This window comes from Capra hircus, chromosome 13 (genome assembly GCF_001704415.2).
Source record: "Capra hircus breed San Clemente chromosome 13, ASM170441v1, whole genome shotgun sequence".
In the NCBI taxonomy this organism is placed as follows: domain Eukaryota; kingdom Metazoa; phylum Chordata; class Mammalia; order Artiodactyla; family Bovidae; genus Capra; species Capra hircus.
The window spans coordinates 31,590,577-31,707,109 of record NC_030820.1 but is presented as its reverse complement, the minus strand read 5'-3'; the positions used below and the strand labels follow the sequence as shown (position 1 = coordinate 31,707,109).

The 116,533-nt window shown below is 38.2% G+C and overlaps 1 protein-coding gene across 1 annotated transcript; it reads right to left on the bottom strand.

The window, feature by feature from the left end:
- Window positions 3,142-115,528, bottom strand: MRC1 (mannose receptor, C type 1). Its single transcript, XM_005687981.3, has 30 exons — window positions 115,297-115,528; window positions 100,682-101,083; window positions 96,621-96,794; window positions 91,666-91,830; window positions 82,348-82,461; window positions 75,265-75,411; window positions 70,644-70,829; window positions 67,357-67,514; window positions 64,659-64,769; window positions 58,417-58,532; window positions 56,367-56,515; window positions 53,263-53,462; window positions 50,665-50,792; window positions 49,928-50,015; window positions 48,166-48,310; window positions 45,755-45,796; window positions 39,330-39,493; window positions 38,215-38,282; window positions 36,717-36,817; window positions 34,959-35,101; window positions 34,503-34,617; window positions 30,975-31,141; window positions 28,412-28,514; window positions 24,731-24,963; window positions 21,422-21,587; window positions 16,943-17,092; window positions 7,439-7,552; window positions 6,736-6,900; window positions 5,463-5,504; window positions 3,142-4,471 (listed from the first exon to the last, which is right to left on the bottom strand). Exons 1-30 carry the CDS (start codon window positions 115,355-115,357, stop codon window positions 4,221-4,223), a joined length of 4,368 nt encoding a protein of 1,455 aa, XP_005688038.1. The 5' UTR covers window positions 115,358-115,528; the 3' UTR covers window positions 3,142-4,220.

Sequence of the window (116,533 nt, the reverse complement as noted above, 5' to 3'; positions counted from 1 at the left end):
GAATTGCATATCAGTTGGATTCAAAGAAATAGAATCAGTAGAAAATAATAACATAGATAGACTGATGGTAGGTAATTGATAAATGAGAGATAGATGATACATAGATAGCTATACAGATATAGATAATTGATGAATAGATGTATAGATAGACCTTTTAGTTTCACTTGTCTGGAGAACCCTGCAAATACAACAATCAGTAAAATAAAATTTAAAAAAAGTGTAGAGGCATGCTATGGGCTGAATTGTGCCCTCCTCTCCAATTCACATGTTGAAGCCCTAACACAGAACCTCAGAACGTGACTGTATTCAGAGACAGTGTCTTTAAGAACTGGATTATGTTAAAAATGAGGTTTTGGAAGCTCGTACAACTCAACATCAAAAAAAAAAAAAAAAAAAAAAAAAAAAAAACCTCAAATGAAAAATGGGCAGAAACCTGATATACAGTTTTCCAAACAGGAAATACAGATGGCCAACAGTCACATGAAAAGATGTTCGGTGTCACTAATCATCAGGGGAATGCAAATCAAAGTCACAATAAGATATCACCTCACATCTGTCAGCATGATCATGATCAAAAAGAACACAAATAACAAACATTGGCAAGGATGCAGTGAAAAGGGAACCTTCACACACTGCTGCTGGGAATGTAAACTGGTTCAGTCGGTGTGAAAACACTATGGAGGTTTCTCAAAAAACTGACATAGAACTACCATATGACCCAGCAATTCCACTCCTGGGTATATATCCAAAAAAAAGAGAAAACATGAATTAAAAAGATATCTGTACCCCAATGTTCATACCAGCATTATTTACAATTGCCAAGATATGGAAGTCAAAAGACGAATGGGTAAAGACGACGTGGTGTACATACAATGCAATATTGTTCGGCCATAAAAAAGAACAAAATTTTGCCATTTGCAGCAACATAGGTGGACCTGCCTGGAGAATCCCAAGGATGGGGGAGGCCAGGAGTCTATGGGGTCGCACAGAGTCGGATGCAACTGAAGCAACTTAGCAGCAGCAGCAGCAGCAGCAGGTGGACTTGGAGGGTTTAAGTCCAGATTCTAAGTAATCAGTCAGGTATAGAAAGATAAATACTGTACAATATCACTCATACATGGAAGCTAAAAGATACAACAAACTAGTGAATAGAGCAAAAACAAAGCAGACTCACAGACATTAAGAACAAATTAATGGTGATGGATCAGTTGGTGAATCCTCCTGCAATTCAGGAGACCACGGTTCAATTCCTGGGTTGGGAAGATCAGCTGGAGAAGGGATAGGCTACCCACTCTGGTATTCTTGGACTTCCCTTGTGACTCAGCTGGTAAAGAATTCGCCTCCAGTGCAGGAGACCTGGGTTCGATCCCTGGGTTGAGAAGATTCCCTGGAGAAGGGAAAGACTACCCACTCCAGTATTCTGGGTCTGGAGAATTCCATGCATTTTATAGTCCATGGGGTCATAGAGTCAGACACAACTGACTTCACTTCACTTCAGTGGTTACCAGTGGGGTGAGAGGGGCAACAAGGGTAGGGGATTAAGAGGTATAAACCATTAGGCATAAAATAAGCTATAAAGATTATACTGTACAATATTGGGAATATGGTCAATATTTTATAATAATTATAAATGGAGAATAATTTTTAAAAATTGCAAGCCACTATATTGTACACCTGTAATTTATATAATAGCATGCATCAACTATACATCAATAAAAAAAAATCACTCCAAAATGATTGTGTGCCTGGACCTCCATTAGACTGTGTTCTTCTTGTGGACCAGCACAGCTTCTCACCCACATTTGAATCTCCAGGACCTAGCTCAACACCTGGGATATGTATGAGATGCTGATGGTATATGTGATGAACAAATAGGTAAATATACAAACAGATGCCCAAGTGAACACTGAAAACAGATGCATCAAGAGATTCCCAGTCTCTAGAGATATCATCTTTATTTTTAGAGATCAAGTTAAAGACTATTCATAATGTTTGAATTCAACTGGGGAAAAAAAAAATTCTTTAAGAATCTTCTGACTGTTGAATTCTGATGAAAACAAGCGCAAAGCCAGTGTGGAGAGCACTTAAACATTTAATCCCCAGAAAGAATTTCTGGTTTTAAAAAAACAAAAACAAATGGACTACAACCACCAAAACCAAAAATAAATGTAAAAAGCAAACAGAACAAAACTGCTCTTCTCCATTTTATAAAATTTCTCTACCCTGCCCCCCATATGCTTAATATGTTACTGAGTTTGAGTACATATATAGATACAGATGACATCTATTTGATTGTATGTTTGAGTGGATAATGCGAGGTGTATTCAGCATCCTACTGAATACAGACTGATAAGACATTTAAGTATGAGACAAAAGTCTGAAGTCCAAAATACTTTCTGTGAAAATGTAGCTCTGAGTTCTAAAGAAAATGACTTGTGTAAAGAATTTGTAAATCATGCTCACTCTTATATTTCTTCTCTTCCATATTTCTAATTCTTTCGTTTCTCTTGTATCTTGAAAGAAAAAAAATGCACATATACAGTTTTTTCAGTATAATTAACCACACACTGCCATGACACTGTAGCCACTATTTCCATTGGAACGTCCTCAAATGGAACATGCTTTGTTCTTACCAAGAAAGTAAAAGCAAGTTGTTTTCTACTGTCCGAGGCATGAGAGAAAGTTGTTTGTTCCCAGAAAGCTTTCTCACAATTGCCCACCTCTTACAACCCCATTAAGTTGGGGTATTGCAAACTCCATCCTACCTCCTAACCAATATGCTGCTTCTTAGTCTCTCTCTCTCTTTTTTTTTTTTTGGCTGCAGCACATGGGATCTTTAGTTGCACCATGCAAGATCTGGTTTCCTTACCAGGGATCAAACTCGGGCCCCCTGCATTAGGAGCTCAAAGTCTAAACCACTGGACCTGGGAAGGACCTAGGGAAGTCCTGTTAGTCTTTCTGAGTTATGGACTTTCTTGAAAAGCTAGCTATTTTCTTCCCAGAAAAAAAAAAAAAAAGGCATAAACACAAATGGAGACAACATTTTGCAAACAATTTGAGATCCCTGTTCAGGTAAGGAGCTTCTGCTTGTGAGTAACCCCTTGGGAAAGGCAAGGATGAATTGGAAATATGATACCAGGGTAGATGTGACACCTCTAATATATTTCACAGTGTACACAAAGCTTCATCTGAGGAAAAGTTTTTGAGCAGAGAGGAATTGCTAAAGTGAGGAAAAGATACTTAGAAACCTAATTCCCAATTAGGGAACAATGCCTTCAACTGTTGCGTTCTGAGATCAGCCAGTGTTACAGGGGAAAGATCCAGGGAAATAGGCCAAGTCATTACAGCAAAAAAACAATTCTATGCGCAGTGTTTTAGCAATCTATATTTTCCAAATACATTAAGAGCTTAATTTTAAAAATTCTTCTACTGATAATATCATTAATTTTCCAAGTAAAATGTAAAGTAAATGGACAAATAAATCACAGTTAAAAGAAAATTTACACTTACTAAGATCACCAAAATACAAACCTATTAAAAATACACCTTGTCTTTGATGTTTATTTCACATTATCTAAATACATCTGGTTATGCAAATTTACATTTTAATTTCAAATCTTTGCATTCCTGATATACATAAAACAGGACAAAGAACACATTTGTAATGTTCAGCCTGGAAAATCTTGCTTGGGGCAGACAAGATTCTCAGCTGCCTTTTTCTTTCTGCACATGTACAAATACAATTCTGAATAACTGGAATTAAAAAAATCAAGATGGGTATAAGGAAAAAGGTGACTAAATTTTTGTGTCACCTGAGGTTATATGTACTTGACTTTTAAAATGGTCTTCTAATTATCAAATAACTATTTCATGGGTAATAAGTCTTTGGAATCTCCTTAAATGATTTCAGAATGCTTAGCTGGTTGTTTCTGGGGTTCTTGAATTTGAATGCAGTTGACACGAGCTATACACTAATGCTGTATATTCACCTAAGATCTTCTTAAACATAGTAGTCAATGTCATTATCCCTCTTTTGTGAAAATATCTTGCCAGGCTTAAAAAGGAGCACTTATTTCTTCCACTTGGCAAAGGAAAAAAGACAGGCCAGTGTAGTACAGTACTATTATAATTTGAAAGGAAATAATCACATTGAACAAAAGACCTTACCATTTTAGTTATAATTTTATGAAATTCAAATATACCTAAATCATGCCATGATACTAGATGGCCGCATGTTCATTCTGTTCAATGTTGCCCATGAGATCTTTCGTATCATTAGTTCCTGGACTTGATCCACTGTTAAAATACAGAGTGTTCTCAAAAGCATCCTCTCGAGGCAAATGCACACGTCTTTTCTTATAAAAGAAGTACACAGCGAAGCCAGCACCCAGTATAATCAGGAGGACCACGATGACTACTACTCCTGTCGCACTGCTAGACGGTTTAGAAGGTTCCATCTTCCTTGGATCAGCTATAAACAAGTAAATATATTAGAAAAAAGTTAAGTGGAGAGAGAGGCAGAGAGAAGAGTGCCATGGAGAACAGTACAACTGTCTTAGAAAAACTAAAATGCATGGATTTCCTGTCCAGTGACATTTGCCAAACAGAAATTTAGGGCATGAATGTAGAATTCCATGGATGATTAATTCAAATGTTTGGATGACTATTCAGTTGCAAACGTATTCCATGTATCTATGCAGCAGTAAGCTAGTATAATATTTTAAAATATTTATATCTTTTAAAAATAATTGAAGGCTGCTTACACATACATCATATGAAGATAAGTGGAATAGTAAAAGCAATGATAATAATAACAACCAAGGGGGAAAATTAGGGAAAAAAGAAAATGAATAGTGGAAATTTGAACACATGAGTATTAGTTAACAGCATGTAGGAAGTTCAGAGAGCTGCAGGCAAGCCACACATCTCACTTTTACTTTTTTTAGCAGCAAACAACATAAGTGAAAGAGGGCAGTTCCTCATTCAAACTGTCAATAAAACTAAAATTTTAAATATTGCTCAAAAAAAGAAAACAAAGAAATCATAGGGATTCCTAAGAGAAACTGCTTCCCTGGGTTCTCATAGGGCAATTAGTGTAACAAAGCAATTAGTGTCCTCAGTAAGACCTAGAGTTCTTGCCTGGAGAATCCCATGGACAGAATCCCATGGAGAATCCCCTGGCAGGCTACAGTCCATGTGGGCATAAAGAGTCGGACACAACTGAGTGACTCAACAACAACAACAACAAGACCTAGGATAAAAACACCAAACTGATTCCAAGACCGGCTTTTCTAGAGTATCATTCAAGAGTGATCAGTGCCCTAACAACAAAGGCTAGAGTCACTCAAGCTATTTGACTGAGAGTGGAATGGGTGTAGGAAGGGAAAATTATGGTTTTTAAAGCAAACCCACTGTATCAATGTATTGCTAATACGGAACTTAAAAGTTCATGATGATCTTACCTTTTGTTGTAATTAATGTATGTGTAGGTTCAGCATCAACAACTGTTTGTAAAATAACAAAATAATTAAATAGTTATAAAGACCCATGATAATTGCATGTAGATAGTGAGCATTATTTGGTTTACAAATACATCAAATTATTCATGTTTGATTTATGGTGATATACGATATATATAGACAATAATCAGATAGATGGGCAGATAGATAAAATCTGTATGTATATATACAGGTTTTAGCTATCTATCTTCCTATAACTGCAACCTACAGCTGCATGGTGAGTTTAAATAGACTGGAAGATCTGAAAACAGGAAAAAAAAAAAAAACCCAGTTACATTTGAGCCACTTACACCACAAAAATTTACCCAATCTACCCATAAAACAATGTATTCTAGGCTAGTGGTTTTGAAAATGGCTCACTGAAACATAAGATATTACAAGGCATTTGAATGAAAAATAAAATAAGAATCCAACACTGCACCAAAAGGTACAGTATCTTAGAACAGAGTTGTCAAAGAATGAAGAACTAGCATCATCGACTCAGTGGAAATGAATTTCAGCAAATTCTGGGAGACAGTGGAGGACAGAGAAGCCTGGCATGCTACAGTCCATGGGGTCACAAGGACTCAAACACAACCTAGCAACTGAACAACAACAACAAAATAATAAAACCACTGGGGATGGAGTATTACTTTATTTAGTTCATTTATTTAAATCTATCATCTAATTAATTTTATCTCTTGGTAAAAATACTATGTGAAGTAGAATGGCATAAAACTACTGTGAACATCCAGATAATATCATATCATGGGCACATAATACTATTAATTCCTCCAATCCCTGTCTTAACATGGCCTGCTGTTCAACCTCAGGAGGAAACTTAATTGGCTTTACATGATTTATTTCTTAATACATTCTCATTCCTCCCCACTGTCCACTTCTTGTTTGGTCAAGGTACGTATTTTATCTCTTTTTCTCATATACCATAAGGCTAGATCTCCAAACTTCTCCCAACCTCACAAATCTGTGTGCATGGATATTTCATCACATGTGTATTGATATACCAAAATTATTACTTCAATTAAGCAGGAAGTTTTGTGCTCACTCAAAGCAACAGACAGAACTAATCATCATGGCAGACTAGATTTCTTGCTTATAAAGAGGGGGAGTTTATAAGGAACCTGTAATCACATTATAATTCCACAACTAACATGTTCATATTTGCAAGAAAAGGGAGCCTAGAAACATATGTACCATAGGACAAATTCTTACTTACTTTTTGGTCTTTTACAAATGTATCCTTTGTAGGAGGAACAGTGAATATTACTCCATAATCCAGAAGATGCATATAAAGTGACACAATCAGTTCTTTCACCAGAGGGATCACCTGTTTTCCAGTTGACAAAGGAGACTGGGTTGTTGTTTATCCACAGCCACATTCCTGATTATCAGAGGAAGCCAAAAAAAATTACAAGTTAAAAATAATCCCCCTTAAATTAAATTCAACTTATTCATGTGAAATTTCTAAGCATGTTAATTTATACCACAATCAATAGCTATTTATACTTGAGTTTTAATAGGCAAGATAATAATAATTAATTAATAGAGGAAAGGAAACTGAGAATTATATTTCTTATGTAGCTTCAGTTAAAAATTTATTCCTAATTAGTATACATATGTAAAGTTATCTCCCCCTAATTTTTTAATAGCAAAAGATAGAAAATATTTTTTAAAACTTCTTTAACTTAGCAACAGTGGATACTCCTTTTAGCAACTTTCAAGATAGCCTAATGTGTGAGTCACTTAAATATTCAGTTCTTATCTCAAATGAAACTATGAGTTTGAATTTTCAAATGTTTCACAAATTAATCATTAATTAAAGCAAGATTTTCTAGAACTGAAAACTTGTTTTGAAACATTTTGAAATATTTCAACATTTTGAAATATTCATGATTCAAAAATCATGGTGGAAAAATTACCTTCAACATTTCTGTACAATCCTATCCAAAAATTGGTTTTGCTTTGAAGTGGCTCAACTCGATATGACAGGAAACTCAATTCAGCAGCACTTTCAATGGTAACCAGAGAGGAACCTACAAAGTACAAAAGAATAAACAAGATGGCAATATATTTAAGTAGTTGAAAACATTTTTATAATGATTGTGTTGATATTAAGAGCAATAAAAATCATCCCACTATCTCCACTTAAGGGCAAGAATTTCAAAGAGTGAACATTTGTCTTCTATGAATTTGTTTCCATTCTGAAAATGTGATTTTTTTAGGCATCATTTGTGTACAACCACTGGACAACTCACTGCAGGATATACAAAGATGAGTAGAACACAGAATACATTAAGAAGGTTATGGTTCAGTGAGTAGGAATGAGTTGAGCATATAGAGAAATGTATTAGAAAAAAAATAAGTATAAAAAGGTACTGACATGTCAAACAGGGAGAAGATTTGTTTTAGGGGAAGCTATTTAAGGAAGCATGCAAGAAACAGAATTTTAAAATATTAGGGAGCATGAGATTTCAAGTAGAAAGAATAGAAAATAATTCTGAGGCTAGGAAGAATAATTTAAAAAAAGACAGGGAAGCACAGAGGTGGTTCACAGATGCATGGAATTCATGTCTGGTTTATAGTAATAAGATATGAAATAGATAGAAAGGTAGGTAGGTAGGTAGGTAGGTAGGTAGATAAGGCAATCTATTGGGGTAAATGAATAGCATTGATAGATAGCTGTTTGGCTGGATGAATCTGGTCAATGGGTGAAAAAAGCCCTGGGTTAGGTCTCACCTCAGATGGCAGGAGACTGGTATTTAGGGTAATGTGGTGACTAAAAAACACTTAGATTTTTAGGCAGCAGAATGATGCATGCACTATAAAAGTATTAATCCAGCTGTTATGTATAGGACTGTACAAAAAGAAGACAGGAAACAGAAAGGCTGCTTGGATACTACAGCATCTAACATACCTGGTCAAAGATTGCTTCAGGGCCAGGACTGTGTTTTATCGTAAAATTATAGATTTTTAAATAATAACAACTTAAACTATATTTAAGCTATTTCTACCAGATATTTTGCTTTGGGCTTTACAAACATGATCTCACTAAAATTTTACAACTACCTTATTAAGTTAGTACTACTGTTACTCCATTTTACAGATAAGGAATCTAAAATTCCAGAAGGTAAGATCTTTCAAGATCTTAATGATAGTGGAGGGCAAAGTCATGGCATGATCCAGGCATCTGAATCTCGCCCTATACCTAACCACATGCCGGCATCCCACATTACTGGGACCTTGCTGACTATTTTCATTGCATCATTTCATATTTTATTTTAAAATATATTTCATAGATGATAGCCATTTTAATATATATGGGATATATTTTGATGAATGTGAATCATTCATTTTATTTACAGGAAAACATAGTTATCTACAGTTGAAAGCAAAGTTTCTACATATCCACTGCCAAGAATTAAAAAAAAAAAACTACTTAGCAACATAAAAAAAAAAAAACATTTAATTTAAAAAAGGAGGTTTCAAGTGACATCATAATGAATGGCAGAGTAAGAACCCTTGAAAATCCTCTCCCCTACAAAAGCAAGAAGAACACTAAATTTTTTTCAAATCAACTTCTTCAGAACACTGAGTTAACCAACAGCTTGTAACAGTCCAGGAAGTATTTATTCAAGAAAAATGACTGACTCTCAGTAAGGAAAGTGAGCTTCATGATGTTTTAACTTGTCCTAATCCCACAGCCTTATCCCTAGCTCTGTGATTGCCTTAAAAGCCCAAAGCCTCAAAATCACACTGAAGACCAGAGACCAAGAAGACACTGGGAAAGTCAGAATGGGATTGGGGTTCTTTCCAAGCCGCAATCTCAAAGAATTTCCATTATTTGATCTCTGACAGTTCCCTGGAAAACCTCACTTGGCAGAACCTGCCTTAATTTGAACTAACTCAGAGCTCATCCAGCATTTTCCTTGGGGGAATTTGTCAAAAATTAACAGTGGCAATAGCCTGACAGTATAGCTGCCTGAAGCAGTGATAACATTTTAGGGAAACAATAAGCTAACCAAAAAGCTAAAAGGAAAGACTGTGGAGTAAAATGTCCATAGGGAACTTTAAGAAGCACCGACCTATTCCTGGGCATCTAGAAGGCCACAGACACGCACTGGAGTGTGTACATGCACGGGACTACATGCATGCCCATGAAAGATCTGAAAAGTCTCTACATTTTCACCTCTGGCTGACCTTGACGGTCTGCACAAGCAGGAAGTGAAGGCTAAGGTAGAGTTTTAAACTTCATGTATGAATGGTGAAGACATGTCTTCAGACAGAGCCCCTCAGTAAAACCCAGAAAACTTATTTGTTCTAGGCACTAAGGAAATTTGTTCACATCACTAGCTGACCACTAAACTAACTAGGCAGAGAATTCAGTAACTGTGCATGAAAAAGAATACATACTTTATAGAATTTATGAGGGAAAATTACTAAACAAGGGAACAACAAACAGCAACAAAATCAAACCCTGTAGAGTGGAAATAAACTTATTTCCAACGTTGCTTATTTTATTATTTTAAATACATATTTTTCAATGAAAATTACAAAAAATTCAAAGAAACATGAAAATATGACCCATACCAAGAAAAGAAGCAGCCAATACAAATTTTTCCTGAACAAGTCACATCTTTGGCTTACTGGACAAAGACTTTTGGAATCAGCTATGTTAAAGATGCTTAAAGAACTTAAAGGGGAAAGTGTCTAAAGAACTAAAAGAAAGTATGAAATAATTCCTCACTAAATAGAGACTATTAACAAAAAGATAGAAATTATTTTAAAAATAAAATCCTAGAGTTAAACATTATAATAATTTAAAGGAAAACTTCACTGGAGAAGCCAAAAACTGAATTTGATTAAGTAAAAGAAATAATCAACAAGCTTGTGATTATCCAGTCTGAATAATGGGAGTCCTAGGAGAGGAGTGAGATAAAGAGGCGTAAAGAGTACTTGAGAAATGATGGACCAAAAGCTTCCCAATGGTCCTTCCCAGGACAAGTGCATGGCAACCCACACCTGTATTCTTGCCTGGAGAATCCCATGGACAGAGGAGCTGGTGGGCTATGGTCCACAGGGTCACAAAGAGTCGGGCACAACTGAAGCAACTTAGCACAGCACAGCACAATGGCTGATAATTGCCCTAACCTTGGAGAAAGAAACAGACATCTAGATCCAGGAACCATAAGGAGTACCAAATACAGTGAATCTAAAGAGATTATTGTCAAATACAGACTTAAATTGAAGAAAGTAGGGAAAACCACTAGGCCATTCAGGTATGACCTAAATCAAATCACTTATGATTATACAGTGGAAGTGAGAAATAGATTTAAGGGACTAGATCTGATAGATAGAGTGCCTGATGAACTATGGATGGAGGTTCATGACACTGTATAGGAGACAGGGATCAAGACCATCCCCATGGAAAAGAAATGCAAAAAAGCAAAATGGCTGTCTGGGGAGGCCTTACAGATAGCTGTGAAAAGAAGCGAAGTGAAAAGCAAAGGAGAAACAGAAAGATGTAAGCATCTGAATGCAGAGTTCTAAAGAATAGGAAGGACAGATAAGAAAGCCTTCCTCAGTGATCAGTGCAAAGAAATAGAGGAAAATAACAGAATGGGAAAGATTAGAGATCCCTTCAAGAAAATCAGAGATACCAAGGGAACATTTCATGCAAAGATGGGCTCAATAAAGGACAGAAATTGTACGGACCTAACAGAAGCAGAAGATATTAAGAAGAGGTGGCAAGAATACACAGAACTGTACAAAAGAAATTCTTCATGACCCAGGTAATCACTCACCTAGAGCCAGACATCCTGGAATGTGAAGTCAAGTGGGCCTTAGAAAGCATCACTACCAACAAAGCTAGTGGAGGTGATGGAATTCCAGTTGAGCTACTTCAAATCCTAAAAGATGATGCTGTGAAAGTGCTATACTCAATATGCCAGCAAATTTGGAAAACTCAGTAGTGGCCACAGGACTGGAAAAGGTCCGTTTTCATTCCAATCCCAAAGAAAGGCAATGCAAAAGAATGCTCAAACTACCGCACAATTGCACTCATCTCACATTCTAGTAAAGTAATGTTCAAAATTCTCCAAGCCCGGCTTCAACAGTACGTGAACCGTGAGCTTCCAGATGTTCAAGCTGGTTTTAGAAAAGGCAGAGGAACCAGAGATCAAATTGCCAACATCCATTGCATCATGAAAAAAGCAAGAGAGTTTCAGAAAAACATCTATTTCTGCTTTATTGACTATGCCAAAGCCTTTGACTGTGTGGATCACAATAAACTGTAGAAAATTCTGAAAGAGATGGGAATACCAGACCACCTGACCTGCCTCTTGAGAAACCTATATGAAGGTCAGGAAGCAACAGTTAGAACCGGACATGGAACAAAAGACTGGTTCCAAATAGGAAAAGGAGTACATCAAGGCTGTATATTGTCACCCTGTTTATTTAACTTATATGCAGAGTGCACCATGAGAAATGCTGGGCTGGAAGAAGCACAAGCTGGAATCAAGATTGCTGGGAGAAATATCAATAACCTCAGATATGGAGATGACACCACCTTTATGGCAGAAAGTGAAGAGGAACTAAAAAGCCTATTGATGAAAGTGAAGGAGGAGAGTGAAAAAGCTGGCTTAAAGCTCAACATTCAGAAAACGAATATCATGGCAAGTGGTTCCATCACTTCATGGGAAATAGATGGCAAAATAGTGGAAACAGTGTCAGAATTTATTTTGGGGGGCTCCAAAATCACTGCAGATGGTGACTGCAGCCATGAAATTAAAAGATGCTTACTCCTTGGAAGAAAAGTTATGACCAACCTAGATAGCATATTCAAAAGCAGAGACATTACTTTGCCGACTAAGGTCCGTCTAGTCAAGGCTATGGTTTTTCCAGTGGTCATGTATGAATGTGAGAGGTGGACTGTGAAGAAGGCTGAGCGCTGAAGAATCGATGCTTTTGAACTGTGGTATTGGAGAAGACTCTTGAGCGTCCTTTGGACTGCAAGGAGATCCAACCTGTCCATCCTAAAGGAGATCAGTCCTGGGTGTTCATTGGAAGGACTGATGCTAAAGCTGAAACTCCAATACTTTGGCCACCTCATACAAAGAGTTGACTCATTGGAAAAGACTCTGATGCTGGGAGGGATTGGGGGCAGGAGGAAAAGAGGAAAATAGAGGATGAGATGGCTGGATGGCATCACTCACTCGATGGATGTGAGTTTGGGTAAACTCCAGGAGTTGGTGATGGACAGGGAGGCCTGGCGTGCTGCAATTCATGGGGTCGCAAAGAGTTGGACACGACTGAGTGACTGAACTGAACTGAACTGAAAGAGACCAACACTGAGACACATTACAATTAAATTGTCAAAAATGGCAATCCACTCCAGCACTCTTGCCTGGAAAATCTCATGGACGGAGGAGCCTGATAGGCTATAGTCCATAGGGTCATAGAATCTGACACAACTGAGCGACTTCACTTTCATTTTCATTTTAAAGACAAAGAGTGATTCTTAAAAACAGTTAAACAAAAGCAACCTTTTACACATAAGGCAACCCCTGCAAGACTATGAAGAAATTTTCCAGCATAAACTTTGCTGGAATTTTGCAGAAACTTTGTCCAGAGGGAGTGAAAAGATTGTATTTAAAGTGCTTGGAGACAAAAGCTTCCAACCAAGAATACTCCACCTAGAAAAACTGTCATTCAGAATTAAATGAGAGATAAAAAATTTTCCAGACAAATAAAACTGGAAAGAGTTCATCACCAATAGATTTTTTCCCTGATAGCCTTATTTTTGTCCTGATAGCTCAGTTCAGTTCAGTTCAGTCGCTCAGTCATGTCCGACTCTTTGCGACCCCATGAATCGCAGCACGCCAGGCCTCCCCGTCCATCACCAACTCCCGGAGTTCACTCAGACTCACGTCCATCAAGTCAGTGATGCCATCCAGCCATCTCAACCTCTGTCGTCCCCTTCTCCTCCTGCCCCCAATCCCTCCCAGCATCAGAGTCTTTTCCAATGAGTCAACTCTTCGCATGAGGTGGCCCAAGTACTGGAGCTTCAGCTTTAGCATCGTTCCTTCCAAGGAAATCCCAGGGCTGATCTCCTTCAGAATGGACTGGTTGGATCTCCTTGCAGTCCAAGGGACTCTCAAGAGCCTTCTCCAACACCACAGTTCAAACGCATCAATTCTTCGGCGCTCAGCCGTCTTCACAGTCCAACTCTCACATTCATACATGACCACTGGAAAAACCATAGCCTTGACTAGATGGACCTTAGTCGGCAAAGTAATGTCTCTGCTTTTGAATATGCTATCTAGGCTGGTCATAACTTTTCTTCCAAGGAGAAAGCGTCTTTTAATTTCATGGCTGCAGTCACCATCTGCAGTGATTTTGGAGTCCCCAAAAATAAAGTCTGACACTGTTTCCACTGTTTCCCATGGCTCAGTTGGTAAAAGAATCCGCTTGCAATGCAGGAGACCCTGGTTCAATTTCTGGGTGGAAAGATCTGCTGGAAAAGGGATAGGCTACCCACTCCAGTATTCTTGGGCTTCCCTTATGGCTCAGCTGGTAAAGAATCTGCCTGTAATGAGGGAGACCTGGGTTTGAACCCTGGGTTGGGAAGATCCCCTGGAGAAGGGAAAGGCTACCCACTCCAGTATTCTGGCCTGGAGTACAACTGAACAACTTTTATTTATATTAAATGTCAATGGGAATTCTTCAAGTTTATGTGAAAGGACTCTAATTAATAATATGAAAATATTTGAAAATATAAAACTCAATGGTTAAGGTAAAAATGTAGGAAAATCCAGAATTCTGATATAGTGGTGGTAGGTAAATCATCTGTAATGCTAGTATAAAGGTTAAAATACAAAGTATTAAAAATAACTGTAAATACAATAATTTGTTAATGTATACACAACATAAAAATATGTAATTGTGACATCAAAAATATAACAGGTGGGGGAATGTAGAAATAGAGAGTGCTTGCATATATTCAAAGTTAAGTTGTTACCAGCTTTAAATACACTACTATAACTATAATGTTTCATATAAGGTTCATAATAACCACACAACAAAACCTATAGTACATATACAAAAGGAAACAAATCTAAGAATATCATTATAGAAACCATCAAATCACAAAGGAAATGAACAGAGGAAGAAAGGAAAAAAGGAAGGCCAAGACAGACAGAAACAATTAACAAAATGGCAATATTAAGTCCATGCCTACCAATTATTGCTGGAAATGTAAATGGACTAAATTCTCCAGTCAAAAAACACAGAGTGGCCTAATAGATTAAAAGAGAAGAGGAATAAAAAGAAAAAGACCCAACTATATGCTGTCTACAATAGATGCATTTCAACTTTGGGACGTACATAGGCTTAAAGTGAAGGGATTAAAAAAAATTATTCCATGCAAGTAGTATTGAGAAAACTGACAGTCACGTGAAATAGAATAATACTGGACCACTGCTAACACTGCACAGGAAAATCAACTCAAAATTATTAAAGACTTGGATATAAGACCTGAAATCATGGAAGAAAATATAGGCAATAAGCTCCTTGACATTAACTTTGGTGATGATTTTTTTGTATTTGACACTAACAACAAAGGCAAAAATAAAAAGCAAAAATAAACAAATGGCACAACACCAACCTAAAACGCTTCTGTATAGCAAAGGAAACCATCAGCAAAATTAAAATATTACTTACTGAATGGGACAAAAATTTTGCAAACCACATGTCCTAATATTGGTTTAATATGTAAAATATACAACTTAAACAACTCAATGGCAAAAAACCAAATAACTCAATTTTTAAAATGGGTTTAGAACATGAATAGACATTTTCCCCCCCATAGGAGACTTTCAAATGACTAAAAAGTACATGAAAAGTTGTGCAACATCATTAATCATCAGCGAAGTACAAATCAAAACCACAATGAGCTATCACCCCCACACTTGCTTAGGCTAGCTATTATTAAAAAGATAAGAGATAACAAATGCTGGAGAGGATGAGGAGAAGAGAAAACCTGGTTAGTGTGAATATAAATTGGAATAACATGGGGGTTCCTCAAAAAATTAAAGATATAACTATCAGCACTCCCACTTCTCAGTCTATATTCAAAGGAAATGAAATCAGCATTTTGGAAAGATATCTGCACTCCCTGTTTACTGCAGCATTATTAACAATAGCCAAGATATGGAAACAACCTAAATGTCCATCAACAGATGAATGGTTAAGGAAAGGCAGTGTGTATATACAATGGAATATTATGCAGTCTTCAAGAAAGAAGGAAATCCTGCCATTTGCAGCAGCATGGATCTACCTGGTGGGCATTATTTTAAGGAAGTAAGCCAGAGACAAACAAGTACTATATGGTATTACTTATATGTGGAATTAAATACAAGTCAAACTCATAGAAACAGAGTAGAATGGTGGTTGTGAGGGGCTTAGGGTGTGGGAGAAACAGGGTACAAACCTTCAGTTATATGATAAATAAGGTCTTGGGATCTGTATAATATAGTGACTATAGTTACTACTGTATGATATAAGAGATTAGAAATTAAGTATTCTTACCAAAAAAGGAAAAAAAAGTAAAATATGTGATATGATGGTTGTGTTAACTTGATGTTAGGAATCCTTTCCCAGCAAACACATGTATCAAATCATCACCTTGTATACCTCAAATGTATTATAATTTTATGTCCACTACACCTCAATAAAACTGAAGGAAAAAACTAAACATAAAAGCAAAAAGAAATAGTAAAAACTCCAGGCTGACTTTTGAAAGAACAAGAAGAATATGAGAACTTAACCCTTGCTCACCACTGTTGAAAAAAGAGCCCTGACTTAGGGCATAAACAAACTTCAGTAGCAAAATAATTCAGTAAAATATTTATTGGGCTTACAGTAAGTAGATTTGTTAATGTACCCTGAAAATTCACTTTATTTAATATTTTTATATCAGAAGGGAAACTTTCCACTTCTGTCATGTCTTGTATTTTCTTTCATATTTATTCACAAATAAGATAACCAGATCTAAATGCTTCTCTATTCATGGCAAAGCAAAATGGCTCCTGTGCACTTGTGAAGCCTGAGCTGATTAGTGATAAAAGGTGAATCCAACACTCTGAATTATAATCCCAGTGATTTAATATCTAGGGCAGAAAGTAAGAAAGACTTCTTCAGCAAATCATTGCTTTCCACACCAGAATTCTTTAATCTTTTGAGGCTATAATGTTAGAAATTGCATTTAAGGGGCATGAGGTTAACATTTCTGTTACAATATGAATTATTAAGACAAAAAAGACAAGATATTCTTACGTTCCTTAGGTTTTAACATGCAGGGGTACTATTATCATGGTAATCTAGAGTATATGATCGCAGAATTTCCTGACAGTAAATATGCCACTTACCCATTCGAAGACATTCCAGAGAAGCCTGGCCCCAGTTCCTTGTAAATGAAGATTCAATATAGTAGCAGTGACCGTGGAAAGGAATCCATGCTGAGTGCTCTGTCTCAGGGCATCTACCAGGCAGCTGTGGGGGTTCAGTGGCAGGGATTTCTGTTAATAAAAAGATATTTAAAATATAGTAAGATCTGAAGGTTCTGTAGTACACAGAATAAAATATTAACAATTAAGAAAATTTTCATTGTCTCTTATTATTTTTTTAAAAGCCCTAATGGTAATCATTTATATCTACCATTTCTATTACTGAGATTTCTTTTTACTTTATCATTATTTTATTTTTAAAATATTTAAATAGAAGGTATTGTGGTACAAGGGCAATCAACCACATTCATAATTAAGAATATAGATCTACAGATACCTACAAAGATGTTAGTAAGTTCCCCAAAGAGATCACCCAAAAATAATTTGCAAAGTGAGTCTTCCTTCTGGACATTCTTCATTTTCTAGGATCCTTGCCCCTATAAAACCATCTTAGCTGTGACTGACATCGATGTTAAAATTAAGTGCTATAGGTAGAATTCTAGGACTTTATCATTGTCCAATTCAACTACATGTTAAGACCGTATCACTGTAATACCACTGACTCCAATGAATCTGCATTGTTGTTCAGTCACTAACTCATATCCAACGCTTTGTGACCCCATGGACTGCAGCACCCCAGCTTTCCTATCCTTCCCTATCTCCCAGTGCTTGCTCAAACTCAAGTCCACTGAGTCGGTGATGCCATCCAACCATCTCATCCTCTGTTGTATCCTTCTCCTCCTGCCCTCAATCTTTCCGAGCATCAGGGTCTTTTCCAATGAGTCAGCTCTTTGCATCAGGGGGCCTATGTATTGGAGCTTCAGCTTCAGCATCAGTCCTTCCAATGAGTATTTGGTTTTGATTTCCTTTAGGGATGACTGGGTTTGATCTCCTTGTTGTCCAAGGAACTCTCAAGTCTTCTCCAGCACCACAGCTTGAAAGTATCAATTTTTTGGTGCTCAGCCTTCTTTATGGTCCAACTCTCACATCCACATGTGACTACTGAAAAAACTATACCTCTTGATTACAAGGACCTTTGTCAGCAAAGCAATGTCTCTGTTTCTGAATATGCTGTCTAGGTTGGTCATAGTTTTTCTTCCAAGGAGCAAGTGTCTTTTAATTTCATGGCTGCAGTCACTGTTCACAGTGATGTTGGAGCCCAAGAAAATAAAGTCTGTCACTATTTCCACTTTTTCTCTATTTATGCGCCGTGAAATGATGCGACTGGATCCACCATCTTAGCTTTTTGAGTGTTGAGTTTTAAGCCAGCTTTTTCACTCTCCTTTTTCACCCTCATCAAGAGGCTCTTTAGTTCCTCTTCACTTTCTGCCATTAGAGTGGTATCATCTGAATACCTGAAGGTGTTGGTATTTCTTTCAGCAGTTTTGATTCCAGCTTGTGCTTCATTCAGCCCAGCATTTCACATGATATACTCTGCATATAAGTTAAATAAGCAGAGTGATGAATACAGCCTTGGCGCACTCCTTTCCCAATTTTGAACCAATCTGTTGTTCCGTAACTGTTGCTTCTTGACCTGCATACAGGCTTCTTGGGAGCCAGGTAAGGTGGTCTCGTATTTCCATCTCTTTAAGAATTTTCCACAGTTTATTCTGACCCACAGAGTCAAAGGCTTTAGCATAGTCAATGAAGCAGAAGTAGATTTTTTTCCTGGAGTTCTCTTGCTTTTTATATGATCTAAGAAAAGTTGATAACTTGACCTCTGGTTCCTCTGCCCTTTCTAAATCCAGCTTGAACATCAGGAAGTTCTTGGGTCACATACTGCTGAAGCCTAACTTGGAGGATTTTGAACATTACCTTGCTAGCATGTGAGATGAGTGCAATTGTGAGGTAGTTTGAACATTCTTTGGCATTGTCTTTGGAATTAGAATGAAAACTGACCTTTTCCAGTCCTGTGGCCACTGCTGAGTTTTCCAAATTTGCTGGCATACTGAGTATAGCACTTTAGCAGCAGAATCATTTAGGATTTGAAAAAGTTCAGCTGGAATTCCATCACCACCACTAGCTATGTTCACAGTGATGCTTCCTAAGGCCCACTTGACTTTGCACTCCAGGATGTCTGGCTCTAGGTGAGTGACCATACCATCATGATTATTTGGGTCATTAAGACCTTTTTTGTATAGTTCTTCTATGTATTATTGTCACATCTTCTTAATCTCGTCTGCTTCTCTTGCTGCTGCTAAGTCACTTCAGTCGTGTCCGACTCTGTGCAACCCCATAGACGGCACCCCACCAGACTCCACCGTCCCTGGGATTCTCCAGGCAACAACACTGGAGTGGGTTGCCATTTCCTTCTCCAATGCATGAAAGTGAAAAGTGAAAGTGAAGTTGCTCAGTCGTGTCTGACCTTTCGCAACCTCATGGACTGCAGCCTACCAGGCTTCTCCGTCCATGGGATTTTCCAGGCACGAGTACTGGAGTGGGTTGCCATCTGCTTCTCTTAGGTCCTTGCTATTCTGTCCTTTATTGTGCCCATATTTGCATGAAATGTTCCCTTGGTATCTCCAATTTTCTTAAAGAGATCTCTAGTCTTTCCCATTCCATTGATTTCCTCTTTCTTTGCATTGTTCACTCAAGAAAGTTTCATATCTCTCCTTGCTATTCTCTGGAACTCTGCATTCAGTTGGGTATATCTTTCCCTTTCTACTTTGCCTTTGGCTTCTTTTTTCTTCTCAGCTTTATGTAAGGCCTCCTTAGACAACCACTTTACCTTCTTGGATATCTTTTTCCTGGGGATGGTTTTGGTCACTGCCTCCTATACAATGTTACGGATCTCCATCCACAGTTCTTCAGGCACTGGGCTACCAGATCTAAACCCTTGAATCTATCACCTCCACTGTGTACTCATAAGAGATGTGATTTAGGTAATACTGAATGGTCTAGTGGTTTTCCCTACTTTCTTCAATTTAATGCTGAATTTTGTAATAAGGACCTCATGATCTGAGCCACAGTCAGCTCCAAGTCTTTGTTTTTGCTGACTGTATAGAGCTTCTCCATCTTTGGCTGCAAAGAATATAATTGATCTGATTTCAGTATTGACCATCTGGTGATGTCCATGTGTAGAATCATCTCTTGTGTTGTTGAAAGAAGGTATTTGCTATGACCAGTGCATTCTCTTGGCAAAACTCTGTTAGTCTTTGCCCTGCTTCATTCTGTACTCCAAGGCCAAACTTGCCTGTTACTCCAGGTATCTCTCCACTTCCTACTTTTGCATTCCAATCCCCAGTGATGAAAAGGACATCATTTTTTGGTGTTAGTTCTAGAAAGTCTTATAGGTCTTCATAGAACTGTTCAACTTCAGCTTCTTTGACATTAGTGGTTGGGAAATAGACCTGGATTACTGTGATGTTGAATGGCTTGCCTTGGAAATGAACCAAGATCATTCTGTTGTTTTTGAGATTGTACCTAAGTACTGCATTTTGGACTCTTTTATTGAATATGAGGACTACTCCATTTCTTCTAAGGGACTCTTTCCCCCAGTAGTAGATAAAATGGTCATCTGAATTAAATTCACCCTTTCCCATCCATTTTAGTTCACTGATTCCTAAAATGTCGATGTTCACTCTTGCCATCTCCTGCTTGACCCCGTCAATTTAACTTGATTCATGGACTTAATATTCCATGAATATTATAGCATTGGATTTTACTCAGTATCAGACATACCCACAACTGGGCATCATTTCTGCTTTGGCCCAGCCTCTTCATTCTTTCTGGAGATATTTCTCTGTTCCTCCCCAGTAGCATATTGGACACCTACTGACCTGGCAGGCTCAAGGCTGTAATCAATGTGATAATTTTGATTAGCTTTCTGTGACTGCTATTTTTGTTCTGGAGGCTGTGGGACTGTTCTTGCTTCTTCTGTCTGTCCTCTGATGGATGAGGATAAGAGGCTTGTGCAAGCTTCTTGAGGGGAGAGACTGGCTGCAGGGAAAACTGGGTCTTGCTCTGTAGGGCAGGGCCATGCTTAAATCTTTAATCATGTCTGCTGACGGGTGGAGCTGTGCTCCTCCCTGCTAGCTGTTTGGCCTGAGGTGACCCGTTCTGATAAAAGTATTTTGATGCAGCTGTGTTGTCAACATCAAAAGCAGTCATAATTTCCTGAGGACTGTGATATCATAGACTCCGAGGATAATCCCAAATAATAAAAAAAAATTAGATATGTAAAAATAAACTCCAGCAATGAAGGAAATTTTCTCTCTCTGTTACTCTGACCTATATATATTTGTTTATTGCCAAGCTAGTCTTTGGTTAGGTGAAGGAATATGTTTTTCCTTATCCCTAAGTCACCCCCAAACATATGACTGTTTAAGAATATCAACGGTGGTTTGTATTAGCTTATTGAGAACATTTCAAACCCTTGACTGTTTTTGTGTACTCGATTACCATCTGATCTTTTGCAGAGAAAATAAAAGCTTTCGTTGCACTGTGCTGTCTTCCAGTAGCCATCAAGATCCATATAGGCACACGCTGACTTCAGTCTGGGCTCATCAGCAGCCCAGTTAGTGTACCTCACCCTCCATTTATCAGTCCAAATGTAGTCATTGTTGGTCTGTAAGAACAAAAACAACCATTAACATCAAGCCCAGAGTCATTCAGAAAATACCAACAGAGCCTAGTGAGGAGTAAAAAGTATGTTTAAGACTGTGATTTGACAAGGAGTCTTCAACATTTGAGAATAAAAAGATTATAAATTACTTCTACCAACTCAAATTCAGGAAATGCAGCCTTTCTTAAGAAGAAAACTACTTCTTAAAGATACTCATGAAGATACCGTTAGAAGCTAGCTTGAAAAACATCGGCTTAAAAACCTATGTCTTATTCTAGAAAACTCTATTTGCAGGCTTTCAGTGCAAAAGAGAGATTTTATCCTCAGAACAATACTTATTATATTATCATTGAAATGATAATAGAGATTAAGTAGTTTTTTATCGAACTCATGGACCCTTGAGAGAAATATGTGCCTCTTTTAACCTTACTGTCTGACTGTTAAAACAGGGCCAGTGACAAATGACTGGTGCAAGGTGACTTGAGTGGATGAGAGGAGCTTGGGTCCCCCGCCTTCCAGTTAGGTGGTCTCTCAACCATAAGGAAACATGACTGCATTTTTAAAAGCTAGTTGTTTTGTTCAATTTGCATACTCAAATTCTCATTTAGTTAAACAAATTTATGGTCACATACAAATTAATTGATAACATCAAAATTTTCTTATCAATGATATCTTTTTAACAGTCGAAAAGAGATTTTACAGGTAAAGCCTACATTTTACAGATGCAGATAACTTTAATCAGAGATAAGTACTTTTTTGGGGGGAGGGGGGCTTCCCTGGTGGCTCAGAGGTTAAAGTGTCTGCCTGCAATGCAGGAGAACTGGGTCTGATCCCTGGGTCAGGAAGATCCCCCGGAGAAGGAAATGGCAACCCATTCCAGTGTTATTGCCTGGAGAATCCCATGGATGGGGGAGCCTGATGGGCTATAGTCCACGGGGTCGCAAAGAGTCGGACACGACTGAGCTTCACTTCAAGTACATTTTTAAACCATTCTAACGGTTATCACTTTCTAACTGCATTATTTAATTTACCAATGCAATTACCAAAGATTTAATGACAAAAGCAAAAGCATATGGTATTGCAAGTTAGAGTTTTGTAGTTATACCATGTTTAATCAAATAATTACATAATCATTAACTCCATAGATATAATAAATATAACAGTATTGTTTTAGTTACAAATGTTGGTATAATGGAAAGCTATTTAAACTTTCTAACAATAAATAAATCCTGATTTTAAACTCTTAAGATCATTGCAACCACAGCTGTGAAAAGAAAATATATGAATTAGTATGCAAATTAGTTACTAAAAATAGATTCAACCTAGATGTAAAAACATGGTGCTTAAATTTAAACACAGAAATCACTGGGGAATTACTTAGATTTTTTTCCCTGAATTTTATTTATTTATTTATTGGAGTAGAGTCATTTTACAATGTTGTGTTAGTTTCTACCATACAGCAAAGTGAATCAGCTGCATGTATACATATAGCCCCTCTTTTTTGGATTTCCTTCCCATTTAGATCCCTATAGAGCACTGAGTAGCTTCCTGTGCTATACAGTAGTTCCTCATTAGTCACCTATTTTATACATAGTATCAACAGTGTATCTATGCCAACCCCAATCTTCCAATTCATCCCACCCTTCTCTTTCCCCCTCATATGTTTATTCTCTACCTCTGTGTCTCTATTTCTGCTTTGTAAATAAGATCATCTGGAACTAATGTTCACTACACACCCTAACTCAGGAAATAGTCATTGCATGATGCATAAATTTCCATCTCTGCATCCAGGTAGAATAAGTCCTATAAAGTCTGACACCAGTCTGCTTTCCAGTTTTATCCTCTTCTATCCTTTTCTCTCTTCTTGGTACTCCTTCCTTACATTCCACCATCCTAGACTATATCTATAAAGTTTAATTTTCTCTGAGAAGCTCTCTTGGTCCTCTCCCCTGGCACAAATGATCTTTTTTTTCTCAGGTCAAAGCACTTTGTCTATACCCCTTTTTGACACTTGTATTATCTCTTAATTACTTATTGACATCTCTGTTTATTGTACTAGGAAGTTTATTAATTGACTAGTTAGATGGATAGACATATGGGTGGCAGAGAGATGGATCTCATGGTGTCAGAGAAGACTCATTTTAGGAAAATTTTGGCACCTCCAGCACCACTCTTAGTTCTGAACCTCATCCTTCATTCTACCCCATCCTCTGCCAACCTTCTTTTTCTATTATAGAATCCAGAGAATTAACTGCAGTGAAAATTATCCTATATGAATAGAAGCTGCACAACTTCAGAAAGGATAACAACTCTAGAATGATTTACCACAAAAAATAAGAAGAACCGCTCATTACCCAGGAACTATGCCCCTGATGTTTTCTTTAACTCCTAAGGCATAGTAGTAATCATGACACTACAAAAACTTAAGTTAATACATGAAACTGAATAGATGCAGAATCTAACTGTAACATTCAAAAGCAATATGAGAGTTAATATCAGTTGGATAAGTCTTAGTTTGATTTCGGACACACATCACTAACTTGCCAGATCCTTGAAGGCACCATGTGGTAGAAAAATTGGGTCTCATATATGTTAGTATCCTTTTCTTTTCTTTTTTAAATTTATTTTTAACTGGAGCATAATTGCTTTACAATATTGTGCTGGTTTCTGCCATACAACAACATGAATCAGCTACAGGTATTCATAAATCCCCTCCCTCTCAAGCCTCCCTCCCACTCCGCCCCTCTGGGTTGTCACAGAGCACCTGGCCGAGATCCCTGGGCCAGACAGTAACTTCCTGATAGCCGTCTGTTTTGCACATGGTAGTGTATATATGTCGATGCTACTCTCTCAGTTTGCCCCACCCTCTCCCTCCCCACACTGTGTCCACAAATCCGTTCTCTACATCTGCATCTCCAGTCCTGCCACGCCAACAGGTTTATTAGTGTCATTTTTCTAGATTCCATATTCATGCATTAATATACAATATTTGTTTTTCTCTTTCTGATTTACCTCTCTCTGTATAATAGGCTCCAGGTAGCAGTTTCTCTCACATAACAAGTATTCAACAGAATGAACAGAAGAGAAATCAGATTCAATTACCATTTATCAGTCATGTCAAGTTACACATGTTTCCAGCATCTTACCAAGTTACTGTTGAGGGCAATCCATACAGGTTCATTCAGGGTCTGCATATGCATCCAGGCAAAAGCATTACTGTAAGGATCTAGAATGCTAGCAATGTGGGAATTGTGCATCTTGCAATAATTATCAGCTTCATGCCACTGCAGCTTTAATTTCATAAGCGAATAGCTACTTTCACCATATTTAATAAAACCATCTGTCAGAGTTGTTGTTGGAGAACTCGGCAAGGAAGGGTCTGGAATAAAAAGAAATATTTTCACTAACACTAAACACAATTTGAGTGCCATCAGCACATGACTTCTATATTTCATGCATCCTAAAAAGAAACTAAATATCCCAAATTCAAACCATTGAGTGTTAAACACGTTTTCATGTGCCATTTCAAATGAGAACACAAAGTTCTGTTTTTTAATCAGTATGCCTGATTGAAGTCATTTCTAAACTCTATTTAGAATATTAAGAAAAATACATGATCAAGTTTCTAAACTATACAACCAAAAAGACTTGTAAATACAATGAGACCCAAGGTTTGAATGAAAGAAGTGCCACAGTTTAAACCCACAAATTAGAGGATGTCTATCAACCCGTCAATACTAATCTTTTTTTTTTCCACCTTGATTAAATATTAAGGTTGAGAACAGTCTTCTCCTTCCCCTCCCACATTCTGTTCCATTCTACCCATGGAATCTGCATTTATATCTATCTGACTTCATCTGTGTGACTTCATCAATGATTCATGCACATTCAAGAGACTGGTTTATGCTCTGAAGTGAAGCCATATAACAGTTGCCAGTTCATTTAACCTTGATGTCAGGATCAAGCTTTATTCTTATGCTGAGTAAGAGCATCTTATCTCCATGCCTTATCCAAACTGCACCCTTTGCAAGTTAGAGTCACTCTAGCTTTCTGATCTTTCCTCCTCAATCTCTTAGAGTGGGTTTCTAATAAACTACTCTAGACCCACCCAGACTTTGATCAAGACCCCCCAAAAAATCTTGTTTCTGGGTGCCTTAGTGGATGCCCAAGAGCAGAACAGAGGTCAGTGAGTAACAGCCAGAGGGTGAAATCTGGCCTATTGTCTGTCTTTATATAGCCCATGAGTTTTTTAAATGGTTGGGGAAAGAAACCAAAGAACAACATTTTGTGACATGTAAACATTACATGAAATTCAAATTTGTGCACATATATAAGGTTTCAATGGAACTCAGCCACGCTCGCTTGTTTATGGACTATGATCGCCCACGATCACAGCAGAGTTGAGTCATTGCAACAGAAACTTTATGGACAGCGAAGCCTGCAATATTTATAATCTGTCTCTTACAGGAAAAGGTTGCCAACTCTGATCTAGGGCTCCACGTATCCTTGCCTACCAATGTTGTCGTGGCCAGTTCTCTGATCTGTTCCACTGTATACCAACCCAACCCACCACGTGCCTTGTTCTATCACCCCACAAATGCCAAACTTTCCTTTGATGACTCAAAGGCAGCACTTTTGATTCAGCAAAGAGGGAGGGCAACCTCCCCTTTCTTCTGCTGTTGCTGCCATCGTGTGTTGGTACAATAGCATTAGCCCAAGAGCCCCAGCCCAGGATCCTTACATCCAGCAGGAAGTCAAGCCCTATCTTTCCCAGCTTGGGGAGAGCTGGGTTTGTCTTACTATCATTGGAACAAGCTTGGTCTGCTAAAAGTAACAAATGAAGCTTAAGATAAAGCTTTAAAAAGCTTTATTAAAGGCTATATGCAGCCAGGAAATTAGCTCTCTTGTCTAATTAGCTTATTTATTAAAACATTCATAGAAAAAATTGCAAGGAAAAACTAAACTTTTGAGAGGTATTTTCAGGTGCTAAGATTATGGGTCATTTTTTCTTTTTATACTTTTCTGTATTTTCCAAAATTTCATCAAGGAACATGTGTTATGGATTGTGTGTTTTTTATTCATATACTCACATGTATTCATTCATGTCTTTATTTCTGTATCTTTATATATTTACATGAATATAGTCATTCATTTTTATTCATACATATTCATAAGAATAAAAACACTATTTTATCTTTGTTTATTTTATTTAATTTTTTTAAGGCCATACTACATGGCTTAAAGGATTTTAGTTACCCGACCAGGGATGGAACCTGTGCCCCCCGCCATGGAAGCACAGAGTCCTAACCTTTGGACCATCAGGGAATTTTCGAGAACAACAGTGTTTTAAAAAAATACTGAACACATGTTCTTTGCTGAAATTTTAGAAACTATAGAAAAGCATAAAAATGAGAAAAAATTACTCAGAATTTAATCACCTCAATAGTTTAGTATTTCCTTATAATTTTTATATATACAGAGAGAGGTATTATATAATATATATAAATGTAAATATATATATATAGAGAGAGTGTGTGAGAGAGAAATTTTTTAAAAATCCAGAAAAATACAATAGTACAATGAAGGAACTAAAGTTCTTAATCCCACGACCCACACATATCCACTATTTCTATTTTGATGCATTCCCATAGCTTTTATGTTCTTATTTGTTTAAAACAGTTCAAAGTGTTTTTTTGCATCATCAATAGTCTGTAAAATTTTATATTCTGAATTTTTCACTTTAATACTGTCAACCTTTCCTTAAACCTAAACCATTAAAAATCTTAAAGATATTTTTTGTTGGCAGCAAATATCCGATCTCTTATGTTTACAGGAAGAAGAAAAAATGATTTTAAGTAAGTCTAGGGATTATCATTCACCCTTGGAAGGGGTCTCCCTTCTTTCCCCCAAGACCAGAAACACAGAAGTGTCACTGGTGGCCTAAGGTTCTGGTGCTTGAAGGGCATAACAAAGTGGGAGATGCGACCATGGCTTGGGCCGGCTTCTGGGTCAATAGAGGGCTAGAATTTCTGCAGAAATTCCAGTCATCTGAAGATATCGTTAGCGATTTTCACTCATTGTTCCCTGAGTTAGATTTGGGGATTTGTTAGATCTGGGACAGCATGTACCTTCTAACTCAAACTCCTCTAAGAGCTCTGCCCAGGGTGACAACAACCCACCTCCTCTCCAACACTTGTCTCTAACCTATCTTTTTTTTTCTAATCCTCTTCTTAAGTAGCTAAACACTTTCTAATTTCACTTGAAACTAAAATGTACATAACTACAATCTGGATTCTTTGTCAATATCTACATATCTGTTCTATTTTCCTTGAACCATAGTCAGGGTTCCTAAGGTGAAAAAAAAGACCTTATAAATAAGACAATTGCTTTTCAAAAAAAATAGAATACAGAACAAATACTGAGACATATATGATGTTTGGGGTCAATGGTTCTCAAATTACATGAACTTAAATGAGGTGTCTCCACTCTTTTTTTTTTTTTAAGCAGAGGTAAGCAAACATCCCAAATTTCTATCAAAATTAGAAAAAGTTTCAACTTCAAGTTTAATCCATGCTGATTTTCTGGTAACAGATGAGTGAGCACATTCATCAATAAATTACAGAAAATATCCTTTTTGTCTGTCACAGGCATCCATGGATGAAAGTGTGAATCAAATAAACATATTGATGTGCGAGGGGTCATCTTTTTTAAGCAAAAAAATTTTTAGAGCAGTTTAAGACTCACAACAAAATTGAGAAGAAAGTCATTCTTAAAAAATATGTAAAAGGGCCCCCTCTTACAGGCTGGTGAGGTCTGTTAGGACTTACCAGGTTGTGTCTGACATATATAACCTCGCTTACTGTCACAGGTGTCATCCATCCACTTTCCCGCATCCCTTGTGTTCCCTCCAATAACAACAACACAGTCAGCCTGTATAGTCATGGAAGGGAAAAGAAAAAAAAAAGCCAAATATGGACCAACTATTATTAAACCAATCATTAAAAAGCAGAAAAAAGATCCTAATCCCTAACCTCCAAATTTTACCATAGTCCTAATTCATTCAAGGCAAAAGGAGAAGAGGGCAGCAGAAGATGAGATGGTTAGATAGCATCACTGACTCAGTGGACATGAATCTGAGCAAACTCCAGGAGACAGTGGAGGAAGAGGAGCTCATATGCTGCAGTCCATGGGGTGGCAAAGAGATCGACACAACTCGGTGACTGAACAACAACAATTCTTTGACAGCACGTTCGATTCATCCTGACTTTCCACACAATTGCACCCACTTCCATGCAGATCCCTCACACTGAACTCTTGCTATTTTAACTGAAAATTAAGACAGTTCAGTTCAGTTCAGTCGCTCAGTCATGTCCGATTCTTTGCCACCCCATGGACTGCAGCATGCCAGGCTTCCCTGTCCATCACCAGCTCCTGGAGCTTACTAAATTTGGAGGCTGGTTCTGAGAAATGTTGCTATCAGAAATGCCCAGAAAGCTACCACACCTTTCACTATGGCCAGAGTCATCTTCTCAGCCTCCCCGCCTCCAGCCTCATTATCCCTTGAGCCTTAGCTATCTCGAACCCTCTAATCCTACATTTCTGAGATTCTCCACTCTTCCCTTCTTAGCTATTATCTTTCATTATCTTGGCTCAGCATCTCTGTTCTAAGCCAGGAAACTGTACAGAACAAGCATATTTCCTCTGCAAAATGCATGTGAACATTTCTCTCCCACTCTCTTTATCAAACTCTGTCTAATCCTCTTCATTTTAAAAGCTCTGAAATTGTAACAACACATGTGTTGATTTCTGTGTGTGTGAAATATAAACTTTATATTTTTATACAAGCTAAGAAAAAAAAATAGGAAAAAACTAAAAATTAACAAATTTTTTGCCCTGTATGGTCAGTTTATAGATTAGTTTCTGTTGTTTCTCCTTTTCATTATGTTCTTAAAAAAAAAAAAAAAAAACCTGAGCCATAATGAATTTTGTTGTTTTAAATAAAATTTATCACTCATCCATGAAGTCTTTCTAAGAAAACCCTATCTCACTCCATTCTACTTTTCAGGCCTCATTTATGTAATAAGGATTCAAAGAATTTCTCCTCAGAAGATCATTTACCCATAACCAGAATATAGTTACCCTACACATAGCAACCAAATTAATTATTATAAAGATGCCATCCTGATCAAATCAATTTTTCTGCTCAAACTTTTTGTTGCTGCTGTTGCCTATTTGACAAAGTCCAAACTCTTTCCTAGAGCATCTAAATTTCTCTAAATTCTGTTTTCCACTCTCTAAAGCTGACTCCTACTTCTTTTCTGCATGAAACTCCTGCTATATTCAAAGCCCTTTAGTCCTGCCTAAACCCAGCTTGTGTCTTTTTCTTGAAGACTTTATTCACCTTTCCCACTTAACGTGACTCCCCCATCCCCTTGCCACATTCCCCTAATCATTGTGTTTTAAACGTCTTGAGTGAAAAGACCCATAGCTGATTCTTCCTCATATTCCTTCTTCCCACCAGAGGAAAACTTCCATAGACATGTTGCATATGTTCCATAGATATGGAGTGATTAAATCACTCCATCCCATAGTAAGTTTCTTTCCTCCTAACTGCTATCATGCTTTATAGCTTCTTCTCATTACACATTTTCATTCTGTTACAGTCTTCTTTCTTGTACAAGACTTGATATCTAGCTGAAGTGTAAGCTTCTTCAAGGTAAGAATAAAATCTTATGTGCCTTCATGTATTTTGAAATGCCTAATATAGCATTTAACATTGATTGCTGCTGCTGCTGCTGCTGCTAAGTCGCTTCAGTCGTGTCTGACTCTGTGCGACCCCATAGACGGCAGCCCACCAGGCTCCGCTGTCCCTGTGGCTTTAATGATATAAGATCAAAAGTAGTGAAATAATGAATCCATCGTCTGCCTCTTAGATGAGTGTACAAAAGCACTTAGCAGACTGGTACATGGTCTGCACCCTGCAGACGGTAGCTCAGTCACGATGATGATGATGGTGATATCTTTAGAAGCAGGAGTAGTAACTATATCCCAAATACTACAACAGCTTCAGGAGTTTAGGGGCAGCTGATGCAAAAAACATCGGTAACTCTGGGTTCAAGTGTACATGCTGACTACAACATAAGCCCATGTTGGAGCTGACTTTCCCTATTCCGCACTACCATCACCATCTCCTCCTACCCTTAACCTAAAGATACAGAGTTCTTAACTGAATTTATATTCCTTTGTTCAAGGCTGGTTCAGTCTGAAACAGTTAAAATCTGTAAGAATGAATCAGATCAAAGTAGATTTTTCACAGAAGATTAAACACTACCATGGTGACCTGAAGCAAACTGATAGTGTACAGAGAGGTGACCTGAGAGTGATACTTACATCTTCGTAAGAAAGACTGCTCCTTCTCCCACCAGGGTATCCTTTCCCCCAGTTTGTGTAATGAACTCCTCGTCCATCTGTCCATAGGAAGGTGTGTTCTGAATTGATATCATTCAGCCCAGTCCAGGCATTAAAAGTGGAGTTCTTCATATGATATGTAAGAAATGCTGAAAGAAAGTTTCACAAGATAATTTTTAAACTTTGGGGGGAAATACTCAAATATCAAAAAAATTCCAAATACATGAATTTATAAATACAAAGCACATGATTAATGTCTTTATTATCATTTAAAAGTTTTACCATGAAAACAAACACATTCTATCCTGACCAGCATGTTATCACTTCAGATTTGGACTTTGAAAAGCTTCTCACAATAAAAAGTCTAGGTTTTACCCTGGTCACTGCAGACAGCTGTATAGGTTGTGCTCTGCTCAGGGGCACTGGAGCACTGGGGAAGGGGCAGCTAAAATCCAACCCATGCCCCACTCTCCATCTGGTACACCCAGATCTGTGTTGTGGTTGCCTACCATCCTGCATGAAGAAGAACATTTTTTCTGATACAAGCAGTCATCCTATGAGTTAGCAGGTATCCTAATTAGATAAATAAGATAATCTGACTATAAAAACTGGGGGCCAAAAAGAGCTCTTAATTCAGGAAAGTTCAAAAACTATCTGTCATAATAAAAAAGGATTGCCAAACCCAAAGGACTCCTCCACGGTGGCCAACTCCTAGGGGTCAGCAGCCATCCATGTCCAGTGAGTGTACTTGGATCCAGGGGGCATCCTGGTGCTAAGTGCTCACATCATTGGGAGAGAAATTCTAGAGAAATTTAGAGAGGGTAGGACAAACATGGCCTGCTGCTTCTTTACCAATTCTGTGGCAGAAAGGATGGTGGCAAATATGCAGAAGCTGTAAAGTTCCCCATCGTCTCTCCAGTAGCCCATCCCCGTGCCTCCCAAACCACAGCAGCTACCTTCTGAGGTCAGCAATCTCTCCCGCCAGAAGCCGTGGACACCTAGGGCAAGAGGGACACCTACTGGAAGAACCTTGACTCTACAACGGGGTCTCCGATCCCTGAGCCACAGACTGGTCCATGGCCTGTTAGAAACTAGGCCACACAGCAAGAGGCAAGCAGAAGGCGAGCAGAGCTTCCCTATATTCATAGATGCTCCAGATTGCTCACATGACCGCCTGAGCTCCACCTCCTGTCAGATCAGTGGTGGTTTTAGATTCTCATAGGAGTGTGAAGCCTTCTGTGAACTGCACATGTGAGGGATTTAGGTTGCATGCTCCTTATGAGAATTTAATGCCTGGTGATCTGATTTTTCATATGGTGGGTTATCTAATTATTTAACATTATATCACAATGTAATAAGTGCACAATAAATGTAATGCACTTGAATCATCTGGAAATCACCTCCGCATCCAGTCCGTGGAAAAATTGTCTGCCATGAAACCAGTCCCTGGTGCCCAAAAGGTTGGGGGGGGTGGTGTCACTGCTTTATAGGGCAATTTTCAAACATACACACTTAAACACAACTCCTGAATGCAAACAGGAAACCAAATGACTAAGCACTTGTGTTACTAATACAAAAGGTAAAATAGCAGGTTGCCTACAGAGATTATGTTTATTCATGAAAAAAAAAAAACAAAACACAGTTCCATAGAAGGGCCACTGCCACATGCTTAATCTTCAGCAGAAAAGTAGATGCCATCACCCTGCTCAGAAATTTGCTTATTTCTCAATTAACTAAAGGTAAAGAAAAAATTCTAATATTTTCAGAAAGAAAAGCGCATGGACAGATATATATTTTGTTTTTATTTCCCAAACAAGATCATAACTCTTGCCCTATCCCCAACTCGAAATGAAATGTGGAAAAGCTCTACCTGCCAATATTTCAACACTGACTTGTTTTCTGCCAAGAACTACAATAAGAATTCAACGTGTGCCTGTTTTGCCAGGAATAATGTTATTTTATCTGAAAATTGTTTCCTTCTGCACATCTCTATTACCCAGGTTCTAATTTTGTGATGCCAGGAATCAGAACTTTGTGGTTAAGAGCGGAAATCAATTATTGTGTTTCTCTGCTGGGTAGCTAAGCCCAAAATGTGGTAGACTGGTTAGAGAAATGTGAATATTATACTCTTGAATTTTTTTATTGTGTGCTATGGTTTGACACTTTTGTTCCAGCATCTGGCAAGCTGCTGAACTTGTCAAAGGTTCTCAGAAAAAGCTTGTTGATTTAGTGTAGAATGCATTCCAAAAAAGCACATGGTGGCATTCATGAACTGAAATTAACACTTGGGAGAGTGACACACAGGGTTCCAAGGTCTTTCTTCTTTCTTACATTTTTTGAGATAAACCATTTTTTTTTCCCAGTAAATGATTTTGGAAGTCAAAGAACCTCAGAACCAAAAGGGAACTCAGAAACCATCCAGTCCATATCTCTCCCACCACAACATCTGCATAAATTCCTCTGTACAATAAATATTTATTGAGCATCTTCCAGGCTATATACCAATCAACATATGTGACTCTGCAGCACCCACTTGAGTACCTTCTAATATAAGCATTTTTACAGTCCTTTAAAAATGCATGAAACAACCCATCCAACTAACTCTAATTATTGGAATAAGCTCCTAATTCTGAGATTAAATTTGTTTCCCTGAAATTGCCCCTCATGGGTTCTAAGTCTTCCTTCTCGAGTCATATGGGACAATCCTTCAAAGTTCACATCTCTTCTGACTGTGAAATTTAGGGTCCTTCAAACAGTTCTTACTCATGGCTAGCTGTGATTTCAAAACTTTCATGGCCTGCAGTTGGTCAACATCTTTTTAAAAGTAACTAAGCAAATATCTACAAATAAAGTGGCCCCAAAAGACCAAGTGAAAGGCGTCAAGTACCTCCTATTGACAACAATATAATGAATTTTACTATCTGCTATATGGAAATAGTATGTTTCCTCCTTCTGTTCTTTAAAGCTCTGGCTTATTCTTATGTTTTATCAGTTTTTTTCTCAATTTGTTCAATGTTTGTATTGGAAAATTAGTTTTACTGAATTATAAGTTATAGGATCAAGTAACTAGAAGAGTAGTAAATGGAAAACGAACAATTTAAAAATTTTATTCCGAGAAAACCTCTACTTCTTTGGCTCTTTTGTGAACAAACTGGTTTGGCAGAAACCGATGGAACTGAAGCTGGAAGACCCAGTTTGATTCCCAGTCCTACCCTTTCCCACCAAGCTCCTTGACCTAAGACTTCCTGAACACCACTTCCTCATTCACACTGGACTGATGATTCCTGCTTCAATAGGTTCGTTATAAAAATGGAAAGGTAATCTATACATAAGACATTCAGCACAGTGCCTACAACTAATAAAATAGTTCTTAATAAGAGCTTGTTCTTCCTTCCTAGACTTTACTCTAGAAAACCAAAAAATCATTTACTATAAGCAACAGTCTACCATTTTTTTAGGGAAACAATTACATATTTATGTGCATCACTGACAATAAAACAGCCCACACACCTTGCTCTTTTTCATTGTGTATGGATGCCAGATTTCCTCCAAATCCTATGCAATCTTTTCGTGCCTCTTGCCAATTTTTTCTTTCTTCTTCCACAAATCCAAAGATTTTGAAACACTGGGATGGAAGGGAAAAAAACCTTAGGAATTACATACAGATAATACTGTGTACTAAAGAAATGAAAATGATTCACAGCTAAATATATGTTTGCTCACAACCAATCAGAAATGGAGAACAAAAAAGTTAGTTTTTTTCCCCCTTGGGACAACAGGCACTTGTGTATTTGGATAATATCTTCAAGTCAACTCTCAATTCCCATAAAGAATTTAACATGGGAGCTCTTGCTTAAAATTCTCTGAAGTGATGAGGCAAGCAAAAGTTAACTTAAAGCTGAAAGATTTGCATTGTCACTCTCCATACTGACCAGAGCCAGGGCTACAACTAGATTTTCTTAGTACCTTGTGATTGTAAAAATTCCAACCTTCTTTACAACCTCCTGGGACTGACACTGTGGTCGGGACAGCTGTGGCATTGATACTGCTGTTATGGCGCTGGCAGATGAAGGCATTTGGATAACCACAGTTAATGTCATTCCAAAACCCTGACAAACAACAGTATAGTTATATTAGATTTACATATTTACCTTTAAACCACTTTTTCTCCCCAAACAAACAACTTTTTATTGAAGTAAAGTTTATTTGCAATGTTATGTTTTGAGTATACAGCACAGTGACTCCACTTTATATATACTATATAAAAGAATCTGAAAAAGAGGATTATATAAGAATCATACATAAGAATATATATATTCTTTTTCAGATTCTTTTCCATTATAGGCTATTATAAGATATTGAAATAGTTCCCTGTGCCATACAGTAGGTGTTTGTTGTTTATCTATTTTACATATAGTAGTTAAAAATACTTTTAAAAATGTGGTTATATTATATAAGGATTCTCAAAAATGATTTATACTACAAACATCATTTACACAAGAGACCAGACAGATCTATGTGGATAACCTTTTGAGCTTTCACTTAAACCAGTAATAGTTCAATTTTAATCAAGCGCTTACTATGAGCAAAGACTACATTAGGTGTTACACAATTATTGAAATAGCCAGACTTCCTAGTAATAATAATCTAATGATATCTAAACTTTATATATGTAAGCATTTGCTTAGTAGTTTAGATGTATGATCTCCTCAATTTTCTCGACATCAGATACATTCTGTTGTTACTCCCATTTTACAGATAAAGACATGGAGATAAAAAATGTCTCATAAAATGAGAAGAAGTGAGGAGACTGTGTCATTCATTAGCTTATTTATTTATAAGAAGAAAGGATATAGTATCCATTCACCTTACAAATTGGACAGTTGTGTTGCTAAAATTAGAATTCTTCATTCTCTCTTCTTTTCTTATCTGATGTAAGCACACAACTTGCTACTTTTAGCCTAGGGACGTAGCAAATGACACATCACACCACAGAGCAGATTCTACTCAGCCATAAAAAAGAACAAAATTGTGCCATTTGCAGAGACATGGATGGACCTAGAGTTTAGGTCCATACGGAGTGAAGTAAATCAGAAAGAGGGAAACAAATATTGTATATTAATGCATATATGTGGACTCTAGAAAAATGGTATAGATGAACCTGTTTGCAAAGCAGAAATAGAGACACAGACATGGAGAACCAAGATATGGACACCAAGGAGAGAAAAGTGGAGTGAGATGAACTGGGAGATTGGGATTGACATCTATGCACTACTATGAGTAAAATGGATAACCAATGAGAACTTACTATATAGCACAGGGGGGAAAATGAAGGTATAATCTGTTTGTGGAATATATATTAAGTTAACCTTAAAAATGCATTCCAATATACTTTAGGTACAGACAAATACTGCTTGATTCCACTTACATGAGGTACCTAGAAGAGTCTAATTCATAGAGTCAGGAAGTACACTGGTAGGTGCCAGGGGCTTGGGGTGGGGGGGATGGGGGATGGGGAGTTAGTGTTTAATGGGGACAGAGTTTCAGTTTAGGAAGGTGAAAAATCAGGAGATGGATGATGGTGAGATTTTACAACAGTGTGAATTGTACTTAGTGCCACTGAACTGTATAGTTAAATATGGTTAAAATATTATCTTTTATATTATGTAATTTTACCACAACAAAAAAAAATTTTTTTAAAAAGAAGATTGTGATCTTGTCTACCTGAATTTGAATACATGGTTACACAGTTTTCATCATCATTTGCAAAATTGGGTTCACCTGTGGCCCAAGCCACATAATCCACTTTGCTTCCATCCATCCAACTGGAAAAGAAAATTCAGGTATTAGGCAAAAATCTAATTACAAGAGTTGGCTACAGCCTAGTGGTGGGAACAGGCAAGTTAATTAAGATGAAGAGACCACAGCATCTTAAGCAAAGAAAACAGAAATTTCTACAGAGACCACTAGGAACCCCTGAAAGGTAGCTGGTGCTCCTGGGGCATTGAGATCTCCTGTAGCAACCGGATACCTGACTAGTCTGCCTTCTTTTCCCTCCCCAGAAGAGGTAAATGCTTTCATTCTTGAAGTGAGAGAAGAAATGGAGATTCCCAGTTACCCCAGAAGTTGACTCGAAGTAAATATCTTCCCACAGTATTTCTTGGGCATGATTCCCACAAAACAAAACTACCCACAGAGAGACAGAGAACATAGAGTTTCTCATTGGGCCCCATTCTCTGATTTTCATGTTTACTCTGATTTCTTCTAAGATAGGTGAAAGTGAAGGTTGCTCGGGCCTGTCCAACTCTTTGCAACCCCATGGACTATACAGTCCATGAAATTCTCCAGGCCAGGACACTGGAGTGGGTAGCCTTTCCCTTCTTCAGAACCCCTTCCCAACCCAGGGATCAAACTGGGGTCTCCTGCACTGCAGGAGGATTCTTTACCAACTGAGCCACAAGGGAAGCCCTCTAAGATAGGTAGGCCAATAAATTATAGAAATTCTGAGGCTATTAGCTGGAAAGAGAAAGGAGATCATTGAATTCAACCTTTTCTTTTGGAGGTGGTTAAAATGGATGCTTGCCCAAAGGAACATCAAACATCCTGATCTTTAAAAATAATTTATGTGGGACTTTCCTGATGGTCCAGTGGTTAAGAATTCATCTTCCAATGCAGGGGACACAGGTATCATCCCTGGTCAGGAACTGAGATTCCACACGCCAAGGGGCAACTAAGCCTGTGCACCTCATGCTCTAACGAAGACCCAGAGCAGTCAAAATTTTTTTAATTTCTAAATCTTTAAAAAAAATAATAATCAGAGTGAGTTTGGGTCTTTCTTGCCAAAAACAGCAATAGCAGTCACAATTGGTTCTGGGCACCAAAGACAGTCCAATGGGAATAATTTTTCAAATAAATTCAATATTCATATCTGGGTAATACATCTCCCTAATAGATGACTTACTAACAGTTGATGACCTTCTAAAACAGAGAGGTGACATTTTGTAAGTTTCAATCAGAGCTTGAGTTGTTTATCTGAGAACAATACTGTTGAAAATACTTAAAAGGATTTTTTAAAATTAATTTTTTAAAAAGATGCTCTGTAGATTGAGAGCCCAGCAGGATTTTTTAAAATGCATTTAGCAAAAAGAAAGTCTGAAAATTGCTCTTTAGTGTTCATCACATCATTGTCCTTAGTAAAGTTGTTTTATTTTGATTTACTTACATAAATTTTTTATCCAAGCTGATCAATAAGCCAATAAAATATGCCGGCTGTACATCATTCCTGTTCACCTAGAACATGTAAGTTTACATATAGTTCAATCTTTACTTATATGATAAGCAAATTTTAAATAAAACCTACAGGTTAATGAGACAGGCTGTTAGGGACTTTTCTAAGGAGGCATTCAACTCTGTTGTACATTCAATGTTTTTCACAGAAATAAAATGGGAAAAAAATGCACATTATGTAACAAGCTGTATTTATATAGCAAATATCTTAAGACATTCTCTGTAATATCAAATACCATTAGTAATTAGATATTATTAAAGACATTATTTTAAACAAAGTAATCATTTGGGATTATGTGTCTAAGGAAAGACTTCTCCATCCACATATATATGGTGCAATACTAGGAAATATCTTGAAAATTTCAAACCATGGTATATCTATGAAGATGGAGATGAATCAGACTACATTCCAAAACCTTCATAATGAAATGAATTCTTACTCTTTCACTACTGTTGAGTTTAATTTTTCCTTCTCTCTTTCCTCTTTTCTGGATAACAATAAAGATACAATGAAGGTTTTTAAAGAGGAAGAGTGAGTGAAGGATGCTTGGAAAAAAAATCAATTATACTTTCACTGTTAGCTGAAATTTTGGTACAGTCAAGAAACAGTTTTATATGAATAATCAAGCTGTACTATCTATTGACCAAGAGACTAATCCAACTAAGACATAAATTAATAATCAACTTGCACTGTGCACAAGGGTTCGGGACTGATATGTAACAACTAGTTAAGAATGATAACCTTTGAAAACAAAATTAGTGAAGTCAAGCCATGAAGTCTGGATTCTCCCAAAGCCCAGTAAGTCCTCTCCAAAAGTCTAAACACTGTTTCTGAGCTCTATGATTCTGCACTGAATATTCCAGCATTCAAGTCATTCACTTATGTGATGGCCAACACCCTCCTCCCTTCCCCTGGGACTCAAATCTTTACTCTTGACCTTAGGAGGTTCAAATTCAGCACATAATTGGAAATTGCACCGTGAGGTAGCAATCGCAGACATTATTGTTGCTTATCACATGTTACTATTTCATTCTTAATCACAGTCTTACATATTTCCATAGAAACTTCTTTTCACTTTCACTTCGGATAGAAGTAAGATCACCAAAATTCCTCTTGCAAAATTCCCGTGCCTTGTCCATGGTTGCCTTCTCTTTGCTGAAATAATACTGGTAGTCTTTGTAAATAACCCACCCATCATCGGTGACTGGTAGATCTGAAAAATAAATGAAAAAGGTGATGAATTTTACTTAGATGAATTCAAGAATCTGGTATGTAAGCTACACAAAAGTCAAAAGGGCAGAGTATCCCTTCAGAGGTATCTGCAACTCAGAGAACTCAGAAGGAGCAGAACATTTATGCCAATACAGACTGAATTACCTAAACCCAGATATCTACTTTCCAACAACTCTGTAAAAACTAAGTTCCATGTATCATTATTGGGTAAGAGAACTCCCAATGTTACATTCTTCAAAGAATCACAGAGCTGGAATGATTAACATACATGTACCCAGATGTTCTAGATTCAAAGAATAGAAGCCATGAGAAAGCAGTTTTCATCTCAGTGCAACAAAGAGGTTTTAACAGATGTACTTTGGTGCTTCAATGTATGGAATTCCCATACCCAGAGAGCCTCCAAGGCTTCTTCCCAACCAAAGAATTCTATGGTTCTGTGCTGTAGCAGGCTGAATAGGAGTCCAAAACATACCCAGGTCTTTTTTGTTTTTAAAATTTATTTGGCTGCTCTGGGTCTTAGTTGTGGCATACACTGGGATCTTTAGTTGTGACAGTGTGTGTTCTAGTTCCCTAACCAAGGATCAAACCTCGGCCCTGCATTCGGAGCATGGAGTCTTAGCCACTGGATCAACAGGGAACTCCTGATACCCAGGTATTAATATCTGGAATCTGTAAATGCTATACAGAAAAAAGGTACTTTGTAGATGCGATTAAGTTAAAAACTTCATTTTTTTTTTAATTTTTATTTTTACTTTATTTTACTTTATAATACTGTATTGGTTTTGCCACACATTGACATGAATCCTTTAGATGGAGAGATTATCCTAAGTTTTCTAGGTAGGCCCTGAATGTAATTAAGTATCCTTATAGTGGGAGACAGAGGGAGATGTGAGTACAGAAGAAGATGGCTTTGTGACAAATGAAGGAAGATGCTACATCGTTGGTTTTGATGATGAAGGAGTGGGCCATTATCCAACAAATGTAAGGAATGCAGCTCTAGAAGCCGGTGACAACAAGGATATAGACTCTCCCTTAGAGCCTCTGGAAGGAGCATGGTCCTGTCCATCCCTTGATTTCAGCCCAGGGAAACTGAGATCATATTCCTGACCTCCAGAACTGTAAGAGAATAAATGCGTGTAGCCACCAAATTTGTGGTAATCTGTTACAGCAGCTATAGGAAAGTCATATATGAGGCCCCTGGATTTGATTCATGAACACTGAGAAATTGCATTAACATGCCTGATGTTTGTGCATGTCAATATCTGTCTGGAGGAGAAGATGCAAGTTCTCATAAGATTCTGAAAGATATTAAGGATCTCTTCTATCTTCCCAGGGTAAGTATTCCGCCCCCCCACCCCACTGAGAAAGCAATGAGAAAAAAAAAAAAGCTATAAATATCAGAAAAGAAAAAAAATGCAGGAGGAGAACAAGATGGCAGAGGAGTAGGTTGACATGGAATACATCTCTCTCCACGGATACATCAGGAATACACCTTCAGGCACAGAAGTGCATGCAGAGCACCAGCTGAGAGCAGACAGGAGCACCTGAGCAGCGGAAAAGAATACACAAAACCACGCAAAACTCGGTAGGAGGAAGGAACTAGGGGGGAAGGCAGGAGTGTCAGTAGGACTGGACCTGCCCTCCGTGGGTGGGAGAACTGAAGCAGGGGTCCGATCCCCACATCAGGGCAGCTGTCTGAGTAAGAGGAGAAACATTAAAGGCTCAGAGTGAAACAGCTGATCTGTGGCAACCTAGATGGAATGAGAATCAGATAGTCCTTGCTGTAGCTATACACACCCTGGACAGGGACGCAGGTCCTGTGGAAGGCGCAGCAGCTGGGAGCTGGAGTTTAGGGACTGTGGAGCAATCCCAAGGTGAGGGAGGGTTCCTGTTGACTGTGGAGAGATGGCGAGGGGATGTGAAGGAGGAGGTTGTGGGGGGAAATGCCTGTGGAGGAAAGCCACCATGGAAGCAAGGTGATACTGCTGAATCACGCATAGTGGGCGGAGTCATCACCATAGCCTCTCTCTCCCCATCTGCCAGCTTCAGCAGCTGAACAATAGAGAGGCTGGCCCATCAAATGTCTGATGCACTGAACTACAGAGTAGGACCCCACCTAGGGTGCCCCTTTAAGTGCCTGACATGCCTGTCTACAGAGTAGGACCCCAGCCAGGGGAGCCCCTCTATGTTCCTGATGTGCTGAACAACAGAGAAGGACCCCAGGCAAGGGAGCCCTCTAAGCGCCTGAATGGGTGGAGCTACAAACAACAGGTTACTGAAGAAATCAAAAGGGAAATCCAAATATTTCTAGGAACAGATGACAATGAAAACATGACAACTCAAAACCTATGGGATGTAGCAAAAGTAGCTCTAACAGGGAAGCTTATAGCAATACAATCCTACCTCAAGAAACAAGAAAAACATTGAATAGACAACCTAACTTAACACCTAAAACAACTGGAAAAAGAAGAACAAAAGAAACCAAAATTAATAGAAGGAAAGAAATCATAAAGATCTGAGCAGAAAGAAATGAAAAAGAAATGAAAGAAACAATAGTAAAGATTAATAAAACTAAAAGCTGGTTCTTTGAGAAGATAAACAAAATTGACAAACCTTTAGCCAGACTCATCAAGAAAAATAGGAGAATCAAATCAACAAAATTAGAAACAAAAAAGGAGAGGTTACAACAGACAATGCAGAAATACAAAGGATTACAAGAGACTATTATGAACAATTATGTGGCAATAAAATGGATAACCTGGAAGAAATGGACAGATTCTTAGAAAAGTTCAATCTTCCAAGACTGAACCAAGAAGAAATAGAAATTATGAACAACCCAATTACAAGCACTGAAACTGAAGCTGTGATCAAAAATTTCCCAAAAAAAGGCCCAGGACCAGTTGGCTTCACTGGAGAATTCTATCAAACATTTAGAAAAGAGCTAATGCCTATCCTTCTAAAACTCTTTCCAAAAATTGCAGAGGAAGGAACATTTCCAAACTCATTCAATGAGGCCACCATCATCCTTATACCAAAACCAGACAAAGATAACACACAGAAAAGAAAACTATAGGCCAGTATCACTGATGAACATAGATGCAAAAATCCTCAACAAAATTTTAGCAAACAGAATTCAGCAACACATCAAAAAGCTCATATAGCATGATCAAGTTGGGTTTATTCCAGGGATGCTAGGATTCTTCAATATATATAAATCAATGTGATAAACCATATTAGCAAATTGAAAGATAAAAATCATATGATAATCTCAATAGATGCAAAAAAAGCCTTTGACAAAATTCAGCACCCATTTATGATTAAAATTCTCCAAAAAATGGGCACAGAAGGAACCTACCTCAACATAGCAAAGGCCATATATGATAAGCCTACGGCAAACATTATTCTCAATGGTGAAAACCTGAAAGCATTCCCCCTAAGATCAGGAACGGGACAAGGGTGTCCACCTTCACCACTATTACTCAACACAGTTCTGGAAGTTCTATCGACAGTAATCAGGGAAGAAAAAGAAATAAAAGGAATCCAGATCAGAAAAGAAGTAAAGCTCTCATTGTTTTCAGATGACATGATACTGTACATAGAAAACCCTAAAAACAGCATCAGAAAATTACTAGAGCTAATCAGTGAATTTAGCAAAGCTGCAGGATACAAAATCAATACACAGAAATCACTTCCATTTCTATATACTGACAATGAAAAATCAGAAAGAGAAATTAAGGAATCAATCCCATTCACCACTGCAACAAAAAGAATTAAATATCTAGGAATAAGCTTACCTAAGGAGACAAAAGAACTATACACAGAAAATTATAAGACACTAATAAAAGAAATCAAAGATGACATAAACAGATGGAGAGATATTCCATATTCTTGGGTAGGAAGAATCAATATTGTTTGACTATACTACCAAATGCAATCTACAGATTCAATGTGATCCCTATCAAATTACCAATGGTATTTTTCACAGAACTATAACAAAAAATTTCACAATTCATATGGAAACACAAAAGACCCCAAATAGCCAAAGCTATTGAGAAAGAAGAATGGAGCTGGAGGAAATCAACCTTCCTGACTTCAGATTATACTACAAAGCTACAGTCATCAAGACAGTATGGTACTGGCACAGAAAGAGAAATACAGACCAATGGAACAGGATAGAAAGCCCAGAAATGGGGAGGGAGGTGGGAGGGGGGTTCATGTTTGGGAACGCATGTACACCCATGGTGGATTCATGTCAATGTATGGCAAAACCAATACAGTATTGTAAAGTAAAATAAAGTAAAAAAAAATAATAATAAATGAAAGAAAAAAAAAAGAAAGCCCAGAAATAAACCCATGCACCTATGGGTACCTTATATTTGACAAAGGGGGCAAGAATATACAATAGGGCATAGATAGCCTCTTCAATAAATGGTGCTGGGAAAACTGGACAGCTACATGTAAAAGAATGAAATCAGAACACTTCCTAACACTATACCATACACAAAGATAAACTCAAAATGGATTAAAGGCCCAAGTATAAGACCAGAAACTATAAAACTCCTAGAGGAAAACATAGGCAGAACACTCTCTGACATAAATCAAAGCAAGATCCTCTATGAACCACCTCCTAGAGTAACAGAGATTAAAAACAAAAGTAAACAAGTGGGACCTGATTAAACTTAAAGCTTTTGCACAGAAAAGGAAACTATAAGCAAGGTGAAAAGAAAACCCTTAGAATGGGAGAAAATAATAACAAATGAAACAACTGACAGAGGATTAATTTCCAAAATATACAAGCAGCTCATACAACTCAATGCGAGAAAAACAAACAACCCAATCAAAAAGTGAGAAAAAGACCTAAACAGACATTTCTCCACAGACGACATACAGAGGGCTAACAAACACATGAAAAGATGTTCAACATCGCTCATTATCAGAGAAATGCAAATCAAAACTACAATGAGATATATCACCTTATACCAGTCAGAATGGCCATCATCAAAAAGCCTACAAACAACAAATGCTGGAGAGGGTGTGGAGAAAAGGAACACTCTTGCACTTTTGATGGGAATGTAAATTGATACAGACACTATGGAAGACAGTTCAGAGATTCCTTAAAAAACTAGGAATAAAACCACCATATGACCCAGCAATCCCACTCCTAGGCATATACCCAGAGGAAACCAAGATTGAAAAAGACACATGTATCCTATTGTTCATTGCAGCACAATTTACAATAGCTAGAACACGGGAGCAGCCTAGATGCCCACCTGCAGAAGAGTGGATAAAGAAGTTGTGGTACATATACACAATGGAATATTACTCAGCCATAAAATGAAATGCCTTTGAGTCATTTCTGATGAAGTGGATGAACCTAGAACCTATTATACAGAGTGAAGTAAGTCAGAAAGAGAAAGATAAATATCATATTCTAATGAATATATACGGAATCTAGAAAAACGGTACTGAAGAATTTACTAACAGGGCAGCGATGGTGAAACAGACAAAGAGAATAGGCTTATGGACATGGGGAGAGGGGAGGAGGGGGTGAGATGTATGGAAAGAGTAACATGGAAACTTACATGACCATATGTAAAGCAGATAGCCAGTGGGAATTTGCTGTATGGCTAAGAATCTCAAACAGGGGCTCTATATCAACCTAAAGGGGTAGGATGGGGAGGGAGATGGGAGGGAAGTTCAGGAGAAAGGGGATATATGCATACCTATGACTGATTCAGGTTGAGGTTTGATAGAAAACAACAAAATTCTGTAAAGCAATTATCCTTCAATAAAAAAATAAATTAAAAAAATAATAACCTGTACACGAATAGTATATTAACACATACATATGGAATTTAGAAAGATGATAAGGACAATCCTATATGCAAGGCAGCAAAAGAGACACAGATGTAAATAACAGACTTTTGGACCCTGTGGGAGAGGGCGAGGATGGGATGATTTGAGAGAATGGCACTGAAACATGTATATTATCATATGCAAAACAGATGACTAGTCCAAGTTTGATGCATGAAACAGGGGACTCGAAGCCAGTGCTCTGGGACAACTCAGAGGGATGTGGTGGGGAGGGAGGTGGGAGGAGGGTTCAGGATGGGGAGACACATGTGCACCCATGGCTGATTCATGTTGATGTGAGGCAAAAACCACCACAAGACTGTAAGGTGATTAGCCTTCAATTAAAATAAATTAATTTTTAAAAAAGAAAAAAAATGGAAACACCTACTGTCGTGAGGAGCTGGTGTTGGCTCAGGTTTGGGAGTCTGTCCTGGAAAACAAGAGAAAATTAGATATAAAAGGTGATTGAATTTGTACTATTTCATACCCTCTGGTTTCATTATTTTCATGGAGCAATGTGGCTGAAAGTCTAACTCTTCTTTCTTTTCCTTCCACTCTCCAATGCTACCATCATGTTGTGGGGGAGAAAAGCAAAATGAGGGGTTTAAGAGTTCAACAAACTAGGTACAATACCACTAAAAACTGGAAGACAGTTTTCAAGCACAACAAGTAGCATTATATAAAGAAAGGAAAGAACACGAGTTTTGGAATCAGAAAACCTAGGTTCAAATCCCAGTTCAGGTTTAAATTTCTTACCTTTAATTTTCTCAGCTACAAAAAGGAGTTGTCATACACATAAAGAGATGGGATAAAATATGCAAGTTATCGGTATTTAGAAGCTGCTCAATAGATGTTATTTTTACAGTAACACATCTTATAATCAGCTGTGAAAGCACAAATTTTCATTATTTGAAACCATTAGATATGAGCTATATATTTATACAATATAGTTTCTTCAAAAAAGCATATTCTTACTAAATGCACGTTTTATGAAAAGTTAAATATTCTTCTTTCTAAGTAGTTAATGATCTCCTTGGACTTTGTCAGAATCTGATAAAAGGAATCAAGTTATGTAGCTTTTGGTTTAATGAATTTAACATCTGTAAGAATAGCACTGCCAATAACACACAAGGAAATTAGTCCTTGGGAGCAAAGGGACCTTTAAAGAAAAACTGGCCATTATTCATTCCTCCAAGTTTCTGCAAAATGCCAGGCTGTATGAAGCACAAGCTGGAATCAGGATTGCCAGGAGAAATATCAATAACCTCAGATATGCAGATGATACCACCCTTATGGCAGAAACTGAAGAGGAGCTAAAGAGCCTTTTGATGAAAGTGCAAGGGGAGAATGGAAAAGCTGGCTTAAAATTCAAAATTCAAGAAACTAAGATCATGGCATCTGGTCCTATCACTTCATGGCAAATAGATGAGGAAACAGTGCCAGATTTTATTTTCTTGGGCTCCAAAATCACTGCAGATAATGACTGCAGTCATGAAATTAAAAGACGCTTGCTCCTTGTAAGAGAAGCTATGACCAACCTAGACAGCATATTAAAAAGCAAAGATATTACTTTGCTGACAAAGGTCCATCTAGTCAAAGCTATGGTTTTTCCAGTAATCATGCATGGATGTGAGAGTTGGACCATAAAGAAAGCTGAGTGCTGAAGAATTGATGCTTTTGAACTGTGGTATTGGAGAAGACTGTTGAGAGTCCCTGAGCTGCAAGGAGAATCAACCAGTCAATCTTAAAGGAAGTCAGTCCAGAATATTCATTGGAAGGACTGATGCTGAAGCTGAAACTCCAACATTTTGGCCAACTGATGTGATGAACTGACTCACTTGAAAAGACCTTGATGCTGGGAAAGATTGAAGGCAAGAAAAGAAGGGAATAACAGAGAAGGAGATGATTGGATGGCATCACCAACTGGATAGAAATGAGTTTGAGCAAGCAAGAGTTGGTGATGGGACAGTTTTGAAAGCCTGGCGTACTGCAGTCCATGGGGTCACAAAAAGTCAGACATGACTGAGTGACTGAACTGAATGGATTCATTCCTCCATCCTGAAAACACTATAAACACTCATCTAAGCAAGAGTAAGGCAAACAGCAGAAGAGCAACACAGTATTTTCAGCAAGAGTTGGAGCTGTAGCCAAGGTTCCCAGACAGCAGAGGGCGATGTGGTTCTATTTATCTGTTGACAAAGGAGGATGTTAATATACATTTTGGTTCAAGGGTGGGCCTATTTATCTTAAAAGAATCTGACTTGGCTATGTGGAGTTTTGTGAGTCATTAATCACGACTGATACGTACGCATTGATCATTGTTGACCATCAACAACATGGTGGATCTTATAGCATCAGGGGCCTCAGAATGGTGCCAACTCTTCAGATGAACATCCTTGAGAAATCAGTGTGCAGTATATTCAGACTGAGGGAGATAGCACCTACTGGATGATGAATGTGGGTCAGAGGGTGAAAATCCCCCAACAGAAATCGCACTCTCTTTACTCTGCTTACAGAGTCAAACATCTACCCACTCCCATGACTGTAGGAACTGAACAGGAACAGCAGCTCGTGAGAACTATTTTGGAGGCCATGCTCCGGTCCAGGCCTTTTCATCCTCTGTTCCTTTGGAAGATTTATCTGTGTTCAGCGAGTTCACTCTTATCCTGTGAAGTGATGGCCCTTGGCAGTTCCCTTATATTATTCCGCTTGTTTGGTTGCATGAATAAAGGGAAGACTTTGGGATCACAGGAGGTCAGTGTTCCAATCTGAGATAAAGCAGAGGGCAGGTCATCCTACCTTTTCGTATCTGGCAAATCCAGTTGTTAAGATGTTCACAGTTAATGTCATTCCAGGACATAGCAGGGTCACCTTTTAACTCGCCACAGTATTCAACATTTTGATAATTATTAGGTTCTCCATAAGCCCAATTTTCATATGACACCTATGTTAGAAACATCACATTACAACCATTAGCCAATACCAATCATCTATCCCTAGGGATTCACTTGGTAAAGAATCTGCCTGCAATGCAGGAGACCTGGGTTCAATCCCTGGGTCAGGAAGATTCCCTTGGAGAAGGAAATGGCAACTCACTCCAGTACTCTTGCCTGGAGAATTCCATGGACAGAGGAGCCTGGCAGGCTACAGTCCATGGGGTCACAGAGTTGGACACGACTGTGTGACTAACTTTTGCTTTCATCCAAATACAAAAGGAAAGATGTTCACTTTTTTATTCTCTTTACTTTTTTTCACAATATGTTTGCTTTGAAAACAAGTTTGGTGAGAACAGCTGGGAAAGAAATAGTTCCTATTACATGGGAACTTTTGAAGCTGAATAGGGTATTTTAATTATTACAAAATTTTATTTATTCTTATTAAATAGAATGTATCCAGGACCACAAAAGTGGGATTTGTATATAGGAAAAACTTGGTATAAAAGTTACAATTCTCAGTATTGGGAGCTCCTAAATTTACAACTCATCCTGAAGGGATAACATTTCATTGTGATATTTGAAACTTTCTTTTATTAGAGGGATAGGAGAAAGAAATGGAGAAGGAAATGGCAACCCACTCCAGTACTGCTGTCTTTAAAATCCCATGGATGGAGGAGCCTGGTAGGCTATAGCCCATGGGACTGCAAAGAGTCGGACACGACTGAGTGACTTCACTTCACTAGGAGAAAGAAATAAAACTAGTTCTTCTTACAAACAAAAAGGACTTCTGAATATTGCTAACAAAGTTACCAAATGTTGCCAAGATGAATACTGGAAATAAGTGGAGGGCTAGGATTAGGTCCACTATGGTGTTTTCAGAGAGGAATCAGAGCCTATATCATGACCTATTTTCCAGAGATCTAAATACAAAATCCTTGTTATCAATGGAGCCATCAAATAATCCACCCTACACAAGCACTTTGAGAAGTTGCTAATGGGTGGTAAGAGGAGGGAGAACTGAAATTACACAAAATCACTCCCTGCAATGACTGCCAGCTTGTGCCATACCCTCCCGCTTCCCCATTGCTGAGAATGGAGAAGTCTGACAGAAGTCAGTGGTTGACAAAAGTCAGTGGTTTCTAATAGAATATCAAAAGTGTTTCCATATCTCCTAGTCTATAAGACATCATAAAACACTCAGTTTTTAAGAAGTCTGCTGCTGCTGCTGCTAAGTCGCCTCGGTCGTGTCCGACTCTGTGCGACCCCATAGACGGCAGCCCACCAGGCTCCTCCATCCCTGGGATTCTCCAGGCAAGAACACTGGAGTGGGGTGCTACTTACATACCAATTTGGCATGAGAGAGGGAAGACATTATTCCATATAAATTAGAAGAATGAGTTTACTGATTTTTTTCAGTCTACCATGGTTGCACCTCAGGTGAACAGAACTGTCCTGGGTCAGAGGCAGAATAATGACCCTAACATAGCATTCATTTTGCATAGAAAAATGTCTCTAACTATCATCATAACTCATCTTACCAAAAATTTTGAGTAACCCAAAAAGATAACATCAAAATAAAGAAACAATAATAGTAAGGTAAGTATCTATGAAATCAAATTACTCACAGGGGATCCATCACTCCAAGTAAAGCCCTCGGAAGGACTTCCATATGTCAGTCCCAACCAAAATAGTTCATGGTAGCTTCCACTAGCCCTGCAACATACAAGATATAAAGGCAGCTTATGCCACTATATGAACCAAATTTGGTTACCTATGAGTCCTAATCAAATTTGAAAATGACTCCCAAAATATAAATTGGTTAGTACACAGGTGAAGGAGTAAATGACTAAATATAAGCATTATGCAACAGTTGCACATTTTGGTACAACTTGTAAATATCCTGAAAACAAGCTGCTGTTTGAAATAATTGTAAAGCATTGAGATATTCACTCATTTAATAAATGAATAATAAGTGTCTTATGCTTTTATAGAGCAATTCATCTAGGGATTTATAGCTATAAAATTAAAGCATTTGGAAATGAAGTGAATGTCACTCAGTTGTGTCTGACTTTTTGCAACCCTACGGATTGCAGCTTGTCAAGCTACTCTGTCCATGGAATTCTCCAGGCCAGAATCTGGAAGTGAAACTAGGTCCAAAAGTGCCCATAGATTTGGGATATAGCATCACCAACTCAATGGACATGAACCTGGGCACACTCTGGGAGATGATGAGGGACAGGAAAACTGGCATGTTGCAGTCCATGGGTTTGCAGAGTCGGACACAACTTCACAACTGAATAATAACAACAAATGTGGACTCAAAGGGTCAAAGGAAGGAGCGTTAAATAGAAAAGATACTTACGTTACTAATCGCCATATTGCTTGCTGTTCCTCCTTATTATTGATACTAGCTAGATCTCCACCCAGAGCTCTACAAAAATCTCGAGATTCAAACCACGTTTTCTTCTCATGTTTTCCTTTTGCAAACAGCTAAAAGTAATACAGATTCAGAATTTATTTTACACTTCACAGCTTATCAAACCAAGAGAAATAATTATCTACTTTTGACGAGATTTCATTTAGCGAAAAGCAAGACATTACAATGGCCCCAAGCAATGTAATTCTCTTGGTTAAAAATCAATTTGTGAGAGAATACTTGGGTAACAGAGTTTGACAGATGATTTTGTTGAGAAAACCCTAGAAAATAGAATTATTTTACAGCACCGAAAAAGTCAGAGTGAAAGGTTTAGGTATATGGGTTAGGCATACAGCTTCTTGCAGAAGACAGGATTAATTTGGTTGTGTCAACTACGCCATTCAAATGGAAAAGAATGAAAGAAACTTGATACAGAGAAAGCAAACATAAATAAAAATTCAAGGATAATAACCTCCCTAAGATAGTGCCACAGTTTTGTTATCCTGTTTAGGTTAAACACTGAATAACCTGGGCGTCTTCCAATGCTTCATTGGTCTGTTCTTAAAATGGTCTTATCATTTTTGCTTATGGTTGCATATTTTAACAAAGATTGGAGGTCATGGTGTGACAGACACTAATTGGACAGAGCATGTAAAAAGATGGTATGTAAGCTAAATTTATTATTTATTTAGAGAATATGTCATATTACCCAAAGGACTGCTGGGGGAATGGAATCCACAGGGATCCATCAGGATGTTTATATCACTGTATTCATCAACTTTTATAATTTTCATTCATTGCTTCTCATGAGACATGGCCTGTATCATTGTAGGCTTGTAGAAAAGGAATTTGTTTCCAATAGACCTGTGGTTGTCTAGTTGTCATCAAGCAACCTGAGGCAATCTTTACCTTGACCCTACTTGAGTTATTGGGACACATGTGCCTTGAGCAACTTTTCATTGCAGTAACTCCCAAGACCTCTGTGAGTACCTCAACTTGTGTAGATGGTGCTAGAAGATTTCATTTTTGTAAATCAATTTACTAATAGCTGAACTTTATTAAGAATTTTCACACCTTAGTATGTACAAAGATGGTCTATATATTTTCAGACAAACCCTACCCTAAGCACCTCCAAAATCATAATTCCTAGGGAAGCACACATTTGAATTTGTTAAACATCTACCCAGATAATGTCTGCTGGAACTCTTGGTTCATTTCCCAGCTCTGGAGAATTCTGTATTGTCTCTCAGAAATCCTGCAACAAATCTCCATAGCCTGCCACTCTCCAGTGAATGGCTGTGTATAGGATGAACCTGGCCTTTGTGTAATAACTCAAAAGTTTCCAGAGGCAACAATAAAATACTTGATTTGCTTTGTATTAGTTTTCAACCCATTCATAAAATCCTCTCCAGTCTTGACCCAACACTTTCCCTTCTATGTAAATTATGCTTTAAGTTGGACTGGCTAATCTGCATTAAATAGCTCATTAGTCTCTGTTACTGCTAGTGGTAGTTACCAACCAAATTAGCCCTTAAGTTAGAGACTAAACAACCTCATTCCAGTACACATTAGCAACTGAAGTTCTTCATCAGCTTTGTCTAACTGTCTTACAAAACATGCCAGAGCCATATTCCTCAAAGGATGGAATAAAAGAGGTCCCGAGAACTGGCCATTAGAGAATAATGTCATTAAGTGGTAGTTAAGTATCGGGTAGACCAAAAAGTTCGTTTGGGTTTTTCTGTAACATCTTACAGGAAAACCCAAATGAATTTTTTGGCTAACCCAATACATTGCTATATTTGGCTAAATCCAACCTTCTCTAGAAAGAATATGATTTACAAGAAAGAAAAAGACCCAAATGCTTAATTCATTGGAGTCGGGGTATGTATTTTATTTGTTTTGGGTGAACTTGATTGCATAAAGAGAAAATGGGTGATCTCACACAGGAGTGTACTAAGTGACTACAGGATATCAAACTGCCATTTACGAGTCGCTGAATGGCCATGTACTCCCTACCTAACAGTCCTTCATCTTCCATCAGGCATCATAATTAGGAATTAAATAAGAACAAAGGAATATTCTCTCTAGAATCCCCATGTGGCTTGATTGCAGATTCGTTTATCAATTCACTTAGCCAAAAGCTTGAGCTCCAAGAACAGAGCCAAAATGGGATGCCATAGGATAGCATGAGTTGGGGCAGGAATTTTCATTGAGAAAAAGAAACGTGAGCTCAGAAAGCATGGGAAAGAGGAAAGATGCCAAGTGTAAGGAGCGATAAAGGCAGAGCAGGTGAAGAAGGCTGGTGTGACTTCTATTTATGGTATTGGTCATGTTTGTTGGTCTGAATGCAGCTGGTTCTTATCTTTCCATCCAAGGAGCACTCTTTCAAAACAACAAGTGCCCAAGTCCCCTTTCAGATCAATAATGTCGGAATTTCTATAGGTTCAACCCGGACATTGTTTTTGTTTTGTTTTCATTCCTTAGATGATTCTTTAGGCTGAAACATATCCCCAATTCTTGAAGAGCTCAGCAATGGATACTTACTTTGAAGCACAAGCTTGTTTTACTGGAGGCACCCCAATCCTCTGGACATTTGGGTTCGGGGGTGGTTGTGGGCGCTGGTGGGCGAGTGACTCCTTCTGCCCAGTGTTTGCACACAAATTTTGCCTTTTCTTCACATCTCAAGACATCCCACAAGCCCCCTGCAACCCCAGTCTTCATGGCAACACACCCGGCTTTCCGTCCTGCAGGTAACAAAGCAGAATTCACAACAGGTGATTATGAAACCTGGCTGTGCTCAAAGAAAAGAGCTCAAACCTGAGCCTCAAGTAGTGGGATAAAATCTACATGTGATAAGAAAATGTAGAGGAGACACTGCAGCATTTTGCAATTGCTTTGTTCTATTTCTGAACCATTATTTGCCTTTTATTTGTGTGGCCTATATCTCCAAGTGAATTATCAATATAATCTCAAATGTCAAGGTTTGGCAGAAATAGAGACATAGATAGAAGTAGGGAGCAAACATATGGACACCAAGGGGGGAAGGGAGATGGGGATGTGTCGGGAGATTGGGATTGATATATATACACTATTGATAGCATGTATAGAATAAATGACTAATGAGAACCTGCTTTATAGCACAGGTAACTGTACTCAGTGCTCTGTGGTGACCTATATGGGATGGAAATCCAAAACAGAGGGGATCTATGTATACATATGGCTGACTCATTTTGATTTATAGCAGAAATGAATACAACATTGTAAAGCAACTTGTACTCCTATAAAAAGCAATCAACAGTCACCAGGAGGTAACCCAAAGCCTTCATGTGAAAGTAACGCTGAAAAAAAAAATTGTCAGGGTTCTGGCAACATTTTGTATTTCTAATATCTGGCGGGGTCCCCCTACCCTGCACACAGACATAACAACACAATATTTTTAGTATGATAAAATCTATTATAATGACAAAAATAACAGGGGTTTTGTTTTACCAAGGAAGTTGTTTTTTAAAATTAATTTATGTTGTATATTGAAATATAGTTGATTTAAATTGTTGTGTTAGGTTCAAGTGTACAGCAAAGTGATTCAGTTATACATACACTTATATACACTCTTTTTTAGATTCTTTTTTCCATAGAGGCCATTACAGAGTATTGAGTAGAGCTCTCTGTGCTATACAACAGGTCCATATTAGTTACCTATTTTATATATAGTAGTGTGTATAGGTCAATCCTAATCTTCCAATTTATCCCTCCCTAGCTTTATCCCCTGGTAACCATAATTTTATTTTCTACATCTGTAACTCTGTTTTGTAGATAAGTTCATCTGTGCCCTTAAAATTTTTTTTTTATTTTATATTGGAGCATAGTAGATTAACAATGCTGTATTAATTTCAGGTATACAGCAAAGAGATTCATACATATACATGTATATCTTCATTTTAAAATTCTTTAACGGATAAAGAAGCATATAAAATAAAATGTGGACTATACTAAGCTTCATAGTTTATTTCAAAATAGCATTAAGATAGAAATTAAAAAACATTAGGATTTCTTACTGCTAAGATGAGATAATCTTTGATTATTATACTTTTAAAGGCAGTATATGTTTAGTTTTAGAGAACTATACTCTCCCCAAAATATTTTCTCTCTGATTGCTAATTCCCTATGACTGTGGTTTGATTTATTTTTATTCCCTAAGGATGTTCCTAGATTAATCTCTCAGTATACTACTGCTAAATGATCAATACCAGTGAAATTAAGGCATGTTGTCTGGCGAGTAAAAATTACCACTCAAAAAAAAAAAAAAACGCACTCAGCTCTTAATATACTGCCCTGTTCTTTCAAAATAAACTTAAATCTTACTATTTTCCAGAATGTTCAATTAATTAAACAGAAATCACACTATCCAAATTACTGATCTATTTTCCTTATTGATGACTGAGGATACAAATTTTAAAAACTTCTGAAGATTTGGACTTATTAGGGCAAACAGTTAATTGGCATACTTAAGCTCTATTATTCCTTCCATAGCTTTTCAACTAGGCACAGTGAAACATTTGCTCTAAGGCAGTTGAATTTCCTGAGTGCAGTCATACTGAATTACATCATAGGCTATGACAGCAGTGCATAAAGAAAGCAAAAAGTAATTTGAGTGTCTATTTCAGAAACTTCTTATTAATGAAGGCAAATAAAAATTTATAGGGAGAAAGAGTGACCTCCATGCAAAGAGCATGGATTTGGGAATTACAAAGATTAGCCTAAATCCATGCTTGTAAATTTTCCAAGTCCCAGTTTCCATCTCGACACAAGGAGGATACTGAAACTTAGCTTATGGGTTTTCTATTAGTATAAAACTAAATCCAAGGCATATACGCTAAGTCCCCTACATACAAACAAACTCCATTCTGAGAGTCCATTTGTTAAGTCCAATTTGTTTGTAAGTGTAATAAAGTTAACCTAGGAACCCAACTAACACAGATGGCTACACAGTACTATACTATAATAGGTTCATAACACTTTTCACACAAATAATACATAAAGAACAAAAATAAAGAAAACAATTTTAAGATCACAGTACAGTACCTTGAAAAGTACAAGAGCACAACAGCAGGCACCCAGCGGCACATTCACGTCTCTTGAAAGTTTGCCACTTGAGGGTTTGTATGTAGGAGACTTATTGTAAAGAGCTAACAGGGGGGCCCATTCAAGATACCGAAATAATACATTCCTCATAAGCACTCAGTCTTGTTCTACCACTGAAGCACAGTCATATTTCTGTTCACAGTCACACTGAAAGTTTTATATCCCCTGAGGACAGTTTTAAGTTCTCAGAAATACGTGAACCAGTGGTCACCATGGAATCTTTCTGACCATTAAGGATTTCATCACTATTTTATAAATACTTCAAATGGAGTGGCACCAAATAACCTAGGAGTTTTCTCTTCCTTTTTATCTTAGACCACTGCACGCTAATGGGAACACTTTTTTTAAAAAAAAAAAAAAAAGAGAGTGAAATAAAAAATAATAACATTTTAATAGTACAATGAATTTACAGAAGTCTATTTGGAAAGGTACATGAAGGAATCACAGGTTTGGCCAAATGGATATGTGGGGTGAATGGAAGCCTGAAACGGAAGCCCTGCACATACCTGGCATATCCGAGTTCCAGTGTGTGAACTGAACGCCTTCCTCCACGGTCCACTGAAAGGTGCCTTTTTGTTGTACATCGGAAAGTCCTATCCAAAAATATCTTTCAGGCCTCAATCCAACCAAACTAGTCAGAAAGGCTTGTTCATATCTTAAAAAAAATTTAACTAAATTTTAGGAAAAAAGTGAATTTTTCTAATTATCCACATGAAAAACATCTCAATTGTATGCCTGTGCTATCATTTAGTTGGCAAATCAAACCTATTATGTCCTATCTACTTGTCATTTAAATTATGAAAATTTTCGCTAAGGAAATGTGATCTTATGAAGGAAAAGTATCATACGGATGATAGAATAAAATCATTCAAATGTACCCAAACTATTTCTCTCTATTTCTCATCAGTCCCTCTGCTTATCCTGTTGTCTTTTAAAATACAATGTCTGAAAATCAGTTCACTTTTCAAATATTTCAGATGCTCTACACAATTCTTGGTGAAGTAAGTGGAGAGGCTGCATCATTATTAAAGATAATACAATTAGAAAATCTGTGTCGATTTTCCCCTCGATTTCATTTCCATTTCTCAGCTCTGAAACAACAGAGAAAATTATCAAGAAGTACAGAGAACTAGAGATTCAATCTCTAGAAAGAACTGGGAGCAGAATCACAAGCTCCAATATTTTTTCTCCTTCTGGATCTCATCTTTATATATGGTGTCATCTGGTAATAATACACTGTGGTTAGTAAGGCAAACAAAATTTGTCTTAATTGATAAATGACAGTGACACAGCAGCATACTCAGAAGAGTCTCTCTTTGGAGCAAAAGAAAAGTGATGTTCAAAATTTCTAGGAACAAGGGAGTTGTAGATGGCTCTAGCAAGAGCAGAGAGGAAATGGAGAGAAAAACACAACAACAGAAAATTGGTTTGACCCTAGTCTGAATAATTTCATTCCCTAAACTGAACAAACCAAAAAATAAAAAATAAAAATAAGAAACTCGATTTTTCTTAAATGCCTAAACACTAAATTGAACCACAGAGTTAGTGAGTTCCTGAACACAAATATCACAGAAAACACACACACAAAAAGCAAACCTAAAAGAGAAAATCTAGGGACATCCATGCTCCAGTAGACTCAAAGACCAATAAAATAGACCAGAACATGTTCCCAAGGTACTTAAAAATGTGTAGCTTACTTCCAGGTCATCAGATAAAACTTATCTATGTTCTGATTTTCAGAGGTGAGCAATGTATCAGACATTTAATTATACATGAAGAAAGAATGTTGAAATATAAGTTTTTTTTATAAGACTATATGAATTCTGTGAAGTCTATGATGTCTTTCATTTTATCAAAGAATTTTAATATTAGTTGCATCTTCTAGACATTATTGGGCCTGCTTTGAAAGGCCAATAAATATAACTTACTGTATTAAAATTCAATAATTTTTACCAGTTTACTCCAAATCACATGGACAATTAAAAAATTAAATTTCTTTTAAGTTTCTTGAAAAAAGTAGGAGAAAAATAAATACTGAAATCTCAAAGAAGGATGGAATGCTAGAAGTTAAAGGTTACATAAAATTCTCTATGTCCACATCTTTTTCTGGACCTACTAGTCTAGTAAGCCTAGAAAATCTCTCTGCTCCCTCCCACCCCCACTGGACTGCCAAGGGAAGCTTCTGTCTGCCTTTTTTTATGTTGGAGGTGGTAGTAAAAATAGAATGTTTGATTTCTTGAGATGATAAATTTTCCTTACTTTCTCTGCTTTAAAAACTTTGAGATTTACTGCATTAAAAAAGTTAGATATATAAACAACATTTACTGGAGTATTAGCAAACTGTTCTTGTTTTATGGTACTAAAAATAGCAAAATATTTTTTAGTGTTTGCAATGAAGAATCCAAATAAAAATATGATTTTTACTGCTTCTATATTTATAAACCATACTTCAAGATTCAGCGTAATTCACTCAGAAATTTAGAGCATACTGATATACTCTTCTGAAAATGTTTCATTATTTGATATATATATTTTTAAAATAGAATAGTTGCATACCTGTCTTCAACAGTTGTTAGGTAAGCCTTCTCACTTACACAGGTCTGGTTTGCTTCTGTAAATGTTGAAAGTGTGTGTCCAATCAAATAGCAGTAGAATCCATGCCTTTTCCACCCCTATTAATATTATCAAGCAGAATATCATGCATATTTATTACATAATATTATTTAAATAATTTTTATATCTTGAAACACAAATTGATAAACAATAGAAGCATGTAAATAACACAAATATCAGTAACTTGATATGCAATGAAAACAATTTATGTGAATAAAGAAAACAGGAGTGCATTGTTCCTCATATGACAAATTATGATACAAAATGGGGGTGAGGGGAGTCATTCTTTCCATTCTGATGCAATTTTCAACAAAAACGACTTGTGAAATATTTACCAGAGAAACTGAATGAAATGGCTAAGTTCTCAGTTTTACAATAGGAAGCCACAGGAGCCAATTTGCAGAATAACAAGCCTAGTCACCTACTGAAGACAGCAGTAGATGGTGAGTACAAAGCTGTGCCATCTGGTCAAAGGTTAGTTCTTATCAAACTCCTGGCATCATAATTTGACATGGTTCCTCTCTCACAATTCAAACACATAGAAATGCTAGATAAAAACATGGCAATAAAAAGAAAATCCACACCAGAATTTGAGAGAAAGAAGGACAAATTTTTAGGTTCAAAAATAAGTACTAGAAAACGAAAAAGCTGGACTAGAAAATGTACAAACTCAGAGACTGTAGCTGCCCAGTCATATTTTAGACCAAGATTAAGATCATGAAGTTTATGGATTAGGGTTTTATTGTTCATATAGATTAGGATATTGGGCCATCGGCTCACCTGAGGCAGGGAGATAGAACTGATTGTTGTTGTTTAGCTACTAAGTTATGTCTGATTCTTCTATGATCCTGTGGACTGTAGCCTGCCAGGCTCCTCTGTCCATGGGCTTTCCCAGGCAAGAATACTGGAATGGGTTGCCATTTCCTTCTCTGGGGGATCCTCCCAACCTAGGGATTAAACCCATATCTCCTAGCATTGGCAGGCAGGTTCTTTACCACTGAGCCATCAGGGAAGCGCATAGAACTGAAGTCCTTGTGTAAAGATGATACCCACTCATGGTAGCCCCTCTGTGAAAGGAGAGCAAGAAAACCCCACCCATAAAAACAGGAAATTGAGAGATCCTTGTCACTTGCTTGGGGATTTGGAAGCAGGAAGAAAAAAATTCTTCTGCTGAAAATAAATACTAAGTCTGTGCCACAGCTGGGTGCCAGTCCTAACTTTACACTATCCATACTGTATGAGACTCCATAGTCAAAACATGAAAAATAAAATACACAAAAGGAGAATCTTGCAGGTGCTTTGAGAATTAAAATGCAAAATCACACAACAGAAATATTTCCATAACCCAGGTCATGAAGACTATAACATTTGAGGGTAGGGGGAGATGCGACGGTGAACTAATTTACAACCAAAAATTATAAACCATGTAAGAAAAATGTCTCCTTTAAGGGAGAGTCAACAGTTTAACATAATAAAACCAAGTGGAAAAGAAGCATGTTATGGTGATTTAAGTGACAAAGGAAGAAACATAATCAATGAGGAAAGATCAAAATACTATGAACAAAGAAAAACAGGATTTGATTACACACAAAAAAACAATTTCTAGAAAAGAAAACTAAGAAGTTAAAAACTCAATGGCCAGATAAAGCACAGAAAATGTGGTTTCAGAAAGATTAGTAAGCTGACTGAACGTGGAAGAGAGATGAGACTATGAAAGGATGTTTAAAATCATATTGTTAGAAAATATAGAAGATACAGAGGGCTTCCCCAGTGGCCCAGAATTAAAGAATATGCCTGCAGTGCCAGAGACGCAGGAGACATGACTGACGCAACTGAGCATGCACATATGGTGAATGAGGTTGAAAAGCATCCTGAGAGAAGATTGAGAAGCACTGAATAGAATGAATGACCGGTAATTTTCAAGAATGGAAAGATACAAATCCTCAAAATGAAGAGATACACCACACCAAATGGAACTAATAAAGCAAATCCAAATCTCACTACATAATACTTACAGAGACAATGAGAAAAATCTTAAAATCAATCAGAGAAAAAATACAGATTATCCACTTTTTTAAAATAAAAAAAGAAAAAGAATTAGTTTAACAGGAATTCCAGTGGCAAAAATAAAGGTCAGGAGAAAATGAAATAATATGTATAGTTGCTGTCAGAAAACAGCTGTCAATCTAGAATTCTAAAATGACTTACCTAAATTACTATGCAGAGGGAAGATGAATTCAAGACATTTTCAAGCACAGACAGAGAGTTTTAGACTCCCAAATCCCAATGAAAAGAACTTCTGAAAGATTAACTTTGGCAAGAAAGTAAAGTCAAGAGGAGTAAGTGAGCTAAAAGTCTACACTGAGCAAAGAAGTCAATAATGTCAGCAAATCCAGATCTAACTGCCTGGACAAATAGCAAAGATAACTAATTAGAAGTGGGAAGCTAAAGAATGAAATAGTAACAAGATCTGTAGTTTAGTTAACAATATTGTATCCATGCCAACCACCTGTTGTCATCATGTACTCTGGTTAGATAAGACACTATCATTGGCAGAAGTCAAGTGGATGACAGAGGGGACTTCTCAGTATTCCTTTTTTTTTTTTTAATAAATTCTCGTGAGTCTAATATTATTTCAAATTTTTAAAAACTCTGAATTATTAGTGGAATAATAACATTCACTTTGTTCAGGAGGCAGAGAAAGAGACTGGTTAACTTCAAGACAAGAATGCATGTTAAAGGTATAAGATAAACCATTTTGAAAAAAAAAAAGGAGTAAAAATGTATAATTTCCAAAAGGGGGCTTCCCTGGTGGCTCAGATTGTAAAGAATCTGCCTGCAGTGTGTGAGACCTGGATTTGATCCCTGGGTTGGGACGAGCCCCTGGAGAAGAGAATGGCTACCCACTCCCGTACTCTTCCCTGGGGAATTTCATGGACAGAGGAGCCTGGCAAGCCACAGCCCATGGAGTCTCAAAGAGTCTGACACAACTGGGCAACTTTCACTCTTTTCAGAGGAGGAAAGGGGAAAAATATATTCAATAGAACCAATGTGAACCAATGTTATGCACAAAAAGAGAAAAAAAGGAAAGAAAGCAGAATGGTAAACAAAATAAAGCACATAATAATATGGTAGGAACAAATCCAAATAGATTGGTATGCAAAACAAATCTAAGCTCATGTTTTCACCAGTTAAAAGCCAGAGTTTCTCAAATTAGATTAAAATGAAAATGCAGATATTCATTTACAAGGGCCATTCTTAAACTACAGCTACATAGAGTGATTAAAAGCAATCAGTTGGAAAACAGGATTCTGGGGAAACACCAAACAAAAGATAGCTTTGGTGGCAAAATTAATATTATTTAAAATTGACTTTATGGTAAAAAACATTATTATGAATGAAGAAAATAACTACATAATTAAAGAACTGATTCTCCAGAAAGATATAAATACATATCAAAGTATATAAGACAAAACTTGATAGAATCACAATAAGAATATTATGTCAAATAGACAAAATATTAGTAATACAGAATATCTGGATAATATATTTGCTAAGTTTTATCAGTGCTCATTCAGTCATGTCTGACTCTTTGAGATCCCATGGTCTGTAGCCTGCCAGTCTCCCCTGTCCATGGAATTTTCCAGGCAAGAATACTGGAGTGGGTTACTATTTTCTACTCCAGGGGATCATCCCAAGTTTTGTCTAGTTACCATATATAGACCCCTGAACCCCTAGATCAAAGATCACTGTGTTCAAGCATAGACAGAATATTTAGAAAAACTGATTATGAACTAGATAATGAAGAAAATAACAACAACAACAAAAACTTTATATGAGCACAATGCAGTGGAATGAAAATCAATAGTACCTCCCAATTATTTAGAAACTAAAACACAAAACTCCCGTTACTGCCACCAAAACTTCCACCACCATGAAAACACACACACACACCCCAGTTCACAGATCAAAGAATCTTAATGGAAACAAAACATATTTAGAATTGAATCATAAAGAAGTCCCACATAATACGTGGTATCTGGTCCATGGTTTCAATTCCACCTTTTACTTCTCATAAGCATTTAAAAAAACCATTCACTTTAATGTCACATCCATTCATTCCACTATCTAAAGCTCATGGTGGTATGTTTTATAATTTTGGATTTCAAACTCATCTGTGGGATTCTCAATCAGCCTGGAGATGGGGTCTTCTGAAGAGGATTTACACGTGCATCTATCAGACATCCAGGAATATTAGCAACTCAGGACCACCTCATGTTAATTTCTTAAATCAAGGTTTCCCACAGAGACAGCAAGGAATTGCAAACTGAATCCCAGATCTTTATCATAGAAGGTCTGTAGTTTTGAACTCTCAGAAATACTCCCAAAACACCAAGTACTCAGGCTCAGACATTAAAAAAATAAATAAATAAACCTCTCTGTTATCTTCTTTTGCCAGCAAGTGGATTTTTTTTCTAGTCTTCCCAATGATTTGAGGAAACCACTGCCTAAAGCATGTGTTTTTAAAAACTTGCCAAATTAATATCTCTAAGTCTTTGCTTCTTCTCCTGTCTAATTAGAAATGTAATATTTATCTTTTAGGGCTTCCCTGGTGGCTCAGTGGTAAGGAATCCGTCTGCCAATGCGGGAGAGTTGGGTTCAATCCATGAATCAGGAAGATCCCTTGGAGAAGGAAATGGCAACCCCCTCCAGTATTCTTGCCTGGGAAATCCCATGGGCAGAGGAACTTGGTGGGCTACAGTCCATGAGATCACAAAAGAATCAGACATGGCTTGGCAACTAAACAACAAAATTTATGTTTTAAGACTATCAAAAGCAAAATAACCACAGTCAACAAACAACTGGCTGATACTTTCTTCCTTTTCTGATTACCAACCTAATGATTAAATTGTATTTTATCAGCGATTGTAGACAGTTAATAGAAAAAAATATATATATATATATAAAATGTTGATTGCATAGAAGTAATAAAATTTACTTTCCTGGTGGCTCAGACAGTAAAGATCTGCCCACAATGTGGAAGACCCAGGTTCGATCCCTGAGTCAGGAAGATCCCCTGGAGAAGGGAATGGCAACCCACTCCAGTATTCTTGCCTGGAGAATTCCATGGACAGAGGAATCTGGCAGGCTACAGTCAATGGCATCACAAACAGTCAGACATGACTGGGCTACTTTCACTTCACTTCACTTCAATAAAATTTAAGGATTGGTTTATTAATTACAGAAAGTTACAATAATCGACAATCTCCTGTATAAGCACATGATTAAGTAAATATCTAAGTGTACTGGTAGTGAAACCAGCAGTGAAAGTCTAAGAACTTGGCAGGAGACTTGGGTTCTTAACTTCCCTCTCTGTGACTTGAAAAAGCTATCACTTCTCTGGCTGAAATTTCCAGAATGCAAAATTTAAATGGGGGTTTTCAATAGTTACTAAGATACTTTTTCTATCTCTCACATTCTGTGATTTTCTGTGTCTGCCCTATTTTTCTTTATGGTTTAATGGTATAGTACTCAATTATGTTTAATGAATACTGGTGTTTGTTATAAGATGATTTGATCATAATGTGATACTCTTGGACAGAAAATCAGTTGTTATTTTATTTTTATCCAAGAGAAGTGAGAAAGGAAAAAAGAGGAAGATGGGCAAGTCAGCAATCAAACAGGAAAATGATAACCATACACCCTGTGTTTTTGTAGCTTCTTTGCGTTTTCAGAAATGTTTCACAGAAATAATCTACTTTAATCTCAAAGAAAGATGAGACTTGCTAGGAGGTATTACTAACCACGGTGCAGGTAAGATTAAAGCACAATAGGATTGCATGGCTTGACTTGGTTTAGTTGAATTACTACTAGCTACTACCAGCTGGAGTGTAGACCTCCTGCCTTCTAGATCCTCAGAGATTTACAGAGATGAATCCCCACCAAAAACAAGGTCACCAGAAATATTAAAAATGGAAAAAATAACTAAGGATCATTTGCTGTCTACAACTTAAGGTTATCCACTAGAGATGTCCTTGACAATCCACTGGGTCAAAGATTAGCAATACCTTGAAGCTGAAGCATTTGGCTACTATGACAACTAAGTACTTTCACAGACAAAAATAAGCTAAGTCTATCACATCGATTTTGCTGATCTGAAACCATGGGGTGCATTCTATACTCACTTTCTGGCAGCCTGCTTCCACTTCCACTACTCCTGGAGTTTGGGCTTGTGATTTCATCTTACAGATGTAACCAAGAGGCCGTTCGCATGCCCGATCTGCCCAGTACCCATCCTGCAGGAAGCAAGGGGGGAAAAAATCTTAATGATTATCAGTTGTTTGATCTTGATGCTATTTTTTATAATTGTGCCTCTGAAAAGGGAAACAAAGATTCGAGGTTATTAAGAGAAAAAGGCATCTATGAAGAGGAAAAGTAAGTGGATATTTTACCAGGAAACCACAAATTTGACTTTGGCTATAAAGATGTAGCCAAATCAAGATTGCTGGGAGAAATATCAATAACCTCAAATATGCAGATGACACCACCCTTATGGCAGAAAGTGAAGAACTAAAGAGCCTCTTGATGAAAGTGAAAGAGAACAGTGAAAAAGTTGGCTTAAAACTCAACATTCAGAAAACTAAGATCATGGCATTTCGTCCATCACTTCATGGGAAATAGATGGGGAAACAATGGAAACAGTGACAGACTTTACTTTTATGGGCTCCAAAAGCATTGCAGATGGTAACTGAAGCCAGGAAATTAAAAGACACTTGTTCCTTGGAAGAAAAGTTATGACCAACCTAGACAGCATATTTAAAAGGAGAGATATTACTTTGCCAACAAAGGTCCATCTAGTCAAAGCTATGGTTTTTCCAGTAGTCATGTATGGATGTGAGAGTTGGACTATAAAGAAAGCTGAGAGCCAAAGAATTGATGCTTGTGAACTGTGGTATTGGAGAAGACTCTCAAGAGTCCCTCGGAGAGCAGGGAGATCCAACCAGTCCATCTTAAGGGGAATCAGTCCTGAATATTCATTGGAAGGACCGATGCTGAAAGTGAAACTCCAATACTTTGGCTACCTGATGCCAAGAATTGACTCATTTGAAAAGACCCTAATGCTGGGAAAGATTGAAGGCAGGAGGAGAAGGGGACAACACAGGATGAGATAGTTGGATGGCATCACTGACTCAGTGGACATGAATTAGAGTAAACTCCGGGAGTTGGTGATGGACAGGGAGGCCTGGTGTGTTGTAGTCCCTGGGGTCACAAAGAGTAGGACACAACTGAGCAACTGAACTGAACTGACAAAGATGTAGGAAGAAACCGTAGCCACAGTTTGTTTTTATATCTTCATTGTCAGGTCACAATGGAGAGAGACCTAGAGAGAAATTAAAAATGCTCATAAGCCCTTAAGTGATGGTTCAACAGAAGGTTTGCACACAGCCTCCTCATCCATCCCTACCAGCAGCTGTTTTCAAGTTAACTGAATACATTTATTTATTTATTTATTTTTGGCCAAACCGTGTAGTATGCAGGATCTTATTTCCCTGACCAGGGATTGAACCCAAGCTCCCTTGCAGTGAAAACCTGGAGTCTTAACTGCTGGGCCACCGAGGAAGTCCCACTGAGTACACATAAAGCCTTGCAGAAAGAACACTCCCGTGCAACACACCCAACCTGAAAACAGTCTCCTTCCTTCCCTTCTTCCTATTCCTATTGATGAGGGTCCTCTATGAACTTAAGGTGGCATCTTTCATTCTGCTTCGAATTCTACCTTTTCCACCTTCCCTAGAGATTTCACCTTAAATGAGTGCTCGTCCCCTTCCCTCAACTGGTAGAACACCTTGAAAAGTGGTTTTCTATACTCTTTGACTTAATCCTCACATCTCACTCAGTCTCAGCCACTACAATCTGATACTCAGCTCTTCCGCCAGCATAATATTTACAGACTGCAGATTTGGTTTGGCTGCTCCTAGGCTAATGCATGTTTTCTCATTGCCAGTACTTTTCCTACCCACCTCTCCACCTCTCACTCCATGCTTTCAGCCATACTGTCTTTCGAGTTCTCAACAAGAACAAAGCTCTCCGGTTTCCTCTTCCCAGGACACTCTTCTGCCTATTCTTTCAATAATTAATACATATTCTTTCCTTAAGCTTTCAATTTTTCACTGTGAAACCAACCACAATGACAAAAACTGTAACTAATACTTATTGAACAGCAAGTTTGGGCCAGGGACAGTGCACATTGTATGCGTTAACCCATTTAATCTTTATACCCACCATGTGAGCTGGGTACAATTATACTCATTTTACAAACAAGGAAATGTTTTGCGTTAAAACCCAGCCTCTTACTCACCATGTTCATTGTCTATTAACAAAAAATAAGTTGATGATATACTTCATAGCTAAACTGCCTGATTTCCAACATGGAAGCATCGTTTCATAGTTGACACTTCTGTGTAACCTAAAATAACAAAAGAAGCTCTCCAAGCATAGACTCAAGGTTGTAGGACCCAGAGTAGATCTAACCAGGTCTACATCCACTCGGAGCAACCAGCTGAAAGTAGAATCAAAGTTCTGAAAATTGTTTAATCAAGCCATATAATCATATGGCATGATTTAGAACCAAACACAAACAATATGAGCATTCGTATTGGTTAATTTCATCTTTGAAATGACAGCTTATCTGCTGTTTTTCTGGTCTTCTTGAAAATGACTTGGCCAAGAGACTCAAGAGACTGAATCTGAATTCGAGTTCAACTTTGATCTATGTCAACTCATTAGGATAGAAACAATGGAAACAATGATATATAATAAGTGGGGCAAAAGGAAAATTTTCCTGTGGCTTTTGCTCGATACCAGTAATTAAAAGTGTCTTACTTTGCCTTTCATCACTGCACAGTCTTCCTGCCTGTTGTTTTCATGACTTGGTTCTCCACGAAGCCATTTGGTAAAAGTTACAGGGGTGCCATCACTCCATTCAAAGTACATTTGAATCTTGATGTCGTTTAAGCCAATCCATAACTCATCACTTGGCTCTAAACAGGAAGAGAAGCACAGAAGCAATTTACACAAGGTTTTCTTTCCAAAGATCAAAAGGTTATCAGGAAAGGAAGGCCCCTTCTTTATCAACGACTCCCTTGATGTTACAACTATCATAATATCCCATCCACTTGCATGTTAAATGGATCTAGCTCTGCAGCCTGAGATGTCAATGACCTTTTGTGTTGTCAGTTTTAGTTTAAAATATGTAATGTATTCTTCACATTGTGAAGGTGACTGTACTCTTTTTTGTGTGTGTGCTACTGCAGATTTAATCTCCTGAGAGTTGTTAAAATGAAACTGAAGTAGATCTATCATTACCCTCTATTTTGTGAAACTGCTTTTTGTTATAAATAATTTACTATAATCAGTCAAACTCATGGTGCTGGAAATATGTAGTTTATTTATACATAAATCTATTTGACTACTATTAAATCTTAGTATAATGAAGGTTTTAAAATAAAAACTTTAAAAACCACTTCTATTTTACTAACAAGGTTGTTATCAAAAAAATCTAGGTATTTCTGTTAAAGTTTAATCACTGTAATAGAAGTTAAAATGATCCATACAGTGAGAAGATATATCAACTGAATAAATGGACTCTCTTCGCATTTAGCACTTATTAGTCTATAAATAAATGAATCCATCATCATTGTCACCACAAAATACCAGAAAAACCCAAACAAACAAAAGTTAAAATAAAAAACTACCAGGTATAGATATAAAAGGTAATCATTCTGTTCTGAAATTCTATGAAAAGCATCATTGATTTTTATCAGGAATTGTAATTCTAAAAGTTCTAAATAGCATAAGCATAAATGGGGTAAAATTGAAGGCCTGCAATCTCACAGCTAAAATCACACACATTTTCACATTTTTAAAAATTGGAGGCATACACAATTCAACATGTGCTTAAGTTACCTCCCTGGAATTCCATCATGGAAGCTTGATCTATGTTCTTTAAACAGTTAAACAAAATTATTTGTCAACAGATTATAAAGATGTTGTATTTATAGAAGAAAATGAGAAATATGCCACATCTTATAGGAATTTCCCTAAATGGTGTAGTCTCTTCCTCCTAAAAGCTGTCACTCAACTTTGCTTTTGGAGAAGTCCCTGGCTGGCCCATTGTCAGCCCCAGCAGATGTTTCCAGCACTATAAGCATGAATGGCTTTGCCAAGATGATCCCTTTTCCTTTCACTTAATTTGGCAGATCATGATCTGTGAGTAGCAAATATAGGCTCCAAAATGACCTCATGTAACTCCTCAAGGTTTTTAGGTTCAAGATCAATGAAAACCTAAACTCTCAAGTCCCACAATTATAACAGAGTGATAAGAGGGTCCAATAAACATTTTTCTCACTAAACTGTTCTCCCATCTAGCTTTTGTAGTTCACACGTACAAACTTGATCGTATAAAAATATATAAGATGTGAGCATAAAATTGTTAGACAAAGTTTTTGTAAATTTGTTAAGTAAACTGTCTTAGTTAATGCAGTCAAAATTTATATGTGTAGGTTCCAACTTATCCACTGTATTTCCATGATTAGCATAGAAGATATTGTCTCAACTAGCTTAAAAAGGTTTTCTAGGTTTTTGAGTCAGAAAAAAATTTTTTTCAGAGGTTAAGGAGGGAATTTTTAATTAAAGTATAGTTGGAAAGTTTGACATTTTAGGAAAAGAAACACTAATTTTAACTTTATTACTTATTTTTTATTAATATTATTTGCATGGTTTGAAAGAAATAAATCTTTATCAATAATAAAAAGGGAAGGTTTCTCCAGTGAAAATTTACTAATTCTCTAGCTGAATTTAAAAGCAATCTTCCTCATCCAAATTCAAAATAACTACAGCAACAAATATATAAGGTTCTCCTTTATAATAGACCATATTATATAAAGTAGAGAAAATTTGCACATTAGCCCTATAGCCTCTTAAACTGTTTTCCACTGACTCACTTGAAAAGTTTATCACCTACTATAAGCATCATGCCATCTATGTCATGATATTATCCAGATATCTTGGTTTTGATTACATTATTATTGTGTAGTCTAGGTGTTCCAGAGTAATCAAGAAATTTACGAGTTAGTCGAACGTCATCATCACCCTACTAAACTCAGTGAGGTGAGCAGAGGAGGGATTCCATTCAGCCAAGCACTAACAGCAGCAGTGCTGGGGATCTTTTGTACTTGTCAGAGACTAATTTATCTCATCTGTTTGTTCATTGTCTTTTTCTTCTCCCCTACCCCCACTCCTATCAATTTTCATACAGTAAGTGTCAGGAAGCATTCCCAGCATCACCATCATCCATTTCCTCTTGTGTTTCTCTCTGGAAATGAACAGGTCCAGCTATTCAGCAGTCTCATCAGTGAAAGAAGAAAATGATCATCATTTAATCAGCAAGTACCATGGGGTGTCCATCATTATTCTATCCTTCTTCACCCTCCTCCTCTTCAGGATAAGCATTCCCAACTCCTTTATCCACTTTTCAACTGTTTCTGATAGAATCAATTTTTTTAAAACTGTACAATATGTTAGTTTTCTATATTTTCTACATTTTCTCTGTATCTCTTAGATTATAGTCTTAAAGTGGATATATGAACTACTTCAAAAGATTTAGGCCACTATCTAACCACTCCAATCAAACATCTTCTTGATTTTTCTGCTCATCACTCTAGCAGCATCAGCTAGATTAACAGAGAAAATAAACTCCAAAGGATGAGATGGTTCATTTAGAGACCTTTCCTGTGAGAGAAAATATCGGCCTTAAAATAGAAAATACCTCTACACACACAAATTCCAATAAGTGAAATATTGTTCACAAATTTAAAGAAGACTGCTCTGAATCCAGGTTTTATATAGAAAAACAATATTTTAAAAGCTATGCATAAGCTGATTCTTTATTAAAGGAAAAAAATCAAATGTTCTCTCAGTGATAGAAATTCTTTAAATTACTATGCAATTTTTATATTTTAGGCATAATTAATATTTGTCACTAAGTTTATTGAATTGTTAATTTGAATTTATCTAGATTATAAAATTTAACACTTATGATTAAATTTTCCAGAGATGGATTGTAAGTCGGGAAGATAAGAGTCAAGCATATTACAGATGGAAGTTCTTACCATAGCCCAGCTGAGAGATAATAAAGTCAAATTCCTCAATGCTGTGGATACTTGCTAGGTCACCACCCTCCTTCCTACATGCTCTTAAGGCATCTCTTTGGATTTTCTTCTCCTCTCTGTAAATCCTGTAACAGTGACCTGCATATGGCCACCACTGACTTGGGCAGTTGGTAGGCACATCACTTTCTAGAAAAAAAAAAGAGTTTGGAAAACACTTTAAAAGAGTTTTAATTGTAACAATATTTTCTATTAATATCATTTTCTATAGTAAACAGTTCATTATTATAGGCAAATACAGCTAATAGTTATTTTTCTGTTTTTTGGCATAGGTATTCACAAAATATAGACAAGAATGTGTTTGATATTCGACTAAAAATGATATGGAAGCCATCTTTCACTATAAAGTGAAGCCAAATGAGAAATCTCTTTTCAATTATGTATACAAGGCCACATGAAGATACAATCAATTATCTCTTTTTATATTTTATCATCAGCAGACCTATCCTAACCATGTCCTATAAATATAGATTTCAAGGGGACTTCCCTGGTGGTTCAGTGGTTAAGAATCTGCCTTGCAATGCAGGGGACATGGGTTTGATCCCTGGTTGGGGAACTAAGATCCCACATGCCACGGGGCAACTAAGCCTGTGTGCCACAACTAGACAGCCTGTGCTCTGCAACAAAGATCTTGCATGCTGCAACTGAGACCCAATGCAGCCAAATAAATAAATCTTTCAAAAAAGATTTCAATTTACTTCTATTCTATGGACATTAGGGAGCCATTCATTCCTCAGAGGAGGGCAAAACTCATGATGCAATCAGGAGAAAAATGTGTTGACACAGGGCACAGAATGGGTAGGATGTAGGGGGGTCACCAAGGAGCTTCTGAAACCATGGTAGTGTGAGCTGGCCACCTGTGCCTCTGAACCAACTCACTGCCACTGACTTTCTCCCAAAAGATGACACATTGCTGAAATCACAAGGATTTCAATTCCGAAGTCTTTCAGCCAAAATCTGAATTTGCCATGAGCAAATCACATCACGTGAACCAAACTATCCATATAGATATATAATTGTAAATAATATTAATACTAATATTAAATTACCCATCCTTACTGTGTTCTTCTGCACTGGGAAACATTTGAGATAATATGACTATAAATTATAAACATGATAACAATGACGATTTAATCAAATCAGTAATAGTGACCAATATCCTATTTGTTGCTACTAACAGTTAGGGTTAAATTTCATAACCTTGATGATTGATATGTTACAAACATGTACTATAATAGTAATAAGTGGGGGAAGGGACAGCAACGACATCTGAAGGCAGGAGACTCACTTCATTTGTCCCCATATGTCCTAAAATGACATAGGGCCTGGCACAGAATAAATGCGATGAATATTTGTCAGGAAAATAATTGAAGTTATATGTAATACACAAAGCTTATTATTACCATTTTATGGATACTATTTTAGAGAGCAACTGAGCAATATATCCTGCTTAAAGAGGAATTATATTGTCAAATAAATGTCAATCTCTATGTTTAAGTTTGATATGAAATATTCTCAAATGTGCTGCCTTAGTAAAGTTTCAATATAAGGTATCTTTGTTATTCGTTTGATGCATTGGTCCAATATTCTCTCAAAGTCTGGGACTGTTTGCATCACCTTTGTATAAGCTCAAGATTTTGTGTACAATCATCATTCAAGTAAATAGCAGTCCTGATATTCAAACACTGTATTATTATAATAGAAAAATGCATATGTTCATTTTTAATTAGAATATAATTGACCTACAATGTTGTGTTTATCTCTGCTATACAACAGTGGGAATCAGCTATATGTATACATACATTCCCTGCCTCTTGGACCTCCCACTACCCTCATCCCATCCCCCAGGTCATCACAGAGCACCGAACTGAGCTCCGTGTGCTATGCAGTAGCTTCCCACCAGCTATTTCACACACGGTACATGTGTCGGTGCGACTGTCAATTCATCCCACTCTCTCATTCCCTTTCACCCCATATCCACAAGTCTGTTCTTTACGTCTGCATTAAAAAATGCATATTTTTAGAAAATATTTCTTCTATACAGTTCCAGTAGTTACCAAGAAAAAAAAAAAAAAAGTTTAGTATTTCTCTGGAGCCCTCTGGTGGGATATTTTAATTTTGCTGCCCAAGAAGCTGAAAATAATGCCAGTGTATTCTAAGGGCTTCAAAAACTAAACAGATAAACTTCTAAAATATTAAAAAATATGAGAACCAACCAATGAAGAGGGGTTCCCTGGGGCAGCCACAAAATATGGCTTGTTTCTCTAGAGCAATGCTATCTGATTGAGGCATAATAAAATCCACAAATGGAAGCCACCTATGGAATTCTAAATTTGCTAGTTGCCAAGTCAAGAGAAACAGGTAGCTTTCGTTTTAAATATATCTTATTTAACCCAATATATTCAAAACATTATCATATAATCAATTAAAAATAATGAGGTAGTTGGCTTTTTTTGTCATGCTATGTCTTGGAAATCCAGTGCATATTTTACACCTATAGCATAACTCTATTGGAACCAGCTGTATCTCGTGTGTTCAGGGATCACATGTGGTTAGAGGCTACTGAACTGGACAGCATGGCTCCAGAGACCCAGGGATCATGGATGAACAGGGGGGCATTGCAAGGACAAATAGTACAGGAGGTGGAACTCTTGCCCAAGAGGTCATCAACTGCGTGTGCTTCACAATCCTAACTGCTTGTTCTTTCAAACTCAGGCTTATTTGAGTGTATAAATAAGACAGAATGCTAATCCAGGAAGTTCAGAGAAATTTAAAAACTAATGGAAAGTGAAAGTTAACAAGTAAGGCATGTAACCTAGCAGGACTTTATGGAGTCTTCGACAGACCCCTCTCCCGCATCCTCAGCTGTGACTCCTCTCTGAAATATCTAGGAACAGTGTCTTCTGAGTGTTTAATAAGTTGTTTTACAGATGCTAAAACCACCACCAAATGAACGAAATGAACTACTCGATTATCATGGGCATGTAGCCCTCAGACCTGTTGGTGCCCAAGGATTGATAATATTAACCCCTGTGACCCTGCCCTGATACCTCACCATCAACCAATAAGAGAACTGTACCCGAGCTTATCACACACCCTGCAATCCACCTCCCTTACCTGGCCTTTAAAAATGTTTTGCTGACCTGCTGTATAGCACAGGGGGCTCAGCTCAGCGCTCTGTGATGATCTAGAGGGGTAGGATTGGAGGGGCAGGGGGTTGACAACGGAAAAGAGACTCAAGAGGGATGGGATATATGTATATATATAGCCAATTCACTTTGTTGTGCAGCAGAAACTAACACAACATTGTAAAGCAATTATACTCCAATGTAAACAAATAGATAAAAATGCTTTGCTGAAACATATTGAGGATTTAAGTGTTTTGCACACTAGCTGCCCTGGACTCCTTGCTTGTCACCTGCAATAAACACTGCACTTTCCTTCACAGCAACCTAATGTCAGTAGATTGGCTTTGCCGTGCATGGGCTAGCAGACCCAAGTTTGGTTCGGTAACACGCCTCATAGAGATACAAGAATAATGAACTGAGTGCTTGACAATATAAACAAGTATTCACAAGGAGAACAAGTATTATTAGTATTTCTACCTAATAGGTAGGAAACTATAACTGGAGGGTTAAGGAACAAAGTCAAGTTATAGAATTCTGCCTACTATACCAGGGAGGATAAAACCACCATTCTCCTCTTTCCCAAAGTGGCAATTCCAAATCTTCTGAAGGAGAATTATATGCGCTCTTCCAAGAGGGAGGATAATACTATTTATCATATGGAAGGAAGAGAGGAGATCAAATATAAAAATTACTGAAGTCTCTCTAAGGCATGCCCACAGTTATAAGGGTGGACCTGTAAAATATAATCGAACCCAATAATGGGACCTTCATCTATATCCGTTGGCAATCTCTACCACATTTGTATCCATTGAAGTTCCAAACACACCTACACTCTGCTTCAGCAATTCCACTTCTAGGAATAATGAGACACGTGAAACCACATAGGTATAAAATTATTCACTGTAGCCTTGCTTATAATAATAAAAAATTGGAGGTAAACTAAAGCTCCATTAAGAGAGGACTAGTCAAAAAAAAATATGGTCTCTTCCTGCAATGGCTAATGTACAACCATAAAAATGAACATAGAAACTATTTATGTACCAGAAGGAATAACACCCCAAATTGTTAAGTGACAAAAGTAGAGCAAAGTGTATTATAAGCTGACAAAAATAATTACAAACATATTTATTTATAGCCTATGAATATCTTTTTCCTCACTGAAAACACATGAATAATAATACCTACCAGCTAGGGCAGCTGTGAAGATAACATTTTTATTAAAAATTACTTATTTATTAAAAATTTTTTATTAGTGGTTTTGCTCCTGCTGGAACACTTGAGAACACTCTGGAAACGTTAGCAACCAACACAAAGACATTTGCAGGAGTATCATTAAGTAAATGATCAACCAAACCTGTCACTGCCAACAGTTAGGACTAGGCTGTCATTTGATCTCTAAATTGTTCTATGTACTTCAGATCAAGTAGATCACTTACCTGAGGGGATAACAAAAGGATTTAAGGTGGTGTTGCCTTTTTTACAAATATAGCCTAGTTTCTGAACACACTGTAGATTCTCCCATTTAGCATTTTTTCCAGGATTAAGTGACACACAGCTTTTTCCTGGTTCTGCTGATGGACTTCCTTTGAAGAAAAACATAAAATAAAATTAGGATTACTCGAATATGACAAGTAGATAGTCCCTCACAACCTCATGTGTTTATCCTTGGCATTTAGTGGATCCCCATTTTTTTTGCTACATATTCACAAAGAAATATTTACTGCCTACAGAGCAAAACTTATGTTGGATACTATTTGTTTTTCCATTGTTGGATCATCCCAGTACTTAAAATCTTGATTATACAAGTTTATTTCTTTGGTTTTTTCAAGACTTTTTTTGATGTGGATCATCTTTAAAGTTCTTATTGAATTTGTTACAATATTGCTTCTGTTTCATATTTTGTTTGTTTGTTTTTTGGCTGCAAGGCACATGGGATCCCAACTGTCTAAGCAGGGACTGAACCTGCACCCCATACACTGGAAGGCAAAATCCCAACCACTGGCCCAAGGAAGCTTCAGTAAGTTTACTGCTTTGAAATAACTTTTTCCCCCAACGAGATCAAATAATAAAGCTAAATCTTAAACCCTGAACAATTTTCACACTGGGCTATTTTATGTATGAAAGTTAAAGTGTGAAAGTGTTAGTCACTCAGTTGTGTCTGACTCTTTGCAATCCCATGGACTGCAGCCTGCCAGAATCCCCTGTCCATGGAATTTTTCCAGGCAAGAATACTGGAGTGGGTTGCCATTGCTTATTCCAGGAGATCTTCCTAACCCAAAGATTGAACCCAGGTCTCCTGCACTGCAGGTGGATTCTTTACCATCTGAACCACCAGGGAAGCCCCTCATTTTATGTATGATAGGGGGTAAATAACAAGAGTTTCTTGTGTGGATCACAACAAATTGGAAAATTCTTAAAGAGATAGGAATACCAGACCACCTGACCTGCCTCTCGGGAAACCTGTATCCAGGTCAGAAAGCAACAGTTAGAACTGGACATGGAACAACAACTTCCCTATTCCTTCCAAACAGGGAAAGGAATATATCAAGGCTGTATATTATCACACTGCTTATTTAACTTATATGCAGAGTACATCATGAGAAACCTGGGCTGGATGAAGCAAGCACAAGCTGGAATCAAGACTGCTTGGAGAAATATCAATAACTTCAGATATGCACAAGACACCACCCTTATGGCAGAAAGCAAACAACTAAAGTGCCTCTTGATGAAAGTGAAAGAGGAGTGAAAAAGTTGGCTTAAAACTCAACATCCAGAAAACTAAGATCATGGCATCTGGTCCCATCACTTCCAGACTTTTTTCAGGGGGCTCCAAAATCACTGCAGATGGTGACTGTAGCCAGGAAACTAAAAGATGCTTGTTCCTTAGAAGAAAAGTTATGATCAACCTAGACAGCATATTAAAAAGCAGAGATATTACTTTGCCAACAAAGGTCCGTCTAGTCAAAGCTATGGTTTTTCCAGTAGTCATGTATGGATGTGAGAGTTGGGCTATAAAGAAAGCTGAGTGCCAAAGAATTGATGCTTTTGAACTGCGGTGTTGGAGAAGATTCTTGAGAGTCCCTTGGACTGCAGGTAGATCCAACCTGTCCATCCTAAAGGGAATCAGTCCTGAATATTCATTGGAAGGACTGATGCTGAAGGTGAAACTCCAATACTTTGGCCACCTGATGAGAAGTACTGACTCATTTGAAAAGACCCTAATGCTGGGAAATATTGAAGGCAGGAGGAGAAGGGGACAACACAGGATGAGATGGTTGGATGGCATCACCGACTAAATGGACATAAGTTTGAGTAAATTCCAGGAGCTGGTGATGGACAGGGAGGCCTGGCATGCTGCAGTCCCTGGGGTCGCAAAGAGTTGGATATGACTGAGTGACTGAACTGACTGATGAACACAATATTTCAAACTAGTCATATTCTACATAGTCAATACCGTTCCAAAAACCTAAGTCAAGCTAACTGTGAGGACCAGCTTAGAAACTACCTGGACATGGGAAAATTTTCTACAGTTAGAAAGAAGTGGCAGGAAAGATGGCAATAGGAGGAGAAAGAGAGAAGAATGTCACCAAAAATGCAAGTCTGTGGGGAGGACAAACAATATTAAAATACATTGGAGTTTGGAACAGAGAATTGTTTACTGTAGGACCAGGTAAGAGGATAGGTGTCTCATGCCCCCAAGAACCCCAAAGTTACTGAAGTCCCCGCTTAGTCCATCAGTCGTGTCCAACTCTTTGCGACCCCATGGACTGTAGCCCACCAGGTTCCTTTGTCTGTGGGATTCTCCAGGCAAGGGATCTCCGACCCAGGGATTGAACCCACATGTCTTGCATTGCAGGCAGGTTCTTTACTGTCTGAGCCATCAGGGAAGCAAATCTGTACCAAACGAATGTTATTCTCTGTCCTGATAAAAAAAAGGCACAACTCTGACTCTCCAAGGTCCCAGTCCTGGCTAAGAAGAGGCAGAGCTCAGTTGATGGCTCCCTCAGGGCCAGGTCCCCCGACTCTGCCCAGCTGTCATCTCTGAAGGGAGCCAGGTGTCCAGCCCAGCTGGCCCTCAGGCTCCTCAGGCCACCCAAAGAGGGGAGACCAGGTCCCACAGACTGTCACCCAGGCAGACTGCCATCACCTCGAGGTCACAGAGGCAGGAATGGCGAGAGGTTCATCACTGCCTCAAGGCCCAGGCCAAGGTTAGTGGCTGGCCTTGGTGGGGGCTCTGGAGCCCAGCAAGACACAGCCCCCAGCCCTTCTGGCCAAGGCCAAGTGAGCTGAGGGTCTCAGGGAGAAGACCAGGATCCATCTCAGACCACCACTCCACTGTTGTCTGAATCTCCTCACTGTCGTTTCTTGATGGTTGGTTGCTTGTGGGCAGGGCCCACTACAGCACCAACCAATGACTGAGCAGGACCACTAATGGCTGCTCTTTGACAGTTGGTTGCCAGTGGGAAGATTTCACTGAGGCACTGACCAATGGCTGAGCAGGACCTGTTGCCTGGTTACAGACTGGTAACGATGCGCAGCAATGGCTGCTGTGCTAAGGGCTGTGCTTCTCTGCATGCACTTACAGGAAGAGCTGCTAGAAGTAGCAATGTGTGTTCAGTTGCTTCAGTCATGTCCATCTCTTTGTGACCCCATGGACTGTAGCCCATCAGGCTCCTCTGTCCGTGGGATTCTCCAGGCAAGAACACTGTAGTGGGTTGCCACACCCTCCTTCAGGGGATCTTACCCACCCAGGGACCAAGCCTGCATCTCCTGTAACTCTGCAATGCAGGTGGATTCTTTAGCTAAGCCAACTACTTTTAGGGAAGCCTAGAAGTAGTAACATGCCACCCTAAATGTTGACAAAGTATTCCCAAGAGCTCAGACTCTCTCCCAAGATTTTAAACTCAGCCTATTGAAGAATATTTTTAACAGCTAAGAAGGAAATGGCAACCCACTCCAGTGTTCTTGCCTGGAGAATCCCAGGGACGGCGGAGCCAGGTGGGCTGCCATCTATGGGGTCGCACAGAGTCGGACACGACTGAAGCGACTTAGCAGCAGCAGCAGCAACCTCTCATCCCATTGCTTACTTCAGTTCAGTTCAGTCACTCAGTCTTGTCCAACTCCGTGACCCCATGAATCGCAGCACGCCAGGCCTTCCTGTCCATCACCAACTCCCAGAGTTCACTCAAACTCACATCCATCGAGTTGGTGATGCCATCCAGCTATCTCATCCTCTGTCGTCCCCTTCTCCTCCTGCCCCCAATCCCTCCCAGCATCAGTCTTTTCCAATGAGTCAACTCTTCGCATGAGGTGGCCAAAGTACTGGAGTTTAAGCTTTAGCATCATTCCTTCCAAAGACTACCCAGGACTAATCTCCTTTAGAATGGACTGGTTGGATCTCCTTGCAGTCCAAGGGACTCATTGCTTACTAGGAAATGATTAAAAAACCAGGTCAAGTCAGCTTGGCTAATGCACTTGATACAAGGATCAATATCCACATTTCTCATGCTTTTCTATCACTTTAATATATGATTTTAAAACCAGGACTCGAAAAGCTAGCTGCAGCTCGCAAGAGAAGACAGGGTGATGAGCTACACTTTGTTTATGACTGCTTAGTGACTTCTGACATGTATACAAACTGGGTCTGGGCCACACTTTCCCTTCCTGCAAGATGGAATCACATTACCTGCTCCATAAAACCTTTGCCAAAAGTGTTTGGAAGTTGCTTGAATAGCACAGAAAGAAAAAACTGTTAGTGATGAGGATAAACCTTTTTAAATGTGTTGGTATTATGGCCAAACTTCCACTATAACTGAACTACCAGATAAGGTATCAGTATTAGCAAGAAACTTTCAAGAAACAATATTTTACAGCTAGTAGTAATTAACTAATATATAAACTATTGAATCATAGTATATAGCTATTTACCAATAGAACACCAATACCAACTTTAATATATCAATTATTTGTCTTAAATGGTTACTATAGTTACATATCTGCATTCACACTTCCATGTCATTTGTATAAAATCTTGTTACTTAAAATGTAGATGCATTTTAATAGATGTATTACTTCAGAAGTACTAAATTGAATGCTGATTAAATAATTTATACCACTTCTAATATCCCACAAGGTTTCTAATTTTTGTTTTAAGAAACTCTCATTTCAGAAGGTGATGTGATCTCAAACCTACTTCTCAGGAATTTGGTTTAGTAAGAAAAGACATCTCTTTTCTCATTAGCATTCCAATTTTATTCCTCACTGTCACCAAAGTTAACCCCTCAATTTTCTCACTCAACTCTTAGAATGCAAGTGGTTAAATCTAACAATAATTGTCACTTCAAACTGAGTAATAAAATGATCTAATAATCTATAACAATTAAGCAGCAAAGAATAAACTCTAATCCTCCAATAAATAATTATTATTTTCCAATCATCTGACTGAGTCAACTGGAAGTCTACAATTTAATTTGACTGAGTCAGGAGGCAGACAAATCAAATTCTCACTCATAAAAAAAGCACATCTTATATTCCCCTGCAGCAACGTTTACTTCCCATATCCAGAAGTGAGCAGAGCTAATGCTAATGACAGACTTGTGACCGTCGGGCACTGAAGCAATACACTCAAAGTCAAATTTCAGAGTAAAATCTAATCAGTTTAAATCAACATATCTCCTCTAAAAAATCCCCTCTCACGTATTAGCATATTCCAAATATTACCTACTTATTTCAAAGCTCTTCTTTTTCTTTTCAATATCATAAGACTGTAACATGGAAAGTAGAGAGTTTAATCCTCTAAGCCAAATGCAAAAATCATTCAATGGCTTTAAAAAGAACTCTGATCATATGAAAAAACAACACACCAGTATTTTCCATCACAGAAATGATAAACAGACATGACCCATCCTTTCCCACACCTACTTCAGACGGAGTGTGGGTTGGGAGTTTAGAATCATACTCAGTAGAGAATGCCTCAGAGGTCCCCAGCCTTGGGGATCTAATGCCTGATGATCTGAGGTTGGGCTGATATAACAACAACAGAAGTAAAGTTCACAGTATATGTAATGTTCTTGAATGACCCCCAAACCATCACTCCTCCTTCTTGGTCCATGGGAGAACTGTCTTCCACATAACAAGTCCCTGGTGTCAAAAAGGCTGAGGACCACTGCCTCAGGAAGTGACTAACAAAGGTTGGTATTGGTGGATAAGATGGAAGACTTTTTGTCATCACTGGTCCTTTGTTTTCTCAGAATAGTTGCTGTATATGTAATTGCATCTTTATCATTTGTCTCTTTTTATATTCTGTTACCACTCTGTCAAAGCTATGGTTTTTCCAGTAGTCATGTATGGATGTGAGAGTTGAACTGTAAGGAAAGCTGAGCACCAAAGAATTGATGCTTTTGAATTGTGGTGTTGGAGAAGACTCTTGAGAGTCTTCTTGGACAGCAAGGAGAACAGACTAGTCTCTCCTAAAGGAAATCAGTCCTGAATATTCATTGGAAGGACTGATGCTGCAGCTGAAACTCCAATACTTTGGCCTCCTGACGGGAAGAACTGACTCATTTGAAAAGACCCTGATGCTGGGAAAGACTGAAGGTGGGAGGAAAAGGGGATGACAGAAGATGAGAAGGTTGGATGGCATCACCAACTCAATGGACATGAGTTTGAGTAAACTTCAGGAGTTGGTGATAGGGAAGCCTGGCATGCTGCAGTCCATGGGGTCACAAAGAGTCGGACATGACTGAGCAACTGAACTGAACTGAACCTCTATGTTATGACATTGAAGAAATTAGTTCAGAGCCTTCTCTGTCCTTCAAAAAACTGGAAAGCTATTGCAGGCTTGATTGTCCCCTGTGTTTTTTGACAACTAAACTACAAATTGTTAATAAAATTGTTCATGAATGATAATGCTAGTATGGAACGTTACAACCTGTGGCTGGAATTATTTTTAATCCAACTCTATTTGATTAAAAACAGGAGAAAATGGTGTTAGTGTAGACTTTCAGATCATGATAACGATGACAGAAATATGGCAAATATCTCATGGCTTAAGATAATGAGAAATTCTCCAGCCCCAAATAATTTAAATTTCTTAAATTCATAGTGTGTGTGTAGATGTAAATAAATATGCATAAATTATTTGAATATAATATGTAGCATTATATATTATATAATATCTCATAAATATAAAATCAAATATTTGAATATAATACCTAGAGAATCAAGGATACTCTGAGAATATATACTTTGAGTCCTGTATTGATTTGTGCAATAATCCTTCCAGACAAGTCCTTTCCCCAGAAAGCTGGAATATCCTTATAATTTTAGTGTATTCAAATCTAGCTGGCAGGTTTCAAAGCAAGGTGAGAAATGGACTGCATTTGATGAAGTCTCCCAATTATGCCCTTCATGATCTACATGTGAGCTGATGGAGATCTCCAAGGTACCAAGATAAATTAAATGTACGTGAATTCAACCAGCTTAATCCCACTGAGTTAATCAGACGAGCTTAATCCTACCTGGTAACCAGTTCAAATATCGGAACGGACTGCCCCCACTCCACTGCCATCCACTGTTGAAATTTAGACTGTTTAGTCCAATCCAGAGTCCTGAAGTCAGAGAATTGGTTAAACCTATATGACAGAAGCAAAACAAAGACAAAACTGTCACTCAGAAAAGATGGTGAAATAAAATTCAGAATTAAGTCCTTGAATCAAAATGTATTAGAAAGAAGTCATGAAAATCATGCCTTGCAAATCTCTTCTGAGTATCTTAACAACCTAAAAGTAAGTACAACTGTTACCTCCACTGGCAGGAAGAGAAACTAAGGTAAGAACATAGATAAAAAAGGAATATTCTTGTTGGGAGTCTAACTCAGATATAACCAGGCCTCAGCCCCCATCATGTTGATGACTATTACAGGATCATGTGAACATGCTTCTAATTTGGAGAAGACTCGCTTAGACTATCATCAAACTAAAACACGTTTAGTATATTTTAGAGAAAAAATAAGATTGATTTTGTATAAAAGTCACCATTTCCTATCATGAGAAGTTGAATACACATTTCAATCCACCACTCTAATTAGAGTGCCCTCATATTTTAGAACTTACTCTCAGAATCTTTTATTGATATTTATTTATTTATTTTTATTTTAATTTACAATACTGTATTGGTTTTGCCATACATTGACTGAATCCACCACGGGTGTACATGAGTTCCCAATCCTGAACCCCCCTCCCACCTCTCTCCCCATATCATCTCTCTCTGGGGCAAATCAATTTTTCCCTCATGAAGAAGATGATTAAAATCTAAACACTAAGTGCTTGTTCTCCTACAAACAATGTTTTATTTAGGTAGTTACCCGTACGTGCTTACTTGCTTCAGTCCTGTCCGACTCTTGTGACCACATGGACTGTAGCCGGCCAGGCTCCTTTGTCCATGGGATTCTCTAGGCAAGAATACTGGAGTGAGTTGCCATGCCCTCCTCCAGGGGATCTTCCCAATCCAGGGACCAAACCCAGGTCTCCTGGGTCTCCTGCACTGCAGGCAGATTCTTTACCACTGATCCACTGGGGAAGCCCATTTAGGCAGTTAATAAATCCTAATTACAACGTTTCAAAGTCTGTGCTCAGCTTGAGATGGAATAAAAAGCAAAACAGAAGCAACATGGACCTCAGCCCTCCTATATTAAACAACTCTAACCTTTTATTACTTATAACTTAAAAACATTAGATCTGTTGTTCTCTATATATTCTTTTTGGTTGATTAAAGAGTTAATGATAAAGAAAACTATCCTTCATCTTGAATAAAATACCAACCAGAAGTATCTGAAAACATATTTGGTAAACATAAATAGACCACTCTATCTTTACTGCTCCCCAGAGGATATATTCCACAGCCAAATCTTTCCAGTGGTGAGAATAACCACTTATTATATTCAGGGCTCTGTTTTTGTTCATTTTTAATCCTCACAGGCTCTGGTTAGGTACTGCCATCTCCACTGTGTGGATGAGGAATCTTACACTCAAAGAGTTTAGATGTCACATGCAGAACTGAAATTTAAACCTAGGTTCCTATGACATCTCATCCCAGACTCTATCGACCCTGTAGACTGTAGCCTACCAGGCTACTCCATCCGTGGGATTCTCCAGGCAAGAATACTGGAGTGGGTTGCCATTTCCTTCTCCACGGGATCTTCCCAACCCAGGGATTGAATGGAGGTCTCCCACGTTGCGGGCAGATGCTTTACCCTCTGAGCCACCAGGGAAGCCCTATAGTCTATACAGTTCTATATGGTTCTAACCAACTAGGCTATCCAAATTCACTCACTTACCCCAATTTTTCATTAGTGTATATACACACATTCATGTGACAATGTGACAAATTCAAATGAATGGAGATTACAGTGACTCCATGCCCCAAACATATTTCACATTTTTTTGCAATTTAATATCCCATAAAAGCACAGACCATGTTCTTAGAGAACACTGACCTGAATTCTGTTCTTCATTTATTCAGCATCTAGCAGAGAAGCACTTGCAAAGGAAGAACCCACTTGAGGATATTGAGCAGGGTGATATTGATTAGGTAGGTTGATGCTTAATGAACTAAACTGGATTCAATACTGGAGTTATCTACTAAAAAGTAAACCCTATTGTGTTATTGTGTGATTTCTTTAAATAAAGTAATAAAAATGGGATGAAATTAAATACTGGCATGTAAAAAAATCAATGAAAGTTAATTCAGATTCACTTGTCTTTATCAAAGGTTCTAGAAAAAGAAGTCTGAGTTAGCATGGCTCTTGCACATAGGTACTTTATATATAGGTTTCCTAAGTGGCTCATTGGTAAAGAATACATCTGCCAATGCAGGAGACTTGGGTTCGATTCCTGAGTTGGGAAGATTCCCTGGAGAAGGAAATGGCAACCCACTCCAGTATTCTTGCCTGGAGAATCTCATGGACAGAGGAACCTGGAAGCCTGCAGTCCATGGAGTCACAAAGAGTTGGACACGACTAAGCAACTGAGCATGAGCACTTCATACATCTTGGAAATATCCAGTCCGATGCTTTCATTTTACAGATGGAGAACACGGAGGGCAGAGAGGATAAGAAACTTGTGAGAGTGAGACAGAGGATCAGGCCTGGCACCCAGGGATTACTTCAATGTTTTCAGTGGGTTCAACCTGTTTAAATTAAATTTGCCTGTCAGTTTCTAAGGAAACCAACAAAAACTGCCATCTCACCTCATTCATGTAAACAAATAATTTATAAGGTGTCAGGAGGATATGCCTGTTTACTGGTATGTACCTTAGAAATGTCACTCTCGGATCAGTGTCATATTGATACTATATTTTACATTAATTATTCTATTAAATACTATCAAAAATGGATTTTTCATAAATTACTTTCTTATTGGAATATAGTTGACATACAATATTATGTTAGTTTCAGGTATACTACATAGCGATTTGACATTGCATAATTATGAAATGGTCACCACAATAAAGCTTGGTAACCATCGGTGCCCATACAAAGTTATTACAATATAATTGACCATATTCCTTGTATTATATCCCCATGACTTTGAAATATAACTGGAAGTTTGTACCTCTCAATCTCCTTTATTGCACCTACTCCCCAACCAGCCTCCCTTCTGGCAACCACCCATTTGCCCTCTGCATCTATGCATCTGTTCTCACTTTGTTGTGTTTCATAGATTCCATATGTAAGTGACATCATTAGTTATTAATCTGTGTCTGACTTATGTCATTTAGTATAATACCTTCTAGAACTAACCATGTTGTCTCAAATGGCAATGTTTCACTTTTTATGACTAATATTTCACTGTGTGTGTATATATACCACATCTTCTTTGTCCATTTCTCTGTCAGTGGGTACTTAAGTTGCATCCATATCTTGGCTATTATGAATAATGCTGGAAAGAACACTAAAGTGTGTATGTCTTTCTGAATGAGCTTTTGCTTTTTTTTTTTCCAGGGAAATAGTCAGCAGTAAACACAGCACAGCACACAGCAAAATTGCTGGATCATAAGGCAGTTCTAGTTTTAATTTTTTGAGGAACTTCCATACTGTTCTCCATAATGGCTGCACCGATATACATTCCCACCAACAGCACATGATGGTTCCCTTTTTGTCCACGTCTTTGCCAGCATTTGTTATTGTCTTTTTGATAACAGCCACTGTAACAGGTGTGAAGTGGTACCTCATGTTGGTTGTGATTTGCATTTCCCTGATGATTAATGATGCTGAACATCTTTTCACATGTATGTTTTCTTTGAGAAAATGTCTAAAATCAAGTTTCAACTTTTGTCAGGCTTTGGGGGGTGTTTTGATGTTAGGTTATATGAAATTTTCATACTTGTTGGATATAGTTATTCCCCTGGTATTTTTAAAAACTTTAAAGAAGTATATCTAAGTTTTCAAAACTAATAAGTTTTAAAAGGAACTGTAGGAAGAAATAAATTAGACTTTTCCTGAGATTGCTTAATTAAATTGCTATGTTTAGCATAATGAGAAAAGATAATAACTCTTTTAGAGAATTACCTGTTCCCTGACACTCCTCATCTACTCTAGAACTTGTAGGCTTGTCTTGAAAAATTAAGTCGTACTTCTTAAAATAGGGCCTAACCCTGAGTATATGACCAATAAATGTAATCTATTGCTATTATTATCATTATCCTTAATATTATTCTGGGCTTCCCTCATAGCTCAGTTGGTAAAGAATCTTCTTGCAATGCAGGAGACCCAGGTTAAATTCCTGGGTCGGGAAGATCCTCTGGAGAAGGAATCGGCAACCCACTCCAGTGTTCTTGCTTGGATAATCCCATGGACAGAAGAGCATGGCAGCTGCAGTCCATGGGATTGCAAAGAGTCAGACACGACTTAGCAACTAAAACTACCACTCTATGCTGAATTAGAGCTGACAAAAAGTGCAACTGACAAATTTCAAACTCTGTGTTAAATATGTCACTTAAACCTGATGAGTATTTTCCATAATTTTTTCTCTAACCTGTTTCCAATTTCATAAAGATTACCAAATGTTTTTAGTGTTATTACACAAAGCATCAATTCCACATGCTAAACTTTTTAATGTTTAATTTTCATGTATGCATTGTCTGAAACGGTTAATACCTACTTTTGAACTTAGTTATAAGACATAGTAATGTCCAATATTACACCATATTTTTATTTTCTATACTGTGGTCCAATGTGTTCTCCAGCTACCACCATAGGAAACTGGCAAAAACAATCAGAGTAAACAAGTCAATTTCACTTCCTGTATCTTATTTCAGTTCTGCAAATCCTAATCATGCACATACATAGTTTAAATCAGTTTCAAGAACTGAAGATTCAATTGAGTGTCCCAACATTTTTGAGGGCAGAAGTAGAAGAGACGATGAAGTGACGATGGGTAATGTAAGAATTGGCTGCTGGGCAGAAGCTGTTAGCCCAGCAGATAATGTGAAATCAGATTGCCAGTTTACTAGAATAAATTTACTAGAACAAGGGGCTGTTGACATCTAAATTAAGAATTCTCCTTCGTGCGCTGGGGACCATCAGATGTTTGCTTATTTTGTGAGTGAGACCTGGGCAAAGTGTAATGGAAAGACAGAGCTGAATTCCAATTCAGTTATTTTCTGAACATCTGGGATAAGGCAAAATTCCTAACTCATCTTTTCTTCTCTTACTTCATCTATAAAGTGAAGACAATAATTCTTATTTACCAGGTTAGCATCAGCTTTAGAAATAAAGCTGTGTCTGACACACAAAAACTGTTTAATAAATAATAGCTGATTTGATCTCAGAGTCATGAAAGAGGCTTATACTTTTTTATCAAATGAAATTTACTCTTAAAATTTCTCACGTAAAACAAATCATATTTTATTTTAAAAGTATAACTATTGTATTTGTGGCTTTCAAAAAATTTTAGTGATCCTCTTCCCAGAATGGAGTGAATGACAATCCCCCACCCACACCTTCATTTTCTAGAGTATTCGCCAATTTATGCCAATAAATTCCAAATGTCATGAATATCTTCTTTCCAGAAAAACAAAAGTCTGTATTAATTTTTAAATTCTCCCTCAGACTCCTTTTGTCCCCTCATGCTTGGTATTTCTGACTTAAGGCAAAGCGGGAGGGACTTCCCTGGTGGTACAAAGGTTAAGATTCCCTGCTTCTAATGCAGAGAGGCATGGGTTTGATCTTTTGTCAGGGAACTAAGATCCCACATGCTGTGTGGTATGGCTAAAAATTCAAAAAAAAAAAAAAAAAAAAAAAAAAAACACGAAAAGGCAGGAAATACTACACATCCCATTCGAGAAGTCATTCTTACCCGGATTTCAATTCAAATTTGCTGACTGAAATTCCAGAGGCTTGGATGAGATTCAACTAAGTATCTGAGGTGAACTCTGCCTCAAAATCTCTTTGGTCTTGTTTGCTCCCCTGAGGACACAATAATAGCTCTTGCTGATTAGGGAAGCATTTCCTGCAGCCAGCGCCTGATAGCAGAGCTGGAGCCGGAAACGTGGAAGTGAGTGGAGGGCTGGGCAGTGATGCTGTCCTGCCCACGTGGCCCCTTTGCTCTAGGCAGCTGGAAAGAGAGTCCAAAAGTAACCTGTGCTCTGTCCCTTCACTTCTGGAAAGCCAGAAAACAAGCAAAACTCAGAAGAGTCAAGATAACACAACAGATCCATTAAAAAAAAAAAAAGCCAAGTGAAACCATTTCAACTGATAGAGTTTTCTCTCACCCATGCAAGCCAGCACACATCACACCAGGACTGTCTCAGCTCATCATTTCTCTTCCTTCATCATCTACATAAATATCATCTATCTCTGTCTGTTTTCCTCTTCTCCTTATCTCGATACATGGTTATAAACATTGATCTCTCTGCACTTTATCCCAACACTACATACAAAGGCCCCAAAGACCAACACAGACTAGGACAACACCCCCAGTGAGGTCACTGCTTTTCTGTCTTCAATTTCCTTAATAACGCCGGAAAGAAAATGGCGGCTGCAGTTACACTAATAGGAAAAATGTTATACTTGGTGTTTTCAAAGTTATACTTGGTGCCTAACTATTGCAACAAAGCTTTCATTACAGTGGAGCGAGTTTTCATGATTTAGTCCTCAGAAATGGGCAAGAAGTAGAAATACTGCCTTGTATATTTCACAAAGTTGTACTAAAATATAATGCATGTTACATTTTTTTCTACCTAAAATAGGATGCAACCAACATCTTCAAATTCAGTTTAAAAACAGTAACTTATAGGAGAAATGTGTTTCAGTTGATGGAGATATCATCCAAAAAGAGTTGGAGAAAGCAAAGTCCTAGATAATGAGGTAAGGCTGGAAACAACTCTGTCCCCAAAACCAGGTAACACACACTTTCTCCCTTAACAGATGATGTCACTCTAGCATAGAAGCCTCACGTATTACCCCCAAGGTCCCCCAGCTTCACAGATCAGGGGCTCAGGCAGTCAGGCTCCTAAGTCTGTGCCCTATACCTCTGAGCTCTGCTGTCTGCTGTCCAGGCAGATGGAATCGGTAGGCATGTTTGACACAGCATGTTTGACACATGTTTGACATGTTTGACAATGCTATATGTTGAATATAGCATTTTACCAAGTGTGGTCCTCATCCACTTGCCCCAGAATCACCTGGAAAATTGATCATATGAAGATTCCTGGGCTCCCACATTACACCTACTAATCTACATTCTCTGGGGTGTGCACCCAGGCAGCTTCACTTTAACAAAGTTCCCTAGTAACGGATAAGCAACTTCACGCTTAAGAACCACTGTCTTCTTGCCATAAACCGACCATTGGTCCAAATGTGAGGCTGAATTTCTAAATAATTGCTTTTCTTGTGTTGCGTCCTCGTTTGTCAGTCAGCAAATATTCAATACTGTCTTCCTTGGAAGGTTCTGCTGTGTGTGAATCTCCCTGGGGGTGGGGACATACCTAGTCACAAGACATCCCTCACTTTCAGCTGTCTGCCCCTACAATCCTTTTTCTACACAGCATTCAGTTTGCTCTCTCTGTGGCATTTAATGGTAATTTGTATTTAATTGTTTGTTTTCTTGTTTATGTGTTTTCCCCATTGAACTTTAAGCTCCACATGGACAGGACATGACTGGCTTTGGTATCGTTATGTCCCTAAGACCTAAAACAGTGCCCCACGCACAGATACCATCTTATAGGATGAATGAATGAATTTAAAATGAATGTATGTATAATTTAGTAGGGGAAGTAGAACATATATAAGTAACTTTTATAAAACTGGTAAACAAGTAAGAGAAATGCAGACAGAAAGGGAGAAGATTGCCTTTCAACTGGATAACATGTGGGGAATCCCAGATACAAAAAATGCCATGGAAACAGATGTGGAGGTGAGAAAGTATGAGACATTAGATGAGAAACCCAAAACTTTTCTTCTGTCAAGACTGTGAAAAGCACAATGGGGAGCACTCAGTGGACACTCACTTTGCCCCTGGAAGTCAGGCAAAGATGTGTTGTTAATTATTTGATAAGAAACAAGAAGCCACTAAGGGTTTTTTCAACATGGTGGTGACTGGAACAGAGATAGATTAAGCTAGAAGCAGGGTCAAGGTGAATGGGAGCAGGAAATGGGGGATGCTCTTAATCTCACACTTATTTCTGGTCCTGATCTCTCTGTTCCCCAAGCAAGGATTACAGAAGTTAAAACAGAACCTCTCATCTCAAGCAAACACTAATTCTTTTCATTTTCACATATAAACAAATGCAAAAAAAAAAAAATTGTAGAAACAGTATCAGTAAGACCTGAAAACCAGTAGTCTGGGAATTTAAGAGCTGCTGCTGCTGCTGCTAAGTCACTTCAATTGTGTCCGACTCTGTGCGACCCCATAGACGGCAGCCCACCAGGCTCCCCCATCCCTGGGATTCTCTAGGCAAGAATACGGGAGTGGGTTACCATTTCCTTCTCCAATGCATGTAAGTGAAAAGTGAAAGTCAAGTCACTCAGTCGTGTCCGACTCTTAGCGACCCCATGGACTGCAGCCCACCAGGCTCCTCTATCCATGGGATTTTCCAGGCAAGAGTACTGGAGTGGAGTGCCATTGCCTTCTCCAATTTAAGAGCTAGGAGGTAAAAAAAAAAAAAAAAAGAAAGAAAAACAACCAGCTCTTGTCCCTGTTTGTGGTGGGAGTAAATTCTTCAATGCTAGTGGAAAACCACTGACTTGAGGCTAGACCTAGAATACCTGACCAGTCTGGCACCCATGTCTTGTGTCTAAAACATTGCTAATTGATCGTGGCATCTTCCACTCTGAGCCCAGATTAATCCTCAGAATCCTTCTCAGCACAGGTTCCAGACACTGTCACAACTAATAGAAGAAAGTTGGCTACATTCAAGAGGGAGGGGACATATGTATACCTATGGCTGATTCATGCTGATGTTTGACAGAAAGCAACAAAATTATGTAAAGCAATTATCCTTCAATTAAAAAATAAACAAATTTTTAAAAAGGCTCATGAGACAAAACCTATTTGTCATTTCAAGTGTCTTTTACAGGTTTCACATTTGACATGCCCTCTGCACCATCTGTTTAGGACTGACTCTATCATGATATCTATAATTATTTGTGCTATTTGCTTTTAAGTTAAACTGCAACCCACTCCAGTATTCTTGCCTGGAAAATTCCAAGGCCAGAGGAGTCTGGCGGTCCATGGGGTCTCAAAGAGTTGGACACAACTGAGCAACTGAGCATGCACGCACGCACAGAAAGACAACAATCATGACCTCACAACTTTGTTTTCATTTCACATCATTACCTGTCAGGTATGTCTGCTCGTGTATCTCTGTGATGCTCAAGAGTTCGGCATCCTGTTGTTGGCAGCTCTTCCTCGCCTGGTGCCAAGTTAAAGCAGCTTTGGAATTTATCTGATAGTAAATATTGGTCAATGGATCCTTAGTCCATAAGCTTTCACTGCCTTCAACTGCAAAAGAAGCCAAAAGGAATTGATTACATTACCCAGGGAAAGGATTTTCAGGGGACAATATTTTTTAAACAATCTGGGTAGTACTAATGCCTAAAACATTGTATTTCTTTTCCTTTTATTCTTTCTTTTACTTAGGTTTAAAGTGACTGTGAGATTGTCTTGACTCCTGAAATGAAGAAGGGGGATTTTCCAAAGATCCACCGCATTACATTTCTTTCATGTGCCTTGAGAAAGAAAGGAAAGATACTTGTCTGTTTTTCCATTAGGACACTAGAGATCAGATGAGTTGAGAAGTAAGGCATATACAGAGATTAAGAACAGTGATAACAGGGACTTCCCTGGTGATCTGGTGGCTAAGGGACTCACTTTCAGTGCAAGGGACTTGGACTCAGTCGGGTTCAAGCCCTGGTCAGGGAACTAGATCCTGCACGCCTCAACTAAGATGTGGTGTAGCCAAATAAATGTGTGGTTCTTTAAAAAAAAAAAAAAGAATAGAGATAACACACCAACTTCCTTAATCTAGAAAAACAAGAAAGAGAAGAGAAAATAAATATGTCTTCTTGCATCAATGTATATGTCACCTGCATATTCTAGTTTGGTCTTTTTAAACCAAAGACACAGGCATTACAGGCAAAGGCCATGGATTCCACAGACTGAGCAGAACTTGCCTCCAGGCTCTGTCACTCACTCATGATTTGATCTTAAATTAAATCAATAGCTTCTGGAGTCTCATTTTCTTATCTCTAGAATATATTTAATGTTGTGGTGGTTTAGTCACTAAGTTGTGTCCAACTCTTGAGACCCCATGGACTGTAGCCCACTAGGCTCCTCTGTCCATGGGATTCTCCAGGCAAGAACACTAGAGTGGGTTGACATTTCCTTCTCCAGGAGATATTCCTGACCCAGGAATTGAACCCAGTCTCCTGCATTGCCGGCAGATTCTTTATCGACTGAGCTACAAGGGAAGCAGAATATTACATGTTGGTACCTCTCAGTAATAGCTTATCATTAACTTTTTTCCTTCAGAGTAAAATAATTTTTAAATTTTTACTTTATTTTTTTCCTTTGCTACTTTACACTTCCCAATATATTCTATAAACTTGGCTATATTCTATGAAAGGCCAATAATATAGATGAATAAGCATTATTGATAGCATTTTGCATATAAGATGATTGAGAAATGAGTCAACAATTAAATATTTTTATGTGCTTTGTGTTATAAAAACTTCTCTTTCATCTTTTTAGTAATATAAAATTCTACTTACAAGTCATGTGAAGTCATAACCCTTTCATTTATTTGTAAGGAAGAGAGAAAAATCATGTAATTTCTCAGATTTTCTGAGAACTATTCAATTTGCTAAGAAACTGGACAGTTGTCCATGTGTATAGAGCCTATAGTATTCATATGCATATAGCCAACATCATATATTGCATACAGTCTACACTATATATGCATATAGCTTACTCTCTGCATACACATATAGACTACACTTTATATATGCATATAATTGCAATTTTTTGTATCTGACAAGGAAGTAACCTTTTTCATACACTTACCACACACTATGATATGAAATTTAAGGTCCATGAAACACCAAAGAGGAAGATAAATATGCCAACAGTTCATCTGGGCAACAGCAGAGACATTTCTAAGATGTTTTAACTATAAAATCATTACATTTTTATATAAAAATAAATTTGTTAGTAATGTTAAATTTAACTTAATGTAATTTGAGATCTTACTAGTTTAATGTGCAAATGGAATTTTCTTCATGTAAGTGAGATGATTCAAACAAGACTGATTTGAGGTTTATTTGAAGAGGAAGCTATTTTAAATAAATATTTTTAGAAATTTGGAGGTTTGGCTTGTATTGTGGTAGAAAGTGTGAAATATAAAAAAAGGGGGGATGATTTTCTCATCTAGGAATGAAGAAAAGGGATATAAATGAGAAAAGCAAAAATACAAGACTTTTCATTTAAAGAAAGAATATTTTTCATTTTAAATCAAGGAACTAACACTTATTTCTCAATGAATGCATAGGTTTGCTGACCCTCTATCTCCCCAAATTATACAAATTCCCACAGTAAACCAGCACAACAGATACTGAAAGCTAAAATTGCAAGCTATGAGGAACTGAGAGAAAGGGGGCTTTTCCTTTTCCTGTTGCCCTGATACTTGAACATAAATGTCTAAATAGAAGGAAAACATTACCATAAACAATAAAAAGGACAATGAAGAGCATATATGAAATGTCACTAGGTCAATAGCTGGGACCTCATCTTCCTGGATTGAATCTGCTAGTTGAAGACTAACATAAAATAAAATGCTCTTTTGAAAGAAACACAAAGCAAGGACAATGAAATAGTTTGGGAAACTGCAAAACTCTTTAAAAAGGCATAAATTGTATAAAAGGTTCTTTAAAATCATAATGCATGCTGAAATCAAAAGTGTTTTATATTTCTACAGTAATTTCTCTTTTATAGTTAACTGGAAAAAATATATAATTTGCTTTAAGACATAAATTGGAATCAATGAAACTAAAAACTTATTCTAGAAGATACTCAGTTTATCCCTCCAACGCACATCTAGCCAAGGTGGTGAGTTTTCGCTTTTTGAGTTTTTTTTTTTTTAATGATTACTGGCTCACCATTTGTCTTCCATTTAATGATTTGTTAAATCATACACTGTTTAAGTGTAAGATGTTACAGCTGGACCCATGAGATCTGTAGCCCCAAGACACTACATGATGACAGATTTAGAAAATACTATTCCTGCAAAGTCCAGGACAAAGATGCTCCTCCATAACTAGAAAACAAATACAGCTTTACCTTATGGGAGGAAAAATGTTAAATTTTGTTTTCAGACAGCAAAACTTCTAATACAAACATCAGACATCAATCAACTTTCATGGGAATCAAACCTTTAGTTATAGGGGAGTTCCTTGGGAATACATTGGTTAAGATTTTGTCTTCCAATACAGGGAGTGTGGGTTCAATCCCCAATAGGGAAGCTAAGATCCCACATGCTTTGTAGCCAAAAAAAAAAAAAAAAAAAAAATCAAAAGGTAAAACAGAAGCAATATTGTAACAAATTCAATAAAGACTTTTAAAAAAAATGGTCCATGTAAAAATATCTTTTAAAAAAATTAAATAAATAAAGGTTATCATAAAAGAGAAATGCATTTACCTCACCCAAGAACGGGAGAATGGTTCCTCTATGAACACAGGAAGACTGTGAGGTTTTGTGTGTGCTCAACCAGAAGAGAGGGACTATACCCAGAGGGGAACTGCAATAATCTAAGGGGCTGAGAAATCAAATTAATTTTTAGTGTGATTTTTAGGAATTAAAAATCAAAAGAGGTAAATAAACACGACTCTTGAAGTTTGGTTTTACAAACTAAGATACTTTTGTAAACTGGACTGTTTTTTTATGATAATCCTTGGAATACTATGATGGTAGGTGGATGTGTAGTCCTGAAAGTTTAGTGGTAAGCAACACTCTTGCCATGCAGATGGTCTCACAACATCCCAGACTGCCTCTGAGGCTCTGCCCCTGCACCCAGCCCTTGGCAGGAGAGCAGAAAACAGGAGCTCTGTTCCACAGAATCTGAATTAGCAAGAGTAAGAAGTTCAGAGGGAAGGAAAGGATGAGAGCAGCGGGCAGCAAGAGGTGTAATGGAAAGGGAAGCAAAGAATTCTTGTTTCTCTGCATTCTTCACCCCCTCTCCGCCTTCTGACGCAAATGCTCTCCTCTATCCCACCCAAAATCCGCTGCCCGGTCTTTCTTTTTTTTGTTTTTTGGCTGAATGGTGTGGCATGTGGAATCTTAGTTCCCCATCCAAGAACAGAACGCATGCCCCCTGCAGTGGAAGCGTAGTCTTAACCACTGGACTACCAGGGAACTCCCGCTGCCCTGCTTCTTAACAGGTTCTTGAGCATGGAAAGGACACCAAGCATTTTGATGGCCCCTCCTATCAATATAACACAGTGCAACTTATTTTGCATCATTCCAATAAGACTAATATTTTCATTTTAGAACCCCTTCAAGCATAGACATAACTCACTTCCATTGAAACTATGTTAAATTAAATGATAGCTCTTCTTAAACTGAGTTTAAGAAGAGTAGCATTACTATCATTTTCACAGTAAGGAACCCTTTTCATTACATGGACACAAAATTCAGGCATCCCTCACATCTCTCTCTCTATCAAACTTCATGCTGTAGTATTGCTTAAATTTTATTTTTGATCTATAGTTTAGTAAAGATAAACCATTGAGGGGTTGGAAAATGGGATGACCACCTCTGGTATTAAGTATATACTGTATCATATACAGTATAATTTGCCTAAAGTCTTAGAAAATAACTGACAGTAACAGTGGAATTTGAAGAGAAGAAGTATTTAGTGAAAATAAAGGGGTCGTTTGATGCAACCCAGGGATGAGAGTCAGAAGATGTGAGTTGTGGTCTTTAACCGATACAGATCACTCCCTCCATTAGAAAATGGGGACAGTGACATCTGTACAGGATTGTGCTGGTGTATGATCTGAGATAATACATGAGAAATCACATAAAGGAAAAAAAGGAAAAAAGGAAAAAAAAATACACAAGGTTTTATCACTGCTGCTGCTGCTGCTGCTGCTAAGTCGCCTCAGTCGTGTCCGACTCTGTGCGACCCCATAGACGGCAGCCCACCAGGCTCCTCCGTCCCTGGGATTCTCCAGGCAAGAACACTGGAGTGGGTAGGTTGCCATATTAAATATGCCAAAATTGTCTTAAAGTTACTTACACTTCAATGGACAATATCCAAAGAGCCTATCCGTGTCATAATCCGTAGTAGTTCCACACCACAGCCAGCCGTCGGATCGTCCAGCCGTTGTGCACTCCCCGTACCACTTGTTTTCAAACTTGAATGGAAACGCACAGGTTGCCCCGTTGGCATTGCCCAGGAGTGTGTACATGGCTAGAAGAGACACACCGACTTGCACTTAGAAATGATGTGAGTCTCCTGAACGCTGACTTCCCAATCAGAAGGTTACTGCAAGAACAGGTCTTACTCTTCTGATGACACCACATGCCCCACACAGGGAATTCCCCTGTATTTCCATTCCCTCTCGAGCCCTGTCTTTTGCTGGGTTCATACAGCAGTGTGTCCTCAGGGACAACTCTAGTACCACTTCTGTTCCACTGTCTTTGGCAATAGGTTTTCCCCTTTGCTCTCGCAAGCCAAAAGTAGTCAGCTCTACTGCCAACTTTGACTTCTCCCTTTCCTCCAAATAGAGAAAAGGCTATCCTTCCTCTTGGTGGAAATTGGAGAATTACTGAATCTCTAGATTGAAAAATAACCTTATAACTGTGGAACCCAAACACACAGTCAAAACTTCAGTCCCCTCCAACCACTCCTACCAAGACACACTCTACACGATTCCCTCAACAATGGCCAAGAAAGGGAAGGAATTCTCATATAAATCTCTGATTCACATCATGGAAAATAGTACTCAAAACCATTAGATACTATCACCAATATTTGTCTTTAAAAAAAAAAAAGAGAGACCAAACAGATCAAAATGGGAAGCTCTAGGTTTACCTAGAGAAGGAAGTTGAAACAAATATAGAACCATTGTGGATTATGGTTTGGCTTAAGCCAAAAGGATTAGAGAAGGTCACATCTCCAATAAGAACCAAACCACTCATGTAGCTAAATTCTCCAGTATGTTCAGATTATCTCTGGGAGATAATAGTCTTCTATACTGAAATATTTAGTCTCTTGTGACCAGTTGATATTCAGAATTTTTTCTAGATAAGAATACTCTTTTCCTAATTGTTTCATAGATCTATGACTTTAAAAAATTCTTTAAAGACATCTTAAAAGTTATTTAGATAATACAACAGTTGTAAAGCACATAGCATGGTGCCTAATGTACATAAGTAAAGTGAAGTGAAAGCCACTCAGTCGTGTCCAGCTGTTTGTGACCCCATGGACGATACAGTCCATGGAATTCTCCAGGCCAGAATATGGAGTGGGTAGCCTTCCCCTTCTCCAGGTGACCTTCCCAACCCAGGGATCGAAGCCTGGTCTCCCACATTGCAGGTGGATTCTTCACCAGCTGAACCACAAGGGAAGCCCAAGAATACTGGAGTGGGTAGCCTATCCCTTCTCCAGGCGATCTTCCCAACCCAGGAATAGAACCAGGATCTCCTGCATTGCAGGCAGATTCTTTACCAACTGAGCTATCAGGGAATCCCAATGTACATAAAGAGTATGACAAAAGTAAATGACTTACCTCTTTTCCTTTTCCTTTATTCATACTTATCCAGTCTACCTTAAAAGCTAGGTTTATTTTCAATTCCCTCAAAATTTTTTCCCAATTGAAAAATGAAAGTGAAGTCACTCAGTTGTGTCCAACTCTTTGCGACCCCCATGGACTGTAGCCCACCAGGCTCCTCCATCCATGGGATTCTCCAGGCAAGAGTACTGGAGTGGGTTGCCATTTCCTTCTCCAGGGGATCTTTCTGACCCAGGGATTGAACCCGGGTCTCCCGCATTGTAGGCAGATGCTTTACCGTCTGAGCCACCTAGCTGCTAATAAATTTAAAATGTGATTCTAAATTTGGCTCCACTAAGTTATAGGACTATTTTTCCAAATCACAGATTGTATAAAAATATGCTGGATTTGTAATAATTATGCCATTGTTCTTTTGTATGAAGTAAACCTGATAAAGACTACCTAGGGCTTAGTCTCACTGCTTATTAAAGCAGCCAAAGAATTTTCAGAGCTCAGCTTATAAATGCCAATCAAAAATGGCTTTTTAAGGACTAATTCAATGTATTTATTTATTTTGTTAAAAATTTTGGCCACACCACAGGGCATGCTGATCTTAGTTCCCTGACCAGGGATTGAACCCACCCTCCCTGCAGTAGACGCGCAGTGTCGTCCACTAGTCCCTAATTTGATTTATTAAGCAAAGCACTGATGAGGCCACTTCACTAACAAGTCATGACACAGCACTCGTTGCCTCTTCCTCTTGTGGTCCACTCTTCCAGACAATCCTCAGAGGCTTTGAAATCTACAAAATCTAATTCTATTACTCAAAAATTAAATCTCTGGTCTCAGACAGTATTCCTCCCCAAATCTTTTTTAGAGAGACAAAGAATCTCCATACATCCTCTCCGCCTTGTCTTTACTTATAACATATATTCCAATGAATGGATTCCAAGATCTCTCTGAAAGGCTAGATCATCTAGCAGGAATACCTTAAGTCCTGGGAGAGAGTTAGGGACTATGCAAAGTGTGGTCAAGGGACTATTTGCATCCAACCACCCAGGTGTTCATAAAAATAATTCAATAGACACCTAGGCCCTTTCCCCAATATGATAATTTGAAATCTAGTGAAGGAGGACCTTGGGATCTGTATTTTTAACAAGTTCTCCAAATGTTTCTTAATCACGTTAAAATTTGAGAACCCCTGTCTTAAATCCTATGCATATTTTTCTGAAAGCAAACAGAATATCAGAAAATGTGGGCAGGGAGTGGGAAGGGGATTGTAGAACTTCAGTGATATCTTTTAAAATAAAATGAGAATTCCCATCTTTTAGCACCATTGAATTCCTCAATTAGAACTATTGTCCTATCTGTGGAATTTGACTCAGTCAACGTTTAGTTCACCTTTGTCCTGCCCTACAACTTTCCGTCAAGTTTCTCTTGAAATAGTATGCTACTTTGGTTGTCTCTCACATAATTTCTAAATCTACATTATTTTCAAAAAAGACCTCAGGATAACTTTTTTCTGAGCCCTCCTCCTCACTCTTCTTTAATTCCTACTTTGTTTTTCTCTTTACAGAACATAGAAGGAAAATGGAAAGCTAATAAATCATCATCTTGCAAAGAGCTGAACTCTGATGCTCTGCATAGCTGCCATCAGAAAAGTTCAACCAAACTTTGCAGCCTCGGTAACATAGTAACTTTGGAAACAGGTTAATCTCTTGTCCCAAAAGGCAAACTCTTTCTCTGACCTTGAGGATGTTCTAGATAGCACTATACAACAACCAAATGACCCATCCTAGAATGTGGCTACATCGTCGTCTGACTCAAGAGGCCTTTGTAAAGGACTTCAAGTTCTTTTTTGTTTTATTTTTTCTGTGCTGCTGGCAGAAAATGAAATTTGGCCTAGATGAGAGAAGACTAGATACTCTGATTTTATTTCACCTTGAAGAGATAAAGGAACCAACTACATATAAAGTAATTTTCTGCCCACTGGTGCTATCACTTTCTAAAATAGCAGACTAAACATGCTAAAGGTTAATTTACAAGCTAATGCCTCAGCTTTGCTAATTTTCTGATTATTATATAATGTTTCTAAATACCCATAAGGCAACAAATAAATTAGAAACATTTAGAAACCCAAACTGTCAATGTCAAGATTTTCTGCAGTCTGAGTTATTAAAAAATGTGTTTCCATAGATCATTTGTTTAGAGATGACTTAAACCAAAGGAAAAGAAACATTTGGTTAAATTCATTTATCATGACAATCACACAGTATTAAATTCAAGACTCTGAATTAAAGATAACAGTGAAAAGTAATTTCCAAAAGCAGTTGTCAGGAAAAATTTTAGCAAAAGTTATAAGAAATATCTTTCCATTAATCACAAATAGCTAAAGTATCACTCAGGACTTTTTAACTGCATTTATTCACTCACAGAACACACAATCATTCCAAATTCAAAAGCAATCAATATTTCTAGTATAGACTGAACAAGAATATGGTTATTTTCTCGAATTAGTTCTCAAATAAGAGGATGAGAAAAAATGGACAGAAAGACAAAAGAAAAACAATTCCAAGCTTCTTACCTTCATAACCTCTAGAGCATAGATCATCAGTGGTTCCATAAACCTTCCATCTGCTCCATAAACCCGATCCCTTGTAAAGCATGATGTTCTTTTCTTGTCTGTTGCCATAGTTAAAAAATAAATCTTCTCCCTTGATTCCTAAGAGCGTGTCATTTTTGCACTCCCATTTCTGAAATTCACTCTTAGAGTCACAGGCATACAGAGTGACAGGAACCCAATCAGTTTTTGATGGCACCCCTAAGCATAATTTAAGTGCAACGCTCATGATCTGGGATTCAGACACCCATCGGAATTTCTGAGCTTCATTGTTCGGGTTGCAAACTGCAGTTTGGACTGCACTGGGACTTAATGCTTCCACGCAACGCTTGTGATCTTCATTGTATATTAAAAATTGCCTTGTGTCTGTTAAAATAAGAGAAAGGGTGTTTAAGTGGATACACAGGATAAAGGCAATATTTTAGTTCAAAAGTTCTTAATGTTAAATAGATAATCAACAAGGACCTACTGTATAGCACAGGGAACTCTGCTGAATGTTATATGGCAGCCTGGAAGGGGTGGGGAGGTTGGGAGAGAATGGATACATGTATATGTGTGGCTGAGTCCTTTTGCTGTCCATCTGAAACTATCACAACATTGTTTATTAGCTATAAAATAAAAAGTTAAAGAAAAATAAGTTCTCAATTTTTCCGTTTCCCTTAAAGACCTATGACCTCAGGAAAAAGGTTGAAATTAACTCTGCCTGGGCCGACTCAGCTCCTCCAGAAGGGTCCCTGAAGCTGGAAAGACTGGGTTGAGGGTCCTCTCTCAGGAGTACATGGCTGCCAGCTGCCAGTAATTGACTGGAAATCCTTAAGATGTTCTAGTTTGGACAAGGAACCTTATGGAAAGGCTCAAATGCTTTAAATGTGCATGAATTGCGGTGAAGTGAACATAAAAGGGGGCTTCCCAGGTGGCACAGTGGTGAAGAATCTGCCTGCCAATGCAGGAGATACAAGAGACACGGGTTCGATCCCTGGGTAGGGAAGATCCCCTTAAGGAGGAAATGGTAACCCACTCCAATATTCTTGCCTGGAGAATTCCACGGACAGAGGAGCCTGGCAGGCTACAATTCATGGGGCTGCAAAGAGCTGGACACGACTAAGCACGAATATAAGCATGCACAAACATAAACGATAGGTAATAGAAGAAGAAATAACACTCATCTGAGAAAAACAAATTTGGAGATGAACACAATAAAGTATAAAATTAAATATTTCTGTGTCCTAGAACAGAATTTTGAAGTCTGACTATCCTTACCCTCTTTGAGATAGACAAAACCTATAGAGCGACTGAACTGAACTGAACTGGTACACAATTATTCTAATTATAACACTGGGACAGTTTCTTGTGTCTAGAAAAACAATTTTATTTCAGGAATTTTTACCTTCATTTAATGGCCAGCAAATCTGTGAGCTAAGAGTCTGCTGGGTAGCCCAGGTCTAGGCAACTAGAGAGCTTTTTTGTTTTGTTTCCCATGCAACAGTGGGCAACTCAGATATCTAGTATCTGTCATTTCATTGGCATATTCAACTTGACCTTTGTATCAAAAAATGATACAAAATGCATTTGAAAATTGTAATAATTTGTGAAGTTTGCAGTAAAGGTTGAGTATGTTACATTTTTATATTGTTTAAGGTAATATTTATAAGAGTAACTTTACAAATAACAGCGTTTTTTTAATGCTTGCAATTTGGGGTTGGCACTTTAAATAAATATGTATACATGGTTTATTCTTGTACTACATAGCTGCTATCTGGCAAAACTCAACTTCCTCTTGCCAAAAAAGAAAAGAATAAAAGGAGCTAATAAGCACATTTTTGTCCTTTAAATCACAATTGAATTCAAGTTTGATCATTTAAAGGTTTTCTTATCTATTTTTTAATAGACAAATGAAAGGAATTGACTATTTAGGGGGCACAAATATAAACTAAACACTTTTTGTGAAGTTTGAGTAAATTCCTTCTACTTAAGAGCTTCTTTCAAAGTGAGCTAGTATAGTATTACAGATGTTTGAGGGTTTGGCTAAATGAGCTTTTTTTTTTTTTTTACATTTGATTTCAACTTTATTTTTTTCATTCATTGAAGTATAAGTTGATTTACAGGGAAGCCTAGCATGCTGCAGTCCATGGGGTCACAAAGAGTGAGACATAACTTAACAACTGAACAACAAATAGATTTACAATATTGTGTTAATTTCTGCTACAACAAAGTGATTCAGTTATACATACATATATTCTTTTTTACATTCTTTTCCATTATGGTTTATCCCAGAATATTGAATACAGTTCCCTCTGCTATATAGTAGGACATATTGTTTATCCATCCTCTATACAATAGTTTACATCAGCTAACCCCAATTTTAATCAGGTCATCCCAGTGAAACTATCAAATAATCACAGTATCTCTAACAGAACCCTTTGCTATTTGCAAAGCACTTTCACAAGCCAAAGTCTATTTACTGTCCTCAACACCCCTGTGGGCTTGGCAACACTCACACTCTGAGATCAGTCTTGGACCATCAATTTTGAGGTCATAACGGATCTTTGCCACAAAAGATTATGTTCTCTTGCCATATCTGCTCTTGTCTACACTTGGTAGAGACCTCCTGCCTCTGTCTTGCCTGGGTTCCTAATTCAGAGCTACTTTGAACCTCTGCCTAGATTCCTTGGCTGGGTTCCGCATGTCTGCTGGTTCCACTTCTTGGAATCGGGACTCACTAGAGCCTGAATTCAGAACATCTGCTTCTGTTGGCATATTTGGAGTTGACGTCTGTCAACAGAACATGCAGTGTCAACGCAATCTCCTCCCATCTAACTGAAGTCCTTCCCAAGCTTGATCTTTGTGTGGCAACATGAGTAACTTTGTGCATTGGTAATACAATTAAAATTTTAATAATATTGTGTTTTACTCACAGTAAAACCCAGGAAATAGGAAGATAAAATGTTCTTTAAATGGATAATGTACCATACAAAAATTTATACCTGGCTAAAAGGGTACTGAACTATGAAAATGTTGCCATAGATATTTGTAGACTCATTTATATTGACCTTTACATTTAATTTGTGTTGGCCATTGCACCTATTATTTCCTTCTCCAGACTTCTCTTCCACATTACACATAGTTTTGCTTAGTACCATCCTGACGGAATCTATCTTCCACCTTCTACTTCAGTCATTTGATTGCATTGTTGAGTGGCCAACACTTACCGTCTAAATTCAGTCAACCAACCAGCTGGTAACAAGTCATTTAAAGTAAGGTGTTTAGAAGTCCTTATGCAAGAATAGCATTCTTCTTTCAGAGGTTTTTATACTTCCTTGAGTTTTATTTCATGTATTTACGTTTCATCTGTAGTTCCATCTTAACTTTAACTATGATGGCATTTCATGAGCAAACATCCAGTATTCTTTTTTATTAATGGCACCATCATACATCTACATCTATAAGCCAAAGACCTAGGAGTCATCTAGATTCTCAGCTTTCTTTCACTTTCTAGGACAAAATTATAACCTGTTGGCTCTCTCCAAAAATGTACCACAGTGGTTACTTTTATGTGTCAAATCGGCTGGGCCATAGGATCAAAATAATTGGTCAAACACCTGTCTGGATGTTGCTATGAAGGTTGTTTGTGGAAGCTTTTTGTTTTTTGTTCTAGTTCTAGAAGATTAACATTTAAATCAGTAGACTTTTAGTAAAGCAGATTATACCCCATACTGTGGGTGGGCCTCACTTAACCAGCTGAAGGCCTTCAGAGAAAACAGGCTGAGGTCACCCAGAGAAGTGGAAATTTTATCTCTAGACTATCTTTGGACCTGAACTGCAATATCCGCTCTTTCTTGAGTTACCAACATGCCAACCTACCCCGGTAGATTTTGGACTTGTCAGCATCCACAACTGCATGCTGCTGCTGCTAAGTCACTTCAGTCGTGTTCCACTCTGTGGACCCCATAGACGGCAGCCCACCAGGCTCCCCCATCCCTGGGATTCTCCAGGCAAGAACACTGGAGTGGGTTGCCATTTCCTTCTCCAATCCATGAAAGTGAAAAGTGAAAGTGAAGTCGCTCAGTCATGTCCGACCCTCAGCGACCCCATGGACTACAGCCTTCCAGGCTCCTCTGTCCATGGGATATTCCAGGCAAGAGTACTGGAGTGGGGTGCCATTGCCTTCTCCAACAACTGCATGAGGCAATTCCTTAAAATAAATCTCTCTCAAAAATATTGATAGATGATAGGTAGAGAGATAGGTACATAGACACAGAGAGAGGCAGAGGTGGACACGCACATACACAGTCTATTGGTTCTGTTTCTCTGGAGAACCCAACTAATACATATTTCCTAAGCCAGTTTTTCCTCTACATCTCCACTGCTAAGCTGCTGCTAAGTCATTTCAGTCATGTCCACCTCTGTGCAACCCCATAGATGGCAGCCCACCAGGCTCCCCCATCCCTGGGATTCTCCAGGCAAGAACACTGGAGTGGGTTGCCATTTCCTTCTCCAGTGCATGAAAGTGAAAAGTGAAAGTGAAGTCGCTCAGTTGTGTCTGACTCTTAGCAACTCCATGGACGGCGGCCTACCAGGCTCCTCCATCCATAGGATTTTCCAGGCAAGAGTACGGGAGTGGGGTGCCACTGCCTTCTCCGACATCTCCACTATCATACCCCAGACCAAGCCACCATGGTCTTGCTCTGATTTTCCTCTGTTTGAAATGGAATCATTAGCGATAATGCCTGATCTCCCAGTTTCCTGGGTGAGACAAGCTTAACATGTCACCTGACCCCAGACTGCAAAATCTACTTGACACCATGAAATGTTTCTACTTGGCCATATAAAAGGGTCAAATTTCTCTGTTTCTACAGTCTCTTTAGTAGATTGCCAATACATGTCACATTATGCTTGCATACTTATTCAAGAATAAAATTCTTTTCTTTTTCTTTTACTTTTGTGGAGAGGTTTTCCAGGACGGAAGAGATTTTGTTTTTCACCATATCTCTTCCCAAGTGTAAACCCTTCATGAGGACCATTGCACACACAGGAACAAAACCCTCCAGTCTCCATGTCACAGCTCACTAGACGCTACACCATCCAGGGGAGCTGTTCCTACTTTCACCTCCTCCCACCCTTGCTCTCTCACTCACCACCTCCCAGCCACAAAGCCTTTCTGTTCCTCAAAAACTTGAAGCTCATTTTCACTTTACAGACTCCATATTTCAAGTTCCCTTTTCTTAAGACACTCATTAAGGTTCCAACTCAATTGCCAACTCCTTAGTGAGCTAACAACTCTAATTTTACTCTTTTATTTTCTATATAATATGAATAACCACATTAAAATATATTTTTTAAAAATTTTGTTTATTTATGTTTTGTCTGTGTCCCTACTGGAATGTAAATTCCCGAAGTATAAAGACTTATCTTTCCAATCCAGCACCATATTCTCTCTTTTCAGAGCATAATAGGCCCTCAATAAGTATCTGTTGAATGAATAAAGGAATAGTTATTAAATTTGAAGCATTTCCTGACTGTTAATTCAGGTACTTTCTTTTATTTAATGCTTGATTCAAGATGATGAATCTATTTCATATGACTTTTTACTCTGAAAGTTTATTTTTCCCAAAGAGCAATTTATAAATGTTTACATTTATAACAGAAGTACTTGCAAATGAAAAGCTTCTATTTCAATACAAACTTATCTCTCCTTATTTCCTTTATGTATCTTGGACACTAGGAAGCAGTGCAGGTTTGATATTGCTTCTGCCAGACAATAAGAGGAAATGTAAAATTATCGCTTTATGATCCTGTGTTCATACGTTATTCTTCTCCTTGACGCGTCAACATGTGAGTTTTGCTTGTATCACTGTCTCTGTGCAATGTCTCGGATTTAATATGTCATCTGTCTTCCTCTGAAAGTGATTCAAGACCTTGACCAAAAGACAGCTTAAGGCGTTTTTGTCACTATGAACCAGACCAATGTTTTATTTGGATAAACATTCAATTTTTGTTGTCTATACTATGTTTTTGTAACAGAAATATTCCAAAGCTGAACAAATGAGAATAGATGGTACTTATACATCAGAAATGTATTTACTGAATTGACGAGACCAGCCATGCATCTTAACTCAGTCTTACTAATCTCTTATTTTTCAATAAATAAAGACACCAGGCACCCTGCTGTTGACAATGCAAAGACAAACTAGAGACAAGTTCCCTGATATACAGAGCCCACAGTTCAAGGGGAGAAATATAAAAAGTTAAAATGCATTTAGGAAAGAAGCTTGCACGCAGTGTCTCAGGTTAAAAATGCCTGAAGTCTGGCCATAAAAAGGAATGAAGTTGGGTCATTTGTGGAGATGTGGATGGGCCTGTGAAAGTGTTAGTTGCTCAGGCATGTCCAACTCTTTGTGACCCCATGGACTATAGCCTCTGTCCATGGAATTCTCCAGGCAGCCATCCCCTTCTCCAGGGGATCTTCCCAACCCAGGGATTGAACCTGGGTCTCCTGCATTGCAGGCAAATTCTTTAACCATCTGAGCCACCAAGGATGGACCTAAAGACTATCATACAGAGTGAAGTAAGTCATAAAGAAAGAAAAACAAATATCATATATTAATGCATATATGTGAAATCTAGAAAAAATGGTATAGGTGATCTTTACAAAACAGAGACAAGAAAACGTAGAGAACAAATGTATGGACACCAGCGCAGGAAAGGGAGAGTGGGTGGGATGAGTTGGGAGACTGGGATTGACATGTATACACTACTGTGTACAAAATAGGTAACTTATGAGAACCTACTATATAGCTTAGGGAACTTTACTCAGTTCTCTGTGGTGACCTAAATAGAAAGGAAATCCAAAAAAGAGGGGACATATGGATATGCACAGCTGGCCTACTCTGCTGTAACAGCAGAAACTAACACAACATTGCAAAACAACTATATCTCAATAAAAATCAATTTTAAAACATGGCCAAAGCCTGGATACCCAACATCATAGGCACAAATGTTCTTTTAAGCACATTTTAACTGTTTTAAATGATAACACTGAGCAAGTCATTAAATTTCCAAAGTGAAAGTGCAATTTACTCAGTCATATCCGACTCTTTGCAACCCCATACAGTCCATGGAATTCTCCAGGCCAGAATACTGGAGTGGGTAGCTGTTCCCTTCTCCAGTGGATCTTCCTGACCCAGGAATCAAACTGGGGTCTCCTGCATTGCAGGAGGATTCTTTACCAACTAAGCCACCAGGGAAGTTCAAATTTCCAAATTTACTGGCAAAGAAAGTTAAGCTATTAAATGTGACAATTTAGAGATATAATTGTCATAGGCTGTATTTCCTTATACATATTTAGGCTTTCCCCACCATCCATAAATAAAACACTGACATGAAAACATAAAAGCTAATAACTTGTGGAAGACAGGGAAGCTGGATAAGAGGAAAGTAAATGGGTATTTTGTAGTGGATGCTGCCAGAAATCCATTTATTCCTCTTGCCTTTTGCTATTTCAGTGAGTACCAGCTCCACTCCCCAGGGGCAGCCCCACATCTCTGGGCCTGGGGACATTTTTCTGACCATCAGAGCCTCCTCACCCACTGCAAAGACCAGACAGGTCAGAGAACGAACACCTCCTAGGAGTAGCCCTTCACTAGTGACCAGTGGGTGTTAGAGGAATGAACAGCCCTACTCCTTACACCAAGGAAGGATGATTCTGAGACATACAGTCTACCTTGTCATCCAGGGTACCCAGGAAGGCTGAGCTCATCTGCCCACAGGGCTCACTTGCTCCTTCACCCACCCTGGACCAGCTACCTCCCTCTGGTCTCACGGCCCCCTCCTCAGCCAGTTTTTCCCAAGATTTTTCCCAGTCTTGGGAAAAAAGTCATTGTCAGAGGTCAAGTCAAGTCATTGTCAAGTCATTGTCAGAGGTCACCGTCTTGAGTCAACCAAACCAAGAATCTGTTCATTAGCCCCTGTAAGTGACAGTACACCCTACAAGTGTGTCTCCAAAGAACTGAAATTAATCTAATAAATATTTATTTATGTAAATATATTAGTTAAAAATAAATATTTATTATGTACTTACTATACACAAGGGCTTCCCTAGAGACTCAGTAAAGAATCTATCTGTAATGCAGAAGACCCAGATTCAATCCCTAGGTTAGGAAGATCCCCTGGAGAAGGAAACGGCAACCCACTCCAATATTCTTACCTGGAGAATCCCATGGACACAGGAGCCTGGTGAACTACAGTCCATGAGGTCACAAAGAGTCGACCATGACTGAGGGACTAAATCGTCACTACCATACATACACACACACACACACACACACACACACACACACTATAACAATTGCTGGGGCAAGGGGGAGACTAAGGATCACATGATTGGGCTTAGTGATACTGAACAAAAGGATAAAGAAAAAATTGAAAATGATTTTATATTCCTCTTAGATATTTCATTCGTTCATCAAATATCCAGAGAACCTACCAATTTAAGTCACCGCCTTTGGCTATTGGGGATTCCCAAGTGGTAAAGAATATGCCTGCCAATGCAGGAGACACAGCTTTGATCCCTGGGTGAGGAAGATCTCCTGGAGAAGGAAATGGCAACTTACTCCAATATTCTTGCCTGGGAAATCCCATGGACCGAGGAGCCTGGCAGGCTACAGTCCATGGGGTCCCAAGAGTCGGACACAACTTAGAGACTAAACGACAACAGCAGCAACAATTAGGCTATTGGGGGAGGTGCAAGTATTAATCCAATACGGACTACGACCTCAAGGAGAAAACAGTCTGGGAATAAATAAGGAACATTGCCAACTTCCTGCCTCCCTCCCTAAAGATAGGAATACCTACTCCCTTCCTGGATTCATTCACTCCCATCTCAGGAGCTCTCCTGCCACCTGCTGATCCCGACTTATATCCTGGATTCCATTCCCAGTTGCCACTTCCTTCACCATCCTTCCCTTTCTCTCCTAATCATCAACCTCAAAAACCCAGCCTCTCTGCCAACTTCAAGACAAGCAAAACATGTAGGTAAGAAGCTGAGACTACACAATTTTTCTCCTTCCACTCATAACCAGGCAAATTATTTTTATGCATTGTGTCTACCTGACTGTGACATGATTGGAGCGCTACTGCTTACTGAGTGACCTTGGTCAAGTATCTAAACTACTCTGTGCTGCCTTTTCCCCCTGAAGAATGAGGAGGAAAGTACAGGACCTGCTGGTCGTGTGAGATTTAAATTAGATCATCTAAACAAAGCACTGAGAACAGTTCCTGACACATAGAAATTGCTTGATACATATTAGTATATGCTTATCATTAACTGGGGAAAATCAGTATTGTAGGCAATGTGAAATGGTACAGAGCAGGATGAAACTAGAAAAAAACAGAGAACTGTTGCAAAGAGACAGACAGAAGGATAGAGACTCCAGAGTTCCCATATGATGTGTTGGAAAGAAGCATGTGTTTGCTGGCCAGCAAACTTGCAATCAAATGTTGGTTCCACCAAGTCCTAGCTGTGTTGCCTCAGTTAAATTAATCATTCTAGCCTCACTTTCCTGATCTGTCAAATTGGATAATAATGCTCTCTGATAGAGCTACTGGAAACTTTCTAAATATTTTTTAGAAATATTTAGATATATATATTTACAGATAATTCAAGCAAAGCACCCAGAAAATCATTTTGCAGATAGTGAACCCTCAAAGGTTACTGTCCCTTTTCCCATCTCCAAGTGAAAAATCTAAATAATTGATCCAAATAGAGGGACTAATCCCCTTTTTGACATACTGCTGTTTTGAAGCACGTTTATGTCTTTGCTGAACAATACGCTCCAGCTAGTAAATTACATCTACTTCTTAGCCTCAGAACCAGAAGACCACAATCAAGAACTGGTCAGGTCCTTACTGGCTAGCTGACTTCTGAGGCTGTTTCCTCATGTAGTAAAAGGTGGATGACACTAATAACACCCAACCAACCCATCTCATGGCTTCCCTGGTGGCTCAGCCTGTAAAGAATCTGCCTCTAATGTAGGAGACCTGGGTTCTGTCCCTGGGTCAGGAAGATCCCCTGGAGAAGGAAATGGCAACCCACTCCAGTACTCTTGCCTAGAAAATTCCATGGATGGAGGAGCCTGGTGGGCTACAGTTCATGGGGTCACAAAGAGTCAGACACGACTGGACAACTTCACTTTCACTTTCAACCCATCTCATAGGGTTGTTATAAGGATCTGATTAAGGATCTGAAAGCAATTAATTGAAGTGAGTAAGGATCTGAAAGGGCTCTGTAACCTTAACTTGGTTTATAATCAGAAGAATCTGTCACACAGTAAGGGCTTCCAAGGTGGCTCAAGTGATAAAGAATCTGTCTGCCAAAGAGCCACAGGAGATACAGGTTTGATTCCTGGGTTAGGAAAATCCCCTAGAGGAGGTAATGGCAACCCACTCCAGTATTCCCGGAAGGATAATCCCATGGATAGCGGAGCCTAGAAGGCTACAGCCCATGGGTTCATTAAGAGTCCAACACAATTGGAGAACTGAGCACACATGATGCACATCCTACAATGTCTCCTATGCCAGTTTCAGTTCCTTTTCAAAGGGTACTTGCCTTCCTATCTCCTTCTGCTCTCAATTTTATTCTACCTGATTTCCTTGAGTTCCCTCTATGGATCAGTATAACTATACGATGTTTCCATTCAACAGTGCTTGATGCTCACCAAGAGGCAAGAGGACCCTATTATTCTCACATTGATAGCAGTTTTGTTCCTTCTCTGCCATGCAGACAACACACCACTTAAAAGGCTACATTCCTTCTGTTCCACTCCCCTAGTTGCTCTGTGACCTCCTGGTTCTCCTGCAGCTGCTCAAGGTTCAGTGTCAGAAACCAGGTTTCAGGAACACTTGTCATCACTGTGATCTTCACGTCCCTTTGAAGATAGGGGTCTTTGTCTATAACTGAGGTTGAGTGTGTTTGATTCTTTTTTTCCCCCTTACAGTTGCCTTCCATATTTTGTTTTTTTTTAAATATATTTTATTGAAGTATAGTTAATTTATAATATTCAGTTAGTTTCTTCTATACAGCAGTGACTCAGTTATACATATATACATTCTTTTTCATATTCTTTTCCAGTATGGTTTATCCCAGGACATTGGATATAGTTCCCTGTGCCATACAGGAGGACCTCGCTGTTTATCCATTCTCTGTATAATAATTTGCATCTATTAATCCCAACTCCCGGTCCATCCCTCCCTCATTACCCCTGCCCATGGTAACCACAAGTCTGCTCTCTATGTTTGTGAGTCTCTCTCTGTTTCATAGATGAGTTCATTTGGTTCATACTTCATATTCCACATATAAGTGATATTATATAGTATTTGTCTTTCTCCTTCTGACCTACTTTAAGTGTATTTAATTCTTTAACACTCACATTTAACCAGCAGTGATTCTTCCTACCTAGAAATTAGGTCCAACAACCTAAGAAAGCGCTGAAATGTCACACAACAAAGCAATTGTCTTTTACCTGTATCTGCAATACCCTACATCGACAGATATCCAACTCAGAATTACAGAAAAAAATCAGAGGTCATTTGGGACAATAACAAGAAAAACAGACAACTATAAGAACAACTGAAGAAAGAAAGAGGACAAAAACTTGGTTTTGCTCAACAATGTCAGAAAGTATGTGTTAAATCTGGTACTGAAACAAGTCATATGTATGAAGGAAGAAATGAGAGACTAGAAATAAAGAAAAGACAAAAAAAGAAAGGAAGAATGAAGGAAAAATAAAAATATTAAAGGAAAATTTTATGAAAACTAGTAAGGAAGTGGTCAGTGGGCAACTGTTCCTCAAAGATGTCCTAAATTAGTATTAAAATCAATCTAAAGGGATAGTTTGGGAGCTTGGGATAGACATGTACATGCTGCTATATTTAAAATGGATAACCAGCAAGGTCCTACTGTATAGCACAGGGGACTCTATTCAGTGTCAGGTGGCAGCCTGGATGGGAGGGGAGTACAGGAGAGAATGGCTAAGTCCCTTTGCTGTCCACCTGAAACTATCACATTGTTAATTGGCTATACTCAAAAAAAAAAAAAAAAAAACCAAAGTTTTTTAAAAAAAGAATGTAAAAATATCCCAGAAAGCTTTATATTGATGAATGTTGACTAATAATATTTTGGATACACTGGGTTAAATAAAACATATTCATAAAATCAGTGTCACCTGTTTTTGTTGTTATTGTTGTTTTACCTTTTTAAACATGGCTACATAATGTGGCCAATGATGTTTCTATTGAGAAGTGCCAGGTTAGAGTACAGGTCTCATTCAGAGTCTGAAGACCTTTAGTGACAGAAAACTTTCTCCTATACAGAACATTCTATTTGAGACAGTGAAACCTTTAGAAGATTGTCACTGGTCTTAGTTTTAACCTTTGGGGTCACAAAAAATATATTAATTCTCTTGCACAAGACAGTCTTTCAAGATGAAGACCAGAGTGATATGGAGCCTGCTATCCCGTCACCCTTCTTACTCACTAAGAGATGTGCTTTGTAGCCAGGACTCAGGTTAAATAAGAGCTTCCCTGGTGGCTCAATGGTAAAGAACCCGCCTGCAAATGCAAGAGACTCAGGTTCTATCCCTGGGTCAGGAAGATCTCCTGGAGAAAGAAATGGCAACCCACTCTAGTATACTTGCCTCGAAAATTCCATGGACAGAGGAGCCTGGCAGGGTTATAGTCTATGGGGTTGCAAACATGACTTAGTGACTAAACAAAAACAACGGGGGAAAATATCTCCTCAGACTTCAGGACTCCTTCCTCTGTATTGTTTCTTGGAAAAATTTCCTTTAAATGCTAATTATCCTGCTTGCACCGAGCTATTGATTGCTACCATGGGGGGAAAAAAGTCACGGTTATGAATAGCTAACATTTAGGAACTATTATGAGTCATACTATATTCTAAATATTTTACATAGTTTAATTCATTGAGTCATTGCAACAACTGATGGGACAAGTGATATGATGCTCCTTAGTTTATATACTAAGAAAGTTTATAATTAAGGCACAAAGAAATTAAGTAGCAGGGTCCAGGTACAAACTATACTGCCTTTGCTTGTGTTTTTATCATCTCTGCTATTTCATGGTCATGCCGATTTGTTTTCTGTGGTCGAACACTCTCCCTGGAAAGCTTCCTGGTGGTCAGGAGTTTCTATCTCATCCATGATCCCCTCTCCCCAGCACCTGCCTCCAACATGTCAGCAGGGCATGGAACACCCTTGGCACAGGCTGGGCAAGGTGGTATTTGCTTTGGGAAAAATGAAGGGGGATCAGAAATCCAAATTTTCAAAGCTGAAATCCCATCTATTTCATCTCAAAAGAGACCTGGGAATAAACATTCCTCCAGACACTCTCAGCTCTCATTCCGAGGGTAAAGCAAGATGTGTTTAAGGAAATAGAAGAGAGAGACTTCATACTGTCTTCAGGCTTCTGGAAAGCTCTGAGTCTGGTCCTCATGAGTTATCATCCATTTCCGGGGGGGGGGGGGAGAAAAAAGGAAGGGATGGAGGAATAGGAATAAATCAGTTTGAACAACTTAGAACTGAGAGAAGGATCGATGTAAAACACCTAAGGATGAACTGTCTAGTAATAAAAACTAGGAGTGATCAAAATGGTTCATTCACTGCTGCGTGAAGTAAGTCAGAGAAAGACAAATATCATATGATATTGCTTACACATGGAATCTAAAAGGGGATACGAATGAACTTGTCTATAAAACAGAAACAGAGTCACTGAAACAGAAAATAAAAATTACGGTTACCAGAGGGTAAAGGGGGTGGGGGTGGGGAGTAGGGGTACATTGGGAGATTGGGATTGAGGTATACACAGTACTATGTATAAAACAGATAACTAATAAGAAGGTGCTGTGTAGCACAGAGAACTCTACTCAGTACTATGTAATGACCTATATGGGAAAAGACTAAAAAAAGAGGGGATGTGTGTATATGTATAACTGATCCCAATTACTGTACAGCTGAAACTAACACAACACTATAAATCAACTCCAATTTAAAAAAAGATTTTTTTAAGGTGCATTCACAGAAAAAAGATGAGTTGTAAAACTCTCATGAGATCTTTGGGGGGTACTATCTGTGACCCATCCTTGGACCTACGATAAAGAGAGACACCAATGCTGCCCTCATTTTGGTCAAAAACGCTCAGAAGAGATTGGTTTGAGAGTTCGATAGAAATTGAAAACAAGAATTCGCCAACCAGAGCGGAAATCACTCTAAGAATATATAGCAGCGAAGGGGCAGTGGGAGATGAGAGAAGAGATAAGAGGAAGGCAGGGTTCTGAGGGGCTCAGATCAGGCAGCCCCCCAACCCGAGGAGCCGCTGCCTCCTCCCAGTCCCCAGCTTCCAGGCCTGGGAACCTGGAGGAGCTTCCTACAGAGCTGGTGGTGCTGTAGCCCGGCTTCCTCCTCCACGCAGGTGTGGAAGGAATTTCCTTAACACTCTCCCCCAAAGGAGGGGGTATCATAGACCCCAGGCCCCAAGTCACGAAGCTCACACCTCATTAGCCTACTTACCCAGGAGCTGCAAGGCTACCGGAAGCAGAGAGAGGAGAGGCAGGAGTGGGGACGGCCTCATGATCCAGAGTTTATCCTTTTCTTCCACGGATGGAGAGAAGAGAGTGGGGAGGACCAGGCCAATGAGCCCCCAGCTGTCCCTGCCCACTCTGCCCTTCTCAGAACTGCCCAGCCGAAAAGGAGCGTGGAGGAAGCGCCCACTTTTAAAGGGCTTCTGAAATTAGGGAAAACCTCCAATAAGGAGATATCCTGTCACATGAGGGTGGTTGGAAAAACAGGAATTCAAAGTTACAACTTTGCTTCGTAAGCTAACTTCTGAGAAGAGCAGATACAGAGGAAGGGGAGAGAGGGACACGTGTGGGAGAGAGATGAGGAAGAGGGTGGAGGCGACTGGGCGCCTGTGAGAACCTAGGAGCCAGGGCCGGCCTGCTGGGAAAGGGGGGAAGTGAAACAGCGCTGGACCTCCGGGCTCTGCTTGGATGCGGGGGAGGGCAAGCTGGAGGCCACTACCTGGGCTGGAAAAGTGAGATTCTCTCTGGGGAGCGGCTGAATCCAGGGACCTTCAGCAGACAAGCCCTGGAACGTAGTGGAGATGGCAGGCAATAAAGAGGACAGTTTTCTGGACTTCCTTAGCAGTCTAGTGGTTAAGACTCTGGCCTTTCAACACAGAGGGGGCACAGGTTCAAAGCTTTGTCAGGAAATTAAGATTCCCACATGCCACATGCTGGCCCTCCTCCAAAAATGATAATTTTAAAAATCCTGAATTATACCAATATGGCATTACATCTAAAATAATAAACTATTTTTTAAAGGATAGTTTTCTGGTGGAAATGTCTTATTAAGGGCTGAAATGAATTCCTTCCCACTCTCCATATTCAATGTTTAGAGTTTCCTATTTTCTTTGAAAGCTCTGAAAGTGGCTTCATATGGAGCTTTGTTCCTTTCAGCTAGAAGAAATGTAAAATAGAGACTAAGCTTAAGAAAGAAGCTCAGTTGTAACAGGAAGGAGAAAGTTCTAGAAATCTTTTTCTAGAAAGTTCTCAAGAGATCCAGAGAAAACAGTGACAGGACTTGAAGTAAAGGCTCACTGTCCATCCTTAACAATAGTGATCCTCATCAGGTTTACAAGGGTCATCTTGCCAGGAGGAAGTCTGCTCATTTGGTCATTTCATGATAGGTGGGATACTTTCTTTTTAACGAAATGAAAACATCTTTCATGAAGCATCATATTAACCCT

Bases quoted from the DNA above. Each gene is read 5' to 3' on its own strand.
- MRC1 (XM_005687981.3), bottom strand. From the start codon at position 115,357: ATGAGGCCGTCCCCACTCCTGCCTCTCCTCTCTCTGCTTCCGGTAGCC. The intron at 50,016-50,664 runs GTAAGTATCTTT...TGTATGTTGCAG, and splicing joins GCAATATGGCGATTAGTAAC to GGCTAGTGGAAGCTACCATG. The intron at 7,553-16,942 runs GTAAGTGGCATA...TGTACTTTGTAG, and splicing joins TCTGGAATGTCTTCGAATGG to GTTCCTCTCTGGTTACCATT.